The sequence below is a fragment of the Microcaecilia unicolor genome, chromosome 4 (assembly GCF_901765095.1).
Source record: "Microcaecilia unicolor chromosome 4, aMicUni1.1, whole genome shotgun sequence".
Classification (NCBI taxonomy): domain Eukaryota; kingdom Metazoa; phylum Chordata; class Amphibia; order Gymnophiona; family Siphonopidae; genus Microcaecilia; species Microcaecilia unicolor.
The window spans coordinates 196,177,745-196,321,923 of NC_044034.1; the positions used below are offsets into that span (position 1 = coordinate 196,177,745).

At 47.2% G+C, this 144,179-nt stretch overlaps 1 protein-coding gene across 1 annotated transcript; it reads right to left on the reverse strand.

The window, feature by feature from the left end:
- Positions 1–7,159: 7,159 nt before the first annotated feature.
- On the reverse strand, positions 7,160–109,677 carry OSBPL5 (oxysterol binding protein like 5). The gene is made up of 5 exons (XM_030202451.1): positions 109,584–109,677; positions 107,968–108,065; positions 41,568–41,657; positions 39,002–39,138; positions 7,160–7,349 (listed from the first exon to the last, which is right to left on the reverse strand). The coding sequence occupies exons 1-5, from the start codon at positions 109,603–109,605 to the stop codon at positions 7,160–7,162; spliced, it is 537 nt and encodes a 178-aa protein (XP_030058311.1). The 5' UTR covers positions 109,606–109,677.
- Between the last annotated feature and the right edge of the window lie 34,502 nt (positions 109,678–144,179).

Sequence of the window (144,179 nt, forward strand, 5' to 3'; positions counted from 1 at the left end):
CATACACCTGCACCATGTGGGTGGCCCCACATACAGTAGGGAGGGCATAACTTGCCATTTATCTAATCTGAGATAGATACCTCCACCAGGCATTTGCCTTCAGAGAGGGGGGAGAGAGAGAAAGAGACTGACCCCATTCATATATTATATATTATCCAGTTGGGTTGGGGTCTTTCTCTCCATTGGGCTGTTGAGATAGTTTCTTTTCATGCCCTCCAATCACTTTCACATGGACAATATGGCAAAAGGTTACACCACTGATTTTGGTCCCCTACTTTGACCCATCCAGTTCCTGACCAGGGTTGCACCTGCTTAGCTTCCTGCTTTTGCCATGTGACATGCACCTTCACCATGTGGGTGGCCCCACATAAGTAGGGCATAACTTGCCATTTATCTAATCTGAGATAGATACCTCCACCAGGCATTTGCCTCCAGAAAGGTGGGAGAGAGAGAAAGAGACTGACCCCATTTATATATTATATATTATCCAGTTGGGTTGGGGTCTTTCTCTCCATTGGGCTGTTGAGATAGTTTCTTTTCATGCCCTCCAATCACTTTCAGATGGACAATGCAGCACCTGACTCTCAAAGTGGACATATTCCAAAGACTATAATGAAAATAAATTTATTTTTTTCTACTTTTGTTGTCTGGTGACTTTGTTTCTCTGATCATGCTGGCCCAGTATCTGATTCTGCTGTTCTCTATCTGTTCCCTTGACTCCGTTTCCAGGGCTTCCTTTCCATTTATTTCTTTTCTTTCCTCCTTTCTTCTTCATTTCTGGTCCTCCGCAGACTTGACTGTACAGTGGATCCAGCTTCTGCCTATTTTCTCCATCCATGTGCCGTTTCTCTCCTCACTTCCTTTTCCCTCATCTAATCTCCTTCCTCTATCTTCCCTCCATGTCTAGCATTTCTTCTCTCTCCCTTCCCTCCCCTACATCCATGTCCAGAATTTCTCTTGCCCTCCCCTCCATCCATGTCCTGAAACTCTCCTCTCCCCTGCCCTCCTCTACCCATCCATGCCCAGCAATTCTCTTCTCTCCCCTGCCCCCTCTACCCATCCATGCCCAGCAATTCTCTCCCCTGCCCCCCTCTGCCCATCCATGCCCAGCAATTCTCTCCTTTGCCTCCCTCTGCCCATCCATGCCCAGCAATTCTCTCCCCTGCCTCCCTCTGCCCATCCATGCCCAGCAGTTCTCTCCCCTGCCCCCTCTGCCCATCCATGCCCAGCAATTCTCCTCCCTCCCCTGCCCTCCCGCTCCCATCCATGTCTAGCGATGTCCTTCGCCCCCACCCTCCCCTGCCGCTCCCATCTGTCAGTTTCAATTACCTCCCTCGAAGCGCCGCCTTATTTAAAGCCCTGCTGCCCGTCTTCAGCTGCCTTCCCTGCTTGCTTCTGAGGAGTTTGCGCCCTTAGTCCCGCCTTCACGGAAAAAGGAAATTATGTCAGAATGACGTCAGAAGGCAGGACTAAGGGCGCAAACTCCTCAGAAGCAAGCAGGGAAGGCAGCTGGAGACGGGCAGCAGGGCTTTAAATAAGGCGGCGCTTCGAGGGAGGTAACTGAAACTGACAGATGGGAGCGGCAGGGGAGGGTGGGGGCGAAGGACATCGCTAGACATGGATGAAAGCGGGATGGGAGGTAAGCATGGCGCCCTCCTGCCATGCTTAACTCGTGCAATGGAGCCGGCTCGCACCAAACAACAACCGGCTCGCAAGAGCTGTCAAAATTTAACAAGTGGCTCTTATGAGCTGGTGCGGGCCGGCTCCAGCACACCACTGGACATGGGTCAAGGTGGCAGTGCGATTTGGAGAGCTTAGTGACCGTCCTAGATACTTCTTTAGTGGTGAGGAGGGTGACGTTTGTCCATGAGCGGTTGGCTGGAATTTCGTCTAAGTATGGATCCAGTTCGTCAAGAAAGTTATCGATATTTGCACAGTCCTGGGGGATCATGCTGCAAAGAGTGGTGATTTTATCGTTGAAGTATTTTGCCACTTGGTAAGCAGATGGGTAGTTTGAGGGGTAGGATGTGATTGGGTTGGTGTTAAGTAGATTCATGATGAGTTGATATTGTTTTTTTATGTCTGTGCCACTGGTTGTAATTGTTTGTGTGTAGTGGGATCTTTTGACTCTTATGATGGCATTTTTGTAATTCCTGTGTGACTGCTTCCATGCATTGTAGGTGATGCTATTTTTTGATTTACACCATGTTTTTTCTAGTTTCCTGGTTTGTGATTTTAGGTTTTTTAGTAGGTCGTTAAACCATGGTGATGGGTTGTGCCTACGTAGAATTTTAGTGCGCAGTGGGGCTATTTCGTCCAGTATAAGTTTGCACCTGTTGTCCCATTCTGTAAGGAGGTAATTTGAGTTTGGTTGTGTAGACCAGTTGTTGTTGTAGATTTGTTGCCAGAACCTTTCTTTGTCAATCCGTCCTCTAGTGATGATTTTTACAGGGTCTTGCCTTTTTTCGCCAGTGTAGGGATAGTGTCGATTTGTGATGATCCGACCAGGGGGTGGCAGACCATTTGATATCGGATATGTAGATGTTTTGGTCTGTAGAGAATTTGTAAGAGATGATGTCGAGTGAGTGCCCTTTGATGTGGGTAGGTTGTATAGGAGGGATGTCGAGGTTACAAAGGTGAAGGAGATCCTTACATTCGTGGGTGTAGGCAGAGTTGGGATCTTCTAAATGCAGGTTTAAGTCCCCAATTAATAGTACATTGGGATTATTGATGCATGCGTTTGATATGAAGTCCATGAAGGTGGATTGGTTGTTGTTCCAGTTAGTGGGAGGTCTGTAGAATAGGATACAGATTAGATGGTCACAGAGTGTGGGGCTTTGAAGTCTGATTGAAGCAATTTCAAGTTGTGGTGTAATGGTTTCGGAAATGGGTTCAGCGGAGAACCTTGATCTGTAGATGAGCACTATGCCTCCACCTCTTTTTTCTTTTATGGTCCAGTGTGAGATTTTATAACCAGGGGGGCATAGGTCAAGTATGATAGGGTCTTTTGGGTCGCGAACCCAGGTTTCTGTGATGAATAAGAGGTCAAGCTTGTCTGGCTTAATCCAGTCTGTGATGATTTCAGTTTTGTTGACTGCTAATCTTGCATTGGTGTAACCCACTCGGACTGTTTGGTATGGTTCATGAATTGGGATTGATGGGTGGATATTGTTCTGTCCTCCGACAGCCTCGCACTAGTTTATAACGTGATCCTAAAATGTGTGTAATGCCTTTACTGTTATTCTCAGTTCTAAGGACTATTATTGCTGCACCTTCTCACTGCAAAGACACATGAGCAATGCACTGTGGGTAATGTAGTTCACAGGCAGTGCAACCACACTTGCTTGGCTGTGTAAGAACTGTTACCACTGGTTGTGAAGCTGCCCAGACCTCCTCCCTCTCTCTGCCAAACTTGGCTCTTTTGTCTTCCTGCTATCATTTCCTGGTCATTCTCACTATCTCTGTCCTGGGAGGTCAGCCAGGTATGAGAGCCGTCCTCTAGGGCCACTCCTTGCTACCCGAGGGCAGGCTCTGTCCCCATTGGTCTCTATCTGCTCCTCCCTGAGCCTCTGTGAAGCCTCAACACCTATTTGTCCTTTCAGCCATGAGGCTTTCCAACACCATCTAGCCAGAGACATGGAGCATGGATCATCTCATTCCAGACAGCTCTGTCCTGCTGAAACTCCCTGTAACGAACCTGGGTTTTTTTTTTACCTTGAAAATATCTCCTTCTCTAATGAGATATTGCACATTCCAGTCACCCAGCTTTGAACCATTTCTACCTGTTCACCTATCCTTCCCCCCTGCAATATATCTAATTCTCTTCAGATCTCCACCCCAAACAGCTCTCAAATTAAGGAGTCTCTGTGTCCTGGAGCAGCACCTCAGAACATCTATCTGTGAGTAAATTATCTGTGATTTATTCAATAAAAGAGACTTCATAAAAATAAGAGAGACTTCGGGTGATTGGTGTGCCAAGGTTATACTCCAAGATATTGGGGCCTCTAGTTATCAAGCCCCAAGAGTCTTGAACAGATATTAGTGAGCTGCCTTGTTATGGCTGTCTTGGGTTTAGGTGAGATTGTTTTTAGTGGTGGTTGTCTGCGTGATGGTGGGTTTGTTTGGTTGTTGTCGGTTCTTGGGGGTGTGATTAGTTTGGTTGTTCTTTTGTGGTGGTGAAGAACTGGTATAACATTGAGTTCCGAAGGGGGGGAGGTAGTTGCATGGATGAACGTGAATGAGTGGATGATGATGAGTATGTTTAGGAGGAGCATGTTGGTGAGATACTTTGGTTGTTTGGGTGTGTGGGTTAGAGGGGAAAAGGTGAGAAATGGGAGGGTAGTGGAGGAAATAGGTTAGATAGCGGAAATAACAAGAGTTGCATCTAATGTATACATTCTGTGGAAATGGAGTTCGGAGCTCGAGACCATGTCAAGATATGGTTCAGTATATGGCATCAAGTTGTAGTGCAGTATAAAGCATCAAAATATACAGAATATACAATATAGTAACAAAGTATACCCAGTCATCAGGATTGGGGTTCAAATCTAGGGACCGTGTCAATATAAATATTCCTCAGAAATCAAGATAGAATTGGGATAAAAATGTTACATTTACAGTTTCATAGCTTCTGTGTCAAGATATAAACATTCAACAGAGATCAGGGTGAAACTGAGATAAAATGTTACATTTATAGATCCATAGCTACCGTGGGGGTAGGTTTTACAGAGTGGCCTGGGGAAATCGAAAGATCAGAATTCAGATTGAAATCAGAGATAGAATCAGAATCAAGGTCAAGTTCAGCAGTCTAGTTCAGAGCAGGCTAGATTAAGTCTGGGATCAGAGTAGATATAAACATATGGGTAGATGAGAAGAGGAGCTTGTGCAGATTTCTCTCTCCTGTTGTTCCATCTTACTAGTCCGATGGCAGCGGGCTGATGAATGTTCCCATCATGCGTTCGGAGTTCGGACATGTGGAGCTGGGACTGGCGGGGGAATTACTCGTCCGGTCCGGAACAAGTACGAGGGGGGGGGGTTAGATGGTCCCCCTTCCCTACCAGTCCAGCCAGAGGAAAAAACCCTTCAGGTTTACAGCATCAAGCTAGTGTAAGTTGGCATCTACACACCTACATTTAAGCACATGTCCATGGCCGAGATAAAAGGATGCCCCTAAATGCAGCACTTTAACACGTACCTTATACTATTATGTAAGTTACACACATAAATGTTGAACAAGTCCATACCTAACCTCCTATGCATACCCCTTGCATTTACATGCTAAGCAAGTTACGTGCTACAATTGTAGAATATCACTTGGTGTCCACCAGGACTAAGGAACGTCACTGTACCTGCCATGTGTATAAGTGTCTATAACTTACATAAGCGTGAACTCGGCACCACTGTTCCCTCTAAGCTGAGAGTAGGGGGTGGTGCTTCAAAATTATGTTTTCAGTCACTAAGGACAGGTAGGTTCCCTGGAGTCGTGCAGAGCTTGCCTGTCCTCACTACTGAAAATGTGATTGTGAAACAGCACCACCCACTGGCAGCAATGCTGTTAAGAACATAAGTGTTGCCATACTGGGGCAGTGGCTAATCCAGGTCACAAGTACCTGGCAAGAACCCAGAACAGAAAACCCGATTTTATGCTGCTTATCCTAGGAATAAGCAATGGATTTTCCCAAGTTCATCCTAATAATGGCGTGGGGGGGGGGGGGGGGCGTGGGTTAGATGGTCCCCCTTCTCTTCCAGTCCAGCCGGAGGAAAAAACCCTTCAGGTTTACAGCATCAAGCGACTCATGGTTTTGTTTCCTTTCAAAGCTTTAATGGCTGCTTCAAAACAGGGCATCAATTCACAGTACACAAACAAACTGCCTGTTCACACTCCTTCCCTGTCCCTTCTGTTGCTCAGGGAAAGGTTGCCTGTCTGTCCAGCTAGAAGCAGCTCTCTTTCTCTCTTTGCTCTCACGCTTGTACAGCCTGTAAAAACCTCTTCTAGGGCTTTCTGAGTTGTGAGAACAATGTGGGGTTACCATTCGTCCGGATTTCCCCGCACATGTTCCCTTTTTGAGGGCATGTCCGGGGCGTCCGGCGGGTTTTGCCCGCACGCACATTTGTCCTGATTTCTGGACAAACATGCGTGCGGGAGGGTGTGCATGCAGTTGCGCGATCCATTGGCGCCGTGGCTTTCCCCTCCCCTTCTCCTTACCATCTTCCCTGGTGGACTAGTGACATCTTCGGGGCAGGAAAGAGCCACCTCTTTCCTGCCTGGAGCGCTGCCTTGCCCATCCTCCTTCTCGGTCTCGGCTGGGGATTCAAAATGGCCGCCGAGAGTTGAAGTCTCGCGAGGCCGCTTCCACTCTCGGCGGCCATTTTGAATCCCCAGCTAAGACCGAGAAGGATGTAGGCAAGGGCAGGCAGCGCTCCGGGCAGGAAAGAGGGGGCTCTTTCCTGCCCCGAAGACGTCATTACACCACCAGGGAAGATGGTAAGGAAGAGGAGGGGAGGGGACTATGTGACAGGAGAGGGGAAAGGGGGCGGAATGAGGATCCGAAAGGGGCAAGACAGTGGGCGTGACGGGGCTGGCGACATGTGTCCTCTTTTTCAGAGGACACAAAATGATAACCCTAGAACAATGCAATTACAAAGCCTTTCAATTTACCTTTTCCCTCTGTCTGTGCTAGCGCAGAGGTATCCATAAACTCCACACCCACCTCCTTTGGCTTGCTCTCTGATTCCCATTGCATTAAATCCTCCCCTCCCCCCTCTCCAGCTGTCCACCCTCTCCTTGATCAGTATCCATCCACCAATCCTCCCCCACCCTCGGCCCCCTGGGACACCCTTCCTCCTGACGCTTCCCAGAAGGCTTCTGTCCCTGCCATGGTACCTGGGAGTTGCAGTCCCCCTTCCTTTCTCTAGTCTCCAGCTATCCCTGCCCCTCAGTGATCCACCCGGCCCCGGGAACTCTGGGATTTGTAGTGAAGATCCCTCCGACAGGGTCGGGTAGCCTTGCCTCTTCCCTGAGCTGCCTCCTGTGTCTCCTCCTCACAGTAACTATGGTTTGGATTCCTCTTTCCCACATGTCAGCTTAGAGGGAACAGTGCTCAGCACATAAATATAGGTGCTAAGTTATAGAATAGTTATAGACAGAGCACAATCCCACTTACTCTTCATATTTGTATTGCCATTCATTTCCAGACACATCATAGGTGAAAAGCTTTGGGCTCCATTCTGTGCCATTCTCTTTCCTTTCTCGTGTGCCTTTTCTCTGAGCCTCTTCTAGCATATATTTCTCTTCTGTTGCCTTATTTTGGTCCCCTTCATTTATTGCACTGGTGACATGCTCCCAGAGCCTGAAACAGAAGAAAGATGAGATAAGTAATCTAGAACATACACCAGGGAGAGACAGAACCTCACTGATGGTGCACAGTATCCTCCATGCTGACCAGCTTAAGCAAGTTTAGTGGAAAGTTTGAACTTTTTGCTAAAGGTACAGAATATAGAGGTATGTTTACTAAAGGGCGTTAGAATTTGGAATTAACTCCATAAAATATACCCTCAAAAAGTAAAAACTCCATGAGGGTATGTTTTATGCAAGTTGTACATTAATCCTGTCACAGACTGTAGTGCCTCTCTATCTTTAACAATCTTTTAGAAATTGCTCTGAAAGGTTTCTAGAGGGCAGTAAATCAAATACTAATAAACGTGAAACGTTGAAACTTGAATGTAGTCATTAACTTGCAGTAACTGCTAGGATTTAACACGGGGGCATCTAGCAATTCATATGTAGGAGGTACTTTTTTTTGTGTCCAAGTATATTTATTAACTTTGAAAAGTACAAAGTACAAAAAACAAACTGTGTACAACAGAAATACTCAAATAGAGAGTTCAATGAAACCAAGCAGTACAAAGAAGAAGAATTTGCCAGGTGAAGTTGCTGGATGTGAAAATAAAAATAAATAAATAAATAAATCAATCATCTTTCAGGTACAGTGTCTAAAAAATATCAGAAACATAACAAAGCTATTAAGTAAGTACAGTGCAATCCGCTTAAGTGCAAGGATCTGGGACCAAAGAAATGCGTGCACTTAACCGTTGTGACCCAAAGAAGCTTGACATCTGATAAACGTATGTACAGTACTGTTTATTATTATACATACAGTATACAGTCTCCGTTAACTGACGTTAGGCTTACTTGAAGTAATCAGTTATAGTCATCTGTACACTATTGGGTCTGTGAGTTCACAGTCGCACAACAGCTCATGGTTCGGGATAAGGTATCTTGCAAGGATACTTCACAAACAGGGAAGGTAGGGTTTCTGGATAGTGAGGTTGCACAACAGACCATGGTAGGCCAGGTGCCTTTAAATACAACTAAAGATCAGACAAAAGATGGGAAATCAATAGTGTCAAGCACTAAGCATCATGCAAATAGGAACAACAAACATACTCTGAAATGTCTATATGCAAATGCTAGGAGTCTAAGAAATAAGATGGGAGAGTTGGAATAACATAGTAACATAACATAGTAGATGACGGCAGAAAAAGACCCGCACGGTCCATCCAGTCTGCCCAACAAGATAAACTCATGTGTATACCTTACCTTGATTTGTACCTGTCTTTTTCAGGGCACAGACCATATAAGTCTGGCCAGCACTATCCCCTCCTCCCAACCACCAGCCCCGCCTCCCACCACTGGCTCTGGCACAGACCGTATAAGTCTGCCCACCACTATCTTCGCCTCCACACCACCAACCAATATATTGCACTAAATTAAAAATTGGATATAATAGGCATTACTCAGACCTGGTGGAAGGAGGATAACCAGTGGGACACTGTCATACCGGGTTGCAAAGTATATCGTAGTGATAGGGTGGACCAGACTGGTGGAGGGGTAGCATTGTATATTAATCAGAGCCTTGACTCAGATAGATTACAAATTCAGCAGGACACAAATCACACCTTTGAATCATTGTGGGTTAAAATTCCATGTAGAAAAGGGAAAAGGATAGTGATAGGAGTGTACTAGCGTCTGCCTTGCCAGGATGAGCAGGAGGACGCAGAAATGATAAAAGGAATCAGAGACGCAAACAAAATGGGCAATGCGATAATAATGGGTGACTTCACTTACCCAAATAAAGACTGGGCAAATGTGACATCAGGACACGCTAGAGAGGTACAGTTCCTTGATGAAATCAAGGACAGCTTTATGGAGCAGCTGGTGCAGGAGCCAACGAAAGAAGGAAAAATTCTAGACTTGGTCCTTAGTGGAGCGCATGATCTGGTGGGGAACGTTATGGTACTGGGGCCGCTTGATAACAGTGATCATAATATGATCAGTTTTGATATCAATCTTGAAGTAACTATACATAGGAAGTCAAATACGTTAGCGTTTAACTTTAAAAAAAGGAGACTATGATAAAATGAGAAGAACAGTTAAGAAAAAACTTAGAGGAGCAACTGAGAGGGTAAAAACTGTACAACAGGTGTGGATGCTATTCAAAAATACCATCCTGGAGGCCCAGGCCAAACATATTCCACGAATTAGAAAAGAAAGACGGAAGTCCAAAAGACAGCCGGCGTGGTTAAAAAGTGAGGTGAAGGAAGCTATTAGGGCTAAAACAAACGCCTTCAGAAAATGGAAGAAGGAACCGTCTAAAAAAAATAACAAGAAGCAGCGTAAGGAGTGTCAAAACAAATGCAAGGCGCAGATAAAGAAGGCCAAGAGGGATTACGAAAAAAAGATAGCAGTAGAGGCAAAAAAAACATAGTAAAAATTTTTTTTCGGTATATTAAAAGCAGGAAGCCGGCAAAAGAATTGGTTGGGCCTCTGGATGACCAAGGGGTAAAAGGGGTGATCAAGGAAGGAAAAGACGTAGCGGAGAGATTAAATTAATTCTTTGCTTCAGTCTTCACCGAGGAAGATTTGGGTGGGATACCGGTGTTGGAAATAGTCGGAGAAACTTACTGAATTCACGGTAAACTTGGAGGACGTAATGGGGCAGTTCGGCAAACTGAAGAGTAGCAAATCACCTGGACCGGATGGTATTAATCCTAGAGTACTGATAGACCTGAAAAATGAACTTGCGGAGCTACTGCTAGTGATATGCAATTTATCCTTAAAATCAAGCGTGGTACCAGAAGATTGGAGGGTGGCCAATGTAACACCGATTTTTAAAAAAGGTTCCAGGGGAGATCTGGGAAATTATAGACAGGTGAGTCTGACGTCAGCGCCAGGGAAAATGGTAGAGGCTATTATTAAAAACAAAATGACAGAGCACATCCAAGGACATGGATTACTGAGACCAAGTAAGCATGGCTTTAGTGTGGGGAAATCTTGCCTGACCAATTTACTTCAATTCTTTGAAGGAGTAAACAAACATGTGGGAAAAGGGGAGCCGGTTGATATTGTGTATCTGGATTTTCAAAAGCCGTTTGACAAGGTGCCTCATGAAAGGCTACAGAGGAAATTGGAGGGTCATGGGATAGGAGGTAATGTCCTATTGTGGATTAAAAACTGGTTGCAGGATAGGAAACAGAGAGTGGGGTTAAATGGGCAGTATTCAAAATGGAGAAGGGTAGTTAGTGGGGTTCCACAGGGGTCAGTGCTAGGACCGCTGCTCTTTAAAATATTTATAAATGATAATAATAAAGAGATTTAAACATAAATGATTTAGAGATGGGAGTAACTAGCGAGGTAATTAAATTTGCTGATGACACAAAGTTATTCAAAGTCGTTAATTCGCGAGAGGAGTGTGAAAAATTACAGAAGGACCTTACGAGACTGGGAGACTTGGCGGCTAAATGGCAGATGACGTTTAATGTGAGCAATTGTAAGGTGATGCATGTGGGAAAAAAGAACCTGAATTATAGCTACGTCATACAAGGTTCCACGTTAGGAGTTACGGACCAAGAAAGGGATCTGGGTGTCGTCGTTGATAATACACTGAAACCTTCTGTTCAGTGTGCTGCTGCGGCTAGCAAAGCGAATAGAATGTTGGGTATTATTAGGAAAGGTATAGAAAACAGGCAACAAAAATGATAGTGGGGATGGGACGACTTCCCTATGAAGAAAGACTAAGGAGGCTAGGGCTTTTCAGCTTGGAGAAGAGATGGCTGAGGGGAGACATGATAAGAGGTATATAAAATAATGAGTGGAGTGGAACAGGTGGATGTGAAGCTTCTGTTCACGCTTTCCAAAAATAGTAGGACTAGGGGGCATGCGATGAAACTACAGTGTAGTACATTTAAAACAAATAGGAGAAAATGTTTCTTCACCCAACACGTAATTAAACTCTGGAATTTGTTGCTGGAGAACGTAGTGAAGGCGGTTATATTGGCAGAGTTTAAAAAGGGTTTGGACAGTTTCCTAAAGGACAAGTCCATAGACCGCTACTAAATGGGAAAAATCCACAATTTCGGGAATAAAATGTTTAGAATGTTTGTATGTTTGGGAAGCTGTCAGGTGCCCTTGACCTGAATTGGCCGCTGTCGGGGACAGGATGCTGGGCTTGATGGGCCTTTGGTCTTTTCCCAGTAATGTATTACTTATGTACTTATGAGTTCCATAGACTACGTCTGCCAGACGGTAAAAACTGTCATAGCACTGACATCCAGTGGCCTCCAGATAGGCCCGCATGGTATTGAGACTCTCCAGCGCTCTTGCAAAAGTGACAGGAGGAGGTTGTTGAATTTCGTCAGCATGTGCCTCGCTGTTCATTTCATCCTCTGTTTCATCATCAGCTGTTGTTGCCTGTGTGTAGGCGCATATCTCGACATCAGTGCTGTCTTCAGCTGTTTGTAGATTGTAATCAACAGCTACATAGCGATTAAACTCTTCTTCAGTAACACCAGCTGGGATGTCAATATCCTGTTCGTCTGATGCGTTTGCAACAGCTGCATTTGTTTCGTCCCTCTCTTCATCCTTAACAAAGCTTGCCCACTTGTAGCAGTTCACAATGGTTGCCTGTGTAACATGATTCCAGGCTTCTTTCTGCATATGTAGGGAATCCAACAGTGATAGATTACGAGCCAGTTCAACAGAACGTTTAACCTTCCCAGTCTGGTCATCCATAACGCTCATCAGACAATGTAGCACAACAGCCCGATAATGTTGTTTGAAATTGGCTATTATGCCCTGATCAATAGGTTGGATCAGAGAGGTAGTGTTTGGTGGCAGGAAGACCACCTTGATGTTAGACAGCCTGACATCATCCCTGTGTGCAGCACAATTATCACAAAGCAACAAAATCTGCCGCTCTTGTGCCTGCATTCTAGTGTCTAACTTCTTTAGCCACTGCTTCCAAATTTGCCCAGTCATCCATGAATTTGTGTTAGCCTCGTATGACACAGGAAGTCGCTTAACTTTCTTGAAGCAATGGTGCTGTTTGCTCTTTCCAATGACGAGGGGTTCCAACTTCTCACTCCCATCCATATTGCAGCAAAGGAGGATTGTCAGTCGGTCCTTCGACGTTTTATCTCCAGTAGTTTCAGCATGTTTGAATGCAAGTGTTCCATCAGGAATCGCTCGCCAGTAGAGACCGTTTTCGTCAGCATTGAAAATATCACGAGGTGCAAACTTGTTCAAGATGGTAGGAAGAACTGAAACAACCCAATTTTGAATAACTTTGTGTCATCAGCAAATTTAATTACCTCACTAGTTACTCCCATCTCTAGGTCATTTATAAATATGTTAAAAAGTAGCGGTCCCAGCACAGAGCCCTGGGGAACCCCACTAACTACCCTTCTCCATTGAGAATACTGTCCATTTAACCCTACTCTCTGTTTTCTATCTTTTAACCAGTTTTTAATCCACAATAGAACACTACCTCCTATCCCATGATTCTCCAATTTCCTCTGGAGTCTTGTGAGAAGGACGCCCATCTCCCGATTTGTGTCGAATGATGGGTGTCCCTCTCTTTCGAAAATAAGCGTGAAAGTCATCAGCGTCTTGTTTCTCACCATGCTGTTTCTTGAATTTTATGTTATTCCTTTCCTTCCATCTTTCCAACCATCCAACAGTGGCTTTGAATTCAGTTAGTCTAAGACTTTCAGCTAGCTGGTTAGCTTTCTCCATAAGCAGAGGACCACTGATAGGAAACTGTCTGCTCCTGACTCGAGAAAACCACCGAAGAAGAGCATCTTCTACCTCCTTAGCGTTTTCGTTTCCGTTGTGGATTTGTATTGTTGTGCCAGTATTCCAGAAGCTGTTTTTTCTGCTTCAAGACACGTGAAATTTGACTGGGATTGACACCATATTCTTAAGCAATAGATGCTTGACTTTGTTTTCTAATTTTTTAAGAACTTCTATTTGTTCAGCCAGTGTTAAAGTCTTACAGTTCCGACACGATGAAGATGACCCCAATGTACACTCTAACAACATTCTTTCGCTTATTCTGCCTGTGGCAGTTAAAGGGGCAGTAAATTTGAAATCTTATTGGTTGTCACACGCCAATCGGCTTCCATATTCCATGCGCGAGCTTATGCGGAGTCTTTCCTGCAGAGGATGGCTCTCTCATTCTCCCTGTCTCCTCAGCTCGAAACCTTGGGGTCATCTTTGACTCTTCTCTCTCCTTCTCTGCTCATATCCAGCAGACCGCCAAGACCTGTCATTTCTTTCTTTACAACATCCGTAAAATCCGCCCCTTTCTTTCCGAGCACTCTACCAAAACCCTCGTCCACACCCTTGTCACCTCTTGTTTAGACTACTGCAATCTGCTTCTTGCTGGCCTCCCACTTAGTCACCTCTCCCCTCTCCAGTCGGTTCAAAACTCTGCTGCCCGTCTCATCTTCCGCCAGGGTCGCTTTACTCATACTACCCCTCTCCTCAAGACCCTTCACTGGCTCCCTATCCGTTTTCGCATCCTGTTCAAACTTCTTCTACTAACCTATAAATGTATTCTCTCTGCTGCTCCCCAGTATCTCTCCACACTCGTCCTTCCCTACACCCCTTCCCGTGCACTCCGCTCCATGGATAAATCCTTCTTATCTGTTCCCTTCTCCACTACTGCCAACTCCAGACTTCGCGCCTTCTGTCTCGCTGCACCCTACGCCTGGAATAAACTTCCTGAGCCCCTACGTCTTGCCCCATCCTTGGCCACCTCTAAATCTAGACTGAAAGCCCACCTCTTTAACATTGCTTTTGACTCGTAACCACTTGTAACCACTCGCCTCCACCTACCCTCCTCTCTTCCTTCCCGTTCACATTAATTGATTTCATTTGCTTACTTTATTTATTTTTTGTCTATTAGATTGTAAGCTCTTTGAGCAGGGACTGTCTTTCTTCTATGTTTGTGCAGCGCTGCGTATGCCTTGTAGCGCTATAGAAATGCTAAATAGTAGTAGTAGTAGTAGTTATCAGTGGTGCACTAAACCGAAGTTTGTCCCCATAGAAATTGATGGTGTCAAAAATGGGACCAAAGTACGGAATGCATTTAAACAGAGTATGCGCTTATCCAATGTACACTTAAATGGAGTGCACTGTATTTAAATATTGGACATATAGGATTCCAAACTAGACCATACTTTAAGTGCCATGATGAAGTTGCAATACAGATTGCCATCAGAAATGAATATTTAAAAGACAGTATCTTTCCAATTGGATAGTACGGATTTTACAGCAACTGCTAATAAAATGTTAAGCAATGTCATGTTTATTCAGAGAGGTGTCCAATGGCAGACCAATCATATCAGGTTTTGGCACACTCACGGAAGAAATATCTGGATTCATAGAGGGAATTCTGAAACCTCTCGTACACAAAACTAACAGCTTCATACAAGACACCACAGACTTTCTGAATAAATTGAAAAATATCAAGCAACTACCACCTAACACCCTTCTGGTCACGATGGATGTAGAATCACTATACAGCAACATTCCACATGCGGATGGCATAGCTGCATGTGGAAGACTCCTAAAAAAATCCACACTGGACCATCAATACTCACCAGAAACTATTACAAAATTAATCAAATTCATTTTAACTCACAACTACTTCCACTTTAACAATGATATCTATCTACAAATAATGGGCACTGCGATGAGCACCAGGACAGCACCCCAATATGCCAACCTTTTTATGGCTGAGCTGGAAGAGACATTTCTGAATACACACCAGACCAAACCTCTAAAATACTACCGGTACATCGATGACATTTTTATGATTTGGACGGAGGGTGAAGAAACTCTGAAACAATTTTATTCTGCCTTCAATACATACCATCCTACAATCAGATTCAAAATTGACTACTCCCCAGAAAAAGTCAATTTTTTGGACACCACGGTCTCAATCAGTGATGGCTGTATACAAACATCTATATACAAGAAACCCACAGACAGATGCAGCTACCTCCACAACTCCAGCTTCCATCCTTCACATACAAAAAGATCCATCATTTACAGCCAAGCCACAAGATACCACCGTATCTGCTCTGACCCAGGGGACAGAGACAGACACCTTAAAAGCCTGACTGCATCCTTCAAACAGAAAGGCTACAACCCCAAAATAATCTCCAAGAATATTGCCTCCTCCCTCAAAACACCCAGGGAGAATCAGCTACAGTACAAGGAGAAAAAATCCACAGACAGAATCCCCCTTGTAGTGACATACAATCCAGAGCTCAAAAACTGAGGAAAATCATAAGAGATCTACAACCTATACTCCAGGAGGATGAATTACTGAAAGAGATATTCCCATCCCCACCAGTACTGGCCTTCCGACAGCCACCCAACTTAAAACACAAGCTAATCAGAAGTAAACTTCCATCACAGACTGAAAAGGAACAGAAGGGCACACTTCCCTGTAATTTATCCAGTTGCAAACTATGCCAAAATATTTCACAGGACTCCACAGTCATCCACAAAGGAAAGATATTCAACATAAAGGGATCTTTCTCTTGCTCATCTTCCAATGTGGTATATATCATTCAGTGTAAAAAATGTAACGAAGGATGCTATATTGGAGAAACAGGCCAGATGCTTAAGACAAGATTCAATTTACATAGACATCACATGAACAATGCTGGTGCCAGTAGGGTTCCCACACCTGTTGGTCAACATTTTACAGGACCAGGACACTGTACCAGTGACTTCACAGTGAGAATCCTGAACGGTAACTTTAAAACCATACAAGAACGTAAGACCTTTGAAGTCAGAATGATTGAATATTTTAACACCCAACAGAAAGGACTTAACAAGGATCTGGGGTTCCTAGCCCATTATAAACCATAAAGCTGTATGTCTCTGTTGATCACCCCACCCCTCACCTATCCACACCCATCCTGTTAGAATATCAATGATATGCTTTGATGTCCCCATGCATATCTCCTACCCACCCCCATCCTCCCACCCTGTCAGACTGTCATAGTAATGCTTGAATGTTTTCACTTATATACACTGTCAGCTAGCACATTTGCTTATTTCCAATCTGACGAAGAAGGGCAACCTTCAAAAGCTAATCAAGAAATGTATTGTTATGTCCAATAAAAAAGGTATCATCTTATTTTCTTTTCCATGTTTTATTTTGTTTGATTTCTATTGATAACCTTAAGAGTGGACTAACAAGGCTACCACACTCCTCTACTTAAGATGGTCGTCCAAGAAATTTCCAGAAGTATTTCCATTGTTCTGATGTTAGTTTGTGTTCCAAATCTAGTTCCCATGAATGCATGAGGCCAGATTTTGAGGAAGATTCTTTTGATATCAAAAATTTGTATATGTTAGAGGCCATATGACCAGTACTAAGTAGTTTCTCAACAAAGGAAATTATAGTCGGTTGTAGTGAAGAAAGTATCTTAATATTTTCATTTCTGCAACCATCGAAAAAACTGATTAAAGGATAATAGTATTTACTCTGCAATAAAGAAAAGGAATGCAGTGTTCTATTGGATAATAATTGATCTATATAATATATGCCTTTGTTATACCAAGTTAACCAGAATATATATGATTTATTGATTTTAATAATGGGATTACCCCAAATTATGGAGTGTAATTTTATTTATTTAACGCATTTATACCCCACATTTTCCCACCAATAGTAGGCTCAATGTGGCTTACAAAACCATAGGGCAAACTACATTTCAATTAAATAACAATGTGATATAGTTCAGTAAAATAACATAATAATGTAATTAAAAATAGTAAACGTATAGGTATTGTAAAGAACAACAGAGATAATAAGAGTGAATAATAAAGGTAAGGGTCCATGGAATTTGCTGTAACAGCAAGAGGTAAATTGAGTTGAGTCATGAAGGTAAGCCTTCTTAAACAGGGTGGTCTTCAGTAATTTCCTGAAATTTAGGTGGTTCTGAGTTAATTTTAAGATTTTAGGTAGTGCATTCCAGGGGCGTAGCCACGGGTGGGCCTGGGCCCACCCACTTTGGGCTCGGGCCCACCCAGCAACGGTGCACCAAACTGTGACTTTTCCCTTCCTGCTGCTTTCCCTCCTCCCAGCCACCCGCTGGCGCACCGCAGGGTTTTGTTCCCTCCCTGCTCCCTTCCCTGTCATCCAGGGCCGGTCCAACCCGGTAAGCATAGCAGGGGGGCGCCGCTGCTGCCGCTTACCTCAGCAGCTCCTGGACCCCGAAGGCGTAGATTGGTGGGGGGGGCAAGGAGAGAGTCTTGTTACCGGAAGTCGCAGCGGCGAACTGTAGGGCGCTAGTAGTAAAAGCATAAAGCAGTCAGGCTCAACTCCGTCCTTCCTTTCCCTGCCCTCTCTGCGTCCCGCCTTCCTGATGTCATTTCCTTTTGGGCGGGCGGGCGGGACGCTGAGATGGCAGGGAAAAGAAGGACAGAGTGGAGCCTGGCTGCTTTATGCTTTTACTACCGCTGCGACTAGAGAAGGAATGGAGGAAGGAAGCCAGCCATTTGGGAAATCTCTGTTTCCACTCCCCCGCGCAGCTGTCGCCGTTCGCTCAAAACACAGCAAGCAAACCTGTGAGCTGCTGCCTGCATCCACGTTGTCGTTCTTTATTGAGGGGTGGTGAGCAGAGAGAAGGAGCAGAAGATGGATGGGACTGGGAGGGGTGGTGAGCAGACGGAAGGATGGGACTGGGAGGGGTGGTGAGCAGAGGGAAGGATGGGACTGGGAGCGGTGGTGAGCAGAGGGTAGTGCTAGGTGGGGTGGAGGAATAATTGTTCGATGTGGGGGGAGGGATGGATGGAGAGATGCTGCAAGGGGAAAGAGAGGGAGAATTGTTGGATATGGATGGGATGGGATGGGGAGAGGGAGGCAAAGGCTGCATACGAGTGGTAAAGGACCAGAGAGAGAAAAAAGTGTTGGACATGGAAGTGGAAGGAAAGGAGGGAGAGATGAGAGGGGAAATGTTGAACATGGCATTGAGGTGAGGGGAAGGAAGGATGGAGAGATGCTGTGTGGCATGGGGAGGAGAGTGAGATGTTAGACCAGGGGCTCAAGGCAGGGAGAGGGAGAAAAGTTGGACATGAAGGTGGAGGAGAGGAGAGGAAAGGAAAGGAGAGATGCACAAGCGGGGGAGTGGAGAAAGAGGGAAGATGGATGGTAGGGAAGAGAAAGGGAAAGATGCTGAACAATGGGGGAGAGAGATGGGACAGGAAGATGCTGGTGGTGGGAGGTAAAAGGGATAGGGAGATATCAGGCTACAAGGGTGAGGGTGGGAGAAAGAGGGAACAGATGCCGGGGTGGAGGGAGGGAGACACTGGGAATGGTGGAAAGTATGGCCCAGGGAGTGGAGATGGCAAGGAAATAAATGAGAGAACAGTGATTACAGGGGTAGAAATATGGTAATGGTGTGTAAATAGAAGATGGAAAGGAATGATAGGCTGGGAAGGAGAGAGATGGGGAATGGGAGAGCTAGTGGGTGAAAGGAAATGGAAATGTGATAGATATCTGAAAAGTAAAAAGAAGGAAAAGATTTAGAAAGAAGATGAAATTTGAGTGTACAGAGGCAGAAATGAAAAAAAGAAAGAACGGAAAGAGCTAAAATGGAAAAATCAATATTTCAGAGGCAGGTGTAGTGAGGAAATGAAATGACAGGAAAAAAAAGACAAATGTACAGCCGCTTGAAGAATTAGCAGAAGACAGACAGGAAAGCGGGAAAGAGAAATTGGAACCAACACAATGGAAAAATAAAATGTCCAAAGGTAGAAAAATCATTTTATTTTGAATGTTTTAAATGGAATATGTTAGCTTTGGGAAATGTGCATAGTGGATGTCTTTTTATTGTGTTAAGTAGAAAAGGAAATGCGCTTTTGTTTTTCTCCAGTGTTGCAGTGCATGCAGAGGTTCCCAGTTCAATTTTATCTACATATTTTTATTTCTAATTTGTGATCCCTTGTTCTGTAATTTGTGAGGGTCTGTCAGTGTGACTGTAACGGCAGATGAAGAGATTGGAGAGGAGAGGGAATTGGGGGAGGGGCTTCTTTATTTTCTGCCCTGGTCACCAGCATGGTTAACAGCAGCCCTGACCCTTGCTGTGGCTAGTGGGGATCCCCAAGCCCTGCCAGCTGGGGAACTCTTCCGGGGCTGGCCGGAGCTGCCTTCCGCCGAGCTTGGCAGATGGGGGCAGCATCCTGGAGCCACTGACAACTAAGCATGTATGGGGTGCTGGCATCAGTGGCTCAAGGAGTTGCTACTGCCTGCTGGGCTTGTCGGGGAGGAGCTCTGGCCATCTCTGGTGCAGGTCCCCAGCTGACAAGAGATTGGGGATCCTCATCAGCTAAAGTATTTATACTTTGAGTTGGGGAAGTGCTGGGGGAGAGGGGGGAGAGAAAAAATTTTGTGCCCACCCACTTTGTGCTCAGGCCCACCCAAAATTGGTTGTCTGGCTACGCCACTGGTGCATTCCATAACTGTGTTCCTATAAAGGAGAAGCTGGATGCGTAGGTAGACTTGTATTTGAGGCCATTGCAGTCTGGATAGTATAAATTTAGGTAGGATCGGGAAGAACTGGAACTGTTTCTGGGTGGAAGGTCAATTAAATTAAGCATGTATCCAGGAACTTCTCCATAAATAATCCTGTGAATCAAGGTGCAAACCTTGAAGGCAATGCATTCCTTAATGGGGAGCCAGTGTAGACTTTCTCCAAGGGGTTTGGCAGATTCGAATTTAGATTTACCAAAAATCAGTCTCGCTGCTGTGTTCTGGGCGGTCTGAAGTCTCTTGATGAACTGTTCTCTACGTCCTGCGTAGATTCCGTTGCAATAATCTAAATGGCTCAATACCATTGATTGAATTAATTTACGGAAAACATCTCTGGGGAAAAAAGGTTTAATACGTTTAAGTTTCCACACCGAGTAGAACATTTTCTTTGTGGTACAATTTACTTGCAATGAGTTCTTACTAGGGGTTTCCATATATTTATCTAGTTCAGTCAAGCATTTATGAGATGAAACAATAATAGAATTATCTTGTAAGTGTTTTGGTATATAGAAAGGAATATGTTGTGGATGTAAGTATTGAGACCATAATTCTTTTTCAATTTTCAACCATATGGGTTCATAACTGGAATGTGTAGCAATCGAATAATATGCTTGTGCATTATGAAAGCTTTGTGATATGTCCAGAAATCTGGAAAAGCAACACCAGCATGTTCTTTAGGATTTTTAAAAATGTTTTCAAATCGGAGGAAGTGACGTCACGAGGCTAGATGGCTGCCTGAACATCTAGCTCCTGCACTTTCCCGCACCATTGAGCCACCATCCGTGCCCATCCACTCTAATATTGCCGTTTCCTCGATTGGCAGAAGAGAGTGAGCTTTGCTGACCACGATGAGTAAATTATCGGGGCAGCAACACCGAGAGGGGGAGAGGCATTCTACTCGGCAGTTAGCGAAGGGCCTGTCCCGCCATGCGTCCCCGGAGCCACGAAGATCGTCCGATTCAGATACAGCGTCCTCTCAAGTGGACCAACGAAGCTTAACACAAAAAAAGAAATCTAACTCTAAAGATTTAACGAGATGCCTAGAAGCGATACGGGAAGAAATTAAGGCTTCCCGTCAGGAGATCTTGGAACATGTGGACGCCATCAGCATTGACTTACGGGAGCTGGGTGGCCGCGTGGAGGCCCTGGAGGAACGAACGGAGGAGCAGGCTGAAACAAGTGCGGCGATGGAATCGCGCATTTCTCAGTTAACGGAGCAAGCCGAGGATTTACAATATAAAATGGACGACCTCGAAAATCGGGGTCGTCGACAAAACCTGAGATTTCGTGGGGTACCGGAGAGCAGCGGCGGAGAGGACGTCCCGGTTGTCATACGCACCTTGTGCGAACAAATTCTGGGTGAGATTTGTGCATCTGCCGAAATGATGATCGAGCGAGCGCACCGCTCTCTGGGCAAAGCAGTGGGAAATCGGCCGCGAGACATAGTGGTGCGCTTCGCGTCATACACCTTCAAGGACCGAATCTGGCAACGGGCTCGCCAAAACAACACATTGGAATACAAAGATTCGCGAGTAACTGTCTTCCAGGACTTATCGTTATATACTTTGGCCCAGAGAAGGGCAATGAAGCCAGTCCTGGAGATTCTGCAGAAGGAGAAGGTTGCATACCGCTGGAGTTTCCCTTTTGCGGTATGCTTTGAACTAAAAGGTAAACAGCTCCGGTTTCGCCGGGTAGCGGATGCATGGAAGAGCCTTCATGAAGCGGGTCTGACTAGTGTGGCGACCCCACCAACGGAGATGGCATCGTCCACGAAAGCAAAACTACAGAAATGGAAGAGAGTTGGGCAGAAGGCTCCTAAGTAATGTGACTGAGGTGTTTAGCACGAGTCTGCTATAAAACTCAGTTCGAATGCTTTGGGACATGCTCTTCAGTTTGGACGCTGGTTTATGCTCAGATGGTAACATAATTTGATATGATGGATGGGTAGTGGGTGAATTGATAGAATTTGCTAAATGTATATTAAAGTTGGGGTGTGGGACTGTTGCGGGGGAGGGGTGAAGGGTGGCTTTTCGGGTCTGTAGCTTGCTTTCTCTGTAATCCCATTCAGTGACAGCTGACACTGACTGGTGGGTTGATGACAGGGGGGGAGGAAGTGGAGGGTGGAGGGCAGGGAGGGGGGAGGGTTTCAAGGGGTTCTCTATTGGAGGGGGGGCGGAGGGAGGGGACAAGGAAGAGAGATCAGAGGTGGGAGCGGGACAGAAGATATAGGGTGCAAGGGGTAGGTCCGATGCTGGTTACGGGAAACATAGTTGCCGGGACTGGTGAATTAATGCAACATACTCAGGATACAAGTACTAGCCACAATAGATGATGAGTATGGACTTAAAAGTATTATCATATAATGTGAAGGGCCTAAATATGCCTCAAAAGCGGCAAAAGCTATATAAAGAGTTGCAGCAGCTCCAGCCGCACGTGGTTCTCTTGCAAGAGACACACCTCAACCGCAAGTATGAAAGGCTTCTGTCCTGCTCGGGTTACCCTGGGGTCTATTGTGCTTCCATGGCAGCTTCAAAAACATGTGGAGTGGCAATCATGATACACTCATCAGTGGGGGCGCAGGTATTACAAGTTAAGAAAGACCCGGGAGGGCGTTTTATCTTTATGCATGTTCAAATTCAGCAGGTGGACTTGACGATAGCTTCTGTGTATGCTCCCAACAGTGGGCAGGTAGAGTTTTTTGCTAAGGTAAAGAACTCATTGGCAGGGTTTGTAAAGGGTTCTCTAATACTTGGGGGTGACTTTAATGCAATTATGAATCCCATCTTGGATCGTTCTGGAAATGCCAAATCTGAAGGGGGGAAAAAAGAGACATTAGCTCTTGAATCTTTGGTACATTCCTTGGGAACCTTGGACATATGGAGACTGACACATATGGAGGAGAGGGACTATACATTTCATTCGGGTGTTCATGATTCATATTCGCGTATAGACTATATATTTGTGGATGTTGCGTTGGCAGAAAGGGGGCCGACCGCGGGGTTGGGTAGTGCGACTATTTCCGATCATGCTCCAGTGTGGGTATCCTTGCCAAGTATACGGGCCGAAAGCAAAGATAGGAGATGGGCCTTGAACACTAGCCTATTGCAGGAGCCAAAGGTGGGGGTAGGCTATCGAGAAATGTTGAAGGAGTACTTGGAGCTTAATATAGACTCTGTGCCCTCGCAAGCCGTAGTATGGGACGCCATGAAGGCGGTATCAAGGGGTTATTTTTTAAAAATCGCCAGTAAGCGTTCTAAAGTGCGTAGGTTACAAATAGCACGCTGTCTGGAGCGTATACAACAACTGGAGGGGCAGCATAAGGCGCAGAGGTCCCCTCAGGTTTTACAACAGCTGCGAGAAGAGCGGACGATGCTGGACTCTATATATTCGGAACAACTTGGCTGGGTGCAGGATAGGCGCAGGGTGGGAGCCTATGAATTCTCTAATAAGGCAGGCCGTCTTCTTGCTATTAAGCTACGTAGACAAAAGGTGGATCGTACGGTAAAGCAAGTGCGTGATGATAGAGGCACAATGTTATCAACATCAGTGCAGATCCGTAAACGCTTTATGGAATATTATAAAAAATTATATGCTCAGGAGATTGCCCCTTCTTTGGAATCTATTGACTCATATTTGGCAGATGGTGAGCTTTCCTCCCTCGCTCAAGGGCACCGGGAACTGTTAGATGAGCCAGTCACTCCAATTGAGGTGCAAGAGGCTATTAAAGGTTTGCCATCTGGCAAATCTCCAGGGTTGGATGGACTCCCTAACGAATTTTATAAAAAGTTTGCCCCTGATTTGGCGCCATTACTTGCTGACCTCTTCAACCAAGTGGGAGGTGGGGAGAATTTACCCCCATCTATGATGGAGGCCTGGATCGCGGTGCTGCCTAAACCAGAGAAAGACCTAGCCGAGTGTGGCTCTTATAGGCCCATCTCGGTGTTGAATGCAGATGTCAAAATACTGGCAAAGGTGCTGGCGAATAGACTTGCGCCCGTGCTGCCGACGCTCATTCACCCAGACCAGGTGGGATTCGTGGCTCATCGTAAAGCTATGGATAATATTCGGCGTACATTAGACCTTATGTTTTTGGCAAAAAGAAGTCGGAAGCCTTTGTGCCTTCTTAGCTTGGACGCTGAGAAGGCTTTCGACAGAGTCCACTGGCCATTCATGTATAAAGTGTTGGAGGTAATGGGGTTTGGGCATCAGTTTAGGAGGTGGATCCAGGCATTTTACGATGCTCCTAAGGCATGTATACGAGTCAATGGGAGTAACTCAGAGTTGTTTATGTTACATAGGGGGACTAGGCAGGGATGCCCCTTGTCACCGCTCTTGTTTGCCCTAGTCATGGAGCCATTTGCTTCAAAGATGAGGCTGGAACCGGGCATCTCAGGGGTTCGAATAGCTGATACCTTGCACAAGTTGGCCCTTTTTGCAGACGACATCCTGCTTTACGTTTCTCGTCCGTTGACTACTTTCCCTATTCTTATGCGTCTTATAGAAGAATATGCTGCTGTGTCGGGGTTTAAAGTCAACATGACAAAGTCCGAGGCCCTTAATGTTACACTCTTGGCGGAGGAAGTGGATTCCCTGAAAGCAACGTTTTCCTTTAGATGGGCTACTAAGAGGATTAAATATTTAGGGGTAAATATAACCTCGGACCTCTCTGAGTTATTTGTGGCTAACTACAAGGGGTTGGGTAATACCATAAAGGCAGACCTGGAAAGATGGGGGGCACAAGAGTTTTCCTGGTTTGGTAGGATAGCCGTAGTTAAAATGAATGTGCTGCCCAGGCTGTTATATTTATTTCAAGCGCTGCCTGTGTTAATGCCCAGACGATTTCTTGCCTCTTTACAAGACTCTATAGTGCGATTCGTCTGGGCAGGCAAGCGACCACGCTTGGCGCGTCAGCTTCTTTACCAAAGTAGGAAAAAGGGAGGGCTGGGGGTTCCAAATCTCAATTGGTACTACAGGGCTGCTCAGGGGAAGGCCGCTATCGAATGGTTTCATGAATATCCTGACAGACAATGGATATCTTTGGAGCAGCACTCACTGGGGTCCAGGCCGCTGGGGGCGCTCATATGGTTGCCTGGGGCCTTTCGGGCTCTGGGACAGGAAGTGTGTCCGTCCATATGTGTCACTTTCCATTATTGGGACAGTCTATTTCCTGGGGGACATTGTGTCTTGACCCAGATGGCACCCATAGCATTTAATCCTCTGTTTCTGCATGGGAGTATCATGGGGCCTTTTACTAGGTGGTACAGTGAGGGATTGAGAACTTGGGGTCAATTAATTGAAAATGATTCCATGCTATCGTTCACGACCTTGCAGCAGAGATACTCTGTTGTGGAGGGGGATAGCTTTGCATATCGTCAGGTCCACCATTTCCTCAACACAAAGGCTGTTAGGCAAGTACTACAGAGAGAGCGGTTGAATTTGGAGGAGATATGTAGTAAAGGTGTAGTTTCACGGGGTCTGATTGGATACCTGTATCGAAATATTATAGCACAGGCTCCTGGTTATACCCTGCATAGGATGAAATGGGAAAAGGAGCTGGGAGTGACCCTGGGGGGGACCGAGTGGGAGAGAATAGAGCGAGCGGTGGCAGGAGTGTCTACGCACGTGCCACTCAAAGAAAACGCAGTGAAGGTACTGTTTAGGTGGTACCTCACACCGGACCGTATCCAACGAATATTCCCTAGCACCTCGGGGTTGTGTTGGAGAGGATGCGGTCAGAGGGGAACTATGGGACACGTGTTGTGGAGCTGTGTAAAAATTCGTGCATTTTGGAAATCAGTTCATGGAAGGCTGCAGAAGTGGGTGGGTTGTGAGATCCCTTGGTCTTTTGGGTTATTTTTGTTCACTGCTAAGCCGCCAGGATTAAAACCGCCTCAACAAATAATGGTACAGCAGGCAGTGGGGGCTGCGAGGGTGGTTATAGCAGCCCACTGGAAGCAGGCAGGGGTTCCTTCACTAACTAAGTGGATTGCTAAGCTGAGATATATCTGTGAGATGGAGAGGTTGCTGGCTGAACGGAAACAACAGATGAATAGATGGCAATCCATTTGGGACAACTTTTCTAAAGAGTTTGTATCTAGTGTCAGGACTAGGCACTGAAAGAATAAATAGTATGGTTATGGGGGGGGGGGGGTATCTGGAAGGAAGGGGGTGGGGGGTTATGGGTTTTAGTACTGAAAAGAAAATGTTAATAAAAGTTTGAAGTATACAGAGCTTCTAATATGACATTGTTACTTTGTTTGCTGGTTTGTCTGTTACATTGACTAAAATGACCTGGTCAGGTGGTGAGATTGTATAACCTATTTGTATTATGTAAAGATGGTTTTTGGTTGTGTTTGATTACCAATGTTCAATAAAGACTTCTATAAATTAAAAAAAAAAATGTTTTCAAATCAATTTTTGGGACTTCGGAAGCTCACAAAAATTGTGATAGAAGTTTATCTATCTATATAAATAATTCTCACCTCCAACGTTCTGAAGCTCACTCTGTGGCAGGGAAACACTGAAGCCCTGTACTGTTGGTAGGCTAGGCTGTCAGCACACACCACTCACTCTCACACTCACTCTCACTCATAGACCCGCCCTCAGCCACGCTCCTTCCGGACATAATTCGCAACCCCAATGTTCTAATGAAGCCTCAAGAAAATCTGCAACTTCTGAGGTGGTCTAGATCAAAATTTCCCCATGACTGTCTGCCCCGCCCTCGCGTCACAACGTGATGACGTCGAGGGCGGTGCAATGACACTCAACACTTAACCAACCAATCAATACACAGCAGGCGCAACAGAAGCCCCCCCTCGCGCATCACTGCCTGCTGCCCTGAAGACAAATTCGCCCTCCTACCCGAGTCCCCGCTGCGCCTGCCTGCCTCGACTCCCCGTCTGCCCTCCCTCACCTGCACACCGACTGAATGCTCCACACCACCGTCTCTCCCCGCTCCCTCCCAGTCGCCACTGGACCCACTGGTCTCTCCCTTCCCCCTCCCGTCGGCGCTCCACCCCCACCCCCTCCCCCTTCCACGAAATGGCCAATGCACCCCCGCCCTCCTACCCGACTCCCCGCCTGCTGTGCCTCACCTGCACCCCGACTCAATGGTGCACATTACCCTCTCCCTCCATTCCCTCCCACTCACCAGTGGACCCGCTACTCTCTCCCTCACCCCTCCTGAGTCGACGCTGGACCCTGTCCCCCTCACCCACCCTCCTCCACGATGCATGTGCACGCTCGCCGTTCGGGGGGGGGGGGGAGAACAGCACCGGGTACGACTGCAGCGCACCCGTCATCCACGTTCACTACAAACAAAGCAAGGCAACCTTTTCCATGCTTCAGGCACTTTCATACACAGGACTGGAACTGAGGCAACCAACTGTAAGGTAAGCAAGGAAGCCCATTGCTTAATCTCTGTTTCCACTCTCCCACGCAGCCGTCATTCCTATACACTCACAAACAACCCAACCTAGGAGCTGCTGCTTCACATTGTCCTTTTTAAATTGTTCTTCCATCTGAAAAAACGTCCAGGACAAAAGGAGGGACATGGGACCCAGCAAGTGAGAAAAATGGAGGGGGGACCCTGCAACTGCCAAAAAGGGAGGGGGACCCCCCCTGCAACTGGGAAGGAGGGAGGGATTCAGGCAGGGGGGAGGGGCCCCCTGCAACTGGGAGGGACGGAGGGACGAGGAGGGGGGGAAACACCCTGGAACTAGGAGGGAGCGGGGACCCTGCCACATACTCTCATTCTCACACACACACTCGCACCCATTCTTACTCTCTCTCTGTAACACACACACACACACAGTCGCACATTCACTCTTTCTCACACACTCACTCTCACACACACTCTCTCAAACATACACACTTCGAGGAAAACCTTGCTAGCGCCCGTTTCATTTCTGTAAGAAATGGGCCTTTTTTACTAGATTGTTGATAAACACTGCGAGGAATAAAAACTGGAATCATACTTAAAATAAAGTTAATTTTTGCATTACTACCATTTTTATAGACTCCACTCTTCCCCATCAGAAAAGGTGCAATGGGCTCCATGAAAGAAATAATTATTTGATTATTGAAAGAATTTTCTTTGAATTAGATGTCTTAATAGATTCAAGATCTGGTAAGAGATCTAATCCAAGGTAATGAAAGCCACTACATGACAAAACAAAATCAAAATGTGAGCTAATGGTTGGAGTGGCATGTACATTAAGGGGTATTAACTCAGTTTTTTGTTTATTAATCTTGTAGCCTGAAAAATAAGAGTAAGTTTCTACCAGTTTTAAAAAGTTTTCTATACATTGTATAGGATTTGTGAAGAATAGTAGAACATCATCTGCATAGGCCACTGCTTTGATTTCTTCATTTTTAAAGGAGATGCCATATATAGTAGAATTATGATGGATGGAAATAAGTAGGGGTTCCAGAGCTAAATTAAATAGAAGAGGCAACAGCGGGCACCCTTGTCTGGTGCCTCTCTTCAAACTTATTTGCTTTGATAACTTATTATTTGCAATAATGCATGCAGAAGGATTAGTGTATAGTATTTTAATTTTATTGATGAAAGACTCTGGTGCTCCAAATTTATGAAGGACAGAGAACAAGAAGTTCCATTCTACTCTATCAAATGCTTTTTCAGCATCAATAGCCATTGCTATAACAGGTTGATCTTGTCAGACTTGTGAGCTCTTGTACCAAGTAGAGCACTGCCGAGCCCAGTACTCAGACCAGGTTCTGCTTGGCGCCTAGACAACCCCAGGTTTCACCTACGCTGACTGCCGTTCCCCAGAGATTGAGCCCCTAGGTGCGGGCAGCCTGCAGGGCTTACGAGATGGAGCAGGAAGCAGGGTGATGAATGTGACGGCCAGACAGGCAGCAGGCAAGAGAGTGATCCAGGTAAAGGCAGAGACAGTAGGCAGGCAGCAGGTCAAGAAAGAGAGTAATCCAGGTACAGGCAGAGTAAGTAGGCAGGCAGCAGACAAGAGAGTAATCCAGGTACAGGCAAAGTCAGCAACGAAGAACAAAGTAGAGGAGAAGCACACTACTGAGCAAGTAACACCTCCCAAAGTAGAAGCCGAAGCATCGAGTCCATGGAGAACTCAGCTGATAAAGTGCTGGCGTCTGACATCAGCAGGGACCAGCAGGGAGAAGGGGCACAGCCATAGGACAAGAGCAGGGGAAGGAGGAACCGGAAAAACAATAGGAGAGAAACAAGGGAAGCCAGGCAGAGGGAGAGCAGACCCAGGTGGTTGGAAGCAAAGCAATCAAGGAGCCTGGAAGTCAGGCAGAGAGAGAGCAGAAACAGGTGCATGGAAGCAAAGCAATTAAGGAGCCTGCAACCACCGCTCTCTGAACAAACCCAGAGAAAGACTACACACACATGGCTCAGGCAGTGCCAGTCAAGTGTGCGTGTCAACGGGACCCCGCACAGCCCGAGGGCGCCGCTTGCGTTGAGGTAGGGGACATGACAGATCTATAGATTTAGCAAGCAAGGAGATCTGGTGAAACCAGTGGGCAATGTCGGTGATTAATCTCCCTGGCATAAACCCTACTTGATTGGGGTGAATAACAGAGCCAATGATTAAACGTAGACGGTTAGATAGGATTTTTGCAAATATTTTGTAATCTACATTTAGTAGAGATATTGGCCAATAATTGGAGACCTGTGTGGGATCCTTATTAGGTTTTGGTATAATAGTGATAACTGCCTCAGAGAATCTATTGGGTGTTTTTAATGAACAGTCATTTTCTAGTTGTTCAAATAAGTTGAGAAGGTTGGGAATCAAATCTTTACTAAAAACTTTATAAAATTCACTAGGAAGACCATCTGGTCCAGGTGCTTTCCTAGACTTTAATTGGTTAATCAAGATTAAGATTTCTTGATCAGTTATAGGGGAATGGAAAGATTCTTTTTCTTTTGTGGACCAGGAAGGGAAAGGGATATTATTTAGAAAATTTTGTAGTTGATATTGGGAATATGAGGTTTCTGATTGATAAAGTTCTGTATAAAATTTGTGAAAAGCTTCAAGTATATCTTTTGTTTTAGTATAAGAAATATCTGAATTTTTTTGTTTTATTATAGGTATCTGTGTTTTAATTCTTTTCCTTTTTGGATAATTAGCAACCATATGACTACATTTATTCTCATGACTAGCTTTTATACTCCATAATCTATTATATTTGTATTTGGTTTGATATATGGAATTGAGAATGTTTTGATTAGGAGATACAATATATTGTTGTTCCAATCATTTTAATTCATTCTCCAATTCTGTAAGGTGTTTATATCTTTCTTTATTTTGGTGTGCAGAGATAGCAATGAATTCTCCTCTTATAGTGGCCTTGAAAGCTTCCCAAATTATGATTTGGTTTATGTTAGGATCTTGATTATAGGCAAAAAAATCAACAATTGCATTTTTAATTCTGTTTTTGTAATTATCATCCATTAATAATAGACTATTAAGTCTCCAGAAGGGTTTTTTAAATGGGGTAGATATATTAAGTTGAAGAGTAATAGAGATTGCTGCATGATCTGAGATTGTAATTGGAAATATGTCTGAAGAAATGGTTGGTTCCAGTAAATTATTAGAAATTTAAAAAATAATCAATTATTGTAAAACTATGGTGAGGATTAGAAAGAAAAGTATATTCTCTGGAATCTGAGTGAAACTGTCTCCATGGATCAATCAGATGGTATGTATTTATCATAGAGAGTAAAGCAGTGTGTGCTTTAGGTATATGGTAAATTGTATTGTATTGTCTATCTAACCATGTATTTAGAGGCATATTGAAATTACCGGCTGTGATAATGGGAACTGGAGGGTACTCTGCCAACTTTTCATTTATTGTATGAAAAAAAGAAGGGTCATCTTTGTTAGGGGCATAAACATTGAGCAAATTTAGTTCTACACCATTTACAACTATATATTTAACAGAAGCCATCTTCCCTCTGCATCTTTTGTTTCTTTTTGAGGATTAACTGTTAATTTTTTATCAAATATAATAGCAACTCCTCCCTTTTTACCATCAGATGGAGACTGGTAGAATTCACCTAACCAAGTACCAGTTTTGATAAAAAGATGCATGCCAGGGAGATGTGTTTCTTGTAAAAACATGATTTGTGCTTTCATTTTTTTAAGAGCTAAACATATTTTTTTCCTTTTTATTGGGTGTCGGAGCCCATGCACATTCCAAGAAATAACCTTAGTATCATTTTTTATATTGTGAGCCATATTGAGAAAGTATGTTAAGATCTGAAGAAACATTATAAGTGTTGCAAAATCTTATATGAAACAATTTCCATTTCAAACATTGTGTATATTCTAGAGGAGGATGACATATATACATCATATTGCTACTAATACATCCAGCAATTACATTAGAAAGAAAAATATAGTGTGGATTCGTGTAAGTAAAGAAAAAAAGTCATACGTGCAGAGAGCTAGGAGCTCAGCTTTAGAAAAATAGATGGATGTAAGAGGATATTAGACGTGAACAGCAGACAAGGAGAACTCCCAGGCCTAATAGAATTAGGTGTCAATTAATATAACTGAAGTTATATATCTAATAACAATTTTAGTATAGTTTCAAAATGAAAAATTTGCCTGGCTTAGAACTTTTGTAATAAGTAGGTGAGAACATATGAAAGCAAGCTAGTCAATAGTGTTACTCTGTCACTGAAGTCATTTCCATTAAGTACTAGAAAATCAACATAACAAAAGTTATTAAGTCACTTGTCCATGAAAAGAGGATTTGCATAAAAAAAGGGGACTATGACTAGCAAAAGGTTCATTACCATGGCAGTGAGTAAACAGCCATCAGCACCTGGCCTACTAGAGCATGAAACAGCTCAGCAGAGTGAGAAAAAAAAAAGAATATATGCATGGAGATTAACTCATCCAGCCATACCTTCTGTGTCCCTTTTATCCAGGAACAGTTGTAAGGATTCCGGAGAGTCAAAGGCTTGGTGGTGGTGTTGTTTAATGTGATAATCATTCTTGCAGGGTATTGTAATCCAAACCTTGCTCCTTTTTCTTTAAGTTGTGTTCTCAAAGCCAGAAACTGCTTCCGTTTCTGTACAGTGGTTTTCGACAGATCTGGGACAATATTGATCCTTCTGCCTTCAAAAATCAGAGACGGAATCAATCTTGCTGTTGTCAAAATTAGTAGAGCTTGAGGATATTGAAGTAGTTTTGCAACTATAGGGCGCGGTGTCTTAGCATTGGACTTAATCTTCCCTGGAGATCTGTGTGCACGCTCCAATTCAAGAACTGTTTCAGGTGGTAAATGCAGAATTTTCAGGAGCCATATGCTTAAAAACAGTGGTAAGCAACTAGATTGAACAGGAAGTACTATACACCTGGAGAGGAGATGAAAGACAAGACTGCCATACCATTGCTGACTTTTTTGCAAGTATATAACAATATCTGGACTGTAAAAAGGGGAGAGATCCCCGATCAGGTTTATAAGAATATGTGTGGTGGGTTCTGTGAGAAAGGGGAAGAAAGGGGGAAAGAAGAGACAAAGAGATGGGGTGAAGGGGATAGCTGGGAAGGAGGAAGTAATAGGCAGGGGATAGGAAGATGGAGAGCCTCGGGTGCTCCAGCTAAGGGAGCGCGGGCTCTTCATACAAGGGTATCCTGGGAAGGGAAGAAGGGGAGGAGTTTGAGGAAGGAAGACTAGGGAGACTTAAACCTGCTCATGCTTAGAGGGGGGAGAAGGGGGATAGAAGCGGCAAATACGGAATTGGGGAGGGCGACTTCAGGTCCAAAATGGAAGAGCTCCGGATATACACCGGACACGTGAGGGGATGTGGGGGTAGGGAAGGGAAAGGGAGGGGGAGGAGGGGGGGGATCTGTGGCTACTGGGATATGTTTTTTGGGCTTTTATTTTCATTATGTATATGCTGGTTTCGCGCGTGTGGGGAGGGACGGGGGAGGATTCAATGGCCAAGAGGGAGGGTACCTAAGGGCTGGGAGGTGCGCTCTCCAAACAGTAGTAAGCAGAATACACTGAGATATGCACTGACTTGGAGTGCTGGGGCAGGTTAAATTACTATCTTGGAACGTGGGGGGAGTCTCATCGCCCGTAAAGAGGAAAAAAATCCTACAGGCTTTGCAGCGCCATAAGGCGGATATAGTGTTTCTTCAAGAGACACACCTGACTTCCAGTGAACATGATAAATTTAAGCAGGGCTGGGTGGAATCAGTGATTGGTGCTCCAGCCCAAAAAAAGAAAGCAGGCGTGTTGATCTTATTTAGAAAGGGGTTACGTTTGACTATCAAATCGATTAAGAGGAGTGCAGTGGGTAGATATGTATTGGTAGATGTCGTGTTGGGGGGGATATCCTATATTTTCTGTAATATCTATGCACCCAACGTCTATGATAAGAAATTCAACAAAGAGATAGTGACACTGCTGACCCCATATCAGAGGAGCAATGTGGTGCTAGGGGGCGACTTCAATATGGTTTATGACCCATTAGTGGACAAGACAAGTCAGGGGGGTCTAGGACATCACCATTACCTGAGGGGACTGCCATTTTTGTGTACCACGCTTGACTTGATAGATGCATGGAGGGTGTTACACCCGGGTAGCAGAGACTACACGCACTTGTCTAGGGCCCACTCCTCCCTCTCCAGGATCGACTACATACTGGTCTCGAGACCTCTCTTCTCTAAAACTGTGGAGGCGGAGATCGGGCCGGGTGAAATATCAGATCATTCCCCAATATGGGTGACATGGGAAACGGTCGGAGACAGGAGAGGGCAGGGGGGGTGGACATTCCCATTTGAACTTTATCGGGACGTAAATTTTCAAGAATTCTTGCAAAAGAAGTGGAGAGATTACGAGCACTATAATAGAGAACATATAGAACAACATGGGTTATACTGGGAAACAGCAAAGGCGGTCCTGAGAGGTGAGATCATCGCATATAGGGCATGGAAAAGGAAACAGAGGGACAAAGAGATATTACGCTTGGAAAGGGAGGTTCGGACATACCGGATGAAGTATGGGGTTGCCCAGACACCAGAACAGAAGTTAGCATACTTGGAGGCTCAGAGGGAATTAAACGAACTTTTACAGGAGAGGGCGCAGAAATCTATCATGTATTATAAACACCAATTGTTCATGTATGGGAATAAGGCGGGGAGTTTGCTGGGCCGGTTAGCCAAGGGGAAAAGAGGTACAACCCGAATCCTACAAGTAAAGAGCCAAGATGGGAAGGTACTTAGATTGGAACACGACATAGTGGAAAGCTTTCGACAGTATTATGCGGGTTTGTACGGGAGGGATGCGGACACAATGTCTGACAGTGCTTTGTATTTAGATAATGTTGATATCCCAACGCTGTCAGATTCACAGAAAGAATATCTAAATGCCCCTATTGAGGAGGGGGAATTAATTCTTGCATTCCAACAGAGTGACATCCATAAGGCACCAGGGCCAGATGGATACAGCATGGCCTTTTACAAACTGTTACAAGAACAGGTGACTCCGCCTTTGCTGAATCTATTCAATACTATGGCGGCTTCAGGGTCGGCCCCAGAGACTTTTCATATGGCTAAGATGATCGTGCTGTTGAAACCGGGTAAAGATCCAGAGGAAATGGGTTCCTATAGACCAATATCTCTGTTAAATTGCGATGCTAAACTTTATGCAAAAATTCTAGCGAACCGGTTGGCACGAGTGCTCCCAGACTTGGTGGCGGCGCCACAAGTGGGGTTTGTAAGGGGCAGATCAGTGGTAAGTAATGTGAGGGCTCTCATTGCCTCATTAGAGAGAGTGGAGGAGCAGAGACAGCCTTCTCTGCTTGTTAGTTTTGACGCAGAGAAGGCTTTCGATCGGGTGGTATGGCGGTTCCTATTTGCAGTAATGCAGAGAATTGGAGTGGGGGGTCTTTTCCGAAGTGCGGTGGGTGCCCTATATTCGTGCCCTCAGGCTTTTCTGTGGATTAATGGTGAAAGGTCACAGACATTCCAGATAAGGAGAGGAGTGAGGCAGGGATGTCCCCTATCTCCATTGTTGTTTGTTCTGACGCTGGATCCCTTGATAAGGGAAATCGAGTCACATCCGGAGATAGTTGGAGTAGCATGGGGTAAGATGGGATTTAAGGTATCCGCATTCGCGGACGACATCTTGGTACATCTTACTGACCCCAGGAAATCTCTAGACGCACTGTTAGAATTGTTCAGAGAATATGGGGATTTCGCAGGATTCCAAATCAATTTCTCAAAATCTCTGGCATTAACAGCCACAAACAAAGTGAGGGGGGAGTGGGGGGTGGGATTCCCATTGAAGTGGGCTACAGACAACTTCAAATATCTGGGGGTACAAGTGTCCATGAAAACGACAGCTTTTTATAATCTCAACTTCACTAGGTTATTGGACAATATGCGACATAGGTTGCAAAAATGGGCAGTACTACCACTCTCGCTACACGGTAGGGTCCAGTTGTTCCGTATGGCAGAATTCCCCAGGTGGTTATACATCCTACAGGTGCTACCGCTGAGATTGCGAAACAAAGATCTTAAGCAATTCTATCAGCATTTAAGAAAATTCATTTGGGGGGGGAAAAAACCCAAATTACCACTGGAAGTATTGGTAGGTTCATGGAAAGAGGGAGGTATAGGTCTCCCAGATTTAAAAAAATATAATCAAGCTTGTCTGTTAAGACATTTGGGAGACTGGTTGCTTGAGAAACAAGATTTCACGCCACGGCAGCTGGAACAGGCCTTTTTTGCGCCATATCACTTACATTATCTTCTTCATGGCCCACAGAGCTCGGTGCCAAAACAATTTAAGAGTAGTCTGTTGTTGGGTCCGATGAGGGCAGTTTGGAGGGACTTAAATGGGTATTGGGGTTTGGAAGCGGACACATCCGATATCTTGCCACTGCAAGGCAACCCATCATTTTCACCTGGGTCAGATAATAAGATATTCCGACGATGGGCATCTATGGGAATCATTAGATTGGAACATGTATTGGGGACAGAAGGGGGCCTACTAAGCCTGGGGGCACTGGGGGTGGGCATTACTGTTAGCTATGAGTTTGCATATCAGCAATTAACTCATTATGTCAGATCATTAAATATGGCACACCTGAATAATGGCCATGGGAGGAAAGTAAGAGAGTTTTACAAAGCGAGCCCAGGAACGCGGTTCTCAATATCGAGCCTGTACAAGCTACTAGGGGAGCTGGGCCCGCAGAAACCTACCGCCATAATCACTGCACGATGGGCACGGGACATGAAGAGACCCAATTTAGCTTTAGATTACAGAAAGTTGGTGTCTCGTATACCTGGGATCTCGGTGAATGCCTGTCTAAGGGAATGTCAGTTTCGTATACTGCACAGGGCTTACATGACTAGACAACAGGTGTTTAGAATGGGAGGGGTGTCGGATCCACTTTGCGCAAAGTGTCAGCAGACGGACGGTACTCTTTATCATTGCCTTTGGGAGTGCCCTGTAACACAAAGGTACTGGAACATGATCATACAGTACTTGGAGGGCTTAATTAAATCACGGATCAATCACACGCCTTTGGGGATTTTATTTGATAAATATGAACTTTTTGGATTCCAACGGGAAGGCCCACGACAGTTGATACGCAAGGCCTGTTTGATGGGGAAAAAAGTGATCATGCATGGGTGGATGAGTGTGGCCCCACCAGATTTCTGGCACTGGAGGAACAGATTCCATGAGCTATTGTTACATGAGCGCAGGGCGCTGGGACCCTCCCAGAGGAAAAGAACACGTTTCCTGGAGACCTGGGGTCCTTATGTTCAGTCCCTATCTCCACGCGCGCGAAGTTTGATATTAAAGGGTTTATAAGGTTTTTTTTTTATTTTTTTATTTTTTATTATTATTATTTTATCATAACAGTGACAAGTAATACCAAAAGAACAAGTTCAGTTTTCTGTTTGGAATGGGAGGTGGACAATGGGTGGGTTAGGGGTGAGAGGAAGGTGGGGAGGGGGGGCATAAAACCAAAAATACTTATTGCTTTGTTAAATTGCATTTGATTGGTGTAAACAAGTATTTCAACCATATTTGTTATACAAGTAAGCTATGAGTTGTTTGCACTGTGTTTTTGAATAAAAACCGTTGAAACATAAAAAACAGTGGTAAGTCAGATCCTTCTGAGTGTTCTAGTAAGCCCAAAATTTCGGATATTGTTTCTCCTGCTTCTGTTTGCTATTTGTTTTTCCAAGTAGAGAAGTTTGTCCATTGTTAAGTGCATGTGTTGTTGTAAATCTGTGGCTGTTTGTTCTGAGTGCTTTTTTATTGCTTCTAATCTCGTTTGAAATTCAGAGACTGACATTAAGGGCTAGATGCAGTAAACCTTAACGACCCTTTAACGAAGAAATTTTCAACCATAGCATGTATTAAAGGCCACTTTCCGACGATGCTAGCAGCTAACGAAAACGAAACGCAAACGAGTAACTACCATTGAAATGTGAACAATTCGGAATGCACTAACCATACCGACGATTGCAACGAATCATTTACCGTGATAAATTTAACGTATGGTCAGACCTGTCGTTAAGGCCTGAGCTGGGTAGCTTACGTCAGAGGAGGGCGGGCCCAGGAAGAACAGAGGGACGTCGGAGAAGGCAGCACTGATCGCCGATCAGCTGTTCTTGCCCGTGCGGCGCCTTCACACAGAGGTGAGAGGTGCTGCGCGGGCCGGTAAAGCGGAGAAGGGGTGGCGACGAGCTCAGGGGGGCGGGGCACGGGTGTGGAGGATGGCGGGAGGCGGAGCTGTGGGAGGAGAAAAACAGAGAGAGGAAGGGAGGGGGACCGGGGCTGCTAAACTTTGGTTTTTTGTTTTTATTTTTTATTTAATACATGCGGAAGCGGGGAACAGCGGTGACCTCGGGGGGGGGGGGGCAAGGGCGTCCATACAGGACGCTACTGACGAGCGCCTTTGCCTCTTTTATTTTCAACGTGGTTTTTTTTTGTTTTGGGTTTTGATGTTTGTGGCATGCGCAGAACAGCCAGCATAACGCTTGGCTGCTCTGCGCATGCTTTAAGGGCAGATTAACGACTGGGATTACACTTCTGTAATGCATTCGACTTTCAAATACCGAACCGAACATGTGGGACTTCTGTTTTTAGTGCATTCTTCATTTTTTCAACTTCGGTAAGGACTTTTACGTTTTTGATTTTTTAACGTATGGTTGATGCATCTGGGCCTAAGTGCCAACAGATCATTTTTCAAGCTGTAAGTTGTTTCAAAGTGCTTTGCAGTGCGATCCCTTAATGCCTTTAATTCTTCTAAAACAGCTTCAGAAGGGTGCACGTTAGACCTGTTCGGCGCCATCTTTTCAGGAGACTGTATATCACATTTCTTCCTTTTTTCGCCCGAGGAAGAAGACATGCTAGTTTCTTGTTTGTGAGATTTGCTTGCAGACATGTTTAGCAGTAAGTCTTTGAGCAGTAGTGTAGAAAATTGTGCCAGAATCACAAGTAAATACTTGATTTTAACAAGGCCTAGGAGGGAGCTCCAAGTCTATAAGTCCATCTAGTCAAAGGTCCTCTAGCGCCCCCCATATGTAGGAGGTACTAAGTAATCCAGTATTAACTCAACTGTTATTCAGTTAGTGTGCATTACTTAGAACACGCTAAGCAGATAATATTTCCTCACCCATGCCATTTCCCAGAAAAATTCCCTACCATGTACTCTAACAGGTATATTATTGTAGAACATCTTAATGCCATCATGTGGTACCCATGTTAGAGCCTGTTAAGGGCTTAATGCCCCAAAGATGGGAAACTGGCAGTGAATTTCCATGCAACCACACAAAGTATCATGGCTCCTTTCTGCAAACAGACATTTTACTAGAAAGTAAAGACTGCTCGTTTCCCTGTCCTCTTTCTACCCGTTTCTGGGTGACCTGAGATAGGTGATCACAGCCTCATTTGGTACTTGTGACCTTCTATTCACAGATTTGCTATTGCATTCTGCACCCCACAGCAGCTGGTCTTCTCTGTTGGTCTCCCGCTTAGCTCCTGAGATCTACTGAGTTCAGGGTCTCCCAGACCATTGTTCCTGGGAGAAGAGAGATCTTTTTTAAAAATAATACATAGTTACTTACCTTTCTGACTCAAACTCTGTTTGCTCTTCAAAGACTACAATATGGCGCTTCAATCTTTGTTTTCGAATGTCACTAGTAGGGTTCCAGAAGATGTTTCGGGTCCCATTTTTCAAGTCATTCAAGTAGACTTCCCCATCCTGTGTGGCAAAATGAAAAGGAGGGGGGGGGGGGGGGACTCATTATCCAAGCAGCAGGATATTTAGTACAAGGCACTATGCAGGACTACAGGCTACTTTTCAAACTGCACCATATTTATTTCAGCCACAGCTGGGCTGTGGGTTAAATAAAGGAAACCAGAAACTGGAAGTCATTTTGAAAAATGACATCTTTGGATTGCCAATAGGACAACTTCATAGTGAACTATTTAAAAATTATTTTTTCCTTTCCTTTAATAAGGGACGTAGAGACATAGTAGATGGGCTATTTCGGGGATTATCATCAACCTGAATGATAGAAAACGGGTACAAGATTTTGTACTGTTGGTACTTTACACCTGAAAAGCTGGCAAAAATTTATAAAGGATCTAATATACAATGTTGAAGACAATGCGGGAAGAGGGGTGATAGTGTTGCCAAAATGTCGTGTTACGGAATCAGGTGTGATCTATATTGTGTGGGTTCTAGAAAAGGGTATAACACTCTCATTGATTTGATTTATTGGCCTAATATACTGCCTAATACAGCCATGAGGTTAAAGCAGTTTACATAAAAATATAAAAAAATACAATAAAAACCAATCACAATAATAATTAAATATATAAACAGCTATGTATAACACTAGTCATAATTACGCCCAATAATACTGCATAAATACCAAAATAAGATTTAGCCTGCAGGCTATCCATAGCTATTTTCAAATAGCCAGTCTTCAGAGTTTTGTAAAACACAGAATAAACTGGTAATTAGCTCAGATGGCAATGAGTTCCAAAGTAAAGACCTGGCGTAGCAAAAAACCCGGGGCCCAAGCACTAACGTGTGCTTACCACATGCTAAAAAGGCACTACCATGGGATACGCTCAGGCCTCTTGCAGTAGTTCTAGGATTGGTGCACAGGGGGTGTGTTTGGAGGTGGAGAGTAGACGTGCCCTGCGCTAATTGGGTAGTGTGGGTATCCTCAGATACTATCACCCCAAAATCCCTCTCCCCCTCAGTACCTATCAGACTCTCACCGCCTAACACATAAGTCTCTCGTGGATTTCTATTCCCTAAGTGCATCACTTTGCATTTCGTCGCATTGGATTTTAATTGCCAAACCTTAGACCATTCTTCTAGCTTCTGTAGGTCCTTTTTCATGTTTTCCACTCCCTCCGGGGTGTCCACTCTGTTACAGATCTTAGTCTCATCCGCAAATAGGCAAACTTTACCTTCGGCAATGTCACTCACAAATATATTGAACAGAATCGGCCCCAACACCGATCTTTGAGGCACTCCACTACTCACCTTTCCCTCCTCCGAGCGAATTCCATTCACCACCACCCTCTGGCGTCTGTCCGTCAACCAGTTCCTAATCCACCACTTCGGGTCCTATCTTCAGCCCATCCAGTTTATTTAAGAGCCTCCTGTGGGGAACCGTGTCAAAAGCTTTGCTGAAATCTAAGTAGATTACGTCCATAGCTCGTCCCTGATTCAATTCTCCTGTCACCCAATCAAAAAATTCAATGAGATTTGTTTGGCACGATTTCCCTTTGGTAAAACCATGTTGTCTCGGATCTTGCAACTTATTGGCTTCCAGGAAATTCACTATCCTTTCCTTCAGCATCGCTTCCATTACTTTTCCAATAACCGAAGTGAGGCTTACCGGCCTGTAGTTTCCAGCTTCTTCCCTATCCCCACTTTTGTGAAGAGGGACCACATCCGCCGTTCTCCAATCCCTCGGAACCTCTCCCGTCTGCAAGGATATATTAAACAAATCTTTAAGATTGACTTGGGAAAAATCTATTGCTATTTCTGGGATAAGCAGCATAAAATGTATTCAACTTTTTCAGGATCTTGCCAGGTATTTGTGACCTGGATTGACCACTGTTGGAAACAGGATGCTGGCCTTGATGGACCTTTGGTCTGTCCCAGTATGGCAATGATTATGTACTTATCAGGCAGTGGCAATTACTACTACTACTACTACTACTACTACTACTTAACATTTCTAGAGCGCTACTAGGGTTACGCAGCGCTGTACAATTTAACAAAGAGAGACAGTCCCTGCTCAAAGAGCTTACAATCTAATAGACAAGTGAACGGTCGGTCCGATAGGGGCAGTCAAATTGGGGCAGTCTGGAGTCACTGAACGGTAAGGGTTAGTTGCCGAATGCAGTATTGAAGAAGTGGGCTTTAAGCAAAGACTTGAAGACGGGCAGGGAGGGGGCTTGGCGTAAGGGTTCAGGAAGGTTCTGCATCAGCCTCAGAAAGATCTATCTTCATTTTTGCAATTTCCCTGCACTAATTCAGAAAGCTACCAGACCACTAGCAGAGGGAGAAATATGATGACACGGCCTGAGTACACCTGCCTCTCTATCTGTCTCTCGCTCCTTGCAGTCACTTTAGAAATGATCAACAATGCTACTTCTTACCCAATGTCCATCCAGGCTTGCTAACACTTCATCTTCAGATTTAATCTTCCCAGAGATCTGATTAATGCTGGCACTGCCACCAAAGAATGGCTGTTCAACAGAGAGAGAGAAAATCAATTTAATAAAATATTGCAAAACCAACATTTCACAATCACATAAATCTGTATACAGCTCCGGTATATTTTGCATGCATCGCGCATGGGCATTGTTTTGCTGTTTTAGCACGTTTTTGAAGGAACTCATGGTTGCTATGTGCTCAAAGATTGTTTCAAATTACACAGAGAGAAACAAACGCCGTACACATCACAGGAAACCGTTAAATAAAAAAAAAAAACAACCTTAAACATCTTCACTAATAGATATAAGAAAAGGGATGCATACCATTTTGTAAGTGGTATGCATCTCTTTTCTTATATCTGTTAATGAAGGTGTTTAAGGTTATTTTTTTGATTTAACAATTTCCTGTGATGTGTTCGAAGAACCATAATTTAAATATCATTGACAGCTTTGAAAGAGATAATGTGATTGTAATTCTAGGATCTTTTGGAGCGATCCTATGCCAAGGTTGTTATTTTATATATGAGATTCCCCAAAGAGTAGGCAGTGGTCTGTTTGTTGATGTTTTTAGCATAGATCTACAGCCGAGAGTTTTAGTTTTCTTGCATCTATCGCTTTGCTTTTTTTTGTGGCGGTTTTAATTTTAAATTTTTCTCTCTCTTGGGCCATAAACGGGAGAAGCATAGTATTAATTTAGAGTTTTTCTTTGGTGATTTATCAAGTTTTGCATTCAGATATTAATGAAATGGTATAAACAGTGTTTGTTTCTGGCATAAAAAAGAGCCTTCTTCAGCAGTGTTTGGATCCAAACATCTGAGAGCGTCTGGCGCAATTAATCACAATGCCGCCATCTTGGAGATAAGGAGAGGCAAGGTTCGGGAGAATCCCTCTACCCCCACTTGGACTCACCTTCTCCAGCAGATGTCTTTGGACCAATTCAGGGTGACACCTGGTCCCAGGCAAGCTTTGACTCCCGCTACCGGTGAAGGCGTGTTGGTGCTGACCAACAAGTGTAGACGGGGTTTCTTTGAGCCCCGTTCAACGTGCGGCTCCTTCCCAACCAGGAAGAGGCAGCGGGGCATTCAGTCCTGCAGCCCAGGCTCCGAGTCGAGACCTGAATGAGCAGGGAGGGAACCCGCCCATGCTGAGGGAGACACTGAGCATTAACAGGCTGGAGGAACGATCTGCAGCGAAAGTACTGCCCTCACAGATAGTGAGTACATTGGAACAGTCTGCTAATGCTTCTCTACCTGTTTTTTCTACAGGGATAATGATAAAACCAGCCGTAGTGACAATTGAGTCACTCTGGGACTTGACATTTAATATGCAGCCTTCTTTGCAAGCACTGATATTAAAAAATTAAAGTGAAATCAAGGCATTATCCGAAGCTGCTATTATCCAGGCACAGGTTTACTGCCCAACAAGTCTCAAAAGTTGGAACAAGAATTCAAAAGTTGGAACTTTTAGGGCAAACCTCAATTAAGGAAAAAAATGTTTACCTTCAGACATTTAGAATATTTAGAAAATCAATCTAGAAGGCTTAATTTGAGGTTGACTAATTTTCCTAGATCATCCTTAATTACACCAATACAAATGGTTAAAAAATATTTGGTGGAAGTATGAGGATTGTCAGAGGACTCATTACGTCCTATAATTCGGGCGCAGTACTTACAAAGTAATGTTAAGAAGTTACCAGGAAATTTACAACCCCAAGGAGGAGAAGTTATGAACCTCACATCTTTTTTGGAATCCTCGTTTCATTTGCCCTGGAGATGTATCGAGATGCAGTAATAAACTTTCCTTTCATCATTTGGACTCTTTATTTTTGGGATCTAAAATTAGAATATATCCGGACTTGTCTAGAGAAACACAGAATAGGCGAAAAGCCGTTTTGGCTTTACGCCCGAGGACTTTGGCGTTAGGTGCAGTGGCGTACCAAGGGGGGGGGGGGGCGGTCCACCCCGGGTGCACGCCGCTGGGGGGGGGGGGTGCCACGCGCCTGTCAGCTCCTCGTTTTCATGCTCCCTTTGCCCCGGAACAGGTTACTTCGTTTTCATGCTCCCTTTGCCCCGGAACAGGTTACTTCCTGTTCCGGGGCAGAGGGAGCATGAAAACGAAGAGCCAGCAGGCACACGGCACCCCCCCCCCCCCAGCGGAGTGCACCTGGGGGATTGGGGGTTCTTTCGCCGGAGGGGGGGGAGGCGCTGCACCCGGGGGGGGGGGCGGGGTGCATCGGCTATCCGCCCCAGGTGTCAGCCCCCCTAGGAACGCCACTGGTTAGGTGCAAATTTTGTACTTAAATTTCCTTGTATATGTCGAGTATTATTTCAATCTAAACAATTTCAATTTTTTGATCCCAAACAATTAGAAGAATTCTTGTTGTCCAAAGAAGAGGTAAATGTAATAGTCTAGTCATAGATGATACATTGTAATGTTAGCATGGCGTAGGCAACCTGGGAAGCATTAATTTTGTTAATATTATTTAATTTACTAGATACAATTTGTATGTATATGTATTTTTCCTTTCTTGGATCCAATTACCTAAAAGTATAGTGGACGATAATTTTTGATTAATTTTAGTTAATATGTTTTGGTTATTTCTTCTATGTTATTTTCCAGATTTCTTGTATTTTCACTCAAAGAGATGTATAATATAAAATTTCATTAAAAAAAAATAGTGTTTGTTTCCTTTAAGTCAGGTTTGGGCATTGAGTAGACTGCATAGATTTAGAGAGTCAATTTATTTCACATTTATTCACAAGGACTGCTGGTCACAAATAGTAACGCTAGTAACATAGTAGATGACAGCAGAAAAAGACCTGCACGGTCCATCCAGTCTGCCCAACAAGATAAACTCATATGTGCTACTTTTTGTGTATACCTTACCTTGATTTGTATCTGTCATTTTCAGGGCACAGACCGTATAAGTCTGCCCAGCACTATCCCTGCCTCCCATCCACCGACTCTGGCACAGACCGTATGTCTGCCCAGCACTATCCCCACCTCCCAACCACCAGCCCCGCCTCCCACCACCGGCTCTGCCACCCAATCTCGGCTAAGCTTCTGAGGATTCATTCCCTCGGAACAGGATTCCTTTATGTTTATCCCATGCATGTTTGAATTCCATTACCGTTTTCCTCTTCACCACCTCCCGTGGGAGAGCACTCCAAGTATCCACCACTCTCTCCGTGAAAAAAATACTTCCTGACATTTTTCCTGAGTCTGCCCCCCTTCAATCTCATATCATGCCCTCTAGTTCTACCGCCTTCCCATCTCCGGAAAAGGTTTGTTTGCGGATTAATACCTTTCAGATATTTGAACGTCTGTATCATATCACCCCTGTTTCTCCTTTCCTCCAGGGTATACATGTTCAGGTCCGCAAGTCTCTTCTCATACGTCTTGTAACGCAAATCCCATACCATTCTCATAGTTTTCCTTTGCACCGCTTCAATTCTTTTTACATCCTTAGCAAGATACGGCCTCCAGAACTGAACACAATACTCCAAGTGGGGGCCTCACCAACGACTTATACAGGGGCATTAAAATCTCTTTTCTTCTGCTGGTCACTCCCCTCTCTATACAGCCTAGCAACCTTCTACTTACGGCCACCGCCTTGTCACACTGGTTCGTCGCCTTCAGATCCTCAGATACTATCACCCCAAGAACCCTCTCCCCGTCGGTACCTATCAGACTCTCACCACCTAACACATACGTCTCTCGTGGATTTCTACTCCCTAAGTGCATCACTTTGCATTTCCTCACATTGAATTTTAATTGCCAAACCTTAGACCATTCTTCTAGCTTCCGCAGATCCTTTTTCATGTTTTCCACTCCCTCCCGGGTGTCCACTCTGTTACAAATCTTAGTATCATCTGCAAAAAGGCAAACTTTACCTTCTAACCCTTCAGCAATGTCACTCACAAATTAAGTATCACATAATGACTAGATCAACTGATTTTGTCTTTCTCACTTACTTACTCTCCGATTTTCACTTATGTGTTTAAGTTTATGTGTTGTAGTCTTGCAGATTCTGCTTGTGTGAAATGTGTATATTTGTATCATTTTTAACAGACCCCTGATGCAGGTGCCTATGCCGAAACACAGCCTGTGTTAGATCATGGAGTAAAGAGTTGTTTGCTATCCCAAATTCGAATGCCCCTGTTGCTTCTTTTGCTACTTTATCTTTTGTACTTTGGGATAAATTAGGTTATTAAATTTGCAAATGACATAAATCTTTTCAAAGTTGTCAAAACGCTTACAGATTGTGAAATATTGCAGGAAGACCTTAGGAAACCGGAAGACTGGCATCCAAATGGCAGATTAAATTTAATGTGGACAATTGCAAAGTGATGCACATTGGGAAGAATAATTCAAATCATAGTTACCTGATGCTAGGGTCCACCTTAGGAGTCAGCACTCAGGAAAAAGATCTAGGTATCATTTTGAATAATATGTTGAAATCATCTGCCCGGTGTGCAGTGGCGGCCACAAAAGCAAAGAGGATGCTGAGAATTGTTAGGAAAGGGATGCAACGTAAGACCAAGATTATTATAATAACTCTGTTTGCAACCTCACCTTGAGTATTGCATTCAATTCTGATCGCCATATATCAAAAAAGATATAGCAGAATTAGAAAAGGTTTAAAGAGCAAAAAAAATGATAAAGGGGATGGAACTCCTCCAGGTTAAAGAGATTAGGGCTCTTAAGCTTGGAAAAGGGATGGCTGAGTGGGGATATGATTGAGGTCTATAAAGTCCTGAGTGGTGTAGAACGGGTAAAAGCGAATTGATTTTTCACTCTTTCAAAAAGTACAAAGACCAGGGGACATTCAATTAAATTATACAGAAATACTTTTGAAACAAATAGGAGAAAATATTTTTTTCACTCAAAGAATAGTTAAGCTCTGGAACTCGCTGCTGGAGGATGTGGTAACAGCTGCTAGTGTATCTGGATTAAAAAAAAAGGGTTGGACAGGTTCCTGGAAGAAAAGTCTATAATCTGTTATTGAGATGAATATGGGGGGAAGCCAGTGCTTGGCTCGGGACTGGTAGCATGGAATGTTGCTACTATTTGGGTTTCTGGCCACTGGATTAGCCACTGTTGGAAACAGGATGCTGGGCTAGATGGACCATTGGTCTGACCCAGTATGGCTATTCTTATGTTCTTACTTTGGATTCCCTCTCTTTCACTGGCTATTCCCTCTGCAAAATGATGTGGATATTCCACAGAGCCTCACGTGGTCTGAATATCAGCCCCTTGGTTTTGCCAGTTGCCCTTTAGAGAATTATCCTCTGTGAGCCTTTGTTTATGTCTACCTGAAATTTCTCTAGTTCTTTCTTCCTCTCATCCAACTCATCCACTACAGCAACAATCCTCTAACTTGGTTTCTTAAAGATGTAATGGTGATCTTGAGCCAGTCAGCAGTTATTGTTGCTACACAGTGCCTGAGATTCCCTCCTACAGGCTCTGACTGCTGTCTTAATCCAAGGCATAGGAATCATGCTGAGAATCAAGTCTCTGTACTGCTGCTAGGATATTGGGTTGATCCAATTTACATTTAATCTGAACAAAAGTAAAATATACAGAGTTTTTATAATATAAAATTGAATATATATATAATATATATATATATATATATATATATACTTCCCCTTTTTGTTGACTTGCTGTAGTCATATATTAAATTGCAGTTCAAAACCTGCTGGATTCCAGTTTTGTTCCTAAGCAATTCCTTCTATGAATTAAGTATTGCCTGAATGCCAGTACACCAGCCATCCTTCTCTGGAGCATACTTTTCATGTCATTTATGTACTAACCTTTAATTATACCTTCTGTACAGCAGATGGCAATATAGAACACTACAAAAAAAATCCCACTACTATGCATCAAGTTAGTTTTCAAGTGAATATATTTGCACAGACCTAGATCACCCAATCAGATTATCATGAAAAAAAGTACTTGGAAGAACTGAAAATTTGTCTGATGTCTATTGGTCTTGGAACTGGCCTGTTGATATTTTGTTCCCACCTGCCCCTCTACAGTAGGTCTTTAAGAATGTACCTGGGCTGGTTTAAATCTTGCTGTTCAAATCATAATTGAGTTAGCCATGAAACACAGGACTCTTAAGAAGTAGTTTAACCTACCCGTGGGCTGTTTCAAGTTGAATGCAAACAATGCTGTAAGATATGGTCCTTTGTGTTCCAACATTACTTGTGTTCAGCAATTATCCTGCAGGCAAGGTGCCGAAACACAGACCGTGTCGGGATTTCTTCAATAAATGTCTTCCTAAGATATCTAAGGAGTCCTGTGGCCAACTCCATTGTTGTGATTTGTGCATCGTTCTATGGTGTTTGGATCCCTCTTGTGCTTGTTCTTAAACCTTGGTCTGCTTTGCTTGTTTCTTTTTAGGATTAAGCAAATTACAACTGAAATAAATAGCATGAAACCATTTCCCAAGACTGCCTTATCTGCTCTGCCATATTTTCACATGGTGTGTTACAGATGTTTAAGTGATGTCCGCAATGGGTGATGAATATTGATGTCTTATTAGACTTCTATAACTTATTTGCACAAGTGCTGCCTAATTTCAGGTGATCTGTTATAGAATGATGGATGGGAAATAGTGGGTAATTTAATAAAAGAACACACAGGCTGTGAAGGCATGTAGGCACATAGGGGGTCTTTTACAAAAGGCGCGCTAATTAGCACTAAATGTTAGCAATGCCCATAGAAACATATGAGCAACTCTAATGTTTAATGCGTGCTTATTTTGAGCAAGTGCTAAAAACGGTAGCGCGCCTTTGTAAAAGAACCCCATAGTTTGCACCATGTTTTTTTTTTATTAAGGCAGCATAAGTATGCAGAGGGAAACTCTATAACAGAGTGCCCACTATGGGCTGGATTCAGTAAATGGCACCAAAAAATAGGTGCTGGAAAAAATCTGGGATGAACACACTTTATAGAATAGCACCTATTAGGGATTCCTATGCCCAACTTTGGGTGTGAGGTCTTACACCAGGTTTCTGTTATATATAGTGGCATGCAATTTGGGAATTCACCCCCCAAATTTTGTAACACTGTGCACATCTTTTGAGAATGCCCCTGACCGGAGGAAGTGACATCACCGAGCAGTATGGCTGCTTAAGCAGCGAGCTCTAGCGCACCCACAGTGATATCAGGGGATAACCCTGTGCCCAGCAATATTTTCGGCTTGTGTTGTATGGCGGAGTGCAGGTCGGTGGCTGCGGCCCTCTTTGCTGATGAGTTCCCGACCGGATTCCATGGATCTTTCCCAGTATGTGTCACGTTTACATAGCTGGACACTGGGTTTGTGAGCCCTTGGGCCACTGCCGAGGAGCGGCAGTGGCAGGCAAAACCACCCCACGCTAGAGACAGGGCAGATCTCTGACAAACAGGCTTCACCTGCACCTGGCCACTTTCCACCAAGAGTTGAGCTCCAGGCTTCAGGTGGCCGGCAGGACTTACTGGACAGGGCAGGACTGGAGAACAGCTAGGCAGCACAAGGACAGCAAGGCAGGGAAAGGATAGGCTGAAGGACAGGACTGAAAGCTGTGAGCAGCCACTGAAACAGGGAACAAACACAGCTAGACAGGAGACTGAACTGAAAGCTGCAAGCAGCCACTGAAGCAGGGAACAAACACAGATAAACCCAGAACTAGACAAAGACATACAAACAAGACACAAGACTGGGAAACAAGCAATACAGTAAACAAGCAATACCCTAAACTAAACAGAGACTAACTAGAACAGGCAAGACTTCAGGCAAGAACTAGAGCAAGGAAACAACTCAGGCTGAAGTGCAAAAGCACCAACATACCTGGGCCTTAGATGCAATGCAAAGGCAAAGCAGCAAGGTTTCAGAATGGCTAATAAGCACAGCAGCACCTGGAGCTCACCTGCAACTATCACCAGGAAACTACAGGTGCTGTGTAGGTTCAATCCAAGCAAGCAAGTCTGGCAGCCCGGAAGATCCGGACCGGAATGAAATCTGGAACGGGTGACGGTCCACAGCAGCCACTGGTTCTGGCCACCAGAGGGCGAGGTGAGAACAGACGTAACAGTATCTACCCCTCAAGGCCCCCCTGACTTCCACGGGGAATTCAGGTCTCCATGGGTAACAATGGTGAAATCTACGGAGGAGTCGCAAAACATGACCAGGGGTAGCTTGGCTGGAGCTTCAACAAGGCTCAAGGCTGGAACCCGGACTGGCATCAGGACTGGACTTCGCCTCTTGGCTGGAGCTGGAACTCGGCTCGGACTCCGCATCTCGGCTGGAGCTAGAACTTGGCTCAGACTCTGCATCTCGGCTGGAGCGGGAACTCGACTTGGACTCAGCAGCTTGGCTGGAACCGTAGCTCGGCATGGACTCAGCAGCTTGTCTGGAACAGGAACTCAGCGTGGACTCCACAACTTGGCTGGAACTGGAACTCAGCGTGGACTCCGCAGCTTGGCTGGAACCGTAGCTCAACAAGGACTCAGCAGCTTGGCTGGAACTGTGAACAAGAGCTGAACCGGGACCCGGACTGGAATCAGGAACTGAACCGAGACTGGCCTTCAGAAGGCTCCACTGAAACTGCATATAAGCCTTGTACTCGGGACTTCCACAGCTCCTTCTTTCGGCATCAGCTTCTGGAGTATCCCGCAGGGCTGGATCCGAGAGATGTTTGTAGCGGTAGTATGCCAACATGATAGAAGAATCAATCGCTGAAACTGGGTTTGCAGAAAACCCAAACCCTCAGGCCCGCTTTCTCTCAGCTGCAGCTTCAGGAGTATTCCTCAAGGCTGGATCAAGAAAAAGTTTATCACGGTAATCTCGGAGCGTCATCAGTTCATCAAGAGCAGAAACTGGGTCCACGCCGAAATCCAACCTGGGACTAGAGACTGGACCTGGGCTTAGACCTGGATTACCAACAAAGGAAAAAGTCTTAGGCTGGAAACCCAGCTGGAAGGGTGATCTTGCCAAGCTCATGGCCTTTGCATTCGGTCATGTTTACAAAGCTGGACACTGGGTTTGTGAGCCCTTGGGCCACTGCCGAGGAGCGGCAGTGGCAGGCAAAACCACCCCATGCTAGAGACAGGGCAGATCTCTGACAAACAGTTAGGCTTCACCTGCACCTGGCCACTTTCCACCAAGAGTTGAGCTCCAGGCTTCAGGTGGCCGGCAGGACTTACTGGACAGGGCAGGTCTGGCTAACAGCTAGGCAGCACAGGGACAGCAAGGCAGGGAATGGATAGGCTAAAGGACAGGACTGAAAGCTGTGAGCAGCCACTGAAACAGGGAACAAACACAGCTAGACAGGAGACTGAACTGAAAGCTGCAAGCAGCCACTGAAGCAGGGAACAAACACAGATAAACCCAGAACTAGACAAAGACATACAAACAAGACACAAGACTGGGAAACAAGCAATACACTAAACAAGCAATACCTTAAACAGAGCCTAACTAAACAGAGACTAACAGGCAAGAACTAGAGCAAGGAAACAACTCTGTGTCTTGTCTTTTTGTTGGTGAGCCCTTGGGTCCCACAAGGCCCAGGAGGACCTCAGAGGATAGCCGTGCAACCCCAAATCTTCACCCGCGGCGGCCGCCGTTCACCAAGGGTTGAGCCCCCAGCTGCAGGCGGCCAGCAGGACTGCTGGAACCGCGGGGTTGACGGGCTGACCTGGCTGGCAATCAACAACACAGTCTTTGGATAGCGGCTAGCAGAGGCGGCTAGCCATCCGTAGTCAGTATCAGCACTGTCTCTGGACAGCGGCTAGCAAGGGCGGCTAGCAGTCCGTAGTCAGTAACAGCACAGTCTCTGGATAGCGGCTAGCAAGGGCGGCTAGCAATCCGTAGTCAGTATCAGCACAGTCTCTGGACAGCGGCTAGCAAGGGCGGCTAGCAGTCCGTAGTCAGTAACAGCACAGTCTCTGGATAGCGGCTAGCAAAGGCGGCTAGCAATCTGTAGTCAGTATCAGCACGGTCTCTGGATAGCGGCTAGCAATCCGTAGTCAGTATCAGCACAGTCTCTGGACATCGGCTAGCAAGGGCGGCTAGCAAAGGTACAGCACGAAACCTCCGTGCCTGCTTCGGAAAAAGAACCGGAAGCAAAGAGGTTCCTTGGTTCCTGGTTTTAAATATCGCGCCTTCCCGCCCCCGGGAAGGGAATCACCAATCCGGCCCTGGGGAGTCGGCAGAGCCCCTGGATTGGCTCTGCCCGAAGTCCAGGCGGAGTCATCGCCCGGATTCGCCAATCCGGTGCGAGATAGGCGGAGCTCCAGAGCCCCCCGGCTCTGGTGCGAGGGAGACTTCGGCTCCGGCGCCGCCATGTTGGCCGGCGCGAACCTCCTCCCCATTGCCCCTTCCCAAGAGGCCGGGGTTCGTCTCTGGTGGCCGCCGATCCCGGCCCAACCCGCCAGTTCCGCGGCAATGTCGGCTCCTCCGTGGGCCCTCTCCGGCCGTCCTCCGGTGCCGCGGAGGCCGCGGGCTCCCACTCCCCACAGTGGGAGAGCAGGTAAGGCCGCGGGACGCGACACTCAGGCTAAAGTGCAAAAGCACCAACATACCATGGCCTTAGATGCAATGCAAAGGCAAAGCAGCAAGGTTTCAGAATGGCTAATAAGCCCAGCAGCACCTGGAGCTCAGCTTCAACCATCACCAGGAAACTACGGGTGCTGTGTAGGTTCAATCCAAGCAAGCAAGTAAGTCTGGCAGCCCGGAAGATCCAGACCGGACTAGGCTGAAATCTGGAACGGGTGATGGTCCACAGCAGCCACTGGTTCTGGCCACCAGAGGGCGAGGTGAGCACAGACGTAACAGTATGCTTTTGTAGGCAGGATGGCTATGAAGTGCGTGGCAGGCCAGGAGCAGGAGGCCCCGCGCGAGTTGGCACCATCTTGGGGATCTTCCCCTGGAGATTTATTTGTATCAGATGGACAGTTCGGAACCGAGATGGTAGTTTTTCCTGAACTGAAGGACTGGCTACAGGAGATTCGGTCTGATCTTAAGGCTGTTCGTTCTGACCGGGCCACTCTGGGAGCGGACCTGCGTGGTGAGATATGCGATCTGGGAATAGGTTGGAGGAGGTGGAGAATCGTAGCGAGGAGCAATCAGAGGCGATGGGCTCAACGGACCGGCAGATTGTGGATATCCGTCTTGGGCAACAGCAACTTGCAGACAAACTAGAAAACCTGGAAAACTTTAGTCAATGGTGGAACCTGTGTTTTCAGGGTCTCCCGGAAACTCCAGCATGCCAGGATTGTGACTCGGTAATTCAACATCTGGTTAGCTTGCTGCTTTCAGAAACTGGGTCACAAGTTGATCCTAATACTATCTTGCTGGAGAGATCTCACTGGGCTTTGGGCCCCACGTGGAACAATATCTCTAAAGATGTTCCAGCTATACTTGTGAGCCTTTTATAGGGTGCGGGGTCTCACAGTTTAATAGTTACCTGTTTTTTTCAGCTTATTGCTTACTGTATGATGTTACTTGTTGTTCTTATGAACTATGCTGTGGGTAAAGGCCTGGGGCGCATTTCCTCTACTTGACACCTCTCCTCATGCAGGTGAGGCGTCCTAGCTATGTGTGGGGAGTGTGGTAGGGTGGGGGGGATGGTTTTGGGGAGGAAGTTGGGAACAGATGTCAGATGGGACTGATGAGGGGCTTTCGAAGTATGGGTGTATACAGTGGGGGGGGGGAAGCTAGGTGTGTATGTTGGGTGGAAGGTGGGTTTTAGGGGGGGGGGGGTCTTTTTCTCTGCTTCTCCTTATGATGCTATTTTCATACTTCTTTGATGTCAGATATCTCCTTAGTGCTCCTGAATGCCAGGGGGTTAAATACTCTGCCTGAAGGTGGACATTGCCCTGGTTCAGGAGACACATTTTATGTTCAAATCATCTTCATTATTTTCTCACATACATCATACAATGTTCTGATCAGGTTAAACACACAATCAAAACAGGAAACTATGCCCTGCAGTCCCTTAACCCCCCCCCCCCCTTTCTTTATTCCTTACCAATCCAGACAATAATACCACTCCATGAGGAGAACTAAACTCGTTAAGTCTACTTCGTGCTACTGGCTGAAGGGTAGCCCAAAAGTGTTCCCAAATCCTCTGAAACCTTTTACCTTCCTCAGAAGAAATGTCTTTAACACCACAGCGTTCCAATTTTAGGAGTTCAATCATTTGTGTGCGCCATAATCCAATTGATGGTGCATATGTCTCTCTCCAGCATATGTCTTTCTCCAGCACAACAATATCGCCTTTTTCCCCATCAAGATAACTATTTTCATGAACAGTTTGAAACCTGGAGGTGATGGTTTCATGTATTGGAATACATCAAAAAGTAATAATGGGTGTAACTTCACTCTGCGTTTCCAATAGCTGTACACTGTGTCTAGTACTTGTGTCCAAAATTGTCTGATTGTAGGGCACATCCAAAACATGTGCCCCAGTGTTGCTAGATCTTGTGAACACTTGGGGCAGGCTCGACTCGGTGCTTAGTTGTTTTCCCTTCTCTCTCTCTCAGCTCTGGTACCGCCCTTGCAGAAACAGGAAATGAGGGCGGGACCAGAGCTGAAAGAGAGAGAAGGGAAAACAACTAAGCACCGAGCCAAGCCTGCATGCTTTTTACCGCTGCTGCCGCCCTAACCCCAACGAGGTAAAATAGATGACTTAAAATTTGGAGCGAGGGGGCCTGGAACTCGATGGGAGGAGGGAGGAAGGGAACGAACTTCCGGTGGGTGAACGAACTTCTGGTGGGTGAAATATTGGGGGTGCTCGAGCACTCACAGCAACCATGGAGTCGGCGCCTATGCTCTCAGGTACCGGTGAGAGGGCCGCTGAGAGACTGGGCCGGGCCTCTCTGCCCCCCCCCCCCCCCGAGGTCGCCGCCTCCACTCCCCCCTGAGGCCGCTGCCCCCCTCTGTCTGCCACCGGGCTGGGCCCCTTGCGTTGAAATCACAGCGCCTCTCACCTCCGTGTGAAAGCGCTGCAAGCAGCAGCAAATCGCCTCCCTTCGGGCCTCCTTCCCTCCCTGTGTCTCGCCCTCGTCTGATGTAACTTCCGCGAGGGTGGGACACAGGGAGGGAAGGAGGCCTGAAGGGAGGCGATCTGCTGCTGCCTGCAGTGCTTTCACACGGAGGTGAGAGGCGCTGTGATTTCAACACAGGGGGCCCGGCCCGGTGGCAGACAGAGGGGGGTCACGGCCACAATCTTACAAACTTACATAAAAGTGGCTCCAAAGAAAGGAGAAACAACAGCAGTGACAGCGGGCATCCCTGACGAGTTCCACATCCTATGGGGAACATCTCCGTTCTCACGCCATTGACCAACAGTGCTGCCTGTGGCTCGGAATATTGGGCGGTAAGAACCAGGCTGCGTCTGCTCCCACCCAGTCTTAGGTGGAGGAGTGGCCTAGTGGTTAGGGTGGTGGACTTTGGTCCTGGGGAACTGAGGAACTGAGTTTGATTCCCACTTCAGGTATAGGCAGCTCCTTGTGACTCTGGGCAAGTCACTTAACCCTCCATTGCCCCATGTAAGCCGCATTGAGCCTGCCATGAGTGGGAAAGCGTGGGGTACAAATGTAACAAAAATAAAATAAAAATAAGTGCTGTGTTGGGGGACCCCCCCCCCCCCCCCCAACGACTGTAGTATAATAATCTAATAAAGGCCCTACAACCTGATTTTGTAATATCTTGTAGAACTCACTCGTGCACCCATCTGGGCCTGGAGCAGAGAAGAGCTTTAATGCCTTAATGGCACGTTGTAGTTCTTTGGCTATAACCTGCTGGTTAAGGGACTCTAACGCCTCCTCAGGTAGGTGAGGCATACCCGAAGCCTGAAGATGATTATGTATACTGGTCTCTGCTTCCTTAGTGAAAGCTCCAGGTGCCTATAGAGCTGCAAAATGTCACAGAAAGATTTCTGCTATGTCTTCTAATTTTGTGGAGATAACTCCGGATTGGCTGCGGAGGGCTGAAATGAAATGTGATCTCCTTGTTTTTTTGACTATCTAGCGTTCTTGTTATTCTCTCATGCAGTAAACTATTAAGGGCTGACCTCGTTGCTGTCAGGGTGTCATATACTGACGATGTGGGGTGCCTAGCATATCTACGCTTGAGTGCCCACAGTTTATTTTCTAAGTCTACTATTCCCTGCGCGATGCGTCTATTCCGACCGCTAACATAAGCCATTATCGGCCTTATTTTTGAAAGTGATGGGCGCCCATATTTCAACCCAAATCGGGAGATGAGGAGTGGCCTAGTGGTTAGGGTGCTGGACTCTGGTCCTGGGGAACTGAGTTCAATTCCCACTTCAGGCATAGGCAGCTCCTTGTGACTCTGGGCAAGTCACTTAACCCTCCATTGCCCTATGTAAGCCGCATTGAGCCTGCCATGAGTGGGAAAGCACGGGGTACAAATGTAACAAAAATAAAATCTCGCAAAGGCGCCCCAATCGGTATAATTGAAAGCCGATTTTGGGCATCTTCAACTGCAATCTGTCGCGGAAACGGGCAAAGTTGATGGGGCGTGTCAGAGGCATGGTGAAGGTGGGACTGGGGCATGTTTATCGGTCAAGGAGAGATGGGCGCCCTTGGCCGAAAAAAGAAAGGCATTTTTAGCGCAAATTTAGGTCACTTTTTTTGGACTTTGTTTTTTTTCACGAACAAGTCCCAAAAAAGTGCCCTAAATGACCAGATGACCACCGAAGGGAATCAGGGATGACCACCCCTGACTCCCCCAGTGGTCACTAACCCCCTCCCACCCCAAAAAAACAACTAACAAACTTTTTTTCCAGCCTGTATGCCAGCCTCAAATGCCATACCCAGCTCCATCACAGCAGTATGCAGGTCCCTGGAGCAGTTGTTAGTGGGTGCAGTGGACGTCAGCCAGGTGAACCCAGGCCCATCCCCCCCACCTGTTACACTTGTGGTGGTAAATGGGAGCCCTCCAAACTGCCCCCAAAACCCACTGTACCCACATCTAGATGCCCCCCTTCAGCCATAAGGGCTTTGGTAATGGTGTAGAGTTGTGGGCAGTGGGTTTTGGGGGGGATTTGAGGGGCTCAGCACCCAAAGGAAGGGAGCTATGGACTTGGGAGGTATTTTACTTTTTTTTTTAATTGTTACAAGTGCCCCCTAGGGTGCCCGGTTGGTGTCCTGGCATGTGAGGGGGACCAGTGCACTACGAATCCTGGCCCCTCCAACGACCAAATGCCTTGGATTTGTTCGTTTTTGAGCTGGGCGCCTTCGGTTTCCATTATCGATGAAAAATGATACCACCCAGCTCAAATCCGCACAAATCCGATGCATTTGCCTGGCACAAACCGTATTATCGAAAAAAAAGATGGGCGCCCATTTTTTTCGAAAATACGGTCTGTCCCGCCCCTTCACATACCCATTTAAGCTGGTCCCCCCCCCCCCCCTGATATTCAATGCTGTCCACCAGAAAGAGCCCGCCATTGAGTATCCGGGCTCAGCCGGTGGTGGGAGGCGGGACTGGTGGTTGGGAGGCGGGGATAGTGCTGGGCAGACTTATACGGTCTGTGCCAGAGCCGGTGGTTGGGAGGTGGGGATAGTGCTGGGCAGACTTATACGGTCTGTGCCAGAGCCGGTGGTTGGGAGGTGGGGATAGTGCTGGGTAGACTTATACGGTCTGTGCCCTGAAGAGGACAGGTACAAATCAAAGTAGGGTATACACAAAAAGTAGCACATATGAGTTTATCTTGTTGGGCAGACTGGATGGACCATGCAGGTCTTTTTCTGCCGTCATCTACTATGTTACTATGTTCTCAGACATAGACGCCCATGGAGATGGGCGTTCGCGTTCGATTATGCCCCTTGTCACAACTTCTCTTAAAACCACCTTGGCTGTGGACCAGAACATCGGGTCATCCATGTGCTCGTGATTCTAGGAGACAAACTCCTGCCATTTAGTCTGTAAGTATTGAGTGAACTCCACCGAGGGGAACAGATATGCCGGGAACCGCCAGCCCGAAGCTCGCTGAAAATAGCTGGCAGCCACTAAATCTACCCAAATCAGCACATGGTCTGAGATTTCCTCTGGTCCTATTGTGGCAGAAAGTACCTGAGAAAACAGTCCCTGTGATAGCAATATATAGACTAAACGCGAAGAGATGTGTGTGAATTCTTTGTCATCTGGATGTAAGAACCGCCACGGAACCACTAGCCCCACTGCCATACAGAATAACTCCAGCTCCAAAGGGGCTAGCCCCGCTTGAGTTTGTTGGGAAGCCATCCGATCCATGGCCGGGTCCATCACTGAATTCATGTCCCCCGCCATAATTACTGGCAACTTTGGGTATCTCTGGCACTGAGCTAGTAATTGCATGTATAAGGTCTTATTGGGCCCCACTGGCGCATACACTGCCACCAGCAGCACCTCCTGGCCCTGTAAATTAAGTTGAAGCCCCACATATCTGCCTTCCGAATCCCTAAATTGTAATTTAGCTTGACAGGCTAGGGATCTATGCAATAAAATTGCCACTCCTCCTCTGCAACCCTCTGCTGGAGATCCAAAGACTTCCCCTACTTGATGTTGCAACTTCCCACGTTCCTCTGAAGAAAGCCTTGTCTCCTGCAGGCAGGCAATATCAGTATTATGCCTTTTCAGGGCTGACAGTATTTTTGCTCTCTTAATCGGAGAAGTAATCCCACAAACATTCCACGAGACTACCCGAATTGAATGCCCTGAGGGTTTAGCCAGTATCTCTAAAGAAAAGGTGTGTTGAAATATCTGTCCTATGTGTCAACCCCAGGGCGCCCAGCCTCCCCCCCCCCCCAGGGAACTTCCCAAGCAGAGTCTCATCTACCCTTAACTCTGCTCTCATCAGATGATTCCGTCTCTCCGTTTGACTTTTACTGCCACTCACATCAAGTCTTTCTCCATGGAGTGTCATGTTGTATGCTTTCCTGAACCCTTTCCATTCCCTCAACCATCCCTCCCATCCCACCTCCCCTTCCCCAACTCTGCCCCCCCTTAAGATCCCTTACAAAAATCCAACTCACCATCGAGATGGATAGCAGAGCCATGTATAATACCTGAGGCCCCTCACCCCCACTTGATACAGAACTTTGAAACTGAACCTTTTGAGCAACCGATTCATTTTATATAGCAATAAGATAAACACATCACATCTCAAATACCTTTGTCATTACGATATCACACAGTCCACATTATTAAAGTTTGGTTGAGGATTTAGCACAGTTCTCTTTCACCAGTTTCTCCACAAATTCCCGCGCTGACTCAATGGTGGTCAGAGACTGCCAATGACCATTATGTTGTACTTTGAGCACTGTGGGATAAAGTAGCAAGAATTTTATGTTATTCTCATGTAGCTGCCTGCATAGTGGTGTAAACTGCTTTTGGTGCTCCTGCAGAGACAGCGAGTAATCTTGAAAGATACAAATTGTATTGCCATTGTATTGGAGCGAATTTCATTGTATCCTCAAAGAATCTCCACTTTGTGAATATAATTGTGAACCTTTACTAGAACCGCCCGCGGGGCTTGTCGGCCATTTTGAGTCTGTCCTACATGGTGCACCCGCTGAAGACATAGAGGCCCCGAATGATCAGACAGCGCAAATTCTGCAGTTAGCCATTTCTCCAGGACCGATGACAAGGCTCTATATCCTACCGTCTCTGGTAAACCAATAATCCGTAGATTAGCTCGACGGGATCTATTTTCCAAATCATCCAGCTTTGCTGCTAATGAATTCAATGTAGTCTGGAGCTTCTCCATGGGTGACTCTGTTGAGGGAGAAGCATCTTCCAATACTGAGAACCTTTGCTCCAGTTCTCCTGTCCACTTGCTGGTATCTGCTAATAGGGACTCAAAGCTAGCAAGTTTCCCTGTGAGGCGTTCCATCTGCGGTTCTAGCGCCTTCTCCACTGCTGCCATTATCTACAAGAGCTGCTCTTCTGAGAAGGCCTGCCCTTCTTGTAGCTGCTTCGCCTCCATCTTGGGGTCAGCCGCTCGTGGTTTTTCTTTCTCGCGTTTCAATCTCTTACCGACAACTCCGCCCGGAGAAGCCTCCAGATATTTGTCCATCTGATAAACACTTCTTAAAATGAAGTTTGGGGGTAGGTCGCCACTAACTGGTGTATTTACTGGTTACCAGGGGTTTAGGGCCTTAGAGAGCTAGCACAACACGTCTTGCACTCTCAGTGAATCACGTGACTCCAGAAAACACATTTTAAACCAGTACATGAACATCTCTGCCATCATCGCAGATACCTTCATCTTTATTTTGCCTCAAACTACAATGATACTAAAACTCAGGGGGTCCTGATAGCTTTTAATGATTCCAGGCCCTGGAAGGTCTCGAAGATTATCAGAGATAAAGAGGGACATTTTTTTGTTACTAATCTTCTCTTTAGGGAGTCAGAAATATACCCTAGTGTGATGGAAAATATAAAGGATTGCTTTTCAGTCTTGCTTTGATTGATAATACATTTTTTTAAATCTTCTGTTTTTGACCAAAAGTGACTTTCCTTGTATATCTCAAAGAACGGGCTGGAATGTAAGGCACATCTCAAGAACAATGTATGAGATAAGGCGCACTCAAGAACAATGTATAAGATAAAGCTCATCTCAAGAAAAATGTATGAGATAAGGCACATCTCAAGAACAGGTTGGAATGTCTCTGAAGCCAGCTTGTGCAGGAGGGAGGCAGGGTATGCTTGAGGTTCGGGAGATAAACCACCCGGCCAGTGGTTTGTTTACCTGAACTGAGAGCGTATGACTGAATCCTCATGTACATTCCTGGATAAGTTTTAGCTTAATAAAAAGGGGGCTTGTTGCAGCAGAGCTTTGAGGATCATCTGTGGATAGACGTATTGCGCAGAAAGACTTGTTCCTGGTCATATGGAGACTTCGGGCTTTCACTGCAACGGGCCTCCCAGCTGATGAGATAAGGGCCAAGGAAAACCTTGCTAGCGCCCGTTTCATTTGTGTCAGAAATGGGCCTTTTTTACTAGTATATACATATATCTTTCTTATTTTACTTTCCTATAGCCTTCCTTTAGTAATGTACTCGATTAGTGTGTGTATTTCTTAATCATTGTGTAGTTGAAACAATAATGACTTATATACTCTCCAATTAAAGAGCAAATAAAGATTTTTATTTACCCAATACAAATCTAAAAGAATCTGTATTATTTTATTTTCTAAGCAGTCTGTGGTGAGCAGGCTGCAATACCAGAGCAATACACAAGGTGGCGATGCGAACAGGATTTGTAGAGGGGAATGGAACTTTTTAAGCAAGAAAAAAGGAAAGAATAGAGTGTTATTGAAATTCCAGGATGGGATGCAGTTCCATCCTATCCTATATAATAAAACGCACCTCCAACGTTCTGAAGCTGGCAGCGTGGACAAAAACCTTAAAGCATTCGTGCTTCTGTATCCACCTCCTCAAAAGATGACATCTTCCGACAGTGGCCAATCACAACATAGCAGCGCGAGTGACCTGCAGCTGCACATGAACAACGTCCGCTATCAGCAAGAGACCAACCCCGACGCCCAGCAACAAACCGCAGGCAGGGGGAGGAGCAACCTACTCCTCCCCCTGCGTATGAAATCGCTGTCTCTAGCACCAAAATAGATAACAATCCATCCTGCAGAGTAGTTGAATTTTCCGTTTAAAAAGGATTTTGTACCAGCAAGAAGCTTCGAAACCTAAGGCCAGTGTTGCCAGGTGGGCGGTTTTACCGCCCAATTGGGCGGTTTTCCGCGACCCGCCGCGGGAAATTTTTGCCCGCGGCGGGTTGCGGTTTTTTGGGCGGCTTTTTGGGTTTCTGTGCGATTTTTCGGGCGGCTTTTTGCCTTTTTCGGCCGTGGGGGGCGGGGTTAGTGACGTTTTTTGGGCGGGCCGATGACGTGGGAGGCGGGGCCGATGACGTAGGAGGCGGGGCCGATGACGGGGAGGCGGGGCCGGTGACGTGGGAGGCGGGGCCGGTGACGGCGGGGGCGGGGCCGGTGACGGCGGGGGCGATGACGCGGGGGTGGGGGTGTCAGGGGCGGGGTTTGTGTTTGGGCGGGTTTTGGGCTGGTTTTTGGGCTGGATTGGGCTAGAAAAAAATTTTCCACCTGGCAACCCTGCCTAAGGCCAGTCATGCTACATAAACATTTGTCCATCATTACGGAGTAAAGGGTTTCTCAAGGAGAATTTGGTGACTCTTCAGCAGAGGAACTTGAAGTCTCCTATCCACCTCTGCAAGTGCCTTCTGAGTCCAGAGAATAACAGGATTACAGTGAAGGTAAGATTCCAAACACATGCAAACAAGAACACACAGTCATAAAAAAGCCACCAAAGCATTTTACAGTAGAACCTCTGGACACTTTCCGATTGGCTCTGACTGCCTCCTGCCGCTCCCTGGCCCGCCCTCCCTCTCTTCCCTCCAAGTTCCAAGTTCCAACCCCTTGGACCCGCAGCACGCTCTCTCCCTCCCCCCGGGCCCCCTCCTTTCCCAACTTGCTGGTGCAGCTGGACATCACCCCACCCTGAGCCCTCCCTCCCTCACCCTCTTCCCCGATGTTCGCAGTTGCTCACGCTCGCCATTCCGTCGCGCAAACAGCAGAATGACAACGTGGATGCAGCACCTCACAGGTTTGCTTTGAATTGAGTTTATGGCAATGACGGCTGCACGGCGCAGGGGAAACAGAGATTACACTAATTGCCTTCCTTGCTTACAGTAGACTACATAGGCTTACTTCTACTTCTCGGAGGGGACCGAGGGAGGGAGGGGGGATAACCTTGCTAGCGCCCGTTTCATTTCAGCCAGAAATGGGCCTTTCAACACCACGAGGCTCTGCCCCTGCTGCCCTAGCCCCCCCAGGTCCAACGAAAACAGCACAAGGCAACGCCCCTGCCGCCCTCGCCGCAACGCCACCCCAGGATGAATGACAGCTGCACGAGGCACCGCCCCTGCCGCCCTCGCTGCAACACCACACACCCACAGGTCGCCACCACCAGCAGAAAAAGAAAACAAGTTGAAAACTCAGTGATTGTATTGGAAGGGAAGGCAGAGTCACAAGAGCTATCTGTGGGTTGTATGGGAGGTGTTGGGGGGTGTAAATGGGAAGGTGGGGTATCTGTGAGTATGGGGGAAATTTCTCACTTGGCATATAAACATCGTGCACTTCCCTCCATGCACTCTCCCCTACCTGACTAATTGTTCTCACTTCCTCACCCTCCCTTGCACTCTCCCTTCCTTTCAACCCCTCCACTCCACTACCTCTCACTCTTCCTCCTACCTTGGTCCCCTCCCACTGTCTCTCTCCCTTTCTCATTCCACTCTCTTGCTTTTCTGCCAGAGGATTGAAATCCTACTGGCAAACTACAATGTAAACAGAAGAAAAATCATGCTCACTCAGACCAAGCCCAACATCCTATCCTGTTTCTGATGGTGGCCAATTTGGGTCACGGGTACCCAGCAACAGTGTTCTTTGCACCACCCTCTTATCATTTCCACACACACACACACACACGATCTTTCTCTCTCACACACAACCACCGCCCCCCCCCCCCCCCCCCCCCCACAAAAACACTCACACACAAACACTCATGCGCAACATGGAGACATGGCCACTCAATCTCTCCCCTGTCACACCCTCTCAGTTCACCACCCGCACCCCTCCCCCCTCCAATCATTCTGAGACACACACACAAACTCAGACACTCACCCCCAACCTCCAAGTCAACACAACCCTCTCTCATTTTCACACACACACACATACTCTCTCTCTCTGTGACACACACACAGTGATGCCGCCTCACAGATTGCCACACACGCCCCCTATCCACACATCATCTCTCTCTCACACATACTCATTCCCATGCATCACTCTTAGACACACACATACTAACTTCATGTAACTGTCAGACTTACTGTCTCCTAACAGAGTACTACAATAAATAATTGCAAAAACATGAGAATTGTGACACTGCCCATTTCATTTCTAGCAGAACACTGGACACACAGAAAATAACAACTGTGCCACCAAATAACATTACAACCAACACAACAAAAAAACAAATTAAAAAAAAACTTCAAAATGTAAATTAATCATTAACATGACAACACAATTATCCTAAATAACCCTTTCAAAACATTAATTGCAGAAAACAAATACCTTACTAGCGCCCATTCCATTGGTCTCAGAAGCGGGCCTTTTTTACAAAAACATATATATATATATATATATATATATTATACACAACACCAAAATGTAAATTAATCATTAACATGACAACACAATTATCCTAAATAGCCCTTTCAAAACATTAATTGCAGAAAGCAAATACCTTACTAGCGCCCGTTTCATTGGTCTCAGAAACGGGCTTTTTTACTAGTCCTATATAATTATTCTCACCTCCAACGTTCTGAGGCTGCCTGGAACCGTGGATTCCGGCCAGAGCTGCACAGGAAAGTGGAGTAGATAAAAGTGACGTCATTCCTGAAGTGCCACTGATTAGATGCGCCTCCAGCCCGACGCCCAGCAACAAAACGCAACCCAGCCAGCACAAAACAGCGATCCAAACGGCGACCCAGCCAGCAGCAAACAGCGACCCAGGCAGGGGGAGGAGTAGGGAAACACCTAGGAATCGCTGCAGACTGCTTGCCAACCTACAGAACTAACTGCCCTCAATCGGAGAGCACGAAGAGGGAGGACGGCGACACGGCGAATGAGCGTCGGAGAAGACGAAGAGGGAGGGCGGCGACACGGCGAAGGCGGGTGATGGCTCAGGGCAGGGGTCAGGGTCCAGTAGTGGTGAGTCAGAAGAGGGGGAGGGAAAGCGCAGCGGGTCCGATTACAGCATGGCCGTCATCCCCGTTCACTCAAAAGAAAGCAAGCAAACCTATGACATGCTGCAGGACCTTCAATAGACAGGAGTGGAAGTGAACAAAGCAAGTCTATAGTAAGCAAGGAAGCCCATTGGTTAATCTCTGATTCCACTCCCCAAAACAGCCGTCATTCCTATACACTCAAAAAAAAAAAAAAAAGGAAATCTAGAAGCTGCTTCTCATTGTCGTTTTTATAGCTGTTTCCACTGGACAAAAGGAGGGGGGAGACACACAGACCCTGCAACTGGGGGGGAGGGGGGACCCTGCAACTGAGAAAAAGGGAGGGGGGACCCTGCAACTGGGAAAAAGGGAGGGGGGACCTTGCAACTGGGAAAAAGGGAGGAGGGGGGGACACTGCAACTGGGAGGAGGGGGGGTAGGGTTACCATGTGGCTCCAGAAAAAGGAGGATGGATTGAGCCAGCCGGGTTTTACTTCCATTGCTTTCAATGGAAAGCAATTGCTTTCAATGGAAGTAATTGAGCCAGCCGGGTTTTATTTCCATTGCAAAGCAATGGAAGTAAAACCCGGCTGGCTCAATCCGTCCTCCTTTTTCTGGAGCCATATGGTAACCCTAAGGGGGGGGGCCCTGCAACTGGGAGGAAGGAAAGGAGGGAGGGGGGGAGACACCCCTGCAAATGGGAGACATACCGGGGGGGGGGGGGATGACGACAATGGAACTGGGAGGGGGGACCCTGGCACATACTCTCATTCTCACACACACCCTCGCACCCAGTCTCACTCTCTCTCTGTCACACACACACACACACACTCGCACATTCACACTCTCTCAAACATACACACTCCAAGGAAAACCTTGCTAGCGCCCATTTCCTATAAAACAGAAACGGGCCTTTTTTACTAGTATGATATAACAGCCACTGAGTGGTCAAAATGTGCAGGCTTGTGTGAGGAGTAGGACTCCTAACATAGTAACATAGTAGATGACGGCAGAAAAAGACCTGCATGGTCCATCCAGTCTGCCCAAGGCAAACTCATATGTGTATACCTTACCTTGAATTTGTACCTGTCCTTTTCAGGGCACAGACCATATAAGTCTGCCCAGCAGTATTTCCCGCCTCCCAACCACCAGTCCCGCCTCCCATCACCGGCTCTGGTACAGACCGTATAAGTCTGCCCTCCCCTATCCTCGCCTCCCAACCACCACCCCCTCTTCCCCCCACCTGCTCCGCCACCCAATTTCAGCTAAGCTTCTGAGGATCCATTCCTTCTGCACAGGATTCCTCTATGCATATCCCACTCATGATTGAACTCCGTTACCGTTTTCATCTCCACCACCTCCCGCGGGAGGGCATTCCAAGCGTCTACCACCCTCTCTGTGAAAAAATACTTCCTGACATCTTTCCTGAGTCTGCCCCCCTTCAATCTCATTTCATGTCCTCTCGTTCTACCGCCTTCCCATCTCCGGAAAAGATTTGTTTGCGGATTAATACCTTTCAAATATTTGAACGTCTGTATTATATCACCCCTGTTCCTCCTTTCCTCCAGGGTGTACATGTTCAGGTCAGCAAGCCTCTCTTCATACGTCTTGGAACGTAAATCCCATACCATCCTCGTAGCTTTTCTTTGCACCGCTTCCATTTTTTTAACATCCTTCGCAAGATACGGCCTCCAAAACTGAACACAATACTCCAGGTGGGGCCTCACCAATGTCTTATACAGGGGCATTAAAACCTCCTGCTGGTCACTCCTCTCTCTATACAGCCTAGCAATCTTCTAGCTACGGCCACCGCCTTGTCGCACTGTTTCGTCGCCTTCAGGTCCTCAGATACTATCACCCCAAGATCCCTCTCCCCGTCCGTGCCTATCAGACTCTCCCCGCCTAACACATATGTCTCCCTTGGATTTCTACTCCCTAAGTGCATCACTTTGCATTTCTTCGCATTGAATTTTAATTGCCAAACGTTAGACCATTCTTCTAGCTTCTTCAGATCTTTTTTCATGTTTTCCACTCCCTCCGGGGTGTCCACTCTGTTGGAAATCTTGGTGTCATCCGCAAAAAGGCAAACTTTACTTTGTAACCCTTCGGCAATGTCACTCACAAATATATTGAACAGAATCGGCCCCAGCACCGATCCTTGAGGCACTCCACTACTCACCTTTCCCTCCTCCGAGCGAACTCCATTCACCACCACCCTCTGTCGTCTGTCCGTCAACCAGTTCCTAATCCAGTTCACCACTTCGGGTCCTATCTTCAGGCCGTCTAGTTTATTTAAGAGCCTCCTGTGGGGAACCGTGTCAAAAGCCTTGCTGAAATCTAAGTAGATGACGTCCATAGCACGTCCTTGATTTAATTCTCCTGTCACCCAGTCAAAGAATTCAATGAGATTCGTTTGGCACGATTTCCCTTTGGTGAAACCATGTTGTCTCGGATCTTGCAACTTATTGGCTTCCAGGAAATTCACTATCCTTTCCTTCAGCATGGCTTCCATTACTTTTCCAATAACCGAAGTGAGGCTTACCGGCCTGTAGTTTCCAGCTTCTTCCCTATCCCCACTTTTGTGAAGAGGGACCACCTCCGCCGTTCTCCAATCCCTCGGAACCTCTCCCGTCTCCAAGGATTTATTAAACAAGTCTTTAAGAGGACCCGCCAGAACCTCTCTGAGCTCCCTCAGTATTCTGGGGTGGATCCCATCTGGCCCCATGGCTTTGTCCACCTTTAGGTTTCCAAGTTGTTCATACACACTCTCTTCTGTGAACGGCGCTCTATCCACCTCATTCTCAGGTGTACTTTTGCCAGTCCCTCTCAGTCCTTCCCCAGGGTTTTCTTCAGTGAAAACAGAACAAAAGTATCTATTTAGCAAATTGGCTTTTTCTTCATCATTTTCTACATAGCGTTTTGTTGTATCTTTTAGTCTCACAATTCCCTTTATAGTCTTTCTCCTTTCACTAATATACCTGAAGAAGTTTTTGTCTCCCCTCCTTACATTTCTAGCCATTTGTTCTTCCGCTTGCGCCTTCGCCAGACGTACCTCTCTCTTGGCTTCTTTCAGTTTCATCCGGTATTCTTCCCCGTGTTCCTCTTGAGATTTTCTATATTTCTGGAACGCTAACTCTTTAATCTTTATTTTCTCAGCCACTTGCTTTGAGAACCATATCGGTTTCCTTTTTCTCTTGCTTTTATTTACTCTCCTTACATAAAGGTCTGTGGCCCTGTTTATTACTTCTTTTAGCCTGGACCACTGTCCTTCCACTTCTCGTATGTCCTCCCAGCCCATCAGCTCCTTCCTCAGGTATTCTCCCATTTTGTTAAAGTCAGCTCGCTTGAAATCCAGGACTTTGAGTTTAGAGTGGCCGCCCTCCACATGAGCCGTTACATCAAAACAAACCGTTTGATGGTCACTGTTTCCCAGGTGTGCAGCCACTCGGACATTTGACACACTATCCCCATTTGTGAGCACCAGATCCAATGTGGCTCCCTCCCTCGTGGGTTCGTTCACCATTTGTCTGAGCAGAGCACTTTGGAAAGCATCCACAATCTTTCTACTTCTTTCCGATTTTGCAGACGGAACCTTCCAATCTATATCCGGCAGATTAAAATCTCCCAACAACAGCACCTCTCTTTTCTTCCCCAACCTTTGAATATCAGCGATCAGATCTTTATCTAGTTCTTCCAAATGTGTCGGGGGTCTATAGACAACACCCACGTGGACCAAGGTTCTATCCTCTCTTTTTAAGGTGATCCATATCGCTTCTTCCTTTCCCCAGTTCCCTGTCATTTCAGTCGCTGCGATATCATTTCTCACATACAGAGCTACTCCTTCACCTATACGTCCCTCTCTATCCTTCCTAAAAAGATTATAACCTGGTATGTCCTTGGACCCCTTCTCTTCTCAATCTACACCTCTTCCCTGGGCTCCCTGATCTCATCTCATGGTTTCCAGTATCATCTCTATGCTGATGACACCCAACTGTATCTCTCCACACCAGACATCACCGCGGAGACCCAGGCAAAGGTATCGGCCTGCTTATCCGACATTGCTGCCTGGATGTCCAACCGCCACCTGAAACTGAACATGTCCAAGACCGAGCTTATCGTCTTTCCACCAAAACCCACTTCTCCTCTTCCTCCACTTTCTATCTCAGTTGATAACACCCTCATCCTCCCCGTCTCATCTGCCCGCAACCTCGGAGTCATCTTTGACTCCTCTCTCTCCTTCTCTGCGCATATCCAGCAGATAGCCAAGACCTGTCGCTTCTTCCTCTTTAACATCAGCAAAATTCGCCCTTTCCTCTCTGAACACACCACCCGAACTCTCGTCCACGCTCTCATTACCTCTCGCCTGGACTACTGCAACTTACTCCTCACCGGCCTCCCACTTAGCCATCTATCCCCCCTTCAGTCTGTTCAGAACTCTGCTGCACGTCTCATATTCCGCCAGAACCGATATACTCATATCACCCCTCTCCTCAGGTCACTTCACTGGCTTCCGATCAGATACCGCATTCAATTCAAGCTTCTCCTTCTTACCTACAAATGCACTCAGTCTACTGCCCCTCACTACCTCTCTACCCTCATCTCCCCTTACGTTCCCGCCCGTAACCTCCGTTCACAGGATAAATCCCTCCTCTCAGTACCCTTCTCCACCACCGCCAACTCCAGGCTCCGCTCATTCTGCCTCGCCTCACCCTATGCTTGGAACAACCTTCCTGAACCCTTACGCCAAGCCCCCTCCCTGCCCGTCTTCAAGTCTTTGCTTAAAGCCCACCTCTTCAATGCTGCGTTCGGCACCTAACCCTTACCGTTCAGTGAATCCAGACTGCCCCAATTTGACTGCCCCTATCGGACCGACCGTTCACTTGTCTATTAGATTGTAAGCTCTTTGAGCAGGGACTGTCTCTCTTTGTTAAATTGTACAGCGCTGCGTAACCCTAGTAGCGCTCTAGAAATGTTAAGTAGTACATAAGTACATAAGTAGTGCCATACTGGGAAAGACCAAAGGTCCATCTAGCCCAGCATCCTGTCACCGACAGTGGCCAATCCAGGTCAAGGGCACCTGGCACGCTCCCCAAACGTAAAAACATTCCAGACAAGTTATACCTAAAAATGCGGAATTTTTCCAAGTCCATTTAATAGCGGTCTATGGACTTGTCCTTTAGGAATCTATCTAACCCCTTTTTAAACTCCGTCAAGCTAACCGCCCGTACCACGTTCTCCGGCAACGAATTCCAGAGTCTAATTACACGTTGGGTGAAGAAAAATTTTCTCCGATTCGTTTTAAATTTACCACACTGTAGCTTCAACTCATGCCCTCTAGTCCTAGTATTTTTGGATAGCGTGAACAGTCGCTTCACATCCACCCGATCCATTCCACTCATTATTTTATACACTTCTATCATATCTCCCCTCAGCCGTCTCTTCTCCAAGCTGAAAAGCCCTAGCCTTCTCAGCCTCTCTTCATAGGAAAGTCGTCCCATCCCCACTATCATTTTCGTCGCCCTTCGCTGTACCTTTTCCAATTCTACTATATCTTTTTTGAGATACGGAGACCAGTACTGAACACAATACTCCAGGTGCGGTCGCACCATGGAGCGATACAACGGCATTATAACATCCGCACACCTGGACTCCATACCCTTCCTAATAACACCCAACATTCTATTCGCTTTCCTAGCCGCAGCAGCACACTGAGCAGAAGGTTTCAGCGTATCATCGACGACGACACCCAGATCCCTTTCTTGATCCGTAACTCCTAACGCGGAACCTTGCAAGACGTAGCTATAATTCGGGTTCCTCTTACCCACATGCATCACTTTGCACTTGTCAACATTGAACTTCATCTGCCACTTGCACGCCCATTCTCCCAGTCTCGCAAGGTCCTCCTGTAATCGTTCACATTCCTCCTGCGACTTGACGACCCTGAATAATTTTGTGTCATCGGCGAATTTAATTACCTCACTAGTTATTCCCATCTCTAGGTCATTTATAAATACATTAAAAAGCAACGGACCCAGCACAGACCCCTGCGGGACCCCACTAACTACCCTCCTCCACTGAGAATACTGGCCACGCAATCCTACTCTCTGCTTCCTATCTTTCAACCAGTTCTTAATCCATAATAATACCCTACCTCCGATTCCATGACTCTGCAATTTCTTCAGGAGTCTTTCGTGCGGCACTTTGTCAAACGCCTTCTGAAAATCCAGATATACAATATCAACCGGCTCCCCATTGTCCACATGTTTGCTTACCCCCTCAAAAAAATGCATTAGATTGGTGAGGCAAGACTTCCCTTCACTAAATCCGTGCTGACTTTGTCTCATCAGTCCATGTTTTTGTATATGCTCTGCAATTTTATTCTTAATAATAGCCTCCACCATCTTGCCCGGCACCGACGTCAGACTCACCGGTCTATAATTTCCCGGATCTCCTCTGGAACCCTTCTTAAAAATCGGAGTAACATTGGCTACCCTCCAGTCTTCCGGTACTACACTCGATTTTAGGGACAGATTGCATATTTCTAACAGTAGCTCCGCAAGTTCATTTTTTAGTTCTATTAATACTCTGGGATGAATACCATCAGGTCCCGGTGATTTACTACTCTTCAGCTTGCTGAACTGACCCATTACATCCTCCAAGGTTACAGAGAATTTGTTTAGTTTCTCCGACTCCCCCGCTTCAAATATTCTTTCCGGCACCAGTGTCCCCCCCAAATCCTCCTCGGTGAAGACTGAAGCAAAGAATTCATTTAATTTCTCCGCTACGGCTTTGTCCTCCTTGATCGCCCCTTTAACACCATTTTCGTCCAGCGGCCCAACTGACTCTTTGGCCGGTTTCCTGCTTTTAATGTATCTAAAAAAATTTTTACTATGTATTTTTGCTTCCAACGCTAATTTCTTCTCAAAGTCCTTTTTTGCCCTCCTTATCTCCGCTTTGCATTTGGCTTGGCATTCCTTATGATCTATCCTGTTACTTTCAGTTGGTTCTCTTCTCTACTTTCTGAAGGATTGTTTTTTGGCTCTAATGATTTCCTTTATCTTACTGTTTAGCCACGCCGGCTGACGTTTAGTCTTTTTTCCCTTTTTTCTAATACGTGGAATATATTTGTCCTGAACCTCCAGGATGGTGTTTTTAAACAGCATCCACGCCTGATGCAAGTTTTTTACTCTGCGAGCTGCTCCTTTCAGTCTTTTTTTCACCATTTTTCTCATTTTGTCGTAATCACCTTTTCTATAGTTAAACGCTAGCGTACTTGATTTCCTAGTTTCACTTCCTTCAATGCCAATATCAAAACCGATCATATTATGATCACTGTTATCAAGCGGCCCTCGTATCGTTACCCCCTGCACTAGATCATGAGCACCACTAAGGACTAAGTCTAGTATTTTTCCTTCTCTTGTCGGCTCCTGAACTAGCTGTTCCATGAAGCTGTCCTTGATTTCATCAAGAAATCCTATGTCCTTTGCGTGTACAGTAGTAGTAGTAGTATGTTTACATCCCATTCATGGGAACCATTGAGCCATGTCTCTGTGACTGCAACTATGTCCAAGTCAGCCTCCAAAATCAGGGCTTGAAGGTTATGAATTTTATTGCTTAGACTGCGAGCATTTGTGGTCATTGCTTTCCATTGCTTTCCATTGCTTTACACTCCTGTGTAAAGGGGTTGGAGCCCTTAGATGTAGTTAGATGTATGCAAAAAATTAAGATAGAACGGGAAAAAAAAAACAATACTCTGTTGGGCGGCGTGGATGGATTCTGTTAACCGCCTATCAGAAAATCCATCAGAACCGTGATGAGCAGCATAGGAAAATTGCAGAATTACAGCAACAAGTATGTGACTTGAGTAGTCAAAATGTAATGCTTAACTGTTAAAATAAATTGTTAGCTGCCAAGCTGGATACATATCAGACCATTGCAGAGCATACCGCAGTACGAGTGGCACAATATAAATACAAAAAGCGGAAAAGGAAAGTTAAAGTATCGACAGATCAGTTCCTCTTCCACCTGAGGCCGGAACCTGTAGGAGTATTTCCCTGTGTGTCTCACCTTGCGGGCCTTGGCCTGTATAATCCTATCAAACACATCACTCCAATATAGTGTCACACTGGGGATTCAGATCTGAAGGATAAAATATATTAAATTTAAAAAAATAGCCTCAGTGTAACAGGGAGCCTGACTTTTATGCTCCACTGTAAATATTACCATCACAGGCTTCCACCACCTTCCGAAAAAAAACACAGAGAAAAACTCCCAGAATATTTCAAAAATTCTAAAGAAGTGGGAGAAAAGTCTGTGTTTAAAAAACAGAAGGGAGGGTAACACAATTTAACATAATACAGATCCAAATACCCACAACACTAAATCTCACTATGAATATAAATCACCCAAATAGACACTAATTAGCAATCCCTCACTAGACTAAAATCCTCATTTAAACAGAGAAGCCTTCCTGCAAGTAAAGAAAACTCAAAATAGAGCAAAAACTCTTATAACATTGCTAGAATTGCTTAAACTTCCATCCTTACTAATGAATGGATTCTAATTCTGACAAAAAGTAAACTTTACTTAGCTCAGAACCAGGGGCGTAGCTACGGGTGGGCCTGGATGGGCCCAGGCCCACCCAATCTGAGCTCAGGCCCACCCAATTTATCCTGATACAGGCGCAGGTTAACAGTGGGAGTACACAGCCTTTCTGCTGTGGCTCTCGCTCATCCACATGCAGCCTGCATTGCAGTCAGAAGCGCCTTGTCTTGCCTGAATCCCCCCCTCCCCATGCACAGAAAGGCGCCGCCACCATGGCGCACAGGAAAGTCTTCCAGCTTCTGCCAGAGGCGCAGTATCGCTGCTATCGTGGGCCGTGGTGGACAGGGCCGGTCTTAGGCCCCGTGCGGCGCGCCTCAACACTGCCCGCTCTGCTCCCGCAGCACCGGCACTCAGTCATAGGCGCCGGCGGCGCTCTCAGCGCTCAGGACAGTTTTTCAGCAGCGCGTCGCCTCTTCTTCTCTGGGCTTGTTAGCAAAACCTTTCAAAGGACGCGCGGATTTGTACACGGCCGCCTCCTCTCCCTCCCTGTCCCCCCTCCAAAGCCGCTGAACATGTCGAACCTCAGCAAAAGCACGGGCAGCAGCCAGCAGGAGGGACATCGAGATGCACATACGGACCTTTTCTGTAAGTAGTGACTGGAGTGGTAGGAGTGGGCAGAATGGGTGATGGACGTACTGATGTAAGGCCTCGCCAGATTGTGCTGCTCTTGATGGGGTGGGGGAGTCAGGCATTTCCACCTGGATCTCCAGGCCCGATTACTGTTTTATTTGGTGCTAGGTGTGGGTACTAAATTCAGATGTTCTCCACGTGTTCTTTTAAACAAAAAAAAAAAAAAACGGTTTGTGCAAAGCTTAACGAGGTAACTGATGTCAAAATTTAAAATTATGCCATGCCTGGATATACCTGTAGATCACGTCAGCAAAACCGTATGCATTCAGGGACTATGATGCTATCAAACAAAACGTATATGGAAGGAAAGACATTTCTTCAAAATAGAAAATTAAAGGATTTTCTACTTGTCCCTAGACTTCAGAAGTTGAATTCCTTGATGATGGGAGTAACTATGCTGTTCCTTTTCTATATGAAATTCATAACTGAGTTCTCTGAAATAGAGTAGGATTGAATATATGTGTATATATTGACTTATAAGTGCATTCACTCTGCAGCTCCTCAGTACCTCTCCGCTCTCATCTCTCCCGACACTCCTCCCCGGGAACTCCGTTCACTGGGTTAATCTCTCTTATCTGCACCCTTCTCCTCCACTGCTAACTCCAGACTCCGTTCCTTTTATCTTGCTGCACCATATGCCTGGAATAGACTTCCTGAGCCAGTACGTCAAGCTCCATCTCTGGCCGTCTTCAAATCTAAGCTAAAAGCCCACCTTTTTGATGGGCTTGTCGAGAGCGGTTTCCCGCTGATGCAGTTGGTCCACCAGCTGCTCGACCTTCTCGCCAAAAATGTTATCCCCCCGGCAAGGGACGTCGGCCAGTCTCTGCTGGGTGCGGTTGTCCAGGTCAGAGGCACGCAGCCATGAGAGCCTGCGCATCACTATACCTTGGGCCGCAGCACGAGATGCCATGTCACAGGTGTCATAAATACCCCTGGACAGGAACTTTCTGCACGCCTTCAGCTGCCTGACCACCTCCTGAAAAGGCCTGGACTGCTCCGGCGGGAGCTTGTCAACCAGGTCCGCCAGTTGCTTCACATTATTCCGCATGTGGATGCTCGTGTAGAGCTGGTAAGACTGGATGCGGGTCACGAGCATGGAAGATTGGTAGGCTTTCCTCCCAAACGAGTCCAGAGTGCGAGACTCCCGCCCCGGGGGCGCCGAGGCAGTATCCCTCGAACTCCGTGCCCTCTTGAGAGCAGAGTCCACGACCGCCGAGTCATGAGGCAATTGGGGCCGCATTAACTCTGGGTCCGAGTGGATTCTGTATTGGGACTCTGCTTTCTTGGGGATGGTGGGATTAGATAGTGGTCTCAACCAGTTCTGAAGCAGTGTCTCTTTGAGGACATTGTGCAACGGTACCGTGGAGGACTCTCTAGGTGGTGATGGATAGTCGAGGACCTCGAGCATCTCAGCCCTCGGCTCATCCACAGAGACCACGGGAAAGGGAATGCAAATAGACATATCCCTGACAAAGGAGGCAAAGGAGAGGCTCTCAGGTGGCGAGAGCTTTCTCTCTGGTGAAGGAGTGGGGTCAGAGGGAAGGCCCACAGACTCCTCTGAGGAGAAATATCTGGGGTCCTCCTCCTCCCCCCACGAGGCCTCTTCCTCGGTGTCGGACATGAGCTCGTGCAGCTCAGTCCTCAACCGGGCCCGGCTCGACGTCGAGGCACCGAGGCCTCGGTGGCGTCGTCGAGCGGTGGACTCCCGCGCCGGCGGGGATGAAGCTCCCTCCATCGACGTCGACGGGGACTCCACCTGCGTGGCGGTCGAGACCGGCGCCGCAAGCGGCGGCGTCGTCGAAGGCCTCGGCACCGGGCTAGAGCACGCCGGCGCCACAGTCAATGGCGCCGAGGGCGCAAGCACCCCCGGCGCCGGCACAGTCTGGCGCATCAGCCCTTCCAGAATCTCCGGAAGGATGGCTCGGAGGCACTCGTCCAGGCCCGCTGTCGGGAAAGGCGAGGGGGCCGGTAGAGGCGTCGGTGCCGGAAGCTGTTCGGGTCCAGGAGACTGCACCTTAGTGCTGGCACCCTGACGCGGCGGTACCTCTACTACAGAGGGGGACCTCTCCTCTCGACGCTGCTGCTTCCTCGGCGTCGACTCATCTCCGGTGCCGGGAGCCGGATGCATCGAGGGCGACCGATGACGGAGTTTCTTCGTCTTTTTGCAGTACCCGTCATCGGCGCTTGGTGGAATTGAGGAGGAGGAGGTCGATCCCCCTCGGCCTCGAGGGACCGGGTCCGACAGGGTTCGGTCCCGAGGGCCCTGGGTAGAGGGAGTGACCGGGGCCGATTGCCCACGCGGCCTCTCACCCCTGCCTTCACCGTGGGGACCGGCGGGCCGACGGGACCTGTGCTCCTGGGGTCGATGCCATCGGTGCCGATTTCGTGGACATCGATACCGGTACCGAAGAACCGGCCGTCGATACCGATGCCGTCGAAGTTGACATCGAGGGGCAGGCGCAAGTTCCAAAAAGACGGTCCCGAAGAACTTGCCTCGCTACTTGTGTCCGTTTCCGGAGACCGAGACACAAAGTACACGTCTTGGTATCGTGCTCCGGCCCGAGGCACTGGAGGCACCAAGCGTGAGTGCCGGTCTGCGAGATATGCCGGCCGCCACGACCACACTTTTTAAATCCACTCGGGACCTTCGAGGACATCGACGGAAAAATCGCGTCGGCGAAATCAAAGTCGTCGATGGTGGCGGTAAAAATCACACCTCGAAAAAAAAATCGACCGCGCGGCCACAAGGCCGCAACGCAACGCCCCCGCTAAGAGACGAGGGAAAAACAAAGTTCAGCGTTTTTTTTTGTTTTTTTTTTTGTAAAAGAAACTAAAAGAGAACAACGAAAAAAGAAGAAGATTCGCGCGAAAACGCGATCCGGTTTCCAGGGCTGAGCGGGAACGGTCACGCACGGGCGGGAAGACGGCCGCGCATGCGCGGTGGGCGTGCCCTGCGTGCGGGACCGCCCGCGAAGTTTTGTTCCGGTTGGTGGGGGCTGCCGTGGACGTCAACCCAGTCGTGAGAACAAGCAGCCTGCTTGTCCTCGGAGAATGTCATATTCCTAATATTAAATTGAAAATAAAATACCTTTTTCTACTGTTTTCTACTCTGTGACCCTACCTCCTCCCCCTTTCCAGTAGTGCCCTATGTCCCTATCTCCATCCCCCCTTTCCAGTGGTGCCCCTGTGTCCCTATCCCCCTCCTTTTCAGTAGAGCACCTATCTCCCCCCCTCCTTTTCAGTAGTGCCCCTGTGTCCCCATTTCTTCTTTCTCCAGCACTGCCTCTTTGTGTTTCAATGCCCCTACCCTCTCCCTGTCCAGTACTGACTCTGTGTCCTTCTCCATCCCTGTCCAGCATTTACTATATCCTTCTCTCTCCCTATGTTAACCTTTTTCCATGTCTCTTTCAGCGCTCCCCAAGTGTTTCATTTGGAGGGGCTGGTTATAGGGACACTCTAGCACGTGTTATATTTGTGCAGAGATTTCTTTCTCCTGGTCAAGGCCACTAAAACAGACATCATGTTATGAGAATCAGGTGCTCAACATTCAGAGTTTCTCTCTATTTATTTATTACATTTATACCCTACATTAAACACGAATTAGGTTGAAACAAAACAGAATAATCCATTTGTGTACCTAGAAGGTAAACTACAAAGCAGATGAAAATGTGATTTCATGTGCCCCAATGAAAGGAGAGTTTAATTCTACTTTCATTTAATTTCAATATATTCTATCTTCCAATGGCAGATTACAACAACAACAAGAAAAATCCTTTATCCTCCACATTTTAAGACACTATTAGGCATATTTTCAAAGCACTTTGGGAGGCTAAGTTCCATAGGTTTCTATGGAACTTTGGAAGGCTAAGTGCTTTGAAAATATGCCTCACTGTGTATCCTGCTAGATAGTGATGGCACAAGGGAAGCAAGTTTGGTCCAGGGAAGACTAACTCAAAATAACCTGTTCCTTAGCTGGGCCCTAGTATTACCATATTAAAAATGTGACCATACCATGCCTCTGTTCCACTAATGTTAAACGATTAACTGGATTTCTTGACTAGGGACACAAACATGCACTTATTTATTCAATACCACAATTCCTCATGTACAGCCACAAAACAACTTTTTAGGGTGGATAGTATTCCTTTTATTATCAACCAAATAAAGAGTTTTTAGTTTTGACACAGTATAAGTCATCTCAAGAACAAAATATAAGAAAACCAATGGACTGCATTAGGGATTTAAAACCCATTTATGTTTAAGCAAAAGAGATCTGCATGAAACAAAATATTTATTTTTATTTTGACTTATAAAACCACTTCCCCCTGAAACATGTTCAAAACAGAATAATCCATTTGTGTAGCTAAAAGTTAAACTACAAAACAGATGAAAATGTGACTTCATGTGCCCCAATGAAAGGAGAGTTTATTCTACTTCCATTTAATTTCAATATATTCTATCTTTCTCTTGGCAGATTACAACAACAGTTAAGATGATGAACCCATCAGAAAACAGGATATCCTCACTGAAATCTGGGTATCTGTATTGTATAGAAGCACAGTGAAGAAAAATCAAACTGTAGAGTTTATAATTGCAGTTTCTACCAGCTACAATAATTTTTGAAGCTGTTTTAGTAATATACAATTGTTACTACATCTACATTTCTCCTCCAGCTTTTAAGGCACTGCCTATCCAACTGAAACAACTTTAGACTTGTTACAGACATGGACCAACAATAAAGAACGACAACATGGATACACAGCTGCTCATACGTTTGGTTTACTTTGTTTCGCATGAACGGCAATGATGGCTGCGCGGGGGAGTGGAAACAAATCAACCAAACTGGCTTCCATGCTTACAGTGGACTAGATGGCTCACTTCCACTCCTGTCTATTAAGCTTTTTCTCCCTTCTCCACCCCCTACCCACTGACCGACCGACATCCTTGGCCAGCTTTTTCTCCATTCTCCACCCCCCACCTCCCTCTCTTCAGCCCGCTCTCTCCCGTCTGCATGGTTATTTTTTACTTCCCTGAAGCCTTTTCCCTCCTGCTGCACCGGCGACTCACAGTCAGCTGTTTGCCTCTCCTTAGGTGCGTCCAACCTACTCTAAGCAACTTCCTGTTTTCTGCAGAGGTGAGACGTTCCTGAGAGGCCCCGAAGCTGGCAAACAGCTGACTGTGTCAATCGCCAGTGCTGGAGGGAGAAGACTTCAGGGCAGTAAAAACGACCACGCGCTGCGGACGGGAGAGAGAGCGGGCAGGATAAGAGACAGGAGAACAGATGCAAGACTTGCGTGGGGGGGGGGGGGAGAGAGAAAGATTTTGCATGTGGCGCATAGGCGCCATTTTTTCAAAATATGTTTAGGGGAGAGACCGCTCCCCCTGCCCCACCCCTAGTGACGCCACTGAAATACTGTCTCAGAGCACAGAATGTCTAAGATAGGCATGTCCCCTTGTCACTCCAGAATACTCTTTGGTGTCCAAATATGAGACAGCTGGTTTTATGGGAATGTCATACCATGTTCACATGTGTTCAGGTATACTAGTTAAGTGATCACTTGTAAACAAGGTGAAAAACATGGCTATCCAGAATCAAAGGTTATGCTTATACATACCTTCATAGGCCGAGTCTAGGTCTTCACGCAGACCTTCAAAGTATGCTGGTCTGAGACGTTGAACAAGTTCCTCCTCAAGTGCTTTCAACTCTATGTCACAGGGCGATCATCCTCCAGTTTCCAGGGATTGGGCCCTCTTTTTTTCAATTTTCATTTTCAAATCTCTGCATCTATGTTTGATTTAGTCCACAGTCTGTGGAGCCACACCCAAATTGTTAATGGCCCTGGTGATGGTGGCCCAAATAAGGTTTTTAGAGGCACTGGAACGGTGCACTCATTGTGCCAAAAAAAGTCATCAAAATTAGCCAATACCATCCTTAGAAGATTTGCGCCTCTTCTGAAAAGCGAATAGCTCTGAGTTGCTCCTGGCTGCTTCCTTCCATCTGCTGATCCAGACATTCTCTCAGAGGATGTGAAGACTACAGCTCACACCACACAGGAGGATACATCAAGTATCTCTGCACCTCCCATGTTGTGTAAGGTAACCACATTGTTCAAGCATATCTTACCTGTTACATCAGCATTTGAAGAAATATGAGGGCCCAAATGTGTTCAACATATTTTATAGATTGTGAAGAGTGTCCAGAAAGGCACACATATATATCACCTTCTGTAAGTCAGTGGCAACTTTGTATATGTGTATAGGGAATATTGGTGTGTTGATGCTTTGCGAGAAACATGTGGGTGTGTTACGGTGACGTCTTTTGTATGTGTCTACATTCGTCTATATAAAGCGCAACATGGCAAAACCATGTCCTTTTGAGAGAGCGATGTACATGCTATGCTGTCTCCAGGTAAGTTCTCTCTGCTGAAACCTTTTGTTAACAAGTCCTGTCTTTGCTTTCTGGGGTTGACTTATACAGGTTGGATGCTTTTGACCATTACACACCTATATATTTAATGCTATGTTACTGGAATCCATGTTTGCCTCAAGGAAGTGTCCTATGTTTGTATAACATTGGATAGAGTTGTGTGTGTGTGTGTGTGTTTGTGGGGGGGGGGGGGGGTATAGGCCTTTAATGCTTAACAATTGTGTCATATTTTAATCTTTTTTTTGTTTCTACCTTCCATCCCCTCACTTTTAGCTTAGGTGGTATGCTGGCAGCTGTGACCTTATGGCTTCTCTGCACAGATGTGGGTGTTTAAGAGGCACGTATAAAGGTGAGATTAATGTTTGAGGTAAAGTGCATGATCAAATGTTTGGGACAATGACTGTATGCATGTTGGTAAGAGGTGCCTTGGGCCTTCTAAACCTCCTCAGATACTCCTCATTCACTTCCCTGACCAAAGATGCCAAGAAACCTTTCACTGTGACCTAGGTAGCAATGATTGTGGTGGTAAGATAGGAAACAGGTGTGGAAATGTTAATATGTTTGTGAGTATACTCTGTGAATAACCTTTCCATCTGTTAGGATTTGTGGTAGAGAGTAATGTGTAAGTATTGAGTTGTGGTGATGTGTACATGGTACAATAAGTAATGGGAGAGGGAGGTATTAAACTGTAGGGTTTGTTTGCTGGATACAGCAAGTGTTAATTTTTTTTTTTTTACTTAAATAGGACTCATCAGGAAAGTAACCAAATGCATTACACTGCTGTATATTTTTATTTTTTTTGCAGCCTTAAACCATGTGATCAACACAATGGGCAATAATGTATGGATCTTCATTGTTGAAATGTTGAACTATGCAATTGGAGGCTGGTAAGATGTGTAAGTGCTGTTTGGTATGTGGGATAGGTACTGTATGTCTAACTAAAGGTCAAGAAAGTGTCAAGGTTTGGTTGTCTTCCCCCACCCCCTCCTCAGAATGCTATACTGACCCAAGGCTCTGTTTTTATTCCATGGACCATTAGTCTGAGGTGTCCTGGTATTCTAGCATTTGAGGCCCAAATGTGAACCACTCTCTGATCTAGGAGGATTAGGCAGGCTAAGCAGTATAGTTTGTGTGCTTTAATTAGCAACAGATGGTGCCACAAAGTTGTGTGGGGAAAGGGGTAAACTATGAAGCTATCCCATTTGTTATCATAATGAGCTAGAAAAGCAGGACTGTGGGAAACCTATGTCACTACTGATTTTAAACAGTATTTCAGTAAACTAGGATACCCCACTTGACATATTGTGAGTGAAAGATGACCACTTAACTTATTATTTGAGAGACTCTTCATCCTCACCTGCTTCTCCTCAATGTTAAACATTTACACAATCCCCCATTGGTTAAACCTCAGGTTCAGGAGTGTCACACAACTTAATGTTCACATAATGCCATTACCTTTTAGCAATGTACTGATAAGGCTCTTGTAGAACCTTTAATGCTCAGGTATGTAGGGGTATTTCCATTTTTCAGAAAAGTGGTTTTGTGCGGTTTTAACTAAATGTCTCACCTATCTATTTATAGATCTGGCATGAAGGAAAGTGAGTAGCTTAATGAAGAATTACTATCATCTGGATGAAGATAGAAAAGATGTACTACAGCTTTCTGCCTGCCCCCTGCAGCACTTGTTAAGTAATAGGCAATTGAACTGTTAATTGGCCTACAGGTGGTCTGACCCCTCTCCCACCACCTGTTCAGTCACTGCCAATGGAACAGTTATTTGGAGTGATTAGCATCTGTTAAGAGATGCAAGGTGTTGGTGATGTCTTCCACTCTTTAAACTTGGTTCCTGAGGCCCTCATGATCAAAAGCAAACTCTGGCGCTAGAGGCTGTTAACGCCATACTAGCGCCTGAGTTTGCAGCTGACCCATGATCAGAGCCCTCGAGCGCCTGAAACAACGCACTCGAGGGCTCTCAGCGCAAGTAGCATGCAAATGCATGCTAAACAGGGCTTCTAGAGCAATTAGCTTGCAAATGCATGCTAATTGGCGCTTAACGCATTCATCCCCAATGATCAGCGACCAGCGCGCCAAAGATTGGGTCGCTGGCCGCAGCAAAATCAACGCCAGCTCTGAGCTGGCGTTAGATTTTGCGGATCATTGGGGAGGAATGGTGAGCCCTGTCCAGCATGCAGTTGCATGCTGGCAGGCCCCCCTCCCCCCCCCCCAAGGCAAACGCGAACGGGGGCTGGAGGTCCGGTGGGTCTCCAGCCCCCGAAACCCCCAGAAATCGTCGATCCATCAACAGGGGGGTGGGGGGGCTGGAGGTCCGGTGGGTCTCCAGCCCCCGAAACCCCCAGAAATCGTTGCTCCATCAACGGGGGGGTGGGGGGGCTGGAGGTCCGGTGGGTCTCCAGCCCCCGAAACCCCCAGAAATCGTTGCTCCATCAACGGGGGGGGGGGGGGCTAGATGTCCGGTGGACCTCCAGCCCACCCCAAATCCTACCTTGTGTTGGAGGAGGGACGCAGCCTGCCTGCCTCCCTCCTCTTCCTGTCAGTCAAAGCCCAAAATGGCGGCGCCCAGCACCGCCCACTGCATCCTGGGATGCACTTGGCAGGGCTACAGACCATGTAAGGAAATCACTCCCTTACATGGTATGTAGCCCCGCCCAGTGCATCCCAGGAAGCAGTGGGCGGTGCTGGGCGCCGTCATTTTGGGCTTCGACTGACAGGAAGAGGAGGGAGGCAGGCAGGCTGCGTCCCTCCTCCAACACAAGGTAGGGGGGCCGGGACGGGGCCAGGGGGGTGTCACGACACCACGGACCACCAGGGAATTTAAGGAGAACGCTGGGGGAGGATTTGGGGTGGGCTGGAGGTCCACCGGACCTCCAGCCCCCCCCCCCCCCCCCCCATCGATGGAGCAATGATTTCTGGGGGTTGGAGACCCACCGGACCTCCAGCCCCCCCCACCCCCCGTAGCTGGGTGGGAGGGTGGGAGAGGGTTTGGCCGGCGGCGGCCACGACGTTTTCTGGGGGTTTGGGGGGGGGGGCCTCGTTGTTCGGGCCTTGGGGCAGGCTGTTTGACAGGTTTGGGCTTTTGACAGCCCAGACCTGTCAAACAAGTGCGGGAGGATTGTGCTGAGCGCATGCTCAGGCGCAATTCTCCCGCACTTCAACATGATAATCAAAGATAATAGCGCTGCTTAGATTTGCATGCATTATCTTTGATCATCGATGCAGAAAAGCCCTGCGCTGTCCTGGCGCTATTTTTAGGGTGCTGTTTGGAACAGCGCAGGGCTTTTGATCATGAGGGCCTAAATGAGCTGTGTAATAAAGGTTACAATGAAGTATGCTTAATTTGCTTTCTGGCCCAAGGCCCTTTTTCACCCCATCTGAAAAATCTTCAGTGTGTGCTTTAAAGCACCATGGAGTAATTTATGTGAGAACACCAGTGACACAAGTCTAGTCTAATGGGGTGAGTTAATGATTACAGAAGCTGTCTACTATTTTCAGGCACTTATACCACACTAACATTAACTTTAAATTAAAAGTAAGTACTTACAGGTCCATCCATCCACTGCAATTGGGGTGAGTCCATCCTTTGCAGATACGTTATGAAGTTTTCTTTTAGCTGAAGACCAGTGATATGTGAAATAGCCTTTCCCGTGTGCATTTCTGTGATATTTTCATTTTATCCCCTTCCCTGTTTTACATAGCTGATGGCTTTGATGTTAGACCTGGGTCTGGTGCTGCTACCTTTCTAGGGCATGCACACAATCTTGGTGCTGTTAAGATAGGGAGAGGGTTGTGAGTCCTCTCAATAGTCAGTCTGTGATGTGCACTAGCCCTAAGGGCACACAACCCCATTCACCTCCATATGTATGGAAACACCCATTCCCATCATTTCTTCTAGTGGTGGCATTAAAGTACACGGTGCTGCATCCACCTCATCCCAAATGGACTCCCTCCCATGGGAAGGATTAGGGCAGGGCCTGTGTTTTGTAGATATTAAAAAGAGAGCTGCCATGTTAACCATTCCATGAGGGAGACTTTGGCTAGTCCAGGTTTTAAACATATTTCCCAAAGTAGTCTGGGATTTGCAGTGCTTTTTTTGTAGGAAAAAAGTACTGGTACTCATTATGGGGGGGGGGGGGGTTGGCACTGTGTATGGCTCTGCCCCTATGATGGCCACATCCATGTTAGCCACATATAAACAGGCATCATTGAAAATATTATACCAATATAGGAGACAAAAAAACTTGAATTTTTTTATTATAAATAATTTCTGTAAGATTTTACAGCTCTAGTATACCCAGTGCAAAATAAGATAGCAGATGTAAATTCTCAAATTGGACATATTCCAAACACTAAAATTAAAATAAAATGATTTTTTCTACCTTAGTTGTCTAGTGACTTTGTTTTTATGATCATGTCAGTCCCAGTCTCTGATTCTCTATCTGTTCCCTCAACTCCATTTCCAGGGATTCCTTTCCATTTATTTCTTTACTTTCCTCCTTTCTTCTTCATTTCTTGCTCTACATCCATAGGTAAAAGCTGGGTCCTCCGCAGACTTAACTGAAGGAGGTATAGAGTGGATCCAGTTTTTGCCTATTTTCTTCATCCATGTGCAGTTTTTCTCCTCTTTTCCCTTTCCCTCATCTCCATCAGTATGCATCTCCTTCCTATTCTTCCCTCCCCTCCATCCATATGCATCTCCTTCCTCTCTCTTCCCTCTCATCCATCCATGTCCAGCATTTCTCCTCTCTCCTTCCCTCCATCCATGTTCATCTCACTTCCTCTCTTTCCCTCTCCTCCATCCATGTTCATCTCACTTCCTCTCTTCCCTCCCCTCCATCCATGTTCATCTCACTTCCTCTCTCTTTCCTCCTCTCCATCCATGTCCAGCATTTCAACTCTCTCCCTTCCCCACCATCCATGTGCATCTCCTTCCTCTGTCTTCCCTCTCCTCCATCTGTCCAGCATTTCTCTTGTCCCCCTCCATCCGTGTGCATGTCCTTCCTCTGTCTTTCCTTCCCTCCAACATTTCTCTTCCCTGCCCTCCACTCCATCCATCCAGCATTTCTCCTCTCTCCCTGCCCCTCCATCCATGTGCATCTCCTTCCTGTCTTCCCTCTCCATCCATCCATGTCCAGCAACTCTCCTCTCTCCCATCCATGTCCAGTGATTCTCCTTTGCCCCTATTCTTCCCTCCCATCCATGTCCAGTAATTCTCCTCTCTTCCCTGCCCTCCCCGCTCATTCATGTCCAGCAATTCGGCGGAGCAGTTGGGGGGAAGAGGGGGTGGTGGTTGGGAGGCGAGGATAGGGGAGGGCAGACTTATACGGTCTGTACCAGAGCCGGTGATGGGAGGCGGGACTGGTGGTTGGGAGGCGGGAAATACTGCTGGGCAGACTTATATGGTCTGTGCCCTGAAAAGGACAGGTACAAATTCAAGGTAAGGAGTTTGTCTTGGGCAGACTGGATGGACCATGCGGGTCTTTTTCTGCCGTCATCTACTATGTTACTAATTCTCCTCTCGCCCCTGTCCTCCCATCCCTTCCATGTCCAGCATTTCTCCTCTCTCCCCTCCCCTCCATCCATGTGCATCTCCTTCCTGTCTTCCCTCTCCTCCATCCATGCCCAACATTTCTCCTGCCCTGCCCTCCCCTCCACGTCCAGCATTTCTCCTCTCTCCCTTCCCCTCCATCCATGTGCATCTCCTTCCTGACTTCCCTCTCCATCCATCCATGTCCAGCAACTCTCCTCCCTCCCATCAATATCCAGTGATTCTCCTTTGCCCCTATTCTTCCCTCCCATCCATGTCCAGCAATTCTCCTCTCTTCACTGCCCTCCCCGCTCATTCATGTCCAGCAATTCTCCTCTCTCCCCTGTCCTCCCATCCCTTCCATGTCCAGCATTTCTCCTCTCTCCCCTCCATCCATGTGCATCTCCTTCCTGTCTTCCCTCTCCTCCATCCATGCCCAACATTTCTCCTGCCCTGCCCTCCCCTCCACCCATCCATGCCCAGCAACTCTCCTCTCTCCCCTGCCCTCCCCTCCCATCCATGTCCAGCGATTCTCCTTTGCCCCTTTTCTTCCCTCCCATTCATGTCCAGCGATTCTCCTCTCTCCCTTGCCCTCTCCTCCCATCCATGTCCAGCGATTCTCCTTTGCTATTCTTCCCTCCCATTCATGTCTAGTGATTCTCCTCTCTCCCCTGCCCTCCACTCCCATCCATGTCCACTGATTCTCCTCTCTCCTCTGCCCTCCCCTACCATCCATGTCCAGCGATTCTCCTTTCTCCCGTCCTCCCCTCCCATCCATGTCCAGCAATTCTCCTTTGCCCCTATCCTTCCCTCATCCATGTCCAGCTATTCTCCTTCCTCCTCCTCCCTTCCATGTCCAATGACTCACCCCAGCCTCCACCTGCCCCCAAGATCATTCCAATCCCAGCCCCACCTGCCGATCCTCAGCTCCCCAACTTTCCATTCGTGCCCCCTGTGTTGATATCTTCTATTTACCTGAAGTTGCAGCGGTGAACCAGCAGAGAAACTAAGCAGCAGGCAGGCTCGCCTCCTCGTCGCTTCCCTTCCCTCTCAGCATCCCACCCTTGTGGAAAGGAAATTACATCAGAGGAAGGTGGGACGTTGAAAGGGAAGGGAAGCGATGAGGAGGCGAGCCTGCCTGCTGCTTAGTTTCACTGCCGGTTCGCCGCTGCGACTTTGGGTATTTAGATGTCAAAGCAGGGGGCAAAAAACAGAAAGTTGGGGAGCCAAAGGTGGGCAGGTGAGCCGACCCTCAGAACAAAGGTGCCGGTATGCCATACTGGCACAAAAAGTCACTGATTGGTAGTCAATGGCCCCAGACTCTGATCTTGGCGCTCTAGGTTGAGGTTATACGGAGAACTAGAGTGTTCACCTTTGAGCCAGCTTGTTGAACCTATGGACCACAGCCTAGAATCCTGCCCTCCTAATATTTATATCTGGCCCTGAGAAGCGTGACAATTGTTCTGGGGCTTACAGCAAGACTCTTCCATCCCAGTGGCAACTTGTCTCTCTACAGGCTTCACCTGTGTGGTGCAGGATGTCCAGGTTGGTCTCACAGTTGCAAGTCTTGTGAGACTTTGCAAACATAAGATCAATCCAAACTTCCAGGACTGTGAGGTTCAAGCTTGCAGAGAGTGCAGTCACGGTAGGAAAACAGGAATCCTGCTGTAACCTCTGCAGCTGAAGCCAGATCAGAAGAAAGAGACTGTGAGATTGTGGGAGGGGTACATAAGAGACACTGCCTGAAGGCTTGGGGAATACATGAGAGAGAAACTAGGTGAGGACTGGGGGCTACATGAGAGACATGGAGAGTGGGTGAAGGGTGGGAGGGAAACTTGACAGACTGGTTGATGGGTAAGGACACCACACACTGTCATATTTGACCACTATTTGACAAAACATGTGCCACAAGAATGCCAGTGCGTGTTTGGGCCCTCAAAATGAAAATAGAACATGTGTCCCTCCATTGAAAAAGGTTGGACAAAGCTGCCTTAGAGCAACATTGTTACACTAAATAAGTCCCCCAGAAACAGCTCCATCCAGATTACCCTGCAGACACTGTGTTCATGGTTCGCTTGTGGAGGACAAATGGTATGTATAACTGTACCCTCCACTTATGTATGAGTAGTTGTATAAGCACTTGGTCTGGAGGTTGCTTCACCTTTAGCTCATTTTCTCCTTTGCTCTATGTGTGTAAGTTGCTCTTGGCCAATGATGCAGAGGCCTAACTGGTTATAAAGTAGCACCCCCCCCCCCCCCCCCCAGCCAGTAGTGTGTTTCCAACTCCTTGGCAAACATGAGCAAAACCCCTTTGTACAGGGCAAAGCTGAGGTAGTGTCCTCAGCAGGTGCTTAAAGCCACAGAGAACCTAGAACCACACTATCCTGCTTATAATCGAACGAGAAAAACGCCCAAGTTCCGACCTAAATCGGGAGATGGACGTTTATCTCACAAAAACGAATAACGCGGTATAATCGAAAGCTGAACTTGGACGTTTTCAACTGCACTCCATCGCGGAAGCGTACAAAGTTGACGGGGGCGTGTCGGAGGCGTGGTGAAGGCGGGACAGAGGCATGGTTATCACCCGAACAGAGATGGGCGCCTTTCGCCAATAATGGAAAAAAAGTATGCGTTTGTAGCTAGAATTTAGGGCACTTTTCCTGGACCCTGTTTTTTCACGAATAAGGCCCGAAAAAGTGCCCTAAATGACCAGATTACCCCCAGAGGGAATCGGGGATGACCTCCCCTGACTCCCCCAGTGGTCACTCCCCCAGTGGTCACTAACCCCCTCCCACCACAAAAAATGATGTTTCACAACTTTTTATTTTCACCCTCAAATGTCATACCCACCTCCCTGGCAGCAGTATGCAGGTCCCTGGAGCAGTTGTTAGGTGGGGCAGTGGACTTCAGGCAGGTGGACCCAGGCCCATCCCCCCCTACCTGTTACAATTGTGCTGCTTAATGCTTAGTCGTCCAACCCCCCCCAAACCCCCCCTTCACCCCTTAGGGCTATAGTAATGGTGTAGACTTGTGGGCAGTGGGTTTTGAGGGGGATTTGGGGGGGCTCAACACACAAGGGAAGGGTGCTATGCACCTGGGAGCTCTTTTACCTTTTTTTTTTGTTTTTGTAAAAGTGCCCCCTAGGGTGCCCGGTTGGTGTCCTGGCATGTGAGGGGGACCAGTGCACTACGAATCCTGGCCCCTCCCACGAACAAATGCCTTGGATTTATTCGTTTTTGAGCTGGGCTGGGCTGAAAAACAAAAACGCCCAGCTCACAAACTGTCGAATAAAACATGGACGTCTATTTTTTGCGAAAATACGGTTCGGTCTGCCCCTTCACGGACCCGTTCTCGGAGATAAACACCAATGGAGATAGACGTTTTCGTTCGATTATGCCCCTCCACATAGATGTTTTACATGATTCAGCATATGGATATTTACCTGGTAAGCCGATACATGTGAAGGTCTAGAGGTGGTTCACATATTCCACTCTCCTTTAATGTCAAAGTGTATAGCAACTCCCCTTTGTTAAAGGTGAGCAGAGACACTCCACTACACCTTAATAATGAGGTCTGTGATCTTTGAGACCAGAGGAAGCTAATCTAGCACACCAGGTATGATAGGTTAGGCTTATTTCATTACTGATAGGCACCCCTTGTGTCACCTCACCATCATTTAACAGGGTTTTAAGTACAGTACAAAGTGGACAGAGTCGGGACACTCGTGACTTATCGAGGGCAGTATTTTATATTTCAGTTGTTTGACTAGCAGGCACGTTAGTAGGGGAGTGTGGACACAGTACCTGATACCATGTTGTACATGCTCCTTTAGGTCCAGGAAAGGAATGTGTTTGAATCTACTTTTGTGAACCTATGGACTGTGAATATAGTAGACAGGTTCCTCTTCTTGTATATCGGTAACCCTCTATGTCTTACCTGTGTCCTACTTAATTGCTAGATCCTTTTCACATATTCACAGATCATCTTCAACCTATCCTGGGGCAACTCCAGTTAGTTTTGATGTCAACATATTAAGAACTCATCACTTCAATGTTTATGTAATGTCTCCTAGGCATACAAATGAAACTCATGGCTGTTCATGTAATGAATGCCGACAACCCTACTACCAAGTTCTCCCTGTGGTCTGGTAGAATATCATGTTGCATTTCCAGATTAAACAAAAAGTTGTACATTGCCGACAGTTCCCACTTGAGTAACATTTCCATGATTGCCACAGGGGGAGGATAGAAATCTCTGCTGAATGAGACCCACCACTGGAAGTGGCCCTTTGTGAAGGGTACAAAGAGGAAATTTTTTTTTATTTGTTTTTGTTACATTTATATCCCACATTTCCCCACCTATTTGCAGGCTCAATGTGGCTTACATAGTACCGTAAAGGCGTTCGCCAATTCCAGTATGAACAAATACAGTAATGTTGTGGTAGAATAAGGTTCATGTGTAACAGACACATTAGGGAATCATAGAGAGGAAGAGAATTATAGAGAGGAAAACTTCTTATATGTCCATTACGAGCTTTGGTTTCGTTGTGTTGAAAGGTACAGGCATTTAAGTTGGGTCGGTGCAGTAGGCCTTTTTGAACAGGTTGGTTTTTAATGATTTCCGGAAGTTTAGGTGATCATGTGTTGTTTTCACGGCTTTTGGTACATGTTGGTAAATTTCGTAAATTGAAACTCCCTGCGGCCTTTGTTACCCAAGTAATAAACCAACAGAATGAGCGAATGCTACATACCTGTAGAAGGTATTCTCCAAGGACAGCAGGCTGATTGTTCTCACTGATGGGTGACGTCCACGGCAGCCTCTCCAATCGGAATCTTCACTAGCAAAGGCCTTTGCTAGTCCTCGCGCGCCCATGCGCACCGCGCATGCACGGCCGTCTTCCCGCCCGAAACCGGCTCGTGCCGGCCAGTCTCATACTGTATGTAGCAAGACAAAGAGAAGGGAAGACAACTCCAAAGGGGAGGCGGGCGGGTTTGTGAGAACAATTAGCCTGCTGTCCTCGGAGAATACCTTCTACAGGTATGTAGCATTCGCTTTCTCCGAGGACAAGCAGGCTGCTTGTTCTCACTGATGGGGTATCCCTAGCCCCCAGGCTCACTCAAAACAACAAACATGGTCAATTGGGCCTCGCAACGGCGAGGACATAACTGAGATTGACCTAACAACTTATCCAACTAACTGAGAGTGTAGCCTGGAACAGAATAAAAATTGGGCCTAGGGGGGTGGAGTTGGATTCTAAACCCCGAACAGATTCTGAAGCACTGACTGCCCGAACCGAGTGAAGCTGCATGCAGTAATGAGATGTGAATGTGTGGACAGATGACCACGTCGCAGCTTTGCAAATCTCTTCAATAGTGGCTGACTTCAAGTGGGCTACCGACGCTGCCATGGCTCTAACATTATGAGCCGTGACATGACCCTCAAGAGCCAGCCCAGCCTGGGCGTAAGTGAAGGAAATGCAATCTGCTAGCCAATTGGATATGGTGCGTTTCCCCACAGCCACTCCCCTCCTGTTGGGATCAAAAGAAACAAACAATTGGGCGGACTGTCTGTTGGGCTGTGTCCGCTCCAGATAGAAGGCCAATGCTCTCTTGCAGTCCAAAGTGTGCAGCTGACGTGCAGCAGGGCAGGAATGAGGACGGGGAAAGAATGTTGGCAAGACAATTGACTGGTTCAGATGGAACTCCAACACAACCTTTGGCAAGAACTTAGGGTGAGTGCGGAGGACTACTCTGTTATGATGAAATTTGGTGTAAGGGGCCTGGGCTACCAGGGCCTGCAGCTCACTGACTCTACGAGCTGAAGTAACTGCCACCAAGAAAATGACCTTCCAGGTCAAGTACTTCAGATGGCAGGAGTTCAGTGGCTCAAAAGGAGGTTTCATCAGCTGGGTGAGAACGACATTGAGATCCCATGACACTGTAGGAGGCTTGACAGGGGGCTTTGACAAAAGCAAACCTCTCATGAAGCGAACAACTAAAGGCTGTCCTGAGATCGGCTTACCTTCCACACGGTAATGGTATGCACTGATTGCACTAAGGTGAACCCTTACAGAGTTGGTCTTGAGACCAGACTCAGACAAGTGCAGAAGGTATTCAAGCAGGGTCTGTGTAGGACAAGAGCGAGGATCTAGGGCCTTGCTGTCACACCAGACGGCAAACCTCCTCCATAGAAAGAAGTAACTCCTCTTAGTGGAATCTTTCCTGGAAGCAAGCAAGATGCGGGAGACACCCTCCGACAGGCCCAAAGAGGCAAAGTCTACGCTCTCAACATCCAGGCCGTGAGAGCCAGAGACCGGAGGTTGGGATGCAGAAGCGCCCCTTCATCCTGTGTGATGAGGGTCGGAAAACACTCCAATCTCCACGGTTCTTCGGAGGACAACTCCAGAAGAAGAGGGAACCAGATCTGACGCGGCCAAAAAGGAGCAATCAGAATCATGGTGCCTCGGTCTTGCTTGAGTTTCAACAAAGTCTTCCCCACCAGAGGTATGGGAGGATAAGCATACAGCAGACCCTCCCCCCAGTCCAGGAGGAAGGCATCCGATGCCAGTCTGCTGTGGGCCTGAAGCCTGGAACAGAACTGAGGGACTTTGTGGTTGGCTCAAGATGCGAAGAGATCTACCAAGGGGGTGCCCCACACCTGGAAGATCTGTCGCACTACACGGGAATTGAGCGACCACTCGTGAGGTTGCATAATCCTGCTCAACCTGTCGGCCAGACTGTTGTTTATGCCTGCCAGATATGTGGCTTGGAGCACCATGCCCTGACGGCGAGCCCAGAGCCACATGCTGACGGCTTCCTGACACAGGGGGCGAGATCCGGTGCCCCCCTGCTTGTTGATGTAATACATGGCAACCTGGTTGTCTGTCTGAATTTGGATAATTTGGTGGGACAGCCGATCTCTGAAAGCCTTCAGAGCGTTCCAAACCGCTCATAACTCCAGGAGATTGATCTGCAGATCGCGTTCCTGGAGGGACCAGCTTCCTTGGGTGTGAAGCCCATCGACATGAGCTCCCCACCCCAGGAGAGACGTATCCGTGGTCAGCACTTTTTGTGGCTGAGGAATTTGGAAAGGACGTCCCAGAGTCAAATTGGACCAAATCGTCCACCAATACAGGGATTTGAGAAAACTCGTGGACAGGTGGATCACGTCCTCTAGATCCCCAGCAGCCTGAAACCACTGGGAAGCTAGGGTCCATTGAGCAGATCTCATGTGAAGGCGGGTCATGGGAGTCACATGAACTGTGGAGGCCATGTGGCCCAGCAATCTCAACATCTGCTGAGCTGTGATCTGCTGGGACGCTCGCACCCGCGAGACGAGGGTCAAGTTGTTGGCTCTCGTCTCTGGGAGATAGGCGCGAGCCGTCCGAGAGTCCAACAGAGCTCCTATGAATTTGAGTTTCTGCACTGGAAGACGGTGGGACTTCGGATAATTTATCACAAACCCCAGTAGCTCCAGGAGGCGAATAGTCATCTGCATGGACTGTAGAGCTCCTGCCTCGGATGTGTTCTTCACCAGCCAATCGTCGAGATATGGGAACACGTGTACCCCCAAGCCTGCGAAGTGCCGCTGCTACTACAGCCAAGCACTTCGTGAACACTCTGGGCGCGGAGGCGAGCCCAAAGGGTAGCACACAGTACTGGAAGTGACGTGTGCCCAGCTGAAATCGCAGATACTGTCTGTGAGCCGGCAGTATCGGGATGTGAGTGTAGGCGTCCTTCAAGTCCAGAGAGCATAGCCAATCGTTTTCCTGAATCATGGGAAGAAGGGTGCCCAGGGAAAGCATCCTGAACTTTTCCTTGACCAGATATTTGTTCAGGGCCCTTAGGTCTAGGATGGGACGCATCCCCCTTGTTTTCTTTTCCACAAGGAAGTACCTGGAATAGAATCCCAGCCCTTCTTGCCCGGATGGCACGGGCTTGACCGCATTGGCGCTGAGAATGGCGGAGATTTCCTCTGCAAGTACCTGCTTGTGCTGGAAGCTGTAAGACTGAGCTCCCGGTGGACAATTTGGAGGTTTGGAGGCCAAATTGAGGGTGTATCCTTGCCGGACTATTTGAAGAACCCACTGATCGGAGGTTATGAGAGAAAACCTTTCAACCTCCCTCCGACTGGCAGGTCGCCTGGCACTGACACTTGGATGTCGGCTATGCTCTGCTGGAGCCAGTCAAAAGCTCGTCCCTTGCTTTTGCTGGGGAGCCGAGGGGCCTTGCTGAGGCGCACGCTGCTGACGAGAGCGAGCGCGCTGGGGCTTAGCTCAGCTCTGGGTCCCCATGGATCCGGTACTGGGACTCGATCTTCTTGGGAATGTGGGGATTACTTAGTGGCTTGGTCCAGTTCGCCAGCAATGTCTTTTTTAGGACATGATGCATGGGTACTGTGGACGCTTCCTTAGGTGGAGAAGGATAGTCCAGGAGCTCAAATATTTCAGCCCTGGGCTCGTCCTCCACAACCACCAGGAAGGGGATGGCCATAGACATCTCCCGGACAAAGGCCGCAAAAGACAGACTCTCGGGAGAAGAAAGCCGCCTTTCAGGGGAGGGAGTGGGATCAGAAAGAAGGCCCTCAGACTCCTCGTCAGAGAAATATCTGATGTCCTCCTCCTCTTCCCACGAGGCCTCACCTTCGGTATCAGACACAAGTTCACGGACCTGTGTCTGAAGCCGTGCCCGGCTCGACTCCGTGGAACCACGGCCATGGTGGGAGCGTCGAGAGGTAGACTCCCTCGCCCACACCGGCGAAGCTCCCTCCGCCGACGTCGTCGGGGAGCCTTCCTGGGAGGCGACCGCAGTCGGTACCGCACGCGGCACCGATGTCGGAGACCTCACCCCGGGCAAGGGGCCAGCCGGCGCCTCACTCGACGGTACCGGTGGTGCAAGCACCCCCGGTACCGGAGGGGAAGGGCGCAACAGCTCTCCCAGAATCTCTGGAAGAACGGCCCGGAGACTCTCGTGCAGAGCGGCTGTGGAGAAAGACGTGGAAGCCGATGCAGGTGTCGATGTCAGAGTCTGTTCCGGGCGTGGAGGCTGTTCCGGGCTGTCCATAGTGGAGCGCATCGACACCTCTTGAACAGAGGGTGAGCGGTCCTCTTGGTGCCGATGCCTACTGGGTGCTGAGTCCCTCGGCGACCCAGAGCTCTCGGTGCCGATACGGGAAGGGGACCGGTGTCGATGCTTCTTCGACTTCTTGGGACGAAGCATGTCACCGGAGCTTCCCGGCACCGACGAGGAGGACGTAGAATCCAGCCGTCGCTTCCTCTGGGCCGAGGCCGAAGAAGGTCGGTCTCGGGGGGGCTGTACCGTAGGAGCCCTCAGGGTAGGGGGAGACCCACCCGAAGGCTCACCGCCACCAGCAAGGGAATGGACAGCCCTCACCTGCACTCCAGTCGAAGCACCACCGTCCGACGACATCAGCAGAAGTGGAGGTCCCGGTACCACCGACGCCGACGCAGCCTTCCGATGTCTCAGCCCCGATGCAGAGGGTCGATGCCTCGATGCACTCGCGGCCGAGGACGGAGGTCTAGATGCTGTCGACGTCGAAGCACTCGATACTCCCGGTGCCGATGCCGACGAAGAGCCCGAGAACAAAACGTTCCACTGGGCCAATCTCGCTACCTGAGTCCGCTTTTGTAAAAGGGAGCACAGACTACAGGCCTGCGGCCGGTGCCCAGCCCCCAGACACTGAAGACACGACGCGTGCCTGTCAGTGAGCGAGATTACCCGGGCGCACTGGGTGCACTTCTTGAAGCCGCTGGGAGACTTCGATGACATGGGCGGAAAAATCACGCCGGCGAAATCAAAACTCGTAATTGCGGTAGGCACCAAAAAGAGGGGAAGAAAAAAATTCGACCCGAGGCCTGAAAAGGGCCTACCCCGAAGACGAAAGAAAACTTACCGGGGCAAAAACTGTAAATAGCGGAAAGGGAAAAAGACCGAAAAGGTCCTTTTCCAAAATCCTTTTTTTTTTTTTTTTAGTTAGCGAAAGTCAAAAAGAGACTGGCCGGCACGAACCGGTTTCGGGCGGGAAGAGGGCCGCGCATGCGCGGTGCGCATGGGCGCGTGAGGACTAGCAAAGGCCTTTGCTAGTGAAGATTCCGATTGGAGGGGCTGCCGTGGACGTCACCCATCAGTGAGAACAAGCAGCCTGCTTGTCCTCGGAGAATGAGATTTATATTAAAATTTGATGAATGTTGTTTTGCTAATTTCATGCAATATGATGTCTATTCAAATGCACCCATAGGAGACATGTGTAATACATGTGAGAGTTTGGAACAACCATGTTTGCAATGTGTAGAGAGAGAGCACGTTTACAGTTAAGTCATACACACTGTGTGCCTTCCACTTCATTAGATATTAATTAGCAATCGGGACCACAATAGCAGTATTCTAGGGCTCTCCTGTCCATAAGTAGTGAGTGAAACATTTGCTTAACATAGTCATTTGGTGGATGTCTTTTGGCTCCTTGATGTGAGCAACAGTAGCTTGGGTACCACACATAGGTCAAAGAGGAGCCACTTTGGTGGGCATGTTGTAATGGCACATTCCACAGGTAGTTCCTTAGCATGGTCATCCACACTGAATGTAAGTTTAAAGTTAATAATTATTATTCAGAGTTTGCTTCTGCTGTTTAACATCAATATCTGTTGTCTTGTCCAAACCTCCACCAATGTCCATTCAAGGGTACAGCAACAACACTTTTCATACAGAGGAATATTGACTTTCCCTAGCAAGAGGGGGTGCGGGTGGGTGGAACTGGCTAGACCCTGGCCTACACACACACCTAGGCATGCACATTTATGGAACCACTCATAAAATAGTCATCATGTGTATTTGTGGACCATGCACATGGGCCATGTGTTTGGGTCTGGCATATTGATGGTAACTGGGCATAATGCAAGGCCTACTGGAGGTCTCTGTAGGCTTCAATGTGGAGGTTCTGCCTTTATGGATTTAGCGACATCTGTTAGCAGTGCTGAGCTCTGCATTGTACCCATTAAAGCCTAGCAGTTCACTTTTACTGCTTAATCTTTGTATCTGTCCTTTAACATGTCCCCTTCACACCTAGACTGGTGCTTTGTGGAAATGTTCAGGTTGTTCATAGCCTCCCCTGCATGGCACAGATTTGGCCATAGAGCTGGGTTCTGGGTCTTGTGTGAACCCTCACTCAAGTGCTATATCTCCTTATGGTTTTGGTTTTCCCACATAGTCCAGACTGAGTACAGCATATATCATGTGTCATATTAAGGATCAACTGTGAGGGTATATATAGGCTGTGCACCTTTAGTGGTGTATATTGGAAGCAGGCTCTGGAACACTCCCTAACTTTGGTATGAGACTGGGTCACAGTGGAGAGGATAGGATATAAATCAATTTCTTCATACTTTGCTGTGTGTGATGAATGTTACAGCTGCCCATAGTAATGTCCAAGCCAGCCTGATTCTTCTAAAATTTAACATTTTTAATTTTTTTAAATAACTTAAAAAAAAAGAACTGAACTATATACAATGGAAGGAAGGGGGAAGGGCTGAGGGATGGCAGGGGTGGGGAAGAGGGAGATGGTGCTGGGATAGAACAGCCCCCCCCCCCCCAAAGGAGCTAGACCCTGTGAGTCTGTGGGATAAGGACCATCAGACATCTTCAGGCCTGATGATCGCTGCCCGCACCAGGCCCAATGTCAGGTTGGCCACTGTCAGGGCCAGGTTTGCCAAAGAACCCTGCACAGTAGCCAACCTGCCATCATGGGCCCTTATGTGGTGCCTCACATCTGCCACTCCCTGCCACAGCAGCAGCTCATGCCGCACCAGCCACAGCTCCTCCCACAGGTCAGCCAGTGTGACCTCTTCAGGGCCACGTGGAGGTGGTGCAGCACTATGATGTGACCCTGAAAAGGCCTGCTCGTCATGCCTGGGGGGGGGGAGCTTGCTGCTGTTGCAGCCAGGGATGGAGGAAGGGTGGTGCTGCTCCTCAGAGTGGGGCCAAGCGGGACAAACAGGAGATGGAAGTAGGGAATGATGAGGAGTTAGAGGAAAGAAGTAGGCGGGACAATGGGGCAGATGAAGTGGGGGTGGACAGGTCAGTATCCATGGGGGTGGGGGTATGGGTCCGGTCAGCAGGAGGTGACTGCTGCTGGCTGGAGGTTGCAGCTTTTATGGGTGCCACACTGGTGGTGGGCACCTGAACTCCGGTGGTGCTGGTAGAGGCAGGCTGGGCCTCAACTATTGTCTCGGGGGGGGGGGGGGCCTCCGTCTGCTCCCCTTCCTGGGCCAGCATCTCCTCCTCCCTCTCCTGGGCTGCTTGACCTGTATAACAAAAGAGCAGTGCACTGGCAAATGATGCAGTGTTCTTTATACAGTCTACAATGGGTGTGACAGTACCATGAGTTGCAATAATGAAGGACCCTAGTGACAGCGGGTGCATGGGCCTCATGAGCTGTTGTCAATGAGCCTGTCGTGTGATGTATGGCACAAACACAGTTCCTCCAGCAAGGGGGTGCATGGACCTGCACCAATTGACACTCAGACAGCTCTCCTTCCAACCCCCCCCCCCCCTTTTCTCGTCTTTGCTCTTGTGAGCTCCAAGCTTTCTTTTCCCCTTACATACCACCTCTTCCTCATTTTCCTTCCCCCTCCCACAGGTGCCCTTGTTTTCAGCACTACCTGTCCCTAGAGACACCTTCTTTGCCTTCTTTCCCACGTCATATTTCTCCCCTCTTGCCCCCCCCCCCCCCCATGCTATTTTTCAACTAAGCTTATGTTGTCTGCTGTGATCCTGCCTTGTGCTCTGAGCTGCTGACCCTAACCTTGGTGCTGCAAAGGGCTGTCTTTGAAGAAGCTAGGAGTCATGGCATAATAGAGGCCAGTGTTGGGGCGAGAAGATTGTGATCAGCTTACAAAAATCAAGAGATCCAAACCCTGTAACAAAACATTATGTTGAAGGTACACATAGAGGAGGTGGGTGGGTGGGGGGACATACACAGGATGATGCATGAGCCAGGAAGGGTATGAGAAAGGGTGTATTTGGGGGACGTATAAACATAACACACTGCTCTTAAACCTCTTGCACAGCTGATGGGGAAAATATTGAGGACACCCCTGGTTGTGAAACATCCCAAAGATTTAGTGTGGTTTTACAAGAGACACTCTTGAGGGTTGACTTGTGCTATGCTCCACCCTCACTGACTTTCAACCCAATTGTGAAGACTGGGCTACAGTGGTAATATGCCAGTGCTGTCACAAGCTGCTGTCTCCACAAACACACACCCGTGGTGCTGTACTGATGCAACAACCAACTAAGGCAGGTGCAGAGTTCCTAGACTGAGTCATAGACGTGAAGGAAAAGTAGGAGCTGACTCAGAAGGTTGCAGAAGGCAGTGTGATGTAAAAGGCAAAACTTACTACACACCCACCATGCGATCACCCCCCCCCCCCCCCAAGTTCCTTCAATGGTACATTTATTTATTTATTGTTCACTTATATCCCACATTTTCCCACTCATGCAGGCACAATGTGGCTTACAAACATTAAGTAAAATACAGAATAGGAAAACTTAGAAGAATATACAAGGAGTATGCAGGGGGAGAAGCATCTAACAGGGCGAACTAGCAGGGTAGGAGCCAGGGAGGGTACATCAAGCAGCGATATAAAGTGAGGAGTAGGTCTTGGCAAAGAAGTAGGTCTTCAACAACTTCTTGAAGAGGGCGTGGTCCGCTTGAGTTTTAAGGTGTTGCGGGAGGGAATTCCACTGCTAATGTGTGCGTTTTCCATCTACATGCATACTGTTGCACTTTAAACCATCCCTACTCTTCCTTTGTATGTTGGATGTAGATGTGAGTTGAGATAGTGATGGAGGTAGGGATGGATGCAGTGCATTATACCTTCAACCCCCTACATTGTAACCCAATGATGAGATATATTCCTACACAGGATGGAAGAGACTTGAACGCAGGTACTGATACTCAGGGATACAGGGGTCACCTGTCTATATAGTCAATACAAACATAACTGCATGTAATGCTGACATAACTGACACAGCTCATTCATGGATATTTCTGGTACGTAGTATGTCTGTAGTGCATGCCACACTGCATCACTTTACTGTTGCCTACTACCTGTGAGCTGACCTGTTCTGCACCCTCATAATATGGTTCCACAGTAGCTGGCTAATGGCTTTCTCCCATACACACCTCCCTCCACCCCATTTATGTAGTCACCCTGATGCCATACTTATCACAACCCCATAGTCATATTTGAGCCTCCTTTGTAAGGTGGACATTGAATACCATTTTCACCCACTACACAGGCTGGTGCTGCATAGCCAGTCATATCAATAAAAACCCAAGGTTTGTGGGTTACGGGGGAGGTCTGCATCTTGTTTATTGGGACACATTCAACATGCCAAATTATTCCTGGCCTCACCTGCCAATGCCTCCAACTCCTGCCGAACCTCCTGGAGCAGGTGAGGCTTTTTGCAGTGGATCTCATGGCCCTTTTTCTTGATGTCTTCAAGCTGCCATTATAAAAACACACACTGTAGTACACTACATCCTTCAAACGTGTCATTTCCTCATTAACTAATTATTCCTGTCATTACAGAAAGATCTGTTGTTTATCATCACTCTCTATAGAATAGACATAAACCATTATTTCCCATACATACATTCTATGTGACAGTTGGCTGCTCAACATATACACAGTAGACAGATGTCAGCTAACACCTCCAGCCAAGCATATGTATGTGCTGTGCATGGTAGATGCAATCATGACTTCTACACCAGTGGTCTCTACCTAACACAAGCATAGTGTTACAGTGTAGTATGGTGGTAGGGGGCTACTTGTGATCTTTACACAGTTGGTAAGTTATGTACATTCTTAATCATCTGGTGCGTGAGTGAAATGTTGGCTAGCAATGTTATACTACATTGACAGTACAAGGGTGTGAAAACCTGGATATTCCACATGTAACCTGAGGAATAGCGTGGCTTTTGAAGTGGAATATACCAACAGTTGTACACTGTAGGAAGCACCAGCCCACTTCAAGACAGATGTCTGCATATGTATGGTGTTACAAGCTGAGCCCCAAGCTAGATTTAGCTGTCATTGGATTGGCCCACCCTAGGGAGTTGCTACTCAGGAGGTCTATGATCATAGGATGTCTCACTACAGCAATGCAATTATCATGAAATGGCAATGTTGTTGGGAGAACTACAGCACAGTAGCATTGATATTCTGAGTATAGGATAACCTCTGGACTCACACTGTCCCCAGTGAGTTGCAGGTAACCTCAACAAGTCTAGTGCTGCATATATGACACAGCTGTAGGAGACAGAGGACCACATCAGAATGACATTGCATACTGTTGGTTGATACCACACTGGACAAAATGTGTCCCTGAGGTGCAGAAAGGGCTACAGGATGCAAACTATCCCACCCAGTGCATGAGACTTAGCAGTCCCCTGTGTCATGTTCTGTACATGAGCCTACCGTATGTTAAAAAGGCCTGAGTACAGAAGACACTTTTACATTCCACAGTTCTTTTCTCTGCAGCACAAGGCATTCCCACATTCATATACGTATTTGGGTGACCAAACTGAGGTGGAGACCACAGTTGCCATGGTAGAACAGCCACAGTACTTATCACTCAGCAGGGAGGGAAGCACACTGGAAGCACCGCTGCCCTTCCCACCTCATCGCTATGTGGCAGTAAGGGCTTCCACCACTAATGGCCACTCACAAATGTGCAAATAGCCACACTGGTAGACACATTTGCCACACACACAGCCATTTGCATGCCATGCAACAGAGTAGTATGGTGCCAGACACTGATCCAAGCAACAGCAAGTCTGTAGACTGCATTATGGACACAAAATATGTATATTGTTTCTGCCATCTGGTGTTCATAAGAAGGAAAGATGATGGCAACTTATAACTTGAATGATGTCCTATGTGATTTCTGTGCACACCATAACAAGGACTGTATTAGCAGGCTGGGGGTCTGTGGCACACAACTGATGCTCTAATGATCAGAAGCAAAGGCAGGCGCTCGAGGCCAATAGTGCTGTAGTAACAGCTGCTTGTGCTTCCGCATGATGATCACAGTCAACAAGCAAGTGTAACAAGCTTACCAGCTCTGACCACAATGAGCATGCAAATGGATTCTAAACAGGGCATTACTTATTCCTCCCCACAGCATACCCTATACCAGCTCAATGCTGCCATTAGGGCTTACAGAGCATTGTAGAAGAATGGGGATCCCAGCACAGCATAGATCCGCATGCATGCAAAACACACAACCCCCCCTCCTCCATAATAATCATGTCCCTGATGGCTAGTGACACAGCAACAAGGGGGGGAGAAGTCTGGGGGACATCAAGCCCCGGCTACCCCCCCAAAAGGGTCCGGGGGGGCTGGAGATCGGGTGGAGCTCCAGCCCTCCGAACCCCCCCCCCCAACATCCAAACAAGACGCCCTGGTGCCCCAGGTGAGCTTCCATCCCAACCCCTATCCTCCATAGTGTTGTAGCTGAGCCCTCCTCTTCCCCCCCCCCCTTTTAGGTGGAGGAGAAAGTAGCACACTGTCTCCTCCTCATCCAATGCCCCCTTCAAAATTGCACTGCCTTGCCCTTCACATTGCATCCTGGGATCCCATATAGGGAAGGCCTGCCCAGCGCTTCCCAGGATGCACTGGGCAGGGCATGGTGGTGCCATTATGAAGGGGGCACTGGATAAGGAGGGAGTGTGCTACTTTCTCCTCCTCTGCAAAGGTACCAGGGAGGAGAGGAGGCTCAGGTAGAACACCAGGGAGGATGGTGGTTGGGGTGGCAGGCCAACTGGAGCACCAGGGACTATTATTTGGATGTTGTGGGAGGGTTAGAGGGGCTTGATATACCCCCAATATCCAGTCCCCCGGACCCTCATGTCGGGGAAGTGGGGGGGGGGCGGTTGTCCACCAGACCTCCTGCCCCTCTGTGTCACTGTCCCAGGGAGAGGGGGTTGGTGTTGAGGGTTGGGAGAGTCAGTAGACCATCAGACTGGACTTGTAAACCAAGTGCAGGAGGATTGTGCCTTAATTCAGACTCAGGCACAATCCTACCACACATGTACACTATGATCCTAAATGATAGCATGCTTTAATGTGCATGTTATTGCTTTTGCTCATGGGGCTATTATAGCCCCTGCACTGACCCAGCACTATGTTTCATGCACTCTTTGTAACAGTATGGGACTTTTCATCATTGGGTCCTGAGAGTCTATCCTTGATTTATTTATTTATTATATTTGTATCCCGCACTTTCTCACTAAAAGCAGGCTCAATGCGGCTTACATAGTAATAGGTAACACAGAATTTTGTTATGTAAAGTAGGAAATTAAGTATAACATAATAGAAGGATGGATGGGTAGGTAGGTAGAGACAGGTGATAGAGAGAGGAGGGTAAGATGGGAGATAGATTCTGGGTCAATGTCATTTTCTCTTCAGTATAAGTAAGGTAGATGGGTTCATGAGATTAATCTGGGTCTTTTGGGTAGGCTTGTTTGAATAGATGGGTTTTTAGTGCTTTTCTGAATGGTAGGTGGTCATGGATTGCTCGGATAGGTCTAGGGACAGCGTTCCATAGACGGCTGCCCAGGAAGGAGAAATTGGATCCATAATAACTTTTGTACTTGAGACCTTTACAGCTGGGGTAGTGCAGGTTGAGGTACTTTCATGAGGATACAGACATGTTTCTTGCTGGAAGGTCGACCAGATTTATCATATAGTTCGGAGATTCTCCATGACTTTTGGGACACCTGAGATCCATCCTTTACCTCATTCATGGTGCATGCTTAAACATTCCATCACTATTATGCTTACATTGTTGATTTCCCCTGCTACCTGGGGGGCATCTTTTACTAAAGCTTAGCTCGAGTTATCTGCAGCAGGGCCCATTTTATTCCTATGGGCCCTACTACAGATAATTCAAGCTAAGCTTTAATAAAAGACCCCCTGGGTGAATCTCTTTGTAAGTAGGGGGCAATTATCCTCCCCCCAACCCCCCTTACACCATGGTCAAAAGTGACACTCAGTCCAATCACTATGTCCCTCACTAGTAAATGCACCCTATAATATAGTGCAATTATACAATGGAGCAACGACACTTTAAGGACACAACCTACCTCACGCTGCATGGAACTCATCTGATTAAAATGGATGTGGACACTCCGCCACCTCCGGTTATACTGCTCCACATCGAAGCCACTAGAGGCACCAGAGAAGAGGGAGTCCTCAAGTTTTACAATGAGGATTGCCAGCAGGCGCAGGTCTTCTGCACTAAACCTCCCTTTCCTTCCCTTGTGGCATTTTGAGCTGAGCTGGCCACTGTTGGAAACAGGATACTGGGCTTGATGCACCTTTGGTCTGTCCAAGTATGGCAAATGCTTATATTGTTAAGGCATTTTTAAAACAAAAGTGAAAGTAACCTCGGTGCATGCACCATGGCTGGACACACGTACAGTATAAGCACATCCGCTAATGTACACATAACTTCTAATGGCCTGTATATTCATGCATACATTAAGATGACACCTTTTGCCTTTATTCTAATATTATTCACTACTTTCAAAGCAAACAACACTCGTACAGTGAAAGCCCGAAGACATTGGAGCTGGATTTGAACCCACGATGCACAGTTCAGAAACCAGTGTGTTACCCATTAAGCCACCATTGCAGTACCAAATTACAACTCATGCGAGATATATGCAGCACTGGAGGGTCATGGGACCTGCAATGCTACAAAGGTGCATTAGAGTCCTACTATATGTTCTTGTGATCATGCTCAAGGTATTGGTTTTCCATTTCAATCACTCCCCCCCCCCAACTAATCAATACCTGAATATAATGTAGACAGCACTGCATATGTTAATTTGATATGAGGTACTACTAGAGTACACATATTGTTTTGAAAGTGACCTATTGTACAGATTGTAGGTTTAGGTTTGTGTAGGCCTCTAAAGTCCAGAACAGTGTTTGACCTTTTAATATAAGATATTCTGTCAACTGCATACAACCTATATGACAAAGGTTGTAAAACTGGGTTCTGAATAAAGCTGCTGTACATGAGAGATGATTCATTCCAAATATGAGTACTCTACACCTTAACATCTGATTTTCTATCCTTACAAGAGTAAAGACAGTGAAAACACAGCCCAAACCACCTTTAGATTCTAAACCATGAAGTAGGGATGATAATGCAGATGCCTTGACTGTTAGATTACTGCAAAGTATACGTGTGAGGTAGGCCATGGCTCACAGAAACATTATAAAGCTGTATTTTTGGACTTGGGGTAGGGGCATCTGAAGAGATACAAACATTTGCTACAGGGTGTCCTGCATTATCTTTTTGAGTGCTGATCCTAGAGGTCACTGACTTAAGTGCATGCTACTGGAAGTTGTGATTATGGGTTTGAGACATGGGCGTGACTTACTGAGCTGGCTGTTTGTGTCCAAACCTGGTGGAATGTGCAGAAACTTGTGGGCCATGTGCTGTAGCAACATGTGTGAAAGCTGTTATGTGTAAAGTAACGCATACTATTCCAAAGTGACCCTTCAATTGTACACATTCACAATAGTGAAGTGCAGCCGTTCAAGTGAGGGTAACGGCTCAGATGGCCATGTTGTGGGGACAAAGGGAATGGTGTGAGAATGACTTGCTTGCATTTTTATACAGTTCATGGCTATGATTTGAGAAATGTTGTGGCTTACTGGATTTACTTACCTGATAAGCCTACCTGACTGGTGGCAGCCTAGGTTAAACTGTTACACGTTTCAGATGTCAGGGAGTGCAAAGGTGCAGACGATCTGCTCCCGGTGTGGGGATACCACATGAAAGAGTTCCAACCGTGCACTGTGTACAAACACCATACAGTACACCCAGAACCTGATGTGAGCTACCTTCTCCATTGGTACATCATTTCTATTCACCCTCTCTTCTGTGGCTGACGTGAGCCCTGCAGCTATTTCTATGTGGTAGCCAATGTGTTTTACCCACTGGAAGGAAACGTATTAGGAAACGGCGACAGGGCCATTGGATGGGGTGGAACAGGCAAAGCTGAAGTACTGACAGGTGCAGACATGTGCTGTGCGCTACGCCAGATGTTGCCGCATGACATTTACCATATACACAAAACTATTTTATAGCCTGAGTGAGGAGGCATGGCCAGTCCTCATCGGACATCATGCGCTTATCATCACACAATGCCCAATAGCCAGCACAGTTGGACCTGATCCTTTACTGTCTAATGATTGTGTGGTAGGACAAAGGGACAAACACAGTACTAACCACATAGTAATTTGTACATTGTGCGCAGGCATTGCTGACAGCACCAATACATTCACCATTTGACCACCAACGGGTAAAGCTGCCGTAGGCGTGCAGCAATCCCATACACCCGGACTACTGCAGAACACTTCTTTCTCCCAGCTTGTGGACCCTTTTACAAAGTGGCAGTAAACCCAATGCAGTCTTACTGTTCGCTAAAATATAAGTACTGCAAGATTACCGCAGCAGCCTGGTGGTAGTTCTCACCCCCAGCGCGTCCCTTTTCCAGCGCTGGTTACCGGCAGCTTAGTGCAGGAGACCTTACCTACCACCACCTCAATGGGTGGTGGTAACTGCTCCCCTCTCCCCAAAATGGCCACATGGCAACTGAATCACTTGCTGCACAGACATTTCTTCAAAAAACAGTAAAACCTAACTTTTACATGCTGCGGTAAAAGGGAGCCTCAGTGCACCACAAAAACACGTGCTGACACCAGTACAGGTCCCCTTTTGCCACAGATTCATAAAAGGAACCCTGGGTGACAGGGTGCCCACAGAGCATTCACTCTCATCTCACATCATTCCCAGAACACAAGTTCCTCTACATGAGATTTTTGATGTATGTTAATAACACTGTTTAATGCGCCAATGTTAATAACACTGCCATCAATGTGCCTACTGTACTAATGCCCCCACGAGCTATTGCTGGTACACATTGTTGTTGGCATTAAGGCGCATCAAACGCACTACCTACATACGCGCTATTTTTCTTAGCGCTGCTTAGTAAACATGCCTAAATTTTAAATGTCACCCCAAAAAGGGGGTGCAAAAATGGGAGAGTCATGGGCGGCTCAGGGAAGATCATGGGTGTGGTTTTGGTTATGCACAATTATAGAATAAGAGTGCTCCATGCCTAAATCTACGCAAGGGTAACTGCATCATGTTTTCGTTGGTGCAAATGGATGCGCCTAAATTTAAGCTCAACCCCCGGGACTAAGTGCTATTCCAGTGGTCCCCAAACCTGAACCTGGAGGCACCCCAGCCAGTCAGGTTTTCAGGATATCCACAATGAATATTCATGAGACAGATTTGCATGCACTGCCTTCACTATATGCAGATCTCTCTCATGAATATTCATTATGGATATCCTGAAAACTTGACTGACTGGGGTGCCTCCAGGACCTGATTTGGGAACCACTGTGCTGTTCTATAAACCATGCCTAACTTTAGGTTCAACTTATAAAACAGCACTTAAGCGGGGTTTTTTCGGCACCGATTTTTTTTAGACACCATTTATACAATTCACCTTTATATGGCCTTTATCTGTCGTAATTGTCTCTGTTCCTATCCCCATCCTATGCATATACCATTAAAGTGTACACTATGAGGATGAAATCAGCATTTAGACATCAAGAATGCATGTAAATGACCAGTGTACCAGCACATATGTACATGTGCATATGCCAATATTCTGGCTATGCCCTATTCTATAAAATGGCACCTAAATTAGACAATGACACTGGGACCCGCAGTAACTGCAGGGTGGGGACAGATCCCATGACGACGAGGCGGGGACAGAGCCCGCGGGGATGGGGCAGGTCCCCATGTCATTCTCTAGCCTAAATACAATGCAGCATAGCTTAAAGGTGGGCAGAACACACAGTTACACATGGAAATGATAGAACAACAAATTATATGTATGTTTTTTTACAGCAATCTAGGTGCTGCATTTACACCAGCTCTACAGGTGGTACAAGTGCTTGTGCCTAAAATATATGCTGCACTAATATGTTATAAAGGAAAGTAGGTGCCTACTTTCCTTTATGGAACAGACTCCAGATAAGTGGTGCTCCTTTATAGAGCTGCCCTACACACACCAGCAGCTGGTATTTTTGAAAAACGTGTGTATGCAGCTCTAAGCGCCTATTTCTGCACAAGGGCAAGAGCTCATAATGTTACACCCATTAAGTAATAAAAAGAAAAGAATGGTGGGTGCACCCCTAAAGTGCTGACAAGATTAATTACCTTTAATTTGAATTCCAGTTCAGTCACGTAACTGCTTTTTTCACATTCAATGATAACTTTCCCACCAAGTTCCACTGTCATAGTACCGTACAAAATTCCTGTAAGAAAATGATAAGCAGGTTGTGAGGCACTAGTAAATTAACAGAGAGGCACACTGTAGGGTAATCTCCAACCAGTATACAGAATGTGAACATGATGAATACATAAAGGGCTAGATTCTATATGTGGCGCCTTAAAAATACGCCTAGGTGTATTCTATAAACTACACCTAAAGTCAGGTGCCGTTTATAGAATACAGCTAGCGCCCATCCACACGACTAAATTTAGTCACTGGCATTTACACCAACTAAAATTTGGTGTAAATGCCGGTGACTAATTTAAGCACAGAGCGGGTGTATTTTATAATAGTGCATATAATTGTTTAGAAACGCCAAAGACCCGCCCATTCCATGCCCCCTTTTCAAATCTGCATCTTACTCCAGTCGCACTATATAGAATCGGGGGGAGGGGGGTAGGGAGTGGCTACACCACAAAGGGCAAACCAAAATATACACAGGGAAAAACCATTAAATTGTACACTGATCAACTGAACACAGTCGAGACCATTAAATGTGTTTCACATGCAAAGCTGCATGTGCAAGTTTAGGAAAGGTCACTGAAGGGAGAAATTAACAACATGGAACTTATTAAGACATGCTATTTTACTGTTAACCTCAGTTATTAGTAATTAGGTCTTATTGAATAAATAGAACCTGTGCTAAAATAGCATGAGCTAGTGGTAAAATAACACATCTTAACAGTAGTCCATTTTGATAACTAACCTCCTTAGTGTGAAGAATTTCAGCCTCTGATATCCAGAACTGATATTGTGATGTCATAATGCCTCATTCCACCAATGCTTAACAGCCAGTCTCATCAGTGATGTCACAATGGCTTGATTGTCCTATACTTGGCTCATTTTTATTACATCTAGCAGTAATTTTGATTTCTAGAGAGGGAGGAATGTTATCGATGTGGGCCACTGTTAAGATGTGTTATTTTACTGATACTCTCAGTTATTAGTAACCACGTCTCATTGCATAAAATGGGATCTGTGCTAGAACATCATGAGCTAGTGCTAAAATAGCACATCTTAACAGTAGCCCAAGTTGATAACTACATCCCTGACCCTCCTACTATTCAAAATTTACATTTGAAGGTGAAGGCAGGGGATCCTTTAGCTACTTGATTACAGACAATGGTATGTAGCTATACATTCCAATTTATTTGATGATTTTTGTCTGAAACTTGGTCTTAAGATGGTATTTGCAAAGGGAGGGGCATCTTTACTTAACGTGCATTAGTATGCACTCTCTTCCACCACATTCACAAGAATAACATGGGTGCGGCAGCAGATAGCACATGCTACGGTGTTAGTAACATACTCCAGATATGTAAGTGGTTACATTACTGGAAGTGAAAACATGGCAGTGGTGGTGAAAGTTGCATCTGCCACAACCCCATAAACAGTGCACAGGGAAAGCTCTGAGTACAACATGTGCTGATGGAAGCAAGACTTGGACCATCTTTCAAAACTCTGCTACCTAACCATGGTCTGAACTTGAGCTGCCTCTTACCTTTGCAATGGGCATAGGGCATGGTGACAATGTAGTCCTCGCTCCTACTTAAGAAAGTGAGTCTGGCTTTCCCATCAAGTATTGCTGAGAGGGAATTCCCTGTGGTGGTAGAATGGATGAGGTTGTATTCATTTGTGCAAAACAGTTCTCCTTACCAAAAACTTTACATAAACTGCTCATAATCCTGAACAAACAGGTGCAAAATGTGCAACAGCACCTGTGAAGGTGCTCAATTTAAAACTGCATGAGAGCTCTAATAAAACTGACTGCAGTGTAATTAGAGCAGCCAGATCGTTCATCACTGCAATGTATCATTGCTTTTAACATTCTGAGAATGAATTTAGCATGTCACATTCCATTCCAGAATCTCTCTCTTTCCTCTGCTACAAATGCTTTCTCCCAAAACCCATATGATTAGGAAATTCTGTTGTAATTTTGGAAGTAAAGATACAAGTGCACTGCCAAAAGCCAACAGCTGCTGAGTAATTGATGATATCATGGTCTTATTTGCACACGAGCAACAGATTATAACAAATGCAGGATGGCACAAGTTACGCAAAAGTTCGGTCCATTATTTGGGACGGCAGCTTTGTGGCATGGTTTTACATGCAAAAGGCATGTTTTGAAATTGGTCTCAAGATGATATCTGCTTACAGAAGGGCATGTTTACTAAATGAGAGTGCACATTGTGATTTTCCTGTATTTAACATCAATGCCACCTCCCTGCAGGCAGAGGGACTATAACTCTTTCACTTTCATTGCATCCACTGCTGGCCAATAGGAAGAGAGCAGCCTGAACTTTCCAACCTTTTCACTACTAGTCTTTTATATACAGTGCCTTGAAACAGTTGTCACACTGTTTTCACATTCTTTTCTATTTTATTTATAGGCTTTAACAAAAGTATCCAAGCACACCGCTTGTACCAGAAATACAGAGAGAAGTAAAATTGTTTAAGATAAACACATTTGACAAATGATTAATTAAGGTAACATCTTTTCCTTGGACCACCAAAAACAGGGGGTGGCTAAAAAATTAGGAGATTTCCCAAAAGAAAATACAATAAGAAAAGTTTTTACATGATAACATCCACACATTATTTAAACTAATCAGTTTTCTGATGTCACAATCTCAGTGGTAATTTTCTTCAGGTCCAAAAATGATCTCAATTGTTCAGGAACAAAGAAAACATAATTGACCCATAAGTAACAGATCTGACATTTGCATGGATAGGCTAACAAATATGAGGCCCCCAACTTCTTTAACTTCATCTCTCATTCATAGAAAAACTTTTCGCCTTTCCTGTGTTGACCTTGTTACATCTGGATGAACCCAGATCCTTTGACAACAAAATTGTACTTGAGAATTTCAAAAATAAAGTCTCAATATAAAATTTAGATCCTGCTCAAAGACAAATGAGACCAGTAATGTTGATCTTTCCTTCAAGTCAGAAAATGACTCTTCCACGAGTGGAGGAGTGGCCTATTGGCCTAGTGGTGGACTTTGGTCCTGGGGAACTGAGTTCAAGTCCTACTTCAGGCACAGGCAGCTCCTTGCGACTCTGGGCAAGTCACTTAACCCTCCATTGCCCCATGTAAGCTGCATTGAGCCTGCCATGAGTGGGAAAGCGCCGGGTACAAATGTAATAAAATAAATAAATAATAGATAAATCTTTGACGTTGTCATTTTTCCTTATTTGTGACGGTACTTGTGCTTGAGTGCCGGTATTTCCTCAGATTTATTAGAGGCATTATACAAATAACAAATCCTATTTAAAGGGAGAATAGCTTCTTTAGGCAACTTCAAATTTTCAACCAAATACTTTCTAAACAATTCCAGAGGAGATATCCCTAGGACTTTCGGAAAGTTTAATAAACACAAATTAAATCTCCTGTTATAATTCTCCAATTCTGCGACACATCAAAATCTTATCCTTCACTACAGGTGCAATAACATCCTTAAGATCTTTTACTTCCATCTTAACTTGTTCCACTTGCTCATCAATGTTCTCCTTAACTGCTTCTAAAGAAAGGGTCAAAGAGTCAACTTTACTTATGAGATTAGTCAGTTCCTAAGCAGATTTGCCCACTGTTGCATTCAATCTTTGTAGGACCTTCCTGAGTGTCCCCAGTGTAACCACCATGGGTGCTGCCAGTTCAGCTCCATTGTTCTTACTAGCGGCAGAAGCTTCAGGTTTGGTTCCCTCCATGCAGGTACTTGGTATAGCACCTTCCACCTCCAAGGAATTTGCAGCCAGCTACCTTATATCTGCTGGGCAGTGTGGTGGGCTGACTGCTGGCAGGGACAATGACGCATCCAGCCCCAGGAAGGGAGATGCTCCTCCGCCCTCACTAGCAGCAGGGACTCCGCCCAACACCATGTGTGGGAGCTTAATGATGTACCTCTCCAAACTCTGCTGCACCGAAGAAGAGGTGGGTGCTAATGGGGGAATGGTCCTTACCACCCTCTTTCTCTTAGTGTGTGGTATCAGGGAAGGAAAACTAGAACTGCGAGGCAGTAGAGCAAATAACGGAGCAGGCAACGCAGACAGCATTCATACCACCATATTGGCCATTCCCCAGTCTTCACATTCTAATGTATTTTGAATTGTATTTTTTAGACAGCAAAGTAGCAATTTGTTTCACTGATCTACAAACCTATGCTAAATTTTCAATATCTCTCTATATAAAAGGCAACCCCAACATTCTGAAGCCTCCACGGAAGTTGAGGCGCCCGAGATATCCGGTGTGCACTGGAGTGTCTGCACCGCCCTCCCGTCAAAACGTCATGACGTCGAGGGCGGAGCTATGACACTTCACGAGGGCCGAAACGGAAACGCCACAGCGAACAAGGCAAGTAGCTCGGAGGGACGGAGGGAGGAGGGGCCCCTTGCTAGCGCCCGTTTCATTGCGCTCAGAAACGGGCATTTTTTCCTAGTAAAAGAATAAACACCAGAAATTTTATAAAATATTTTCCACGCATAAAGAAAGTTTTGCATGTATAAATGTTCTATTATAAGCTTGTCTACTTTTACATGGTTCACAGGAAGGCATTAGAGGAGGGAGGAGGGCATTTGAGCAGAGCTAGAGTGAAGCTGTGAGGTACACATGTATTTTCTGAAAAAACACAAGTGTACCCACAATCCGTTGGATTCTATATATTGCACCGAGATTTCTGCGCAAAAGTAAAAGCATATTCCATAACAAAGCGCATAACTTAATAACAAGCTAATCAGCACTGATAATTGAATGTTTAGCACTAATTGGCATTAATTAGAATTTACCCGCACTACCTGCTAAGCGTATTCTGCAAAGTTGTGCGTGTAAATTCTAATGTCACTGCCAAAAAGAGGGCATGGCTATGGGTGTGGAATGGGCAGGTCATGAGTGGAAAACTATGTGCAGGGTTATAGAATACACCTGCGCTGCACCTAACTTAGGCACTGGTATTTACACTAAGTTTTACTAATAAAGCCCCTAGAGAACCTGGGATAGAATTATCATACAACTGACACAACATCAGTTCCAAACCTTTATTTACAACTGAATCTAGTAATTTAAGATGAAAAAAAACTCTTATATATTATTCAAATCCCACCACCGCTCTTCATTGATCGTATACTGTGTGTTATTTTATATCCTGAGGGGGCAAACATCCAAAATTACTGGACTAACCAAATCAGTAAACCAGGTCTAACATTAAAACACAAACTAGGAACTGGTTGAACTAAATCTCTCCCTTCTGCTAAAGCTAACTTACAAGATATATATTGAAGGGACTTTGATTGCCTTTTCTCTAACCCATAAGGTTTGGGCTAGTTTCTAACAATAACTTTAATATTTTCAAGTTCACTACCTGTAGATTTATATATCTCTTCTTTTACTCAGTACTTATTTTCATTACCAAATAATGTAGTATTAAAACAAAATTCATGTGCAGTTCCCTTTAAACTACCAGCCCCTCCCCACCAATAAAGACTAGAAATATTAATAAATACATATTCTAGGCTTACTAAATTTTTACCTAAAAACTACCACTATTTCATATCAAGTTCAGATAATCAGATTAACCAATAAAAACTCAATACTCACTTCAATGTCCAAATAACATCAAATAATTGCCTAAATAACTTCTACTCAAGTCACTAAGCAAAGGTGCACGCTAAGGCGTATGCCTTTGGCTTGTGCCTTAGGCTGCATGCTGAGCAGCAGTGTGCTGTTGTTAGGTGCTGCACTAAAATCTTTCACGGCACCTGACGTCAGAAAAATTGGGCCCTGCTCTCCCTTATATATGGACTGCAATAAACACCTGAAACCGTCCGCTGAATACTGCTCTATCTCCCTTCAAGCTACTTAATATTACCCGCTTTATTGTACAAAAACCTTAGATGGGAAGAGTCTGGTGTGTAAATAATACAATCTTAAATTTGTGTGTTTTTTTTTTTATAAAGCAATCTAAAAAAGCAGTGACCTGAGGGCAGATCCAGAACATATGGCCCAATGTTGCTCCCTCCTCTTTACATTTCGGACATGCACTGTCCGGGGAGAGTCCCATATGGAACGCCCTCCTGGGGGGGACACGCGCTCTCATAATAAACTTGTACTGTACTTCCCAATAGGATGTTAATCTTGTAGTCTTTCTATGTCCAAGGAGCTGCTCTTTCACTACTGCCGCTGCAATTGTTGTCCTTAACTCTGCGCTCCACGCTTTCGCCAGTGCAGCAAAGTTCGGCTCTTCTGCCATATCTCTGATATGCCTGTGGTAATAGGTTAATGGGACCTTTTGTTGCGCTCCCAAGGAGACAGCCGAGCCCAATTCCTCCTGGACATCTTCCGCTAGTGAGTCCTATGGTAGTTTGCTTATGTAGTGTTTTAATTGATAGTAATACAGCCAGTCAGTTGGTTGTAGAGAAAACTGGGCCTGTAGATCCTCCCACGACTTGATCTTTCCCTCTGCATCCAACGCGTGCATAATATACACCAGTCCCCCTCTGCTCCACCATTGAAATGCTTCGCATATCTTCCCCGGAGGGCAGTCCTGGTTTCCACAAATTGGCAGATATGGGGTTGTTTGTGTCGAGAATCTATGGTATCTGCACAACCAGCGCCACGTTGCTCTGGCAGTTGGTAAAATCTGAGTTATATTCAGCAGGCCACTCTCCTCTCCTGCTCATTTATAACATAGTAGATGACGGCAGAAAAAGACCTGCACGGTCCACCCAGTCTGCCCAACAAGATAAACTCACATGTGCCATTTTTTGTGTATACCTTACCTTGATTTGTACCTGTCTTTTTCAGGGCACAGACCATATAAGTCTGCCCAGCACTATCCCCGCCTCCCAACCACCAGCCCCGCCTCCCACCACCGGCTCTGGCACAGACCGTATAAGTCTGCCCAGCACTATCCCCACCTCCCAACCACCAGCCCTGCCTCCCACCACCGGCTAAGCTTCTGGGGATCCCTTCCTTCTGAGCAGGATTCCTTTATGTTTATCCCACGCATGTTTGAATTCCGTTACCGTTTTCCTCTCCACCACCTCCTGTGGGAGGGCATTCCAAGCATCCACCACTCTCTCCGTGAAAAAATACTTCCTGACATTTTTCTTGAGTCTGCCCCCCTTCAATCTCCTTTCATGTCCTCTCGTTCTACCGCCTTTCCATCTCCAGAAAAGGTTCGTTTGCGGATTCATACCTTTCAAATATTTGAACGTCTGTATCATATCACCCCTGTTTCTCCTTTCCTCCAGGGTATACATGTTGAGGTCAACGAGTCTCTCCTCATACGTCTTGTAACGCAAATCCCATACCATTCTCGTAGCTTTTCTTTATGTAGCTGATAGCTTATATGATTGCTTTTTAGCTCTCTCATTTCAAAGTCAGTAGGTGTAAAATACTGGATCGATCGGAGCCAATCATTCAAATGTCTCATCCCATTTGCAATCGTCATGTGTCTCATATTCAAAAGTCCCAAGCCTCCATATTCCACCGACACCTGCAGGAGGGCCATTGGAATTCTAGGTTTCTTCCCTTGCCACAAAACGTTTTGAAGGATCTTTTTCAATTTCTGCTCATCATATTTGGTCAGGTACAGGAGCAGTGTCTGGAACACATATAGCCACCTAGGCACTATCATCATATTATACAAGGCTATCCTTCCCAGGAGTGTTAAAGGAAAGCCCTGCCACATTTGCAATCTTATTCTAGTCTCATTCAACAACTTCTTTACATTCCATGCATACAGGTCTGTTATCTCCTGGGTTTTTCTAACTCCCAAATACTTAACAGCATCAGATTCCCACCCTATTCATTGGGAAACTGTGTTGCACATCCTCCGAGGACAAGCAGGCTGCTTGTTCTCACAAATGGGTGACGTCCACGGCAGCCCCTCCGATCGGAGATCTTCACTAGCAACAGCGTTTGCTAGCCCTCGCGTGCGCATGTGCGACCGTCTTCCCGCCCGAACGTGAGCGTGATAGCCAGTCTTCTTTTTTCCGTGGCTCAGGATGGCTGTTTTCAGTCGGTCTGCGCCCCAAGGAGACCCCTCGAGTCTTTTCGCCGCGTTCTTCCGTTCGGAAGTGTTCGGAATCTTCTTTTCCGTCGTGCTCATCTTCGTTTAAAAAAAGATTTTTTTCCTTTATTTCGAGAGTTTTCCCTTTTTGGCCGCCCGTACGGGTTTTTTCTTTTTTGGTGCCGTTAGCCATCATCACAAACCTTTTTGTTCGGGGCCTCATCCGGTGCTTCGACGTCTTCGGTACCGAGGTCATCGTCCGGTGCGTCGACGTCTGCGGTACCCAGCTCATCTGCCGGTGCTCCAACGTCTGCGATACTGAGGTCATCGGTGGTATCGATGTCGTAGGAGGGTGCTTCGTCTTCCGGAATGCAGGTGAGGGCTCTCCATTCCCTTGCTGGTAGTGGTGAGCCCTCGAGTAGGTCTCCGCCTGACTCAAGGGCTCCTGCGGTACAGGCCCCCCGGGATCGACCTCTTTCGGACCCGGTCCACAGGAGACATTTGGATTCGACGTCCTCCTCTTCGGTACCGGGAGGTACCAGTGACGTGCTTCGGGTCGCCTTCCAGACGCGGTACCAAGAGACGGTCGCCTTCCAGACGCGGTACCGAGAGCTCTGGGTCGCCGGTGGCACCGGCACCCAAGCGTCGACACCGGGAGGACCTATCACCCTCCATACAGGAGGTGTCGATGCACTCCACTGTGGACAGCCCGGTACCGCCTCCGCGTCCTGGACAGATTCTCAGCTCGTCGCCTGTACCGGACTCCTTGCCTTACTCGACAGCCGCTCTGAACGAGAGCCTCAGGGCCATCCTCCCAGGGATTTTGGAGGAGCTGTTGCGCCCTTCTTCTCCGGTACCGGGGGTGATTGCGCCGCCGGTGCCGTTGAGTGAGGCGCCGGCTGGCCCCTCGCCTGTCGTGAGGTCTCCGGTCCCGCTTGTGGTACCTGCATCGGCAGCCTCCCAGGCTGACTCCCCAACGACATCGATGGAGGAGCTTCATCGCCGCCGATGCGGGAGTCTTCCTCTCGACGTGCCCACCGTGGCTATGTTTCCACAGAATCGAGACGGGCCCGGCTTCGGACTGGAGTCCACGAACTAGTGTCCGGCACCGAGGGTGAGGCCTCGTGGGAAGCAGAGGAAAACCCGAGATATTTCTCTGACGAAGGGAAGTCTTGCCTCACCAATCTAATGCATTTTTTTGAGGGGGTAAGCAAACATGTGGACAATGGGGAGCCGGTTGATATTGTATATCTGGATTTTCAGAAGGCGTTTGACAAAGTGCCGCACGAAAGACTCCTGAAGAAATTGCAGAGTCATGGAATCGGAGGTAGGGTATTATTATGGATTAAGAACTGGTTGAAAGATAGGAAGCAGAGAGTAGGATTGCGTGGCCAGTATTCTCAGTGGAGGAGGGTAGTTAGTGGGGTCCCGCAGGGGTCTGTGCTGGGTCCGTTGCTTTTTAATGTATTTATAAATGACCTAGAGATGGGAATAACTAGTGAGGTAATTAAATTCGCCGATGACACAAAATTATTCAGGGTCGTCAAGTCGCAGGAGGAATGTGAACGATTACAGGAGGACCTTGCGAGACTGGGAGAATGGGCGTGCAAGTGGCAGATGAAGTTCAATGTTGACAAGTGCAAAGTGATGCATGTGGGTAAGAGGAACCCGAATTATAGCTACGTCTTGCAAGGTTCCGCGTTAGGAGTTACGGATCAAGAAAGGGATCTGGGTGTCGTCGTCGATGATACGCTGAAACCTTCTGCTCAGTGTGCTGCTGCGGCTAGGAAAGCGAATAGAATGTTGGGTGTTATTAGGAAGGGTATGGAGTCCAGGTGTGCGGATGTTATAATGCCGTTGTATCGCTCCATGGTGCGACCGCACCTGGAGTATTGTGTTCAGTACTGGTCTCCGTATCTCAAAAAAGATATAGTAGAATTGGAAAAGGTACAGCGAAGGGCGACGAAAATGATAGTGGGGATGGGACGACTTTCCTATGAAGAGAGGCTGAGAAGGCTAGGGCTTTTCAGCTTGGAGAAGAGACGGCTGAGGGGAGATATGATAGAAGTGTATAAAATAATGAGTGGAATGGATCGGGTGGATGTGAAGCGACTGTTCACGCTATCCAAAAATACTAGGACTAGAGGGCATGAGTTGAAGCTACAGTGTGGTAAATTTAAAACGAATCGGAGAAAATTTTTCTTCACCCAACGTGTAATTAGACTCTGGAATTCATTGCCGGAGAACGTGGTACGGGCGGTTAGCTTGACGGAGTTTAAAAAGGGGTTAGATAGATTCCTAAAGGACAAGTCCATAGACCGCTATTAAATGGACTAGAAAAATTCCTCATTTTTAGGTATAACTTGTCTGGAATGTTTTTACGTTTGGGGAGCGTGCCAGGTGCCCTTGACCTGGATTGGCCACTGTCGGTGACAGGATGCTGGGCTAGATGGACCTTTGGTCTATCCCAGTATGGCACTACTTATGTACTTATGTACTTATGTACTTATGTACCTCTGATCCTACTCCCTCTCCTGAAAAGCAGCTTTCTCCTCCGGAGAATCTGTCTTTCGCGGCTTTTGTCCGGGAAATGTCTACGGCCATTCCCTTCCCTGTGGTTATGGAGGATAAGCCAAGAGCCGAAATGTTTGAACTTTTGGACTATCCTTCGCCACCTAAGGAATCGTCCACTGTACCCATGCATCATGTCCTCAAAAAAGACATTGCTGGCGAACTGGGCGAAGCCATTATCTAATCCCCACATTCCCAAGAAAATTGAATCCCAGTATCGGATCCATGGGGATCCAGAGTTAATGAGGACCCAGTTGCCCCATGACTCTGCTGTGGTGGATCTGGCCCTTAAGAAGTTCAAGAGTTCTAGGGAGTACTCTTCGGCGCCCCCGGGCCGTGACTCTAGAACAGTGATGGCGAACCTATGGCACGCGTGCCAGAGAGGGCACTCAGATCCCTCTCTGGTGGCACTTGTGCCATCGCCTCACCCACCAGAAGTTTGTTCCCTCCTCCCTTTGAGTTCCAGGCCCCCTCCCTCAGAATTTTAAAAGTCATCTATTTTACCTCATCGGGGTTAGGGCAGCAGCATGCAGGCTCGGTGCTTAGTTCCGTTTTCCTTTCTCTCTCAGCTCTGGTCCCGCCCTCTTTTCCTGTTTCCACAAGGGCGGGGCCAGAGCTGAGAGAGAGAGAAGGGAAAACGGAACTAAGCACCGAGCCAAACCTGCAAGCTTTTTACCACTGCTGCAGCCCTAACCCCGACGAGGTAAGATAGATGACTTTTAAAATTTGGAGAGAGGAACCCTGGAACTCGAAGGGAGGGAGGGAGGGAGGGACCCTGGAACTCAAAGGGAGGGACACTGGAAGTGGGAGGGATGGCCCTGGAACTGGGAGGGAGGGAGGGCCCTGGAACTGGGAGGGAGGGAGGGCCCTGGAACTCGGAGGCAGGTGGAGGGGGGATGAGGGAGGGGGGAATGCACCACCTGTTAAATTGCCCTGTTGGCACTTTGCGATAAATAATTAGATTTTGGGTTGCTGTTTGGGCACTCGGTCTCTGAAAGGTTTGCCATCACTGCTCTAGAACCTTGGATTCTTTTGGGCGGAAGGCCTACCATTCTGCAATGCTCATTTCCAAAATCCAGTCATACCAGCTCTATACGAGCATTCATATGCGGAACAATGTGCAGCAGTTGGTGGACTTGGTGGACAAGCTCCCTTCTGAGCAGGCCAAGCCTTTTCAGCAGGTGGTCAGGCAGGCGTGTTGTAAATTCCTGGCCAGGGATGTTGACGATTCTTTTGATGTCGCGTCCAGGGCAGCTGTTCAAGGTGAGGTAATGCGCAGACTCTCATGGCTGCATGCCTCCGACCTGGAGAATAGGCTCCAGCAGCGGATTGCGGATGCTCCTTGTCAGGGGGATAACATTTTTGGAGAAAAGGTCGAACAGGTGGTAGAACAACTCCACCAGCGGGACACTGCCTTCGACAAATTCTCCCACCCGGCGCCTTCAGCATCTACCTCAACTGGTAGACGTTTTTATGGGGGAAGGAGGACTGCTCCCTATTCTTCTAATAAGCGTAGGTACAATCCTCCCTCCCGCCAGCCTGCTGCTCAGGCTAAACCCCAGCTTGCTCGTTCCCGTCAACAGCGTGCGCCTCAACAGGCCCCAGCAGCTCCCAGCAAAAGCAAGGGACGAGCTTTTGACTGGCTCCAGCAGAGCATAGCCGAAGTCCAAGTATCTGTGCCGGACGATCTGCCTGTCGGGGGGAGATTAAAATTTTTTCACCAAAGGTGGCCTCTTATAACCTCCAACCAGGACAGGGGGAGTCACGTGATGCGTTGAGGGAGTAGGACGTGAGTCCCTGCTCTCCGAGGCCCAACGCCCGATATCGTCAAATAACTAAGGATTTCACCTCGCCCCGAAACAAACTGAAGGCACGAAGCATCAGTTAACTGGGTGATGGATAAATTTATGGAGAAATCAGCTAAAATTATGCCGGCGCGCGGAGCAAAGAAAGATAAGGAACTGTCGAAGGCAGTTGACCCGGACATGGACTCGCCACAGAAACACAGCGGGCCGCCTTTCTCGGAGGCGCAATTAGCGCAATTATCACAACTGAATGCGGCAGTAGTTCAAGCACTGGAACCCAGATTAGAAAAAATATCGACACAAATCGCAAATTTTGAAACCCGATTGGAGGAGGAGTCGCGCCGGATCGGAGACCTAGAACATAGGGTGTCCGAGATGGAGGACGCGAACCCCCCAACACAACAACAGATCCGCCAGCTACAGACCACAGTGACAACGCTCACAGATAAGGTGGATGAACTAGAGAACAGAGGTAGGCGCAGTAATCTGCGGTTGATTGGCCTACCTGAGTCGATTGGGGACTCTGTGCTAGCAACAGCTGTGGAACAATGGTTGAAAACGGAGTTCGCTCTGTCGGACCATGCGGGCGGCCTGTGTTTGGAGAGGGTGCATCGCGTAGGTCGGAATCAAGATGGCCGCCAGGCCCCGCGCGCGGTGATCCTGAAAGTGCACAATTACCTGCATAAACAAGAGATATTGAATGGGTACCGCATAAAGCGAGATGACACAAAATATGAGGGACACCAGATCAGAATTTTTCAGGACTACTCAGCCTCCCTTCAGGAACGCCGGAAGAAATTCACGCCGCTGTGTCGCGGGCTACACGCGCTACAGACAAGATTTATGCTGATATATCCAGCAGTACTTAAGATCCGTCATGAGGGTCGCTGGAAAACGTTTGATTCCGCAGAAGCGGCGCACACATTCATCACGGAGCTAGAGCAGCGCCCGGCAGATCAGAACGAACAGAGGAGAGAAGTCTGAACCATCTTTAAGGTCTGCATTTTAAGGGGCGAAGGCTGAAAGTTATGCACCTTCTAGGGCGGGGAGGCCTCGGGCATAGAAGGGGCTCCTCTTAGAGTAATAGACTGGATGCATAGGGTTCAGGAATTAGGATGGTTGATAGGGGCAGGGGGGAATAAGGGGAAGTTAGGGGAGGGGGGTTGGTTAAAAGAGGGATACACACAGGAACTACATGTACACTATAGAGTTTTTGATAGAGGTAGGCCGCCCGTGGTTTGGGTCGTGGGAGACACAGTGGGGAGAACAGTAGCGAATATGGATAGCCTCCTGAGTAGGGCTGGGTGCTCAGGAGACATAGGCTGGCAGAACATCACAGGCACCCTGTCACTGACCCATTCCTGCTCAGAATAATGTGCGCATAATCTCCTGGAATGTGGGAGGGATCTCCTCCCCAATCAAGAGAACAAAAATTTTAACAGCTTTACACAGACATGGGGCGGGGATAGCTTGCCTCCAGGAGACCAGATTGTCTCAAGAGGAACACGAGAAACTGAACCGACATTGGGTAGGAGAAGTGTTTTGCTCACCAGCCACGGGAAGGAGAGGAGGAGTAGCGATATTAATCCATAAATCACTAATGTGTTCAGCTAAACTTGAGTTTAGAGATGCCGAGGGGAGACTAGTGGGGATAAAGATCAACTTACAGGGGAGAGAGATGCTAGTGGTGTCAGCTTATGGCCCCAATACAACAGCCACAGGCTTCTTTGCAGAGGTCTTGGCGAAATGCAGGGGACACAGCACACTTCCCTTGATCCTAGCTGGGGACATGAACCAAGTCATGGATGCGGCCCTGGACCGCTCCAAACCCCAACAAACGCAACCCGCGGCTCCACCTTCCATATTAGGAACATTCTGTCATGAGATGGGACTGGTAGATCCCTGGAGAATATTACACGGAGAAGAGAGGGATTACACACATACATCCAGGGTCCATCGGACACAGTCCAGAATCGATTATGTTCTTATGTCGCAGACCGAGTTCTCCAGGGTAATAAATGCCACTATAGGCCCAGAGGAAATCTCAGATCACTCTTTAATCTGGGTGGATCTTGAACCAGCCCCCTTTTTTCAACAATCCCCGGGGTGGAGGTTTCCGGCATATTTGTTCACGTCCAATGACTTCAAAAAGTATTTACAACAGAAGTGGGAGGAGTTTGCCACACATAATCGAGAACATCAGGAAGACGGGGTCTTGTTTTGGTCCACGGCGAAGGCTGTGCTCAGGGGGGAGACCATAGCTTATGTCAGCAAGAGGAACCGACAAATTGCCCGGAGAATAGTTATATTGGAGAAACAGCTTAGAGAGGCGAGGCGAGCGTATGCCGGGGCACCGACACGGGCAAATTATGACACACTTATGTCTACCAGAGTGGCGCTCAATAGCCTTCTGCATGAGCGGATAATGCGGTCACTCCTGTACAAAAAATACAAACTACACAAATTTGGAGACAAAGCGGGAGGGATGGTAGCTAGACTAGTGAAGGGCACACGCAAACCGCATTACATCACAGCACTCCGCACTAAAGCTGGAGGAATAACACGTGACCCCAAGGAGATTGCAGACAATTTTATCAGCACTTTGCAAAATTATATAAAGGGAAACAAGAGCAAGTAGGGACCCGGGAGACCATACAAGGATATTTGAAAGGGGCGGGACTAAAGAAAATTTCCACGGACCAAGCAGCCCTCCTTGGTGCCCCGGTGTCAGCCAAAGAAGTACAAAAGGCGATAGGCTCACTGAAACTATATTCAGCTCCAGGGCCTGATGGCCTCTCAGGAGAATTTTACAAATTGCTGAACTTACAGATCATAGGGCCCCTGACTGAATATTTGAACACAGTGGTAGAAATGGGACAGTTCCCTCCACACGCAAACACAGCACTTATAAGTTTGATCCCCAAAAAAGACAGAGATCAACTGAACCCGGGATCCTACAGACCTATCTCCCTGATTAATGTGGAGGTCAAGCTCTTATCACGAATCTTGGCAGAAAGATTGGCGCCCCTGATGCCCCGTCTTATCCATGAAGATCAGATAGGCTTTGTCCGGGGGCGTCAGTCGGTCCTGAACACACGCAAATTGATCCTGGCATTATTGGCCAACTCCCCTCCAGGCACACAGAAAATGGTGGTCAGTTTGGACGCAGAACGTGCATTTGACCAGGTAGAGTGGCCATTCCTGTTTGAGACACTTAAAGACATAGGGCTACACGGGTGGTTTGTTAATGCGATAGAGACACTCTATGCGAGCCCACAAGCAATGCTCCGAGTCAACGGACTCAGAACTCCAGGATTCGACATCGGGAGAGGCACTCGTCAAGGCTGCCCTTTGTCCCCACTGCTTTTTCTTTTAACGTTGGAACCCCTTTTAGTAAAGATTAGAGCACAACGTAGGATAGCAGGGATAGAGATTGGCAAGAGAGAGTTGAAAGTACTGGCATACGCGGATGACGTCGTAGTACTTCTGAGTGACCCACAGGCTTCACTGGAGTGTCTCCTGCACACCATTAAAGAGTATGGAGTTCTTTCAGGCTATTCCCTTAATAAATCTAAGTCTAAGGCCATAGCATTAGACGACACACTACAATCAGGCTGGAGAGGGGAATTCCCATTACAATGGGCGGCAGGTCAATTGAGATATTTGGGGGTGGTCATCCCTAGGGACCTGGAGACATTATATGAGGCAAACGTAAGACCCTTACTGACCAAAACTAGACATCAGTTGAAGTTGTGGGGAGCCTGCCCCTTATCGCTCTCGGGCCGCATAGGATTGTTCAATATGATGATAGCCCCTAAGTGGCTGTATCTGTTCCAGATGCTGCCCCTATACATGAAGAGAGGGGACGAGAGGGCTTTACATCGTGCGGTGCAGACCTTTCTGTGGAATGGGAAGAGACCCAGGCTCCCAATTCATATACTCCAGAAGCCGAGGCCACAGGGGGGGATGGGATTACTCAACATAAGACATCTCACCATAGCAAGTGCAATGAGACACATTAGGGACTGGCTAGTGGGAACAGACGATTTTTCAGTGATAGAACTGGAAAAGACAATGGCCCCTACGGTGCATCTGGGATGGAGATTACATGCCCCGGGAGGAGGGTTAAACACAGGAGAGGGCCAAAACCCTTTGATTGAAGCAGCAAGAGCAGCCTGGAAATGGCTATGCAAACGACACAGATTTGATTGGCGGGCCACCCCTTTCTTGCCACTGCAACATAATCCAGATTTCCCAGAAGGCTCCTCGTCGGAGGCATTCCGTCGATGGAGAGCGCTGGGGATCCAGTACATATATCAGTTGGTGACAGACGAAGGGAAATCGAGATCGTTCGCAGACCTACAACAGGAATTTGGACTCACAGAGAGAGACCGTTTTGCCTATCTTCAGATGAGTCATTATGTCGCAGCTCTGGGATGGATTAATTTGAGTGAAGACGTCCAGGACATGCTGAATTCGGCACTGACCTTGGGAGCCCAGAATGCAGTACCGCTTAAATATCATCACAGATTTTTGCAAGACACGGCTGAAGACATAGACTTTCAGGCAAGGGCACAGAGTTGGGCCAAAGATCTAACACCAGAAGTGACAGCAGAGCTTCTGCAGAAATATTTGACCACCATACGGTCACGCTCTATTTTCAATCGCTATTGGGAGATGGATTACAAATTTATACTCAGACTGCACATATCACCATCACGAGCCTATAAGGCTGGCTTTGGGGACTCTGCTGCATGCCCCTGGTGTGGCCACACCCCAGCAACATTAGGACACATGTTCTGGTCTTGCCATCAAGTGGGATCGTTTTGGGCTCGAGTAATTGGCGAGGCACAGAGGTACTGGAGCCACCAGATCAAAAGTCAACCATTGATGTTGTTTGGGGATTACAGGTGGGCCCGCCCCGCCCCTCCAGGCTTGGGGGCTTTCATACGAAGAACCATATTGATGGGTAAGAGAACCATTTTATTACACTGGAGAGAAGAAAAGGGCCCAACGGTGGGAGCATGGAGATCTCAAATGATCGGATTATTGAGCTTAGAAAGACGTGGGATTTCGGACATGTCCTCAAAGGAAGGAAAACAACTGCAGAAGATCTGGGCGAACTTTTGGGACACTTTGCAACCCACAGCTCGAAGTAGATTACTGAATTAGGGCTGGCGGGAACCTGCTACTGTTTATTTGTGTGAACTGGTACTTACTCCTGTGTGTGGGGGGGGGGGGGGGGGAAAGGGGGGGAGAAGGGTAAAGGCACAGTATCTGACAAACTCACCATGCTGTACAGTAATTGAGAGAGACTTCTCACGGAGCCAATGACTGAGAGAAAACACATGATCCCATAGAGAGTTAGCAGAGGAGGCGGCGGCTGGCGAAGGGCCATAAGAAACAAGGCCCTTCGCGGAAGAGAATACAGAAAGGAACTCTGATGCCTCAGACTTGACATTGGCTGTGCTGATTGAACTGAACAGCGGAACATTGGCGGGGTGCCTTAGAGTTATTAAGTTAAAGTTGACTGTATAGGACGGAATAGTTGGGATTGGGAGGGGGAGGGATGTTGGGGATTATAATATATATATAATGTTAGCAACGTACAGTTAATGTAAAACTTACAGGATATCTGCTTAAGTGGATGTGTATACGTCATGCTCTTATCATAATAAACAGATTTAAACATAACCTCCAACCAGTGGGTTCTTCAAATAGTTCGGCTGGGATACGCCCTCAATTTGATTTCAAAACCTAGAATTGTTCGCCGGGATCTCAGTCCTTCAGCTTCCAGCACAAGCAGGTACTTGACGAGGAACTCTCCGCCCTTCTCAGCGCCAATGCGGTCGAGCCCGTACCACTGGGGCAGGAAGGGCTGGGATTCTATTCCAGGTACTGTAATGTATCTCCAAGGAGAGGTGAGCCTTTGAACACGATGAAGGAAACCCTCACCGGGCTGTCGGCCAAAACCCTGAGTCCTCCCTGTGCCTCCCACCATTCCCCAGGAGTTGAGCCCCTGAGTTCGGGCGGCCAGCAACAGAGAGAACAAAGTCCAGAACAAAGTCCACAGGATTAGACCAAGCAGCAGGTCACAGCAAACCACGGCTAGGCAACAGGTCAACACCAGGCAGCGGTCACTAGAAGGTCCAGGAACAGGCAGTGGTCAGTACCAGTATTGAGTATTGAGCCAAACCCGTTGACCTGGCGCCAGCTGAGGAGCGGATCGCCTCTTGCGATCGGCGAACCTCTGATAAGTCTCCGCGGCCCGATGAAGGTGGAATTGTACGTCCTTCCATACTGTGCGGAGATCGGTCAAGGTTCTGTAGAGCTGAGGTGGAGCAGAGACAGACGCTGCCCCTGGGGCTGGTGGCATAGGAAAGGGCAACCGTGGATGCTATCCATATGCTGCGAAGAACGGAGAGGTGTGCGCTGCTGAATGAAGACTATTGTTATACGCAAACTCTGCCCAGGGTAATATGGAAACCCAATCATCCCGTCGCGCATTAACATGCATCCGGAGGTATAGCTTCAGTGTTTGATTTGTACGTTCTACCATTCCATTGGTCTCTGGATGGTAGGCCGAGGAGAAATGGGTCGTGATACCGAAGCTGGAACACAGGGCCCTCCAGAATCGAGATGTAAATTGAGCACCAACGATCGTAGAAGCATGTCCCCATTTCGGTATCTTCTTGCGGAACCGAGGGGCCACTGAGATCCTGGATTTCCTCGGAGTCGTGAGCGTAGTTGTGGCAATGCAAGCTGGGTCAAGCATGGGCTGACACTCCTCGGTTTCTTCTGGTGGGTCAAAGGCTCGAGACAAGGCATCCGCCTGGACGTTTTTCTCCGCAGGGCGAAAGCTGAGGCGGAAATTGAAGCGAGTGAAAAACAAGGACCATCGGGCTTGTCGAGGATTAAGTCTCTTAGCGTCCTGCAGGTAAAGTAGGTTCTTATGGTCCGTGATGACGGAAATCGGATGCACTGCTCCCTCCAGGAGGTATCGCCATTCCTCCAAGGTCAACTTGAGGGCTAACAGTTCCCGATCTCCCACAGTATAATTCCGTTCGGCCGCTGTGAATTTCCTAGAAAAGAAGAAGCAGAGATGCCGCTTCCCCGCCTCTGAGGTCTGTGAGAGGATGGCCCCCGCTCCTACCGCAGAGGCGTCCACCTCTAAAATAAAGGGTAGCTGGGGATCAGGACTATGAAGAACCGGTGCGGAAAGGAAAGCCTTCTTGAGAAGTTCGAAAGCTTCAATGGCTTGCGGAGACCAGTCCCGAACATTAGCGCCTTTCTTGGTTAAGGCGGTAAGGGGAGCGGCTATTACAGAGTATCGGTGTATAAACTGTCTGTAGTAGTTAGCGAACCCTAGGAACCATTGGAGCGCTCGCAATCCATGTGATCGTGGCCAATCTTGAATAGCTTACACCTTCCTGGGGTCCATCCGTAATCCAGTTGCTGAAAGGATATAGCCCAGAAAAGGGAGGCTGCGTTGATGGAATGCGCATTTCTCGAGCTTCGCAAAGAGGTGATGGTCCCACAGTCGTTGAAGCACCGTACGGACATGCTTCACATGTTCTGGAAATGAGGAAGAAAAAACGAGAATATCATCCAGGTATATGATGACCGATGAGTATAGAAGATCCTGGAAAATGGAGTTCACAAAATCTTGGAAGACGGCTGGGGCGTTACAAAGGCCGAATGGCATGACCAAATATTCAAAATGTCCTTCATGAGTATTGAAGGCCGTCTTCCATTCGTCCCCCGGCCTAATCCGCACTAGATTGTAAGCACCCCGTAAATCCAATTTAGAAAAAATGGTGGCCCCTTAGATTCGGTCAAAAAGCTCCGGGATTAGAGGCAAGGGGTATCTATTCTTGATGGTGATGGCATTCAACCCCCTATAATCGATGCATGGCCGTAATGACCCATCTTTCTTGGCCACAAAAAAGAACCCCGCACCAGCCGGCGAGGAAGAGGGTCGAATTAAGCCCTTCACCAGGTTATCCCGGACATACTGCCGCATAGCATCAGACTTTCCGCGAGAGAGGGTGTATAATCGTCCCCGAGGTGGGATCTGTCCCGGCACTAAGTCGATGGTGCAATCAAATGGCCAATGAGGAGGAAGGATCTCTGCTTCCCGGGCATCGAAGACGTCCTGGAACATTTGATACTCAGTAGGAAGCCCGGGGCACTGGGCCCTTACCTTCCCGGTGGCCACCTCCACTTTAGAACTGGGAGGAACCACAGTCTCAAGACAGGTCCCCTGGCACCGAGGACTCCAACTGGCCACATCCCTCGTCTCCCAGTTGATCTGCGGCATGTGCTGGCGTAGCCATGGCATTCCCAGGATCACCGGATGAATGGCTTTGGGCAGAATATAGAGCTGAATAGTCTCCGTGTGACTCGCCCCTAATCTCATCTGTAGGGGTTTTGTAACTTGGGTAATGGCATAGGGCAATGCCATGCCTTGGACTGAGGTCACCTGCAACGGTGATACACAGGTCATACAGGAACTCCCCAACCCAGGCAGGAGGTCCGCAGCGATGAAGTTGCCCCCTGCCCCAGAATCAATCAAGGCAGACGTGGATACTACCACGTCCTGAAATTGCAGGTTCAGGGGAACCACCACCAGCTTCTCCGCTGGCGGGGACTCTGGTTCTGGCTTAGAAGATACATGACCCAGGGCCACCTGCCTCAGTGGCCCTGGGCCTGGTCATTTCCCGACTTGTTGGGACATCGGCCTACCATATGGCCGGACTCTCCAGAGTAGAAACAGAGTCGGTTTCTACGCCGAAACATTCGCTCCCTTTCGGTCAGCCGAGACCGGCCCAATACCATGGGTTCCTCCAATCTCTCTGCTGGAACTTCCGGAGCTGGTGTCGGAGTTCGACGGTCCTGCGGGGTGGAGGAGTGTCTGAGTCCAGAGCGCTGTTCCGCCCGCTCCCGAGCTCGCTGTTGGAACCGGACATCTACCCTAGTGCATAAGGAGATTACGGCATCTAGGGACGTGGGTACTCGTCCGGCTAGTTCGTCCTTGATGCGGCTATTCAATCCTTGCCAAAATATGGCGGTCAGCGCCTCCTGGTTCCAGCCCAGCTCGGCTGCAAGGGTCCGGAATCGGATGGCGTACACTCCCACGGAGTCTGTACCCTGCTGCACGTGCAGCAGCTCTCCGGCTACAGAGGAAGGTCTTCCGGACACATCAAATACCATTCGGAATTGGCGTAAAAACTCACTGAAATTAAACAAAACCGGATCCCTCTGTTCCCACAGGGGGGTAGCCCAAGCTAAGGCTGGTCCAGACAAAAGAGTCATCATGTACATAACTTTGGCTTGATCTGAAGGGAAGGCTCGTGGCTGCAGGTCAAACAACATCCGGCATTGGTTAATGAATCCGCGACAGGCGGCGGGAGTACCATCAAAACGTGGCAGGTCCGGAAGGCGGAACCCGGCAGGCGGGCCCGCCGGCTCTGGAGGAGCAGAAGCATTGGACCGGGTGGTCTAGATTGTCTGAACCTGAGCACAAACGCTCTGTAGGGTGGTGGTCAACTGATTCAGCTGACCCTGCTGCTGCTATACAATCCGAGCCAGTTCGGTAAGGTCGGGTTTATCCGACGAGCTCATGGCTTCGGCTTTCTGTAATGTATCTCCAAGGAGAGGTGAGCACTTGAACACGATGAAGGAAACCCTCACTGGCCTGTCGGCCAAAACCCTGAGTCCTCTCTGTGCCTCCCACCATTCCCCAGGAGTTGAGCCCCTGAGTTCGGGCGGCCAGCAACAGAGAGAACAAAGTCCAGCACAAAGTCCACAGGGTTAGACCAAGCAGCAGGTCACAGCAAACCAGGGCTAGGCAACAGGTCAACACCAGGCAGCGGTCACTAGAAGGTCCAGGAACAGGCAGGGGTCAGTACCAGGCAGCAGTCAAAAGCAGGTCCAGGAACAGGCAGTGGTCAGTACCAGGCAGCGGTCAAAAGCAGGTCCAGGAACAGGCAGGGGTCAGTACCAGGCAGTGGTCAAAAGCAGGTCCAGGAACAGGCAGAGGTCAGAACCAGGTATCCGTCAGAAGTAGATCCAAAGCACAGCTACTAGTCAGCGAACTGAGTAGAAGCCGAAGCACTGATAGACTGAGGGCAGAGCCTTAAATAGGAAGGAATCAGGCTCAACCAGGCACAGCTGAAAACAAGATGGCAGCCCCCATCGGGAACACCCTGCGACCAAATAAGGGCTTCCTTCCTGCAGCTGCCACCTCAATGATGGCTGCCCTGGCCTAACAGCCCTCTCCAAGATGGCTGCCAAACCCTGGAATAAGCCTGAATCCAAGATGGCCACCAGTGCCCATGCTCAGAACAGCCAGAAACGTGACAGGTACTTCCTTGTGGAAAAGAAACGGGGGGATGCGTCCCATCCTAGACCTAAGGGCCCTGAACAAATATCTGGTCCAAGAAAAGTTCAGGATGCTTTTCCTGGGCACCCTCTTTCCCATGATTCAGGAAATCGATTGGCTATGCTCTCTGGATTTAAAGGATGCTTACACTCACATCCCGATACTGCCAGCTCACAGACAGAATATTCAATTCCGTCTGGGAACACGGCATTTTCAGTACTGTGTGCTACCCTTTGGTCTCACCTCTGCGCCCAGGGTGTTTACAAAATGCCTGGCGGTCGTAGCGGCGTCTCTACGCAGACTGGGAGTGTACGTGTTCCCGTATCTCGACGATTGGCTGGTGAAGAACACCTCCGAGGCAGGAGCTCTACAGTCCACGCAGGTGACTATTCGACTCCTGGAGCTACTTGGGTTTGTGATAAATTATCCAAAGTCCCATCTTCTTCCAGCCCAGAAGCTAGAATTCATAGGAGCTCTGCTGGACTCTCAGACGGCTCGTGCCTACCTTCCGGAAGCGAGGGCCGACACTCTTCTGTCTTGTTTCCTGGGTACGGGCGTCTCAGCAGATCACAGCTCGGCAGATGTTGAGATTGCTCGGCCACATGGCCTCCACAGTGCATGTGACTCCCATGGCCCGCCTACACATGAGATTAGCTCAATGGACCCTAGCGTCTCAGTGGTACCAAGCTGCTGGGGACCTAGAGGACGTAGTCCTGCTATCCACGAGTTTTCTCCAGTCCCTGCATTGGTGGACAATTCGGTCCAATTTGACTCTGGGACGTCCTTTCCAAATTCCTCAGCCTCAAAAAGGTGCTGACAATGGATGCGTCTCTCCTGGGATGGGGAGCTCATGTCGATGGGCTTCACACCCAAGGGAGTTGGTCCCTTCAGGAAAAGGTTTACAGATCAATCTCCTGGAGTTACGAGCGGTCTGGAACGCTCTAAAGGCCTTCAGAGATCGGCTGTCCTATCAAATTATCCAAATTCAGACAGACAATCAGGTTGCCATGTATTACATCAATAAGCAGGGGGGCACTGGATCTCGCCCCCTGTGTCAGGAGGCCATCAGAATGTGGCTTTGGGGAGGAGGAAGTGACGTCACCAACCTAGATGGACGCCTGAAAGATTAGCTCCGGTCTCCCCGCGGCGGCAACGGCGAAATTAGCGCTTTTAAACGAAGCTGGAGGGCTAAAAATACAACTCACCAGACAGCAAACAGAATGAGAATCCGCATATGCAACCGCCATCCTCGGGGGTGGATTTATCCCGGTTTGCGTTCGAAGGAGCAGGACCGCAACATATAAACAAGATGGCGGACGCGAAAAAAACGAAGAGCTTCACGGAGGCGGGAAGCGCCCAGCCTCAGGGCAGCCAGCTGGGGAAACAAGCGGCGGCAGAGCCCTCTGAGATGGATCAACTGAGCCTGCAGCAGTGGTTACAAAATATCAGCTCCGATCTCAAAGCCCTACGGGCAGAGGTGGCGACAATGGGGGCTGACTTGAAGGAGAGATCAGAGAGCTGGGAACACGTCTGGAAGAGACAGAAGCGCAGGTGGAGGCACAAGGTGAGGCTCTCGGGTCGCTGGACCAACAGGTCGTGGGGCTGCAGAACGACCAACAACAGCTGCTGGACAAAGTAGAGGACTTAGAAAACAGGGGGCGCCGCAGCAATCTCAGATTCCGGGGCCTCCCAGAAACCCCAATTTACCAGGACTGTGAGAAGGTGGTACAGGAAATAGTGCGAGACCTGTACACAGCGAATGGCGAAACGGTGGAGCCTGAGTCTATCCAGATAGAAAGAGCACACAGGGCACTAGGAACAATGCGCAACAATAAACCAAAAGACATTATTGCGTGTTTCACCAACTATAAGCAAAAGAAAAAGTGCTGAAACTTGCACGCCAAACACAGGAATTTAAATGGGACTCATATAATATCGAATATACCAAGATCTGGCGGCGGCGACGCTAAAGCGGAGAGGGGACTTGAAACCATTCACGCGACATCTCAGAGATCTCAAGATCCAATACAGATGGAGGCACCCCTTTGCACTGGTGTTCTATAAAGATGGGAAGCAGCATCAAATTAGATCACTGATGGAAGCACAAGAACTTTTCCCGGAGACAACGACCACAGAGACTGGGCCGGACACGAGCAACAGACCAAAGCTTGGATCTCACCCACCCCCACCGAAATGGCAACGGGTTGGAAAGGGACAGAGAAGACTGCAGCGCCAACAATCTGCAACTAGAATTACCTGAAGAAACAAGGACGCTATTGTTGGTAAAGTTATAAGATGTTAAATAAGAGTTGTATTAAAGGTTAATTATGTGAGCTGTTAGTCAGCTCAGGACAATAAGAGAAAGTTGGGAAGCTGTTGTTGCGGTGGGGGGACTGGATTGAGACAGGTTGTTCCTTCCTCCTAGAATAGGCATCCTCTGAGTTTTAAGGGATGCCTAAACCTTATAGATGGGAAGGGAGAGGGGAATTGGGGAGGGGGGGTGGGGGATGGGGAAGAAACAGTTTAGCATGGCATGGGATGCAGGATGATTATAAGATAAGGAACCAAGGGCGGGAGAGGATAAAGAAAGGATTTATGTATATTAAAAGGCATGGGGGACATTAAGTGTTTGGTGCTCAATGTCAGGGGGCTAAATATACCCAGGAAAAGACAGCTGTTGTTCCGGGAACTGCAGCGCCATGGGGTGGACATAGGGTTGATACAGGAGACCACTTAAAACCAAATATGAGCGATTATGCACACACAAAGCATACCCTATTGTGCACTTTGCCTCGAGCACAGATAATACGAAAAGTAAAGGTGTCCTTATAGCATTTGGTAGGGGGAAGCCATGGGAGATTAAAAAAGTTATCAAGGATAAAGGGGGGCGATACTTGCTGATTGTCTTCGCTCTGGCGGGACGAACATATACTTTAGTGAATATATATGGCCCAAACTCACAACATGGGGAATTTTTCAAAGCACTAGATCAAATACTTACCAGACACGTTGAAGGGTCCCTATTGATCGGAGGGGATTTTAATCTTACACTGAACCCACAATTAGACAATACGGTAAGAAGGATAAACTATGCAAAAAGTGATAGAAGGCAATTCCATGAATTTATAACCACTGGCAACTACAGGATTACTGGCGGAGAGACAATCCTAACCAGAGGGCATACACATACTTTCCACAGTACATCAATCCGCATCCCAAATTGATATGTGGTTGGGGGACTCATCTCTATTAGGAGCAATAGGAGAACATTGTATTTTGCCACGGACCTGGTCGGACCACTCCCCGGTGCTCTTGCGGCTCCGGGGGGTGGGTCCGCCGGGGCCAAGGAGGCTATGGCGCTTGGATAACGCCCTGTTGTCAGACCCAGCAAACATAATACAGATAGAGCAACATATCAGGGAATACATCCAATTTAATGATACTGAGGAGGTATCTCCGACCATGGTATGGGAAGGATTCAAAGCAGTGATCCGAGGTCATTTGATAGCGTTGCGTTCTAAATGCTGGAAGGAAAGATGCGCGAAAGACAAAGATCTACGTTCGAGGTTAACACAAGTAGAAAAACAACTGCAAGAGGGGACAGCCCAAAACCCATTACAATTAAGGGGACAGGCATATGAACTGCGTACTCAGTTGCAGGAGCTCGAGTTAGCCGAAATAGCGGAAAAATTAAAGAGAGTCCGACAAATGCATTTTGAATTTGGTGACAAACCAAGCAGGCTTTAGCCCACAAATTAGCACACACACCAATAGGAATATGATAGGGGGACTTAGAGATGCAGGGGGGGGGATACACTCGGAACCAGAGTTCCTGGAATCGACATTTAGAAGATATTATCAAAATTTATACAGGGCAGAGGAGGAAGGAGGAGAAGAGGAAATAAGGGAATATTTGGCGAGTGTAGATCTACCAAAGTTACCGGAACAGGCCGCGCAAACCTTGGGCACACCCATCACATTAGAGGAGGTGGAGCAGACAATTCGAGCACTCTCCCCAGATAAGGCCCCAGGACCAGACGGGTTTACTCCCAAATTTTATAAAATTTATGTAAAGCTACTTGCCCCATTGTTACTACAAGTGTTTAACTCATTAGATAAAAATACGAGCTTGCCCCCCACATGGAATATGGCCACAATTACGGTTCTACATAAACCAGGTAAAGATCCCCAATTATGCAGCTCATATCGACCATCTCTCTATTAGGGGTGGATTACAAAATATTTACAAAGATCATGGCCACACGACTCCAGAAAATTCTCCCACAGCTTATACATGAAGATCAGACGGCTTTGTCCATACCCGTCAGACGTTCGATAACATCAGGAGAACACTACAAGTGATCCAAGGGGCCCATATACTTAAATCCCAATTGTGTATACTATCTTTGGACGCGGAAAAGGCCTTCGATAGAGTCAGCTGGCCTTTTCTTTTCGGGGTGCTCGAAAGGATGGGAATAGAAGGGCAGTTCTTGGAGTGGGTACATCTCATCTACCAGACCCCATTAGCAGCAGTACGCGTCAATGGGACGCTGACGCGCCTGTTTTCTTTACAAAGAGGCATCAGACAAGGGTGCGCACTGTCGCCCTTACTGTTCGCATTGGTGATGGAACCATTGGCTATTAGAATCCGAGGGAATGGAGAGATTAGGGGCCTTCGGGGAGGAGGTATAGAAACTAAGATACTTCTCTTTGCCGATGACATTTTGCTGACATTAAAAGATCCTCGGGTAGCCTTACCGGTGGTGGGAGAAGAGATACAAAAATATGGTGAGCTGTCGGGCTTTAAAATTAACTTGACAAATCTGAAGCACTTGATATAATATACCAAATTCTATCCTAACCTTTTTGAAAAAAACGATTCCCTTATAAATGGGCTAATAAATATATTAGGTATTTGGGGAATAAACATACCTCGTCGGGTAGAAGATTTATTTGAATACAATTTCCCTGGGAAGGTGCGAGAACTATTTCAGGAAATAGAACGATGGGAGGGATTGACAATATCATGGGTAGGCAGAATCAATTGCTATCAAGATGGTCATACTTCCGAAACTGCTCTATCTGTTTATGGCATTACCAATAGAGATACCAGATAGCTTCTTTCGGGGCTTGCAGGGTAGAGTCTTTTTCCTTTATCTGGAGGAAAAAGACCACCCAGGGTGAGGCGGGATACGATGTATCAACCCCGAGATAAAGGAGGTATGGGAGTCCCGTCATTTTATGATTATCACTGCGCGGCACACCTCTAGACTATTAGCTAATTGGTATCAGAGCACAGAGAAGTTATGGGTAGCATAGACAACATTGGCTAAGTCCGTATCCACTTAGAGCAATTCTATGGTTGCCTAAACGTACACTTAGGGGAGGTAATTAGAGGAAGCCCCTCTCTCCTACAGTGGCCTTTGGTTGTTTGGAGCAAGATCAGGGAACAGTTCTTTCCAGAACGCACCTACTTTCAACACACTTACCTTAGATTTGCCCCTCAATTTGGCCTGGGCAGATACGATAGAATATACAAGGATTGGGAAGAATTGGGATTGTGTGAATTGGGACAAATGTGTAATGAAGAGACGATCCCCACATATCAGGAGGTTATGTCAGGACTTGGGCTCTCCCCACTACAGGCTTTTCATTACCATAGAGTGCAAACCTTTCTTAAACGAACTGCGGGAGAAGAACTGGAGTTAACAGAAACACAGCTGGAAAAGGGGATGACGGGCGGGGGTGGTCGAGGGAGTATCACTAGAATCTATGGAGCTCTGTTGGCAAGGGAGTGTCCAGTGGAACATTATACACGAAAATGGGAGCTAGAAATAGGAACAACATATGACCCCCACAATGGGCACAGATGTTTAAATCCCTGCTCCGGGTATCGGTGTCCAGCAAGATGGTGGAAAATGGACATAAAATATTATATAGCTGGTACTATACACCCGCCCGCTTGGCTAAAATGTTCAGATTAAGCTCGGCAAGTTGTTGGCGAGAATGTGGGGAAGATGGGGATATGTTTCAGTTTGGTGGGTCATGTCTATATGCACAAAGATATTGGGCAAGTATCATAGACTTTATCAGTTCAGTGACTGCTATACAATCAACAGAAATGGAATACTGTTTGCTACATTCTTCGGCCGCCCAAGGTACCACGGCATGTACATCAATTTGCCACCCAAACATTTGTGGCGGGCAAATTAGTATTAGCAGCAGCATGGAGGAAGCTGAGATTGCCAGATATATCTACTGTGTTAGAAAAATTGGAGTACATTCAATTAATGTCTAAACTCACAGCTATGAGGACTGGACGTATGGCTAAGTACCTAAAGACTTGGGAATCTTAGACAGCCTGGAGGGAAACCTCTATGGAATCCTAATGCCACATACTCAGCAAGGGGGGGAGGGGGGAGGGTGGGGAGGGGGGGGGATGTTGGGAAGAAATGCCAGAAGGACATTCGATGGGTAATAATCAGAAAAGGAGACTATGTATGCGTGTTAGAATGTTATATTTTGGAGAAAAGTGATGTTTTAAACAGGTTTTGTACAATTTGCAAAATGTATACATAAATGACTTAAAAAAAAGAAGTGGCTTTGGGCTCGCCGGAACTGCATGTTTCTTCAAGCCACCTATCTGGCAGGCGTAAACAACAGTCTGGCCGACAGATTGAGCAGGATAATGCAACCTCACGAGTGGTCGCTCAATTCCAGGGTGGTACGCGAGATCTTCCAAGTGTGGGGCACTCTCTTGGTGGATCTCTTTGCCACTCAACTCAATCACAAGGTCCCTCAATTCTGTTCCAGACTTCAGGCCCACGGCAGGCTAGCGCGGATGCCTTTCTCCTCGATTGGGGGGAACGGCTTCCTGTATGCTTATCCTCCCATACCTTTGGTGGGGAAGACTATGCTGAAACTCAAGCAAGATCGAGGCACCATGATCCTGATCGCTCCCTTTTGGCCGCGTCAGATATGGTTCCCTCTTCTTCTGGAATTGTCCTCCGAAGAACCGTGGAGATTGGAGTGTTTTCCAACCCTCATTACTCAGAACGAGGGGGCGCTTCTGCATCCCAACCTCCGGTCCCTGGCTCTCATGGCTTGGATGTTGAGAGCGTAGATTTTGCCTCCTTGGGTCTCTCTGAAGGTGTCTCCCGTGTATCCCTATCGGACCGACCGTTCACTTGTCTATTAGATTGTAAGCTCTTTGAGCAGGGACTGTCTCTCTTTGTTAAATTGTACAGCGCTCTAGAAATGTTAAGTAGTAGTAGTAGTATTGCTTGCTTCCAGGAAAGATTCCACTAAAAGAGTTACTCTTTTCTATGGCGGAGGTTTGCCATCTGGTGTGACAGCAAGGCCCTAGATCCTCGCTCCTGTCCTACACAGACCCTGCTTGAATACCTTCTACACTTGTCCGAGTCCTGGTCTTAAAACCAACTCTGTAAGAGTTCATCTTAGTGCGATTAGTGCATACCATTACCGTCTGGAAGGTAAGTTCGATCTCGGGACAGCCTCTAGTTGTTCGCTTCATGAGGTTTGCTTTTGTCAAAGCTCCCATCAAACCTCATACTGTGTCATGGGATCTCAATGTCGTTCCACCCAGCCTGATGAAACCTCCTTTCGAGCCACTGAATTCCTGCCATCTGAAGCACTTGACTTGGAAGGTCATTTTCTTGGTGGCAGTCACTTCAGCTCGTAGAGTCAGTGAGCTTCAAGCCTTGGTAGCTCATACTAAATTTCATCATAACAGAGTAGTCCTCCGCACTCACCCTAAGTTCTTGCCGAAGGTGGTGTCGGAGTTCCATCTGAACCGGTCAATTGTCTTGCCAACATTCTTTCCCCATCCTCATACCCGCCCTGCTGAACATCAGCTGCACACATTGGACTGCAAACGAGCATTGGCCTTCTATCTGGAGCGGACACAGCCCCACAGACAGTCCACCCAATGTTTGTTTCTTTTGATCCCAACAGAAGGGGAGTGGCTGTCGGGAAACGCACCATATCCAATTGGCTAGCAGATTGCATTTCCTTCACTTACGCCCAGGCTGGGCTGACTCTTGAGGTCATGTCATGGCTCATAGTGTTAGAGCCATGGCAGCATCAGTGGCCCACTTGAAGTCAGCCACTATTGAAGAGATTTGCAAGGCCTGCGACGTGGTCTTCTGTCCATCACATTCCTGCCTTCAGCAGGATACCCGACGCAAACAGTCGGTTTGGGCAGTTGGTGCTGCAGAATCTGTTCGGGGTTTAGAATCCAACTCCACCCCCCTAGGCCCATTTTTATTCTGTTCCAGGCTGCACTCTCAGTTAGTTGAATAAGTTTAGGTCAATCTCAGTTATGTCCTCGCCGTTGCGAGGCCCAATTGACCAATGTTTGGTTTTTTTTGAGTGAGCCTGGGGCCTAGGGATACCCCATTTGTGAGAACAAGCAGCCTGCTTGCCCTCGGAGAAAGCGAAAGCTACATACCTGTAGAAGGTATTCTCCGAGGACAGCAGGCTGATTGTTCTCACCTACCCGCCCCGCCTCCCCTTTGGAGTTGTGTCTTCCCTTGTCTTGCTATTTACTGGACTGGCGATCACGCTCGCGTTTAGGGCGGGAAGACGGTCACGCATGCGCACTGTGCATGTGCACGAGAGGGCCTAGCAAACGCTGTTGCTAGTGAGATCTCCGATCGGAGGGGCTGCCGTAGACACACCCATTTGTGAGAACAATCAGCCTGCTGTCCTCGGAGAATACCTTCTACAGGTATGTAGCTTTCGCTTTATCTTCCTTTAAAACCTGCATCACTCTTGATTTCTGAATGTTCAATTTGTATCCCGAGAAGCCGCTATATTCCTGCACCTCCTCCATAATTTTGGGGAGCGACTGGCCAGGCTCTTTCACTATTACTAGTAAATTGTCTGCAAATGCCAGTGCTTTCACTATGCCTCCTTCCAATTCTATTCCTTTACTCCTACTTCCTCGCTTTAGCGCGCTCGCAGCAGGGCTCCATTGACAGTACGAATAAGAGCGGTGACCAGTGGGCACCCCTGTCGGTCCCACGCTGGATCTGGAATTGACCCCCTCACACCCCATTAATCAATATGGATGCTTCTGGCTTGTTATATAGGGCTCTTAGTGCCTCGAAGAACCATCCCTGGAACCCCATGTACCCAAGTACACCAAACAGGTATCTCCAATCCACTTTGTCAAACGCCTTTTCGGCGTCCAGGCTCAGGATCAGCGCTGACATCTGTTTCTGCCTACATTTCGCCATTGCTGGCAGTAGTCGTCTAACATTGGTCCCGCTTGCCTGTTCCGCACAAACCCACTCGTTCCTCTCCTATAAGCTTTGGCAGGATCTCCCCCAACCTTTTAGCTATGACACGTGCCAAAAGTTTTACATCTACGTTAATCAATGAGATGGGTCTATAAGATTCTGTTGCGTGTCTGGCTTTCCTGGTTTGTGTATTAAGGTGATCAAGGCCTCATTTGCATGCGGGGGGAATTCACTGTCTTCTATTACCTGGTCCAGATATTTACCCAACGCCCCAACTCCCATCTTAGGCAATGTCTATAATATCCCCCGTAATCCGTCAGGGCCCGGCACTGAGTTTAGGGTCAGTGTCCCTATCGCATCTTGTATTTCCTTGCCCCTTATAGCTTGGTTTAGATGTTCTATATCTTGCTTTTGTAACCGGGGGAATCCCATGTCCCCGCGGTATGTCTCTAAGTCTCTCGAGACCTCCTCTGCACTACATTCGTACAGCAAGCTAAAGTAAGCATGGAACACCCGCGCTCTCTCTTTGCTTTTGTATTTTAGGGTTCCCGTTTGATCTTTTACTGTCGTTATCACCCTACTTGCTCTCCCTGTTTTCACCAATCTAGCTAACATCATCCCTACTCTGTTTCCATATCTCTGTAGCTTGTATTTGTAATATATCTAGGAATGCATGGTTTGCTTGTGAATTAGTGTGTTTAGGGTCACTTGCAGCACCTGGTACTGTTCCTTGTTCATTGCGCTCGGAGACACGATATATTTCTTCTTAGCCTTTTTCAATCATGTCTCCAAGTGCAAGATAGCTTTAGCCTGCTTTTTCTTACGTGCTTGTACGAATGCTATTATGTCTCCCCTCAGTACTGCCTTCGCTGCCATCCAGTAAAGCTTGGGTTGCTCGCATGCTGCTCATTAAACCTCTCATATTCTGCCCATCTGTTAGCTATGTATGTTGTGAATTCCTTATCTTCATGTAGATATCCTGGGTATCTCAATCCCCCCCTGGCTTGATAGTATTTCGGCTCTTCGACCTCTACCCAAATGATCGCATGGTCCGAAACTTCTGTAGGGCCCTATCCCAGCATCCCGTACCCATGGGAACATCTCTCTGCTCACTAGCATGTAGTTGATTCGAGACAATGTTCCATGTGCTCTGGATAGGTGCGTGTAGTCCTGCCCTTCCGGGTTTAGCGCCCTCCATGGATCAAGTTCATTGTCCGCATAAACGTGGGTAGCGCCCTCTTCCTGGTCCCTCCCTGTGGTGCTATTCTTGGGTTAGTTGTATCTGCTTCTGGATCTGCTATTAAGTTGAAGTCCCCCGCCACTATTAATTTGAGTGACTGATATGGTGCGCAGCGTTGTAAAATCGATTGGAAGAAGGTTGGTATGTAAGTATTTGGTCCATAAAGAGAAACCACTAAGAATTCTCTATTTTGTAACCATAAATTGTATCAGCACAAATCTTCCCTGGCAATCATCTCTGCCTTCGCTGCTAGGGCCTTTTCTAATTAATATTGCTACTCCCCGTTTCCTGCCCTCCGCAGACGCCGAGAACACTTCCCCAACCAATGTTCTTTTTAGTTTTAAGTGCTCCTCCTCTGTCAGCCTTGTCTCTTGTAAGCAGGCCACATCCACTTGCCTCTGCAGTGCTTTCAATATTTTTGCTCTTTTTATTGGTGTGGCTATGCCCCCCAAATTCCAGGACACAAATCTAGTTACCTTGGCCATTCCCTTGTCTTCCAGGCATTTACAATCCCATTCCTTAGTTTACTCTGATTGGGTCCCAGGCGCCCAGCTCCGCCTCGTCCTCCATGTACTCTTTTATATCTATACATATGTACCCCTTTCTTAATTCCCTTTTTGGCCTTTTTCCAATACCACTCTCCTTGTCCACTATGAATCCCTCTTTGAAAACCTTCCATATCCCCTTCCGCCCCTCCCTTCACTCCCTCTCCCTTATCTTCTCCCCACCTCTTACCCACCCGTTTCTTCCCCTTCCTATTTATTCTCCCCTGGCGTTCCTACTACCCTTAGTAGGTATTCAGAGCGTGTGATTACAGGTTTCTCCCCTGCCATACCCTGTCTTACTAACGCCCGCTTCCATACCCCCCACTTCCACTCTTCCCATGGTCCCTCATCCAAACAGCCCCATTCATACCCACTTGCCCCCCATTCTCTCCTTCCCCTGTACCTTTTATTACTCCATCCTCTGGTGTAGGCAGCTGCTTGCTCTTAGCAGTCTGGGTGTCCATCTTAATCTGTTCATTATTACCGTCAGGCTCTGAGCATCTCTTCTGAAAGTTTCTTGAGGCAGGCCCCGCTCCTGCATGCTTGCATCTGAGTCTCTCATAGTGGGCCTTCCGGAGCTAGTCTATGCTCTCTCAAATAAGATTGTGCCTCTCCTGGTGTTTTAAAAATCTTCCAAGTTCCCTTATGCTGGATTTTCAGAATTGCTGGGTATAAGAGACGGAACTTACTCTGTGTCTCTGCCAATCGCTTGCAGATCGGGCCAAACAGCTTGCGTCTTTCTTGTAGCTGCAGTGAATAGTCCTGGAAAATCTTTACCGGGGCTCCCTCATACAATAAACTGTTCCATTTTGCTCGAGCTCCGCTTAAAATTTCTGATTTATTGATGAAATTGTGCACTTTTACCATCACCACTCGCGGCCTTGTCCCACCTTCCTGCTTTCTCCCTATTCTGTGAGCTCAATCTAAGCAGAAAGGCCCAGAGCTGTCCGACAGCGCAAATTCTTCTTTGAGCCACTTTTCCAGCAGTGCAGGCAGTGCAGAGTCTGGTATTTTCTCGGGTATGCCCACTAATCTTAGGTTCGATCTTCCGGATCTGTTCTCCAGGTCGTCTATGAGGCGATCTTGTTCCTTCACCTGCTGTTGCAGTTTAGCTATCTGATCTGCCATTTCTTTTCCCCCGCATGCTACTTCCGACAGCCTGTGCTCTAGGTCTCCTGTTCTCCTCACGGTATCCTCCATCAGACCTTCCAGGCTTGCTATCTGATCCGTTAATTGTTTGAGCTGCGGCTCTATTGCTATTTTTAACGCCTCGGTCAGTTGTTTCATCTGGGGCGCGGAAAACAACATTGAAGGTGCGGCCGTGGTCGGGCTCGCCGCCATCTTAGGCTCCGCATTCCCTCGCGTCTTGTCTTGTTCCTTTTTTTGCTGCTTTTGCTGGCATCCCCAATGCACCTCTCACTACAAAGTCGTCCATGCAGTGCCTGCTTTGCTGTTCAAGTTTCTTCGCTGATTACGGCTATTTTTTTTTTTTGGTTACATTTGTACCCCGCACTTTCCCACTCATGGCAGGCTCAATGCGGCTTACATGGGTCAATGGAGGGTTAAGTGACTTGCCCAGAGTCACAAGGAGCTGCCTGTGCCTGAAGTGGGAATTGAACTCAGTTCCTCAGGACCAAAGTCCACCACCCTAACCACTAGGCCACTCCTCCACTTTGTTCGGGCTAAGCGGGGGAGGTTTACCCGGAGGAGAGCTTCCTTGCGTCTTCTCCCCTCAAGTCATCACATGATCTCATTTCTTATTGTGTTATTATATATTCAATTTGTTATTGTCTAGCATTTCTTTATATATATACATAAATACATATATTTATATACATATATACATACACACATGTACATACATATATATATATATATATATATGCATGTATATTTTCCTTATAGACTCCTGATGCAGGCCTAGCGGCCAAAACACAACATTTGTGTCGAGTCTTTTTCATCAATAAACATTTGACTTTGAAGCATCCATCTCTCCAGTCTTTGGTTTCCGTGGTCAAACATCCCACTTTTTTCTCTTCACATTCTGTGATTTCTCATGGGGCGTTCGACTTCTCCGCCATCAACGGATTTTCCTGAACACATACCCATGAACTTGACCATGGCCTTCCAAAGCTGGAACAACATCCTCAGCTACAGCGATGAACACTTGAACCAACTACTACAGCATCTAGATCAAGAAGAAGACTACAATCAACCACCCGCAGCATCTCTTATGGACCAGTGGTTGGACATTATTAATATCAAGAAGAACATAAGAAATGA

What these genes read in the sequence shown, in the direction of transcription:
- OSBPL5 (XM_030202451.1), bottom strand. Translation starts at nt 109,605, where the DNA reads ATGCCCTATGCCCATTGCAAAG. An exon ending in GCCCTATGCCCATTGCAAAG is followed by an intron (nt 108,066 to 109,583) that starts GTAAGAGGCAGC and finishes ATTTTCTTACAG; the next exon opens with GAATTTTGTACGGTACTATG. An exon ending in CAAGCCTGGATGGACATTGG is followed by an intron (nt 39,139 to 41,567) that starts GTAAGAAGTAGC and finishes TTTGCCACACAG; the next exon opens with GATGGGGAAGTCTACTTGAA.